This window comes from Cnephaeus nilssonii (genome assembly GCF_951640355.1).
Source record: "Cnephaeus nilssonii genome assembly, chromosome: 8".
Classification (NCBI taxonomy): Eukaryota; Metazoa; Chordata; class Mammalia; order Chiroptera; family Vespertilionidae; genus Cnephaeus; species Cnephaeus nilssonii.
Window position 1 is genome coordinate 20,011,634 of NC_137079.1, and position 144,179 is coordinate 20,155,812.

The following is a 144,179-nucleotide window of genomic DNA, read 5'->3' on the forward strand; positions in this document are numbered from 1 at the left end:
GAAAATACATAATACAATAAAGAAAATTAGAGTTTTGTGGTGGTTCCAATGCTTGCTGTGATTTTAGCAAAGTCAATTTATATCTCTGGCCTTTAGTTTCTATGCTTGGAAAATGGGACTATCACCATTGGATTTGTTTCTGCCATCCAGAACGTTCCAGCCAGGAGCTCTGAAGGACCGATGGGTAGCATTTGGGAGAGTAAATGAGTTGCAAGCTACTGCTTGGACTTCGTTTTACATGCAAACAGATGTATCTCATTTTCTGGACAAGTTTTATACATTTAACTATCAAATATTTTCAGCCAATTAATAATTATTTTTTTTCTATCAATTTTCTTTATAAAAGCAAAACATGTTTATGGAGGGAAAAACTCAAGGCATAAAATCACAAGTAACAGCCAATAAACTTTCAGAATCAAACATCTCAGATCATCTTTTTAGATAATCCACCAGTATCAATATTTAAGATAATCCACCCACATAAATAACGCACCTGAAAACAAGATCCCCTGAATTAATTAATAAGATAGGCCTTATGGGATGCATGCCATTTAAAATATGCATTTCCTCTCTAACAAATGTCAGGTTCTCCAGCCATACATAAATCCCCCAAGCATTTATTAAAATTATTTGGTGCTTTTGTACATGGCTGGTGGGCCTGTAAACTCGAGCAAGCTTCTTGGAGGGGAATTTGGCAATATGTGCCAAAGGCCTTAAACACATTCCTACCCTTTGACCCAGTAATTCCAAGCCTGGGAATTTATCTTAAGGCAATAATTATAGGTAGGCCCAAAGATTTATATATGATGATATTTATAACAGCATTTTTTATAATAGCAAGTAGTAGAAACAACCTAAATGTCAAACAATAGGGGGTTGGTTAAATTATAGTACATCTATATCCAGAATACTGTGTGATCATTAAAAATAATGATCTCAAAGAATTTTTAATGCCATGGGAAAATGCTTATAATATTTTATTAAGAAAAAAAGAAAAAAGTAGAGCAGATCCCAATGTTTTTTTTTAAAAAAAGCATATATATATATATATATATATATATATATATATATATATATATATATATAATGGAGATTTATAGCAAAAAGTTAATAGTGATTATGGTTGAAACAAAATATTTTTTCTTCTTTATACTTTTTCTTAAATTTATCCAGATTACTACTCTCTTCACAAAAGGTTATTTATATATACTGTACATGATATGTCTTAGTCTGTTTGATAGCAAAATATCACAGACTGGATAGCTTATAAACAACAGTTCTGCAGGCTGGGAAGTCCAAGATCAAGGTCATGTGGTGAGAACTCTTTTCCTGGTTCAGAGGTGGCTCTGTATTGCTGTGTCCTCATATGGTGGAAAGGACAAGGGAGCTCTCAGGAACCTCTGTTATAAGACACTAATCCCATTTATGAGGGCTCCACCCTCATGACCGCAGCACCTTTGTGAAGCCCACCTCCTAACATTATCATTTTGGGGGATTAGGATTTCAACTTATAAATTTTGAGGGGACACAAATATTCAGACCATATCATTATATATATGTCATATAATATATAACTTATGTTCAACATCTTATATAATCAAACTTAAAAAGAAGGTTGCTTTAAATTAAAATAAAAACAAGTAATTTGGAAAATGGATTACAGCTTTTCAGTGATCAGAATACCACAGGCTCATGGAAAATATGAGCTGGAAGAGCCAGCTCTTAACAAACTCCAGAATGGTTGGAGTAACTTTCCTAGGTCACATGACCAAAGTGGCAAATTGACATTAGAACTCAGGTTCTGAACCTTCAGACTTCCTTCTCTTCTCAGATAAAAAAACACACACAACCATAACTAAACACATTTTTATTGATTTATTGGGAGAGGGAGAGATAGAAACATCAATGATGATAGAGGGTCATTGATTGGCTGCCTACTGCATCCCCCACACTGGGGATCTAGCCCCAAACCTGGGCATGAGCCCTCACCGGGAATTGAACTGTGATCTCCTGGTTCATAGATCGATGCTCAACCACCAAGTCACACCAGCTGGGCTCTTTTTAGCTGTTTTTGACGGAGGTCTCAGGTTTGCTCTCTCTCCCTTCTTTCTATCAAGATGCTGGGCAATTTAAGTTAACACTCTACATTACAAAAAAAAAAAAAAAGACTTTATGTTTTAAAGAGCAGTTTTAGGCTCACAGGAAAATTTAGAAGAAGGTACAGAGATGTCCCATATACTCCCTGCCCTTATGATGCATAGCCTCTCCCATTATCTACAATCCTCACCAGAGTGGCATATTGGTTATAGCAGATGAACCTGCATTGACACATCATTATCACCCAAAGTCCATACTTTACATTGTGGTTCACACTTGGTGTTGTGCATTCCATGGGTTTGGACAAGTGTATAATGACATGTCTTTCATTATAATATTATAAAGTGTATTCTCACTGCCCTAAAAATCCTCTGTGCTCCATCTATTCATTTCTGCCCCAACTGATGGAAACCACTGATCTTCTTACTGTCTCATAGGTTTTTGTTTGCCTTTTCCAAAATGTCATATACTTAGAATCACACAATATTTAGCATTTCCAGATTGGCTTCTTTCACTTAGTAAAATGCATTTAAGGTTTTTAAAAATGTCCTTTCATGGCTTGATAGCTTATTTCTTTTTAGCACTGAATAATACTCCATTGTCTGGATGTACCACCATTTTTTAAAATCTATTCACCTACTGAGGACATCTTGTTTTCAAACTTTGTCAATTATACATAAAGCTATTTTGATAACTACATTCTGAGCAAAAACAGTTGGAAATCTTCTGGGGATGTTACAGATGGACTGCTATGGGCTCTTGGGTGTTTTAACTCTTATTGAATGAAATGCCTGTTGAGTGGACTGAAATATACAAGCCAAATAATAGATCCTTTCCAGTCCATGGAGAGAACTGGAGAAATGCTGATGAATTTTAATTTCTTTCCTTTATTCAAGATTTTTAAGATGAAGGGACTTCTGCCATTCCTCTGGTGGCAGTTTTCTAAGAGATGGCTGCTCATCTACATTTATATGGTTGGTTACTTACTTCTGACGACACATAGAAAAACACCACTGTTTTCTAGTGCTTTCCAGATACAGGGAGTGAATGACTTCTGTACCTTGTCCCTCAGTTGAGGAGTAGCTCTTCTTTTGGGGAAACAGTTATCCTTTATTTATAGTCTATGTTATCTCCTAAACCATTATATTTTAAATATCATAATTTAATTAGTATTAGCATTTTCAGGGTTTGCTCAAAGGCATCGAATAGGTCAGTATATCTGTTTTATGCTGACTGAAATCCTACATCTAATTTTTTTCTACCAGGGGACTTTCTTTTCAAATTTTATTAGGCCATGATAAGAGATTCAGTCTTCTAATTTCTTTCTTTTTTTCTTTCTTTCTTTCTCTTTCTTTCTTTCTTTCTTTCTTTCTTTCTTTCTTTCTTTCTTTCTTTCTTTCTTTCTTTCTTTCTTTCTTTCTCTCCTTCCTTCCTTCCTTCCTTCCTTCCTTCCTTCCTTCCTTCCTTCCTTCCTTCCTTCCTTCCTCCCTTCCTTCCTTCTTTATTATTTTTGCATTATGTGTTTTCTTTAGTGTTTTTCTGTATTTGGATTCTATCATTAATGCAACTGATTTTTAGATAACCGGGAAAACTGGCAAGAGGATGATATGAATGTTGTAAAATAAGAAAATTAAGTAGATATCTATGTCTTTTCTTTTTCACTATACAATCATTTCACTTCTAGGTATGGGATACAGAGAGTGGTGTTAGTCTCGGGGAAAGTGGGGATAGGAATTCAGCATAGAACATATCAATGCAATTGCAATACATTTTCTTATTAGGTCCCAAACACCCCCTGATGTTAGTTTGGAAAGTGTATCAGCAGAAAATTAAACCCTGTAAATGCTGTCTGGCAAATGGAAAGATATAATTGATTATGTTAGCTTATTTAAATGTTTCTAATTGCTAGATATAGGGTTTGTTTGACACAGCTTTTCAACTTGCCAAGCAAAGTTTACACTGTCAACAAGCAAGTAATAGAAGTTGCCAAATGGCTCTTTTAAACATTTTGACTCTCAGTTGCTCAATTTTATGTGATACTTTGCTTTCGGTGCCAGACTCTCTTCTGTAGTCTACAGTAAGTGGAAAAGTAATAACATTGTCATGTTGGACTTGGAAGGGGTCCCCAATGCCCACCTATGCTTCCACACTGGGCCAGCAGTTCTAAACCTATCTCCAGGCAAGGAGATTTTATTTATTTTGAGTTACTGATGGTGACAGTTACATCTCATACTGAGAAATGCCTGGACCTTGGTTTTGGGTAGGCATTTAAGGATGCCATTCTTTCTCTTCTCAGCCATGAGGGTGATTTCTCTGAGGTACAGAGGAATCACTATCAGTGAGTCAGGTCTTGAGTGCTCCAGGCCTGTAGGGCTTTAGTGCCCTGCTGGTAGGCATCCCTTGTACATGATTCTCTAGTACAATTGGGCTAGGCATTGGAAAACCACCCCAATTATTCCTGCTTACTCCCATAAAGTTATTAATCACACATCCAAATTACTTGGAGCTCTTAGGAATGGGTAAACAAAGGATTCACAGATCTCCCCACCTTGACAAAACTGCATGTTTTCTGAAGATTGAGTGCCTCTATTAACGAACCATTGCATATTTATTGGATACTTTTTATGCATACAACATTATTCTAGATGCCCTAGGGAAAGTGAAGAGAGTATAAGTCAAAGATTTTGTCCTCAAGGAGTTTACAGTTAGGGAGACAGTTCATGTTTACCTTAAAATAGCAACAACCTAAGTCAGTTATTTGTAAGTGTCAACTGACACACCTAAGGGACCTGTTCCACATTCTGCTAAGTTGTAAGTACTGAGAAGGTAAGAAGTCAGAATTTTTGAAGGTCAACTTGGGTTTTCTCCCTTGTGTTTACTCGGCATCTGTGCCAAGAGACATTCAGCACATAAGGTTATTTTGCTTAGTTGTTGAACATTTTCAAACTTTAGTGAATGATGTCCTCACTGTTGTCCTTTTCCACCTGGGCAGAGGAAAGAGGAAATGGTCACGGACATGGTCTTTGCTGGCCTGCCAGCTCCATTTGGAAATATCACTTACTGGAGGAACAGAACAGAAACGGAGACAAGACAATTTTGATATCTTATATATGCCCTCAGACTTATATGCTAAGCTTGACACCAGATTTCCCCAACTCAGATGAAACTGTGATTGTTAAAGAGTTTCTAAAAGCATAAATAATATTAATAGCTAACATTTATGAGCACTGTGTACCAACCACTTGGCTAAGCATTTTGTATACACGATTTATTTTAATCCTTATGACAACTTTATGAAGTCAGCTACTATTTTTAGTACCACTACGTTACAGATGGAAAACAGGGCCTTAAAGGTTAAGTTGCTTGTCCAGTATCACATAACTAATGAGTATAGGCAGAACAAGAATCCTAGCCTAGGTCTGAGTGTCACTGGAACTCAAGTTCTCTACCACTACTTTAAACTACTCCTTATAAATCATCTTATTACCCTAAGGGATGGTGATGTTTTTGTAGATTATGGTGGTAGAAGCCCATTATTTACAAGTAGAAAGAGGCTCTGTGGCATCACCTGTTGGGATTTTCCATAATCCCATTTTGTCCTAGCTGTCATCAGCTGGACAAATGGGACACAGGTATCACTTCCCTGTTTCAGCCATAGAATCTAGGTCTGTCTTCATGTGGACACAGGTCCTGCCTTGAGACAAACAATGCTTTGTCAGATTAGATCAAACCTTTGACTTTGGTTAATCAATAGCTCACCATTTGTGATTCCCTGACACAGTTGTCTAAGGACAACGTAAGTTTTCCCTTGATGCTCTGGATACCTGAAGTCAGCTGTGTCTGCTCATAGTTATTCACTGGTTCCAGACCCTTTATCTCTCCTCAATAGCACATCACTGCATGTTTCTCTGTGGGCTCTGGTGCCAGCCTCCAAGTCAGACCCACCTTAGCTTTGCCACTTACTGGTAGTGTGACAAGTTATTTGAAATTTCTAAGCTTTAGCTTCTTCATATCTAAAATAACTTAGTGGTACTTATTGGGCTAGGCATTGGAAAAGCACCCCAATTATTCTTCCTTTCTTCCGTAAAGTTATTAATTACACATTTAAATTACTCGGAGCTCTTAGGAATGGATAAACAAAGGGTTCACAGATTCCCTACCCCTTGGCAAAATTGCATGTTTTCTCAATATTCTGGTTGTGAGGATTAAATAATGCTTGTAAAATGCTTAGCACACTGCCAGGCACAAAGAGAACAGCCAATGAATGGTTAAATAGTATTAATCAATGTCTATCATTTTATGTAGCTTTATAGTTCTCTAAATAACTGAACTCTTGCCTTGGGCCAATTGTCTCGCTTAGCCCTTAGACAATGTCCTAGAGGTGAGAAGTGGGTGGCTGAGATCTTGGGTGTCCAGATCATTTGGATGTGCTCTAGGTGCCTTTAAGGTTCCCTAGAAGGTGGTTATGCCTGAGTGGGACCGGTAGTTTGGAACCATAGGAGCCTCAGCTGGCTGCTCTGGGGAGCTGTTGCGACTGGGCCACCCCAGCAAGCTCAGGGGGCCTGGCATCTTCGTATGTCCACCTCTTTTCTGTGGCCTTGCTGAGACCACTTCACTCACTCTCAATTAAAATCTCAAAATAAAATCTCAACAACTTTAGTTTCTGCCTTGCTACTTGGCTTCTGACCACCTGCTGATCGACCTGCCACATTTTGCTTTAACTTTAGTGTTTAACATTGTGGCCAGAACTGCCAATCTCCAGGCTATGTCCCTCTTCCTGCCACTCTGACCCAGACTCAGCACTTGTTTTAGCTCCTGGTGCCTGCTCTGCCTTTAACTATTCATTCTCAAAGGGCCTCCCTTATTCCTTATTCCCTTCAATTCCTGTCTTCTGCGTTTTGCTTCTAACTGGGTCCTTATGTGACAATAAGGCAGCCACTTTAGGTAACTGAAAAATGGTAACTGAAAAATCATGGGAGGAAAGCAATTCCTTGTTCAGTGACCAGAGCAAGATCATCTTCCTGAGCCACATGTGGAGAATTGTTCTCATTATGACTATTTTAACATAATAAATCTTAGTGCCTCACTAGTGATATAGAGTAAAGCCTCATTAATTAAAGCCCCACTGATTCAGAATTTAAGATAATTTATTCACAGGCCAAGCTGAAATTTACATTTGTACTATCTATGAAAAAAAAAGGCTCATTAAGTAAATCAATAAAGTAAAGAAGATTGCAGGAAGCCTGTTTAATCTAATTAAGAAAACAAACTATTTTCAAGCACTTTGTAATACCATTGGCATATAAACAATGTGCTCATTACAAATGCTCTTATGTGTTCGTTAAAGTATATCAAGAAAGATTCCTGTTTGACAAGTGTTTTTTTTTTTTTAAAGTGATTAGTTCAAGTAAATGTATGAAATTGAAGACAATGAAACTGTTTTTAAAATAGTCTGTAGTTTTAGCCTTTCCTAAGACATATCCATAAGGTATCGGTTGAGGGGACTGCAGACTTGGGAATCAGGCAGACTTGAGTTCTCATCTTGGCTCTGCCTGTGAACTTGGGCATGGTCTTTCCTTTCTATAAGCTGTGGTTTCCTTTTCTCAAAGGGGTTTCAAGAGAATGAAATGAAATAATATAAGTAAGGTGCTTTTCATTGTCCTAGGCCAGTGGTCAGCAAACCACGGCTCGCGAGCCACATGCGGCTCTTTGGCCCCTTGAGTGTGGCTCTTCCACAAAATACCACGTGCGGGCGCACACATACAGTGTGATTGAAACCTCATGGCCCATGCGCAGAAGTCGGTTTTCGGCCTGGGTGAGTTTATTTTGAAGAAGTGGTTCTAACGCCGAGCCACACTCAAGGGGCCAAAGAGCCGCATGTGGCTCGCGAGCCGCGGTTTGCCGACCACTGTCCTAGGCATATAGTAGTAATAAGCAACAAAAATAGCTCTTTTGTATCATTTAACATAAACAACAAAACCTGAGAAAATTATTATCACTATTTATTTTATGCAAAAAGCTTTATTGTTTCATTGGGTCCAATCATGGAAGAGGGCTTCAGGGTGGTTAAAAGAATGGCTAGTAGTTTTGGGGAGAGGCTCAGGAAAAAGCCAGACACCAGGGGAACACAGAGTGGTCCCTCAAAAGCCTCTGGGCTCCAAAGGCTCCTAGTCGGGCTTGAGGTGAGCCTTTTGAAGAGATACTCAGCCCCACCTGGGGGCCGGCAGCCTGCGGAGGTGAGTCAGGTGCGGCCCATCTTCTTGATGAGTTTCACCTCCTCACCCCGGAAGTGGTTCTGCAGGAAGTCACAGAGATAAGGGCCTGCAGCTCCCAAAGGCCCTGGGTCAGGCTCCTCTCCAAGGCCAGGCGGCCTCCACGGCGCCCTGAGTTTTGCCCACTCGTCCTGGGGAGGCTCCAGCACGTCCTGGAAGGGAATGCGGCCCCCGCGCTGGTTTTGCATCTTAGGAGCCGCTCAGCGCCCTCATGCTTCTCCGCCAACTCGAGGAAGAAGCAGCCCAGGCCCTGGAGAGCCACATCCTCGCGGTGGGAATAGAAGCCCGGAGAGAGGTGGGTGTGGAGGCCGCAGAGGCGGGTTGGCCAGGCGGGTGACGGACCTCCACTGGGTGGAATAATTCTGACGAATTGGGAGCTCATGGCTGTTCGGCAGTGAGTTAGGCAGAAAAAATCTGGTGCGTTGGCTGGTCCCAGAGGTGGTTCTGAAGGTGGTGACTGGATGAGACGCAGGAGAGAGGCCGGAGGCTGGAAAAGGGGCGTCCCTGGGTCTGTTCCGTCCAAACACTGTTGAAGCAAGAGACAGATCTGGGACTGCCGAGGGCACTTCTGAGAAAATTCTTATTATCCTCATTTTACACACGAGGAAGCATGGACTCAGGATTATGGAGTAGCTTCTGCCGGTATAAGTGGGGGAGCTGAGATGCAAACGCAGGCCGCCTGCTTCCGAGCCTGTCCCCGGTGCCTCGGCTCCCCGTGTTCTGTTTGGTGGCTGCCAGGGGGGCAGCCTGAGCCCCGGGCACCCTGTGAGGGCACGCCTGCTTGCTGTGGAGTGCAGTTGGCTCTCTTGTGCTACTAATCAGCCATGGTTTATAGCTGTTCGTCTCCACTTCAGGGCAGTAGAAAGAATGAAACACTTTCTCTGCCGCATTTATTTTACTTTAAAAAATTTGGGAGGAGGGTTGACAAGACAGTGAGAAGAAAAGCAAGATGAATGGTATCTGAAACGAGGCTTTTGAGAGGGGCAGGAAAATTCTGGGCGCTCAGAGAAGGGAGGGGAGAGAAAACCAACCGTGCTGGAAGGCAGGCACCCTGACCTCAGCCACATACAACCACTCAGGGGAGACGAAGAGCCCTCGCTTTTTAGACCCAAACCAGAGCTTCCAAAATGATGGAAATCTATCGCTGATGAGAGGGAAGAAATATGGATGAAGCCTATAACTATGTTTAGAGCATCAGGGGATGAATTAGCCTAATTGGAATATTAGTCTCCGTTACAGAGAGTAATCACTACAGGCTGCCTCTGTTTTCATTTAGAAATTTAATTAAGTTTATCAAAGTTTGGCTTCTCTAGCCTTCATTTTCCAGACTCTTCCGCAAACGACCCTGTTGTTGAAGAGGCATTTTCTTTCATTTCATTTTGTTTCCCAGGAAGGGGGTTGGGCTGGGGCCAGGGCAAGCTCAGGGTTGGGCTACCGGGCCGACCCTTCCCAGTGAGCCTGGCTGTGACCCCCTCCAAGAGGTGCTGATGGACACCAGCGGTGAGGCTCTTGCAGGCCACACTGGGGGCTTCCCATGGCTGAGGACATCAAAAAAGGGGGCGCTTATCCAGGTAAGGGAGCTGAGCATTTTCTAAATCTGCCAGGGAAAGCATCAAAGCGTTTCTCTTTAGTTACCTCCAATAAGAGCACAGAGATGTTCCTGAATGATTCTGCAGTTTAGTTGTTGATAGGCCTGTCTCCTCCAAAAAATTAGACAGTGCCTGTGGCCACTATTTTAAAAAAATATATATTTTATTGATTTTTTTTTTTACAGGGAGGAAGGGAGAAGGATAGAGAGTTAGAAACATCAATGAGAGAGAAACATCAATCAGCTGCCTCCCGCACACTCCCCACTGGGTATGTGCCCGCAACCAAGGCACATGCCCTTAACCGGAATCGAACCCGGGACCCTTGAGTCCGCAGGCCAACGCTCTACCCCTGAGCAAAACCAGTCAGGGCCCTGTGGCCACTATTTACCAAAAGGCTTGTGGGCACATGCAACCGCTTCTGAGAAGGAGAGCGTCTCCTGCAGGGAGTACGCTTGCCTCCCTGTCTCTCTTCCTGTTCTGCTGCTCCTCCTCCTCCCTCTACCTCCTCTCCTTTATTTTACTCCTCCTCCTCCACCTTACACTCTGGGTCCCCTCCTCCTCCTTTTGCAATGACCTTAGGTCTCTAATGAATAAATTCCTTTTGCTATTCTCTTTCTTCTCTGGACTTCAAATATTTTATTTTCAACATTTTTCTTTAAAAAAAAAATCTTTATTGTTGAAAGTATTACAGATGTCCCCTTTTCCCCCCTATGGAATCTTTCTAGCCCACCCCCACCTCCTGTCCCAGGCCTTCTTCACACTATTGTCTGTGTCCATCGGTTATGCATATATGCATACCAGTTCTTTGGTTGATCTCTTCCCACTCACCCACCCCCACCTTTTCAAATCTAGAGATTATTACTGTCTTGCCATTTTTCTAAGTCCTCTTTGGTCTCCACATGTGTATAGATATGTGTATAGAAGTATGTATATCTGTTTTTGCCAGATCATTTTAAAGTAAATTGAAAATGTTATTATGCCATATTTAGCACATGAGAAGGCTTGTTTTGAAATTTGTTTTAAAACAAGAAATAAATGACTCTGAACATGAAATGTAAGAACTTTCTCTGTGTAGGAAGAATACTATACCTTCAATGGGGTCTTTTCAGGACTCAAGGAGTAAGAGGCAACATAGAGAATTGGTCAAGACAATTTGTACCAAATTGGTCTAACGATTCTCTCCAGCCCTGTACCAAAACAACAACAAAAACCTTTTCTGACACCCTTTTAAGCATTTCTGTTTCTCTTTGTGAATAAATTCATTTTCCAGCATATTTGATTCATTTTATCCCTGTTCTCTTGTTCTATGCCTGGTTATAAAAAGCAATGTGCTTTATATTAAGGCTTTAAGCACCACTCTCAGTAATGCTTAAAGGGGCAATGTGACATTTGTTAAGTCATTCAATCTCTCTGTGTTTTAGCTTACCTCACTGAAAAATGGGGGTGGAGGAGCAGTAAAGATCTTCTAGGAACTTAAAAAAAAACCACCCCAAATTATTGAGTTATTTACATATAATAAATTGAACTCATCTTAAGTGTACGCACAGTTCAATGAATTTTGATAAATGTATGCATTTATGTTGTAGCCACCACTCAAATCAATATAGAATATTTTCATTCCCTCCAAAAGGTTCCCTAGGGCTCCTTTGCAGTTACTCCCCATGCTAGTCTCAACCCTAGACAACCCCTGATTTGCCTTCACTCACTGTAAAGTAGTCTATTTTAGAATTTCAGTACAGTGTATACTCTTTTGTGTTGGCTTCTTCTGCTCAGCATAATGGTTTTGAACTTTTACATGTTGTGTGTAGCAATAGCTATTTTTATTTTTAGTATTCTACTATATGGAGTTTGCATGGAATTTTGATGGATATGGCTTTTGTGGCACAAAATATTGTTTTTCTTCTACATATATTACATATTGTGCAACATAATGTTATAATGTTTGCCTTTAAATTATGTTTTAAAGATATTTAAAAGCTTTAAAAAAGAATTTACCATTTTTAATGTTATTTATTGCGTTGTCTTAGTCTCACTTTCCTTCAGCCTGAAGAACTTTCACATTTCTTACAGTGCAGGGCACCAATGGCAATTCTTCTCAGCTTTTGGTTGTCTGAAAAATCCCCATTAGATTTGGAAGTGTGTTTTCATTGGATATACTCAGTTGACAATTTATTTTGTCTGTTATTCTTTCAGCAATGATTTATAGATGCTCCATTTTCTTCTTACTTGCATTTATTTTTATCAAGAGCTCAGTGATAATTCTTTTTTTCCCTTAAATATATTTTATTGGTCTCAGAGAGGAAAGGAGAGGGAGAGAGAGAGAGAGAGAAACATCAATGGTGAGAGAGAATTACTGTTTGGCTGCCTCCCACAAGCCCCCAACTGGGGATCAAGCCCACAACCTGGGAATGTGCCCTGATCAGGAATCGAACCCTGACCTTCTGGTTCATAGGTCAACACTCAGTCACTGAGCCACATCAGCTGGGCAGTGATAATTCTTATTTTCTCCCCTTATTTAATTTTTCTCCCTCTGATTTTAAGATTTTCCCCCCTTTAATATTGGTTTTAGTCACTGGATTTTGATGTGCCTTTGTGTTAATTTTGCTTAAGGTTTAACATCTTGGAAAGTTTGCATCACAAATGGTTTCTCTACCATTTGGGAAATGTTTGGACCTTTAATTTATTTTCTAACCCCGTGGTCGGCAAACTGCGGCTCGCGAGCCACATGCGGCTCTTTGGCCCCTTGAGTGTGACTCTTCCACAAGATACCACAGCCTGGGCAAGTCTATTTTGAAGAAGTGGCATTAGAAGAAGTTTAAGTTTAAAAAATTTGGCTCTCAAAAGAAATTTCAATCGTTGTACTGTTGATATTTGGCTCTGTTGACTAATGAGTTTGTTGACCACTGTACTAGACTATAGTGCCTTTCAATACCTACATTAATATGGGTAGAAAGGGAAATAGTAAAAAGACAGAGTCAAACAGATATATACATAGAAAAAATTAAAATATAGAAAAACAGATATAAAAAATATGTAGATATCAGTACAGAAATATAAACATAGATCTCAATGAGTCACTAGAGAAAAAATATATATACAAATCAGAAAATAAAAAGAACTCTGGAGGGAAAAAGATGCTGAGAAATACAAAAAAGTTACAATTTGTTTGTTCATTCCAGAAAGTTGGTTTTACACTTGAGAGTCGTGTTTGCATTTTGTTTTTATTTCTGTACATATGAACATAAAAAAAGATATTTTCAGGACACGAAGTTTGAGAAGATCTGATTATGTCTGGAAGTGGTGGGATTTATAGTTAGGAGAATTAGAAAAGTTTCTGCTTCTGATCATGATGGAGTAACTCTTACAGACTTTCTCTCTTGATGGAAAGAACTAGAAAACTGGACAAAAATATATGAAACAAGAGTTTTCAAACAATGGACAATAGGCAGCACAGAATGGTGACCCCTGAGAGAATAAAAACAAAGTAGGTCCTACAATCAACCTAATTTTCCCTCAAGGGGCACTTTCCAGTCTGTAACTCAGAGAAGGGAAGCCCTGGCAGAGCACAGCGGTTTCATGAGATTGAGATAATAGAGATGTGAGTCCAGGGACACTGAGGCAGTTGAAATTTGTGGGACACAGTACTGACAAGAAAGAAACTATGAGGAAGAGACCAAGAAAACTGTATAGGGGTCCCTGTGAATCTGTTTCTGAGAACTAAGCTGTACATGTGTAGGGTGAAACTCCATTAAAGTTCTCACCAGGCAGAATGTAGAGGCTTCACTGAACACCAAGACATTCAGGAGAGATCTCAGTCAGGCCTTAGTAGTAGGGTTATACTAGCCATAGAGTAAACACTACACTTCAACCCTTAATAATACTTTAAAAGTACTAGATCTTCAAATAAATTTGCTTGCCTACTAACATAAGTTATTTAGAGGAAAACTCCCCCCCAAAAAATCCAGACACTCAACAACATAAAAATATCCAACATCCGATCAAAAATGACTATATATGCAAAAAAGAACAGAAAAATTTGATCCATAACCAGAAGAAAAACTGACTACCAGAAGTAGACCTAGAAATGAAAATGGTAATGGATTTAAAATCATTATTAGAAATATGACCAAGGAGAGAGAGAAACATAAACATAAGGAGAAAATAATATTATATTTTTTAAATGGAACTTCTACAGCTGAAAAATACCATGTCAGAAATGACAAATTTATTTGAATGAGATTTACATCAGATGTAAATTTACACTGCATAAAATATGATTGATAAACCTACAGACATAACAATAAAAACTATCAAATTGACAGGAGAGAAAAACCCACAGTGAACAACCACCAAAAAAAAAAAAATCTCAGTGAACTATAGAATAATATTATTAATTGTGTAACATGTATGTAATTGTGTCCTGGAAGGACAGGAGAGAAAGAGGGAATGGGTTAGAACAGTGGTCGGCAAACTCATTAGTCAACAGAGCCAAATATCAACAGTACAAAGATTGAAATTTCTTTCGAGAGCCAAATTTTTTAAACTTAAACTTCTTCTAATGCCACTTCTTCAAAATAGACTCGCCCAGGCCGTGGTATTTTGTGGAAGAGCCACACTCAAGGGGCCAAAGAGCCGCATGTGGCTCGCGAGCTGCAGTTTGCCGACCACGGATCTAGGGGGAATGCAAAAGCAGAAGCTGAAATCTGCTCTTAGCCCCCCCTTTTTTTGGGTGCATGTGACTGCTGCTTTTTAAAAACCACCTGACTTGTGTAGAAGTCACATTTTCTTTCTTCAAGTTATTATAGAGAGGAACTACAGTTTATATTTCTCCCTGTCCTCGAGTCATCAGAATGAATGCTTAAGGCGATGGAAATGCCATTTCCTCTTATTAAGGCTGCTGGACCCCAAGTAAGTAGCTATTTTCTTCCAGTTTCTTAATTCTGGTGCTGGCACTCCCGAGATACTTTTCTCTTAGAAGAAAATAAAAGGGTGGGGGGAAATGTTAATATGCTACCTGTAGGTTTGTAAAGTGTTGGATGTATTTTCCACATGGCACTGAGGGCCTAAGACAGCCCATTTGTCTCTATGTGATGTGAGCTGAGCATACTTGTGTATCCCAAGAGTATTGTGTTGAAATCATGCTATTTTTAAGGCACAATAGAACTCCCTCTGTGTTCTCTCTACCTGAAGGTTACAGGGTTTTTCGTTATGTAGTCACAATGGTGGGGAACAACTGGAAACTGGACTTGTTCCAAACTATAGGAAGGTGATTGCTGGGTCCTGACAGGTTCACTGTTGCTTTCAAATCTCATAAATGACATTGCTTGTTGTATGGGGGATGTAAATGCAGACAATTAAATAATAGCTAGCATTCTTCTCTTTGAAAACCAGAGCCTGCAATTGATTGTCCTGTGTCTGACTTGGGCCCTCCTGAGGACCAGAGAGGAAATTAACATAGATTGCACATAGTGTTTTTCAGATGCAGTAAGCTAGTCTCAGTTGAAAAGGTAAAAGAGTGTGTCTATTTTTTAGTAAATGCTTTACTGTAAGCAGAAATTAAAAGATGACACTGTTGATAGATCTTCCTGGTTCTCTACCAGTAGGACAACTGCATCCTTGGGATTCATCTTGTTAATGTAGAGGTCTGTGGGTGACACCTTACTTTATCATCATACCTTAAAAATGTAATACATATGCACAAATATGCAGCATTGCTTAGCATTTGTCATTAGAGCAAAGGAGTCTGGCTGTGGCTACAAACCCCAGTGCACTGTCTAAATTAATCCATTGAGGGATATTGACCCACTTAATCACAGTGCAGACTTGCTGACTTCGTAGGCACGCTCTCCCTTCATTAGATTTAATATATTTCTCATTATACAAATCTGCCGCTGTGACAATAAGTCTTGTTCATAAATCAATTTGCCCTTTTGCTTTGCAGATGCGGAGAACTTTCATCAAATAAGACATAAATGGAGCCTGTTAGACAGGGGGTAAAGCAGTCACTACCCGATAGTAATAATGATTAATTAAGATGATTTTTAATAGCATATTGTAATGGACAGAGATAAAACAATTATGATTTTAACTTCCTATTTACATTATAAACAAGAAAAAGGAAATGTAGTAACAAGGAATATATGGAACTCCTCTGATAAATTCCCAAGCTTCTTTCCTTCATTCCCTCTGTAAGCAAATCAAATGCTTGTGTACTCAGAGTTGATGGTCTCTCAGGTTACCACGGTAGCATAAATGCTGATTTAAAAACCAGTGCATAGCCCTGGCTGGGTGGCTCAGTTCATTGGAGCCACCAAATGGTTGCATACCTTTTTTTATATATCACTTAATGACTTTTAAAATCCTCACTATCTATGTGCCATCCTGTTCACCAAAAGGTTGCGGGTTTGATTCATAGTAGGTTGCGGGTCAGATCCCTGGTGGGAGTGTGTACGGGAGATAACCTATCTATGTTTCTCTCTCTCTCTCCCTTCCTCTCTCTCTAAAATCAATAAAAATATATGTTGAGTGAGGATTTTAAAAGTCATTAAGTGATATATAAAAAAAGGTATGCAAAGTGTGTGGAAATAACTTAAAATGACTATTCAGTCATAGAGCTAGAATTATGATTTTTTGACTCCAGAAAAATACCTACTTTTTAGGGCTTTCTCTACCATAGTGTTCAATAGACAAGAAAGTTTGAACATTATTTTTTAAAACAAATTCTGATTTATTGCATATTTAGTATATATCCTGGCATATTACTGACTTTCTTATTTTCTCCGAAAGATATTCTCTGCTATTGATTTTTTTAAAGAATAAGCTTTTCTTCCCCATTGATCATTTCTATGGTTTTCATTTTGTTAGTGTTTTATTTCATTAATGGCTATTTTTATCTTTATTAATCCCTCTTATTCTCTTTTCTTTGGACATTGTTCTTTTATTAACTTTCATAGATTGAAAGGCTTTTTTATGTTTGTTTTTCCTATATCTCAGATGCATAAAAGTGGATTAATCACTGTCTTTGGTTCATGACATACCATCAACTCACATTTGTTTGTTTGATTATGTATTTAATATAAAGAGCTCTTATAAAACTGCCATCCAAAATAAAAGCTAGGAAACAAGCGCCGCTGGTGTAGTGGTATCATGCAAGATTCCCAAAATAAAAGCTAGGACCTTGACTCTCTTCATCTAACCATATGGTTTTTTCCGATTTGCTTTTTATTTTATTTTATTTTATTTTTTTAATCTTTATTGTTCAGATTATTACAATTGTTCCTCTTTTTTCCCCCCATAGCTCCCCTCCACCTGGTTCCCACCACACCCTCTGCCCTTACCTCCCCCTCACTGTCCTCATCCATAGGTGTATGATTTTTGTCCAGTCTCTTCCCACATCCCCCACACCCTTTCCCCCCTGAGAATTGTCAGTCCACCCCCTTTCTATGCCCCTGATTCTATTATATTCACCAGTTTATTCTGTTCAGATTTTTTATTGACTTGGTTTTTAGATTCACTTGTTGATAGATATGTATTTGTTGTTCATAATTTTTATCTTTACCTTTTTCTTCTTCTTCCTCTTCTTAAAGAATACCTTTCAGCATTTCATATAATACTGGTTTGGCAGTGATGAACTCCTTTAGCTTTTTCTTATCTGTGAAGCTCTTTATCTGACCTTCAATTCTGAATGATAGCTTTGCTGGGTAGAGTAATCTTGGTTGTAGGTTCTTGCTATTCATCACTTTGAATATTTCTTGCCACTCCTGTCTGGCCTGCATAGTTTCTGTTGAGAAATCAGCTGACAATCGTATGGGTGCTCCCTTGTAGGTAACTAACTGTTTTTCTCTTGCTGCTTGTAACATTCTCTCTTTGTATTTTGCTCTTGGCATTTTAATTATGATGTGTTTTGGTATGGTCCTCTTTGGATTCCTTTTGTTTGGGGTTCTCTGCATTTCCTGGACTCGTAAGTCTCTTTCTTTCACCAGGTGGGGGAAGTTTTCTGTCATTATTTCTTCAAATAGGTTTTCAGTATCTTGCTCTCTCTCTTCTTCTGGCACCCCCATAATTCAGATGTTGGTACACTTGAAGTTGTTCCAGAGGCTCCTTACACTACCTTCATATTTTTGGATTCTTTTTGCTTTTCCGGTTGAGTGTTTTTTGTTTCTTTGTATTACGAATCTTTGACTTGATTCTTGCGATCCTCTAGTCTGCTGTTGGATCTCTGTGTATTATTTTTTATTTCAGTCAGTGTATGCTTAATTTCTAGTTAGTCCTTTTTCATATCCTCGAGGGTCTCACTAAATTTATCAGCCTTTTCTAAAAAATTCTTGAAAAACCTTATAACTGTGGTTTTGAACTCTATCCAGTCATTTGATTTCCTCCATTTCTTTCATTTGTGACCTGTTTCTTTGTCTCCGCATTTTGGCTGCTTCCCTGAGTTGATAGAGTGGCTTTGTGTGATAGGTGTCCTATAGGGCCCAGTGTCTCAGCCTTTCCAGTTACCTGAGGTAGACACTCTTGGTGCACCCCTTTGTGGGCTGTGTGCACAGTCTTGTTGTAGTTAAGCCTTGATTGTTGTTGGTATCACTGGGAGGAATTGACCTCCAGGCCAATTGGCTGTGAGGATCAGCTGTGTCTACGATGGGAGAACTTCTGTGCTGGAGACACCCTTATGAGACAAGACTTGCTTCAGTGGGGCTTTGGTGCTCACTGAGTCTGCCCCCTGAGTGTGTCCCTTATGGATCTGAGGAGTTGTAATCTGGATGGTCCCACTTTGACCCCTGGGTACACTGGCTCTTGGATCTCCAAGGAGGTGCTAATTTAGCTTCTGCCTGAGGCCACCCAGCAGGAGCTATGGAGAGATCTGCAGATTCCTCTTCTTTGTTTGGGTTTTGGAGGTGCCCAGATGAGACCCAGCTGTGAAGCAATGCAAGATGCTGCGGGGCCTTGGGCCTTCTTTTGGATGTTCTGGGTCTCACTGACTCAGCTGCAGTTTGTTAGGTAAGTTTAGAATTCAAAGGACCCATTCATATGGAGAAGCTTCTGTGATAAGCTTGGATGGGGCAGGATCTCAGGGTGGAGCTAACAGCAATGGCTTCCTGTCAGCCCTGCCCTAAGATGCCCCCCAGGTCTCAGTGTCCCGCGGTAATTGCTGCAAGCACCTCTGAGAGAAAGCCACCCTCGAGTTTTGCCCACTGCCAGACAGTCCAGTTTTTCCCCATATGAGTCTGGGTCACCAGAGTCTCGTCCATAATTGGAGTTCAGAGAGGTTGGGAGCTTTTTTGTCTCCCTCCTGATTGAGAAAGCCAGCCGCGTACTCAGTTGCCAGCCCTCTTCGCGTGCGCGCCTCCATACCTCTGCCTTCCGCAGCTCCTGTGAGTCTCAGTGTGCTTTTCTCTTTCCTTCTAGTTGTAGAATTCCCACTCATTTAGCCTTCCTATGGTTCTGGATGATGTCCGTTTTGTCTTTTAGTTGTAGTTTTGAAATTGTTGTGCGAGGCAGCAGTTTAGGTATTTACCTATGCCACCATCTTGGTTTCTCCTCCCCATATGGTTTCTTTATCCTATCTCTCTTTCTCTCTGAACTTAAAGCAACCATCACCCTGAATCCCATGTCTTCCCTGCCTTTTTAATATAGTTTTATTGCATCTATATGTATATCTAAATTTGTATATATTTTAGTCATTGTATAGTTTAAGGGAAGAATATCATATAGTATGTAATCTTTTGGAACTTCCCCCCATCAAACAGAAAACTGTATTCTACATGGTCTGGATGCAGTATTTTATATACATCAATCAGATCATAGTTAGCAATAATAACATTTAAACTTTTACATTTTCAGTGACTTTTTTTCTTTTTATTGCTTACAGAGAAAGGTGTGTTAAAATCTCCCACTTATATTGCTGCTGGTTTGTCTACTTCAGCCAGTTTTTTGCCTTATTTATTTTTAGGTTATATTATTATATGAATGCAGATTCAGAATGGTCATATTTTCCAAGGTAAAAATGGACCTATCACCATTAAGAAATATCCCCTTTTCATTTCTGGTAAATTTTTTTTGGCCATAAAATCTACATTGTCTGCTATTCATATAGCAATAGTAACTAGAAGAAAAAAGACCAAAACATCTTCTGTACCCACGACTTTGCACACTCTTAGTAGAATATATTTTAAGATTATAAAAAAGATGGCAAAGAAATCTATTAAACTTCATGCAATAGCTATTGCTAACAGTAACAATTGTAATTTTGAACTTTTTTATGTTACAGGGTTGAAGAAATAGATAAATATATTAAGGCTTTGTAAGAGAATAAAACAGAAAATTAAAAAGTTCTGTAATTTAAATTCAAATTAGAAATATCAATGTGCACTTTCAATTAAAAAACACATTTCCAACCTCTCATTGAACAAACCTGGAAACAATGACACTTGAGTAGCAATGAGCACACCTAGCATCTAGATTGTAATTATAAATGTCATTCTCGATAGAGGCAACCAGAGCTCCCTGGAGACATGGCTGACTCCGGGTCTGGGCTGAGAAAGAACAAGGTGGGCCCAGGACATCTTGTGCCAGAAAATAAGGATAAACTCAAACATGAATGAGATTATGCCTAGGGACCTAAAATTCAGCTGGAAGGGACTCTCACTGGGTAAATTTGGGGCAATTTGAACATCAAAAAGAATAATGACTATGATTGATTACAATTCATTAGATGAATAAAATGTCATGAGTTCATTATGATGGGACTGTGGGGTCAGGGAGAGAGGAGGGGTGGGGAATGCTAGTTACTAAATGTAGAAGGAATGGTCGAATTAGAAAATTGCCATTTTCAATCCCCAATGACATAAGTGATTTTCTGATTCAAGTAAGTACAAAGCATCAAAGCTAAAGCCAGATGAAATGTTGTTTGGAAGTAGGATATTCACAAGTGGCTAAACTATCACCTCACAAATTAACTACTGACTGCCAAATGCTAAGGGAAAATGGTGCCTTTATAATAGAGATATCTGGGTTATTACTGTAATCAGTGAACAAAGTCAATGTTACTAATAGTGGGATGAACTAACTTTATGAACTTCTGGAAGTGATACAATATGATGTACACAACACCTATCAGGTATACTTGCCAAGAATGTTTGACTTGTTAAAAATGTTTACCAGTAATTGAATCCTTCAAGCATCCTGGCATAATTTTTAGTTACAGGCAAAATTCAATAAAACTATGAGAAAACAATTAGACAAATATAGACTATACAATATTCTAAAAGACAACTTTTTCAAAAAGTTCAGTGTCATGGAAAAGTTTTTTAAAAAAGTTTAGGGACTGTTCTATAACTAAGCAATACCTTAACTTTGATTTGATATATATTTTTAAGTAGTTATAAAAGGCATTTTGGGAACAGTTGGGTACATTTGAAAATGGACTGGTTATTAGTCAATGTTATAAAATTAGAATTATTATTTACTCTCTGAAGATAAATAATTGCATTGAAATTATTGCCTTAGATGATGCGTGATTGCATATTTACAGGTGAAGTGACATGATATCTGCAACTTTATATGGTTAGAGAACATATATGTATATATGTACATATATGAGAGGATGAGAAAGAGGCAGACAGGTGAGAGGGAGGAATCAATATGGCAAAATGTTAACAATTCTTAACTATAGTTGGTGGGTATATGGGTTAATTGTATTATTTTTCCAACTTTTGTGTATGTTTCATGCACATAATAAATTGGGGAAACAATTCCTTGATAAAGAAAACAGACTCACATAGCCCTCGTGTAAACAGTGACTGTATGCTTGCATTTTATCCCAGATACTGAGCACTAAAACCTTGGTACACAAGATGTGGTCTGAAATCAGCAACATTTATTGTAGCACTAGTCACCATGGCCAAGATATGGGAACAACCCAAATGTCTGTCAGTGGATGAATAAAGACAATGTGGTGTATATATACAACTAAAATCAAGAACTGTTAATATTTTGCCAATTTGCTTCCCTCTCACTCCCTTCTGCCTTTCTTTCTCTCCCCCTCAGTCCCTTTACACACGCATGCACTCGCGTGCGCGTGCACACACACACACACACACACACACACGAATATTATTCAGTCTTAAAAAAGAAGAAAATCCTGCTGCTTGGAGGAACCTTATGCTAAGTGAAATGTCACACTCCAAAAGACAAATACTGTATGATCTCACTTAATATATAGAATCTAAAAGAGTCAAACTCATAGAAACAGAATAGTATGATGTCAAGGACTTTGGGGGTGGAGAGAGGGGAATGGGGGTAATATTAGTTAAAGGGTACAAAGTTATGCAAGATGTTAGTTTTTGCAATTTAATGTGTAGCATGTAAGTTAGTACTGTACTATATACTTGAAATTTGCTAAGATGATAGATCTTAAGTCTCACTACAAAAAAAAAAAAGAAAAAAATATGGCAACTATGTAGAAGCAATGGATATATTAATTAGTTTGATTGTGGTGATCATTTCAAAAGCTATAGGTGTCAAACACCAAGGTGCAAGAAAAATAAATTTTTTAACCATGTCTGGTAACAGATGTTAATTAGACTTATTTTGGTGATCATTTAAAAATATATACAAATATCAAATCATTATGCTATACATCTGAAACTAATATGATGCTATATATCAATTATGCCTCAATGAAAATATTAATAGCAATTTTACTCATAATAGCAAACATTAAAAACAATTCAAGCCCGGCCGATGTGGCTCAGTGGTTGAGCATCTACCCAGGAACCAGGAGATCACAGTTCAATTCCCAGTCAGGGCGCATGCCCAGGTTGCTGGCTCAATCCTCAGTGGAGGGTGTGCAGAAGGCAGCTGATTAATGATTCGCTCTCATCATTGATGTTTCTCTCTCTCTCTCCCTTCCTCTCTGAAATCAATATTAAAAAATACATAAAAATAAAAACAATTCAAATGTCTCCCAATAGGATGACTAAATTGTGGTATATTCATACAATAAAATAATACTGAGCAGTAAAAAAAGGAGCAAATTATGATACCCACAACAGATGGGAATGATCTGATGTGATGGAAATGTTCTATATCTTGATTTCAGTAGTTATACTAGTAGTTAACTAGTTATACTCATTTGTCAAAATTCCTTAACTGTACAATTGAAGTCCATCCATTTTGTTGAGTGGAAATTATATGTCAATAATAAAAACTTTAAAAATTCCAAAAAAAACCCCAACATCAAATTGTACATGTTAAACTATACAATGTTTATATATCAATAATACATCAATAAAAGTATTTTAAAAATAAAACTTAAATGATAAAAAAAGAAATGCAGAATTTTAGGCTCTACCCCATATCTTCTGAATTAGAATTTGTACTTTACCAAAATCTCCTGTTTATCCACCTGCCCACTCAGTTTTCAGAAATATTGATACATAAGACAAAATGACAATTGACTTTTCAATGAAACACAAGTAATTAATTGTCCAATTCTTAATGCTTCAATTATGACTACCTGAATTTACAGTCTTTTAAAACTTAAACAGATGAACACAATATATCCCTGGACCTTTTGTTGTTTTTTTTTTTCCCCTGAAGAATGTAGGATAATTGCTCCATAATTATATTTGTCTCTGGGCAAGCAGACGATAAGCCAATAAATAATAAGCCTGCAAGCAAAGATTCTGATTGGCTTCTGTGCCATTTGCTTCTGTGTTTCCTCTCATCAGACACAATGACTGGAAAATAAAGGGGCTTTCTCAAACGGAGAAAACAAATGTCTGCAGGAGTCTGTTCTGGATTTCTTCTGTATTAGCTTAGTATTTGTAGACTAGAGGCCCAGTGCACGGAATTCATGCACTTGGGAGAGGTGTCCCTCAGCCCGGCCTGTGCCCTCTCACAGTCCAGGAGCCCCGTGATCGATCGCCCCAAAGAGGTAGGCCCTGCCCACCCAGCCAGGGCTCCACGATGGATTGCCCCCACAGAGGGAGTCCCTGCCCACCCACTTCAGCCTGCAGGTTGGTGGCCTGGGCCTCCCTCTTTGGGGTGATCGTGGAGACCCCTGATTGATTGATCAGGCAGTCATTCTGCTGTTAGGCTGTTCTGTCGATTTGCATATTATGCTTTTATTATTATAGATTGCTTTTGATCGGCTTCTCTGTTCTGCCTGGAGTTGAGTGCTCAGCAGCAGAACTGAATTGTCATCCAATGAAACTCCTACTTCCAAAAAAAGAGTGGTTAGGTGATGGCTATGGAAACCCAAGGGACTGAAAAGATTTTCTCAAACTCTGGTTTATGGGGATTTGGAACACTGTTGTTACTTTGCGTTTTAAGGGAAATGTTTTATCATCTCCCTCTTTATGATTCCTTTGCTCTCTGATATCTACTCGGGGCTTTCCAAATCCATTGAACTTCTTGGGGAGAAAAAGATCTATGTTAATTCAAAATAACCAATGTTGCTGTAGTGCTTTTTTTCCATTCTGATTACACATGAATCTAAACATAATTTGGGTGCTTCTTCTGTTTTCCTGTTAAGCCCAGGCAAGAAGTGGGTTGAGTCATTTATCTTCAGAATGACGGTTCAGTGGCTGATGTTTTCTGTGTCTTCTGCATCCAGATAAACCACCCAGGTTGCCGGAGAGGCTTTCACAGTGCTTGCCAAGCACAGGTAATAGGGCAGACAAATCGCTCCCGCGTCTGACACTTTTGAATGCAATAATGAAGTGATAGCTTGTGTGAACACTACTAATGCTCTGGGGTTTGGTGGTGAATAAACTCTAGATGCCTCGATTCATATCACTTTTTTTTTTTTATAGCTTCCTGTCTTAATCTGGCTGGGTTTTCTGAGGGATCTCTACAGAGCAGTCAACTTTTCCCTCATTTTCACTATAAAAGGAAGTTGGCCAGGAGGGATGTGGTGCCCCTTCTCAATGAGCAGCCTTAGAGTCAGTTTTCTCCTCAGCATCTCTTCTTTATAACTTATGTTAAAAAGTATCAGATCTCTTTTCCCTAGGAAAAAAGGCAGGGTGTTCTACACTTCTTTTCCCGCATTTTTTCTTTCTCTTCCCTCTTCTACAATCAATATTGATTCTGTGACCTTGAAATCTTTGTCATCCTCAGTTAATTCAAACAATTGAATGATGCACATGAAAATCATAGCATAGCAAAACAAGGTGGACTGATACTTGTGAGTTGTAGATTCAAGAACTGGATTTCTTAGTATCCTATGATTTAAAAAAATATATATTTTATTGATTTTTTACAGAGAGGAAGGGAGAGGGATAGAGAGCTAGAAACATCGATGAGAGAAACATCGACCAGCTGCCTCCTGCACACCCCCTACTGGGGATGTGCCCACAACCAATGTACATGCCCTTGACCGGAATCGAACCTGGGAACTTTCAGTCCGCAGACCAACGCTCTATCCACTGAGCCAAACCGGTTTCGGCAGTATCCTATGATTTTTGGAAATTTGTTTAAATTTGCTGAGCCCTGATTTTCTCTTTTTCAAACTGGGTTTGATTTAGCTCCCTGCCCTACTTCCCAAAGAGCCAATGGACTTGAAGGAAGCACTTTTTTATACTTTTATTGTGAAACAATTGTAGATTTACATGCAGTTATCCTATATAATAAAAGCCTAATATGCTAAGTGTCCAGTTGTCCAGTCAGCCATTCAACCAATCAAAGCGTAATATGCTAATGATATGCTAAGGCTGCTCAACCGCCTGCTATGACGTGCACTGACCACCAGGGAGCAGACGGTTGACCAATTGACCAGTCACTATGATGTGCACTGACACCAGAGGGCAGACTGTCAACTGGTTGACCAGTTGCTATGATGTGCACTGACCACCAGGGGGCAGACTCTCTGACTGGTAGGTTAGCTTGCTGCTGGGGTCCAGCTGATTGGGACTGAATGAGATGGGCTGGACACTACCTGGAGCCCTCCTGCAGTCCCTCCCTGGCTGGCCAACCTCCCGCGTCCCTCACTGGCCCTGAACGTGCACCGGTGGGGTCCCTGGGCCTGGCCTGTGCCTTCTCCCAATTCGGGACCCCTCGGGGGATGTTGGAGAGCTGGTTTTGGCCCAATCCCATAGGCCAGGCCGAGGGAACCCACGGGTGCATGAATTTGTGCACTGGGCCTCTAGTAAAAAATAATATAGAGAGGTCCTGTAGATCTTCACTTCCCCCAATTGTAATTCTTACACAACTATAGTACAATATCACATCTAGGTTATTGGTACAATCCACTGATCTTATCAGATTTCACCAGTTTTACAGGCATTCATTTGTATATGTGTGTGTATTTAGTTGTGTTTTAATTTCTTAGGACTGTTGTAACAAAGTGCCACAAACTTGGTGGCTTAAAGCAACAGAAATGTATTCTCTCATAGTTCTGGAGGCTAGCAGTCCAACATCAAAACGTCGCTGGGGCCATGCTCCCTCCCCCCGCCCCACCCCCCTAGGTATATCTAGGGAGGATCCTTCCTTGCCTCTTGCACCTTCTGGTAACCCAGGCACTTTCTTGGTTTGTGGCACAGAACTCCAGTTTTGCCTCTGTCATCACACACCCCTCTTCTCCCTGTGTGTTCTCATGTCACCGTTCTTCTGTGTGTATGTGTACAAATTTCCTTCTTATAAGGACCTCAGTGATAATGAATTAGGAGCCCACCCTGCTCCAGTGTAGCCTCTTCTTACGTAATGACAACTGCAGGGACCCTATTTCTAGATAAGGCCACATTCTGAGCTATTAGGGGTTAGGGCTGCAATGGATGTTATTTTGGGGACATAATTCAAACCATAAAAAGTTTTGTGCCATTTTATCACATATGTAGATTTGTGTGGCCACCACTACACTCCAGATAAAAACAGTTTCATCACCACAAAGATCCTTTCATAGCCACAGACACCTTCTTCCCACACATCCTTGGAATACCACTCACCTGTTCTCTATCTCTATACTTTGAAGAATATTATATAAATTAAATCAATCACTTGAAGAATATTATATAAATTGAATCACACAGACCACTTTGAAACCTAAAGCCCTCAACTCACACACATATACACCGAAGTGTAGTTGGGTGCCTTTGCATTTTCTAGACTGTCACATGTCACGAGTTGTATAGCTTGGTTTTCCCCAGTTATTTTCTGTGGGGGTCTTTGTTGGCCTCTATAGGATGTCAGTCAACACTTTCTTCTTCCTCATGGTCTTTACCCAGGGAGGACTGGAGACCAGTAGAAATGGTTGTTCTCTGGTGATTAGACTAAGACTTTGCTGCCACCATACTCCTCCACGGTAAACCTGTGCTTAACTGCAGCAGGAACTCAACCTGGATTTTCAACAGGTAGAAGAGTGGTAAATCTTAAGAAATGAAAGATCATTCAATTCCCAAGGGCTTTTGATAGAAAAATGCATTCTGTACCAGCCATAGACTTATACGGGAAGGTAAAGGCCATTTGTCCCCCGTTCACCTTTATGGGGATGTGTGTACACGGAGACAGGTAAGACACACCCTGCTGCAGTGTACTCAGTTGTTCTCCAGGATGTACTTGGGAGCTTAGCACATTCTGAAATGATTGATTGTCATTTACTTAGATATTTTTTTTTGGCTAATGTTGTTCTTTACCTGACTTGCCTGTTTTGATGGCCTAAGAGCATATTTCTCCTAGATTCAGACCACTCATATAGATTTGCCTTATTTCTAGGAATTAAAGTAAAATTGGAAGTCATACAATGTGCTTTTCCAGAATCTTCAAGCATGAGGCATCAAATTATATTTCTAAAGATACAGCACTAAAGCAAATTGTGATGCTTCTGAATGAAGTCAGAGGTTGATCGCTCACTGTGGTTCAGGATGGCCGAACCCTCTTTTTATTGGAGAGTAAGTGGGGCCCATCGCAGAGCTTCTTCATTGTCCGGCACCACAGCTATTTTTGTCCCTCACAAATGTTGTAGCAATTTAGCAATCTATCGACTTGACTTTTTTCCATAAACATGCTGCCTGTTAGATGCCTAATTCAAATTCACATACAAACCATGAGATGTTTGCTTAGCAAGAGCTATAATTTAAACGTAACCTCTGTAGAAAGCCATTCAGCAGCGCCTGTGTGTGAAGTGTAATTTAGTCTGTAGAAGCAATCTTCCCTCCGCTGCTCTAATATGGGAGCTTGTTTGCTAAATAATCATTGTAGCATTTTGCTCAAAGCGGTGGTTTTATGTATTTTCCCCCACCACTCATAAATGTTGCCAAGGTAAATGAGAGTTCTTTGGAAACAGTTACTGTCATGTAGTTTTCATTTGACAATGTCACAATAAAGCAATGTTCTTTGATGCCACGAAGCATGGAACATTAGAACATGATAAACATAGTACCTAAATACAGTAAAATAACAGCCTAATGGCTTGATTCTCTCTTAAAATGAGAAGCTTTTTATTCTACAAGGTCTGGTTGGGGGACATAACTGGGAGTAAGACGGAGTGCATAAAAGAGCCTTCAAGGTGGGTGGTTGGAGGAAATTATTATTATTTCAATGTTTGGCTGAATGGAAAGGAAGAGAGATTTGGGAGAAAAATGTACTCCAAATAAGTGAAATGGAGATTACAGCCCAAAATATGCCATTAATACCAAATTACAAAAGTCTTTCCAAGAGCCAAGGTGGAGGCACAAAGTAAAAGCAAAGTTTTAAAGGTATAATTTGAAGAGTCAGGAGAATATACAAATAGAAAAAAAGTGGAAAGTTACAGAGGCAGCCAGATAGGAAAGGACACAGTTTTCTAAGTGCACTTTTGGTGTCTTTTCTTTATCCTGCCTACTACATTAGTGAATATCAACTATAATTTTTTTTGTTTGTTTGAGTACTAAAAAATGGCTGAACAATAGCATTTGTTGACTCTGGCTGATGAGTACATTTGTTATAGTACTCTGTGTACTTTTTGTATTTAAAAATTAGGACTATTTCTAAACTAAAACCTGAGGTTGAGAATTTGAGTCTATTAAATGACATCATGACATAGTAACATGGGAAATGCTTTCTACATTGTTTTCACATGTATTTGAAGGCATAATTATTGTCTTCTGACAAGACAATAGAACCAATTTTGTTATAGTTTATCCTTTAAACATTTATGGGGTGATTACTATATGCTACTCACTATGCTTGGCACAAGGCATTCAAAAATAAGAGATTTATGCTTTCTTTACCAGAGTAGTCTACAGAATATTCTACAGAGTACTTTTCCAGAATATTCTATAGCTTCTTAATGCTAAGTTGCAGGTGAGCCCAGGGTGGCTTATTTTCCCCTCTGAATAGTTCTGTTGTCTAGTGTTTCTCAAATTACTAAGATACCACTCTTATTCCTATCATATCATCATTTCATGAAATATAAAAAATTAATCTTGCCTTGGCCAGTTGCTCAGTGGTTAGAGCACCAGCCCATGGATAGAAGGGTCTCAGGTTTGATTCCTAGTCACGGACATGTATCTAGGTTGCAGGTAACCCAGCCCCCATGGAGGGCATGCGGGAGGCAAACCTATGGATGTTTCTCTCTCTTTCCCCCTACCTTATATTTATCTCTAGAAATCAATAAAAAAATATCCTTGTGTGAGGATTAAAAACAACAATAACAACAAAAATTTAATATTTTCCTCTTTCGCCATTCCTTGATTCTGATTACTCATCTTGGATAAAAGTTACTCATCATCATGCATTATGACTGGTTCCAAAAAACAATCACAACTGTATGAAGTTTTCAACCATCGAGGGTTTTTGAATGAATGGGCCTGATGGTCTAAAGCCAAATTCAAAGCAAGATTTCAAAATTATTTAGAGCAATAACAGCATTACTAGAATAAGTACATTTATAGTCACCACTTTAGAGGGGAAAATATTCATTAGATGCTGATGTTCTGATATATCTTTTAAGCTGCATTATTTTCACCAGATTTTGTACATGGGTTTATATATTGAAAATTCAATAGTGGAACAATATTTGCTATTAATATCTTTTAGCTTAAGATTATCTCATCTAGTAGTTGGTGAAAAAACACACAAACAAAACACAAGAGAAAACTTGAACTTTACTTGAAGACCATTTAAATAACTGGGTCCAAAAAAATCATGATTATGAAATTTGCATGTGGAACAGATTATCATTCAAATTAATATTGCATGCTAGTTACTTTCATACTTGTCTTGTTTTAGATGGTAACTTTCTTGAAGACTGAGACTCTAGACCTTGATACAGTGTAGATTTTTAAAAAAGTGTGGATTATATGTGTTATTGTTGAATTGATGTCTCAACTTGAGTGCTCCAGTAACATGGCTTACATTCTGAATCAACAGCAGTCTTTTCTTCCAACTGCAGAACCTGAATTGTGCTCAACATTACATAATTACTTGAATTATTCCAATGAAATGTCACAGTGGTGGGGATAAATTGTATGACTTTGGGCAACCTGGCCATATAATAGTACTGAAGGTAGTTTAATATCAAGTATAGCATATTGGGTTGGGCCAAGAGAGGGACTCAGCAAACCAGATGAAGGTTCTGCCTTTCTGGCAGCAAGCAGAGAGTTTGGGAGGGACCTAAATGTACCCTATGCAAGAGATGCCTATCAAAGACTCTGATTGCCTTTCAGATGAGTCTCACTTTTTTATTCAACTGTCCTAGGAAAAAATTTTCTACCAGACCTCAGCAGTCCACGTGCAAACATGTAGCTTTCTAAGCCTCTTTGAAATCGTCATGATAACCATTAGTATCCAAGGCTGTGTGCTCTCAAAGGGAATTGGGAATTTTCAAAGCCCAGCTACAATTTGTGATGAAAAACCTCTTACTATAAGGCCTCTCTCAGGGCTGTTCACATTAAGCTGGCTGTATCAAAGCTTCCTGTTAGCACAAGAGGCTGCACTGTCTTTTACTGTCTACTGGCCTGTCTCCTAAGGCTCTTCTTGATATGGCCAGAAATGACTCGAGTGCCTCTGAATATGTTCAGTGATTCTAGCTTTTCTAGAAGAGCCCACAGCTCTAGCAAATCAAAGGTTGTTTTTCTGAAGCTATGATACTTTTGTAAGTGGAAAGGAATCCTGTTGGGACAGCAATTATAAATCAAGACTGTCCCAGGCAAAGGAGGAAGAAAGGTCACCCTACATGAGGAGACTGCCCCCGGTTAGCATTTAGCTATTTCTGAACACACAACGCTTCACTCGGCAGTTACTTTAGGGCATGATTAGCACACTTGTCTGGTGGCACTACTTTTTGGGGGTTCCCAGAGTAGTCTTGCTTACCACCCTCCATTTCATTCTTCCTCCTCCCTAGTGAGTTGGGTCTGTCCTGCTCTTGGTCTCCTGCCAGTTCTTTCTCATGGAAGTCCTCTTGCTGCTCATCTTTCTTGTTTGCATTCAATCCCATTTCCTTGGCTAAGCCTGACTCAAATGTTGTGGCTCTGAGTCCCTGTAGCTGTACCTCTAACATGGACTTATTCCTAGAAATTGATTTGCCCTTAGGTATTGGTGCTTCTCAGGAATGGGAAGGGAATTTTGCCATAGAATTTGGGGAAATGTATCATGCGGACAGTCCATGATTCTCTTGTGTGGGTGGAGGTGTCAGGGCTTGCACTGCTCTTGGCCTATGTCCATTCGGTCTCCTCTGGCTAGCTCCTCCGAGTTCTTAGACCAGGCATCCTCAAACTACGGCCCGCGGGCCACATGCGGGTGTTTTTGCCGTTTTTTGTTTTTTTTTTTTTTTTACTTCAAAATAAGATATGTGCAGTGTGCATAGGAATTTGTTCATAGTTTTTTTTAAACTATAGTCCGGCCCTCCAACGGTCTGAGGGACAGTGAACTGGCCCCCTGTTTAAAAAGTTTGAGGACCCCTGTCTTAGACCATTCCAGGGACAGCATTTTGTTGCAGTATTTTATTATGTCCTCTGGAGATGGTTAAGTCAGAAAAGGATTACTTTGTATTACAGGACAACTCCAGATAAAATAGTCTTGGGATGGGGTTTTCTCATTAGTAGAAATTTCTACTTAAGTAGGATAAGACAAAGTTATTTCTTAATAATCAAAATATAAAGCAGTCTTCAGTAGTGATGTAGTTAACAATAGCAAACATTTACCAGGTGCCTATTATATTCCAGGCATTCTTATTATATTCACTACTAATCTCATTTAAGCCTAACAACAACTTTGAGAGGTAAGACGGTAATCACTTCAACTTTGTAGATGGAAAAACCAAGTCTTAGAAAGTCAAGTAATTTGTCCAGTGTTACATAGATAAGAAGAAGCAAAGCAGAGTTTTGAACTCAGGATTTTGTATATTGGAATCCAGGCTTGAGAGTCTATTATATTTCCTTTACACAGACAATAGGTAATCTTAAAAGCTTCTGAGATGAACTTTCTTTTTGGTAAGAAAATACTTTTCAATGATATCCCCCTTACTTCCTATTGGCACTCCCAGTCCATTGCTTCTATAACTTCTGGCACAATCTCTACTCCTTCGAAGTCCTTGCTATTTAGCTAAACTGTCATTTTTCCATTGACTGTCCAGTCCCTTAATGGTGAATGAGTCATTTCCTTTCAGTTCCTCTGTCTTCTCATTTCCATCAAGAACTAGAGTAAATTTGGCAGTCTCCTTTTTTTCATTCTGACACCAATTCTGATGTATGGGTTCTTTCCCCACACTAAGCAATTCTTTGACACCAGCTGGGTGTCCTACATTATCTACATGGGGAAGTTCCAGATCCCAAGGTTATGTGCTTAAGTCCTACAAGACTGCCCTCTTCACTTACAAGTGAAAGTCCATGTGCCAGATTACTGGTTTGTTATACAAAGAACAGCCTGATGGAAGAGATGCATAGGGAAAGGTATGGGATAAGTTGTGAGGAGCTTCCACACACCACTCTCCCAGCACTCTACCTGTGGGACGCTCCCAAAACTCTGTCTTTTGGGATTTTTATGGAGGCTCCATTACATAGGCATGATTGATTAAGTTAATAGCCATTGGTGATTGAACTCCATATTTAGCCCCTCTTTGTTCCCTAGAAGTCAGAGATGGGACTGAAAGTTCCAACCCTCTGCTCTAATCAAGAGGTTGTCTCTACTGGCAACCAGCTCCCATCCTCAGGTGCTTTCTGAGTCACGTTATTAATAAAACAAAAGACAGCTTTATCACTTTCATCACAGTCAATTTCACTGGTTTTAGGAGTTTTTTTTTTGCAAGAACCAGACTAAGACCAAATATATACCACATCTTTGCAGTCAGAAGAGACCAGATTACTGAGTTCTTTTTCATGACATGTGGGTAAAGATGATGTAATGCCACTTCCAGGTTTGGACTGTAAACCCCCCAAGCACTCCTCCATTCTCTCTCTCTCCATTCATTGCCTGACTCCTGTGTTGGAGGGCATTGGTCCCTAGAGGATGGTGCACTGAGGCCCTGTGCTCACCACCTTCCCACTCCACTCTCAAGGTCTTCGGATGCCCTCAGCCTCACACCCCCTCCCCCCTCCTTTTAGTTGAAAATATGGAAAAGATGGGATTTTCTATGTGGCCCTTCTTGAAATCTTAGCTTTATGTAAATTATTTTGGCAATGTTTACTCTTGATTTTTGCAAAGTTTTCCTCTAAACTAGAATGTAGTTCGAAGTTTGATCTCACAGGAATTTCAAACATAGCAGAGTTGTGTTTTTGAAACTGTAGGCAGATCCCTGTGTTCCCTGATCATATGCTATAATTTGTTTTTTGTTCACTGCTACCTCCTTCTGTGTACCTTAGTTCCCTGGAGTCCATAAAATGGTAGAGAAAAAGGGAATTATATTCATTGATTTATTGCAAATTGTTTTCTTACTTTTCCAATGGAATAAACATTAGATTCCATGGTGTTCCCTACGTGCAACTAGTCTGACAAAGTGTGAAATTTCATGCTTTATGGACCTTGCTGATGATAATTAACATACACAAATTCTTTCAAAATGACTTGAAATTTGCATATTTTTAAATCTGGGACTTCAGTTTTTTTGTTACAGAGTTTTGAATTCTCTAAAGATTATTAGTTTCTGCTTGTGATGTCAATTCCTAAAAAAAAAAAAAAAGCTGTTTCTTTGGCACTGGTCATTTGATTAGCGTTTTTCTAAGGTTTTACTGAGATAGTTTAAAAATGCATCTACAAATTTTAGATCAAGCCTTGGGGAAATTATTATGCTTAAGAGTATAAATTGTGATATTTTAATACACTGAACTGTGATGAAATCATTGAAGGCATCATCATGTGAAGAAAACTCCAGGGAGATTATTAGCAATTTAGCATTTACAGTTCATGAGAGAATGCTAATTTCACTTACCAGAGAAAAGTACCAAGATGGCAATCATTATGAATAAGACCCCATGATTGTATGAGCTTAAAAATGTGAAGTTGATGATTGAACAGACACACTTAGAATAAAAGCAACTGATAGTGTAGAGGAAGTTGAGCATCCCTGATTTAGTTAAATTTTATTTCAGATTCCTTTTTTTTGGAAACCTGTATTTCAGTGACCTGTCTTCCTGGTGGTACCTCCTAGTTCTGTGATTTTAACCTATATTAGTGAGCATTGGCTATAGATGAGAATATATAAGCCTTACCTAGTAACTCATTGTATTTCCTCTGTCACACCCCCTTTTTCAGGAACTCCGTGAGAACCTCATTCTTCAGAGTCTCATCTTTGTCCCCCATACCTTTCTCCCTACCCACTAGCTCTTCAGGCTCTTGACTTGATTATACAATATTAGAAAAATGTTTTTTAAAGTGCTTCTTATCAATAAAAAAGCCACTGTGTCATTTACAGGTAAGGAAACTGAGGCTTAAAGAGGTAACTGAGTCTGGCTGGTATGTCTCAGTGGTTGAATGTCAACATATCAACCAGGAGGTCATGGTTTGATTCCTGGTTAGGGCACATGCCTGGGTTGTGGTCTCAATCCCCAGTGTGGGGCATGCAGGAGGCAGCAGATCAATGATTCTCTCTCACCATTGAGGTTTCTATCTCTCCTTCTCCCTTCCTCTTTGATATTAATAGAAATATATTTTTTAAAAGAGGTAACTGATTGTTCAGTAAAAGAGCCAGGTATAAATGATAAGCTCTTAACTCTTGGCTTGATATATTTTTCTAGTATGTTATCTTAATTATTTCCATTGTGCTAACAGCAGTTCCATCCTCATAAGTAATGAGAACTGAATCAGTCTTAGGCAGTTGAATCATAAAGCTGCATATGTTAATTTAGAATTACAATATCTCATTCAAAATGGAATAAATCACTAGTAAATTATCTTCCTTACATAGATAATAAAAAGGACAAAAACCTGATCAATAATAATAGTATTTGGAGGAAAGAAAGGGAGCGGGGACTATAGAAGTGGCACAAATTGAGAGAAGGAAAGAAATGGGAAGGTGAAATTTAGATAAATTAGTGATCTGCAAAACTCATAATCTTTCAGGTAAGATATCATGTGAGATACCTTGGGTTTTATGTGAATTATTTTCTTCTAAAAGGAACTCTTTCATTAATAATAAGCACTCAGTAAATGTTAGTTGTGTGTAGGTAATAGCACTAAATCATTGGCAAAATGATCTTGCTTAATCCTCCCTCTGCTCACCTAAGATGTAGAAATGTGTTCTAGGTCACCTGATAAATAAGTAGCAAAGTGGAGATTTAAACCTACATCAGCTGAATTTCCTCCCAGTCTTTACATAGGGTCAAAGATAGGCAATGATCACATTGAGCTCTCAATGTCAAAGATATTTTGCAGTCTTATAAATTTTACTATCAGAGATAATGCCATTGTATAAATTGGATATATGGGTAAATTATGAAGTCTTACTTAATAATTCTGCAAGACATTACTATTCATTCTTATGTTAATTGAGTGGTTCCCACTAGGCATGCACTATGCATTGGGGAATTAAAGATGGTTAAGACATAGTCTCGTAGGCAAGAGAGAACTGAACTGAAGTTATTGTCACTTAGTATCACAACAGATTAAGCACAGTAATAGCAAACCTCAGATAAACCCATGTGAGCACTGTGATGAGGTCCCTGCTGAGTGGGGAGGATATGAGGACAAGAGGCTGTTTCCTTTTGTTGGGGCTCCCATAACAAGATACCACAGACTGAGTGGTTTCAACAACAGAAATTTACTGTCTCATAGTCTAGAAGTTGGGAGTTCAAGATCAAGGTTTTCCCAGATTTAGTTTCTTTTAAGACCACTCTTCTTGGCTTTCAGATGGCTGCATGCCTGGTGCTTCTCCTGTGTTCTAATCTCCTCTTCTTACAAGGACAACTGTCATATTGGATTAGGGCCTACCCTAATAACCTAATTTTAACTTAATGACTTTTTTAAAGAACCTATCTCCAAATACAGTTATATTTGGAGGTTAGGACTCCAACAGATGAATTTTGAAAGACATACTTCAATCTATAGCAAGGGCCACTGAAGTGTGGAGGGGCTGACATGGCTCTTGGAGTCATGTCCAGGAGAACCAGGCTTCCTGACCTACCCACCATTGCTCAGAGCAGTGCCTTTTCCGTTTGAACACGTATGCCTACAATCACTTGGAGGACTTGTTGAAACAAATTGCTGATTAGAGTTTCTGATTCCCTAAGTCTAGGGTAGGGACTGAGAATTTGCATTTTGAACAACTTCCCTGGTGATGCTGCTGCTCAATGACAACTGCGGAACAACACAAAGTCCAGACTAATACCAATAGCCTGCTGACTCCTAGAGGGTGTTGAGTAGGGTTGCCGGGACTTTGCAGGGACTGGCCTGGAGAAAAACTGCGTGCTTTCTCTATTTCTGGCTGATGATGGAAACACTTTTTTCCTTATTGCCATCTTTAAGAAGCTCACTTTGTTCTTTGGAGATAAAGATTACCAGAGTTCCCAGTCCCCACCCCCCCTTTTCTATTTTTTCTGAGCTGTTTCCTCAGATAGGTTCTTCATCTGTGTGTGCAATGCAGCTGTTTATTCTCACACAGCATAGTGATTTCTAGCTGTGCAGAAGACAAGAGCTCTGAGATCTGTCATTGTTAGTTTGAATATTTCCTTAACACGATTAGTTGTCTCTTTCCTGAACTGTGTGTGTGTGTATGAGGGGAGGGGTGAGAAAAACAGGTTTGTTTTGTTTAGTGGGTTTTTCATCATGGAGGTCTAGCATATATTTACCCTTAGGATAACTCTTGTTGAGGGCTGGTGCTTTTCGATGCTGTCTCCAAGCTGGATAGTTACGATTTAATTCAACTGCTACCAATTATCATAAAACAAAAACTAAGAAATTATGCTTATAACACTCTGTTCTCCAGGCACTAAGTCGGCTACAAAGACGTTCATTATTATTATGGACATTAGTGTTAAGTGCATGCATTAATATTTTACTTCTGTATTCTCAGGGTTGAATGATAGTACACACTAATAGGCAGAGTACTGAGAACTTGAAGAAGGGAGTTTTTCATTACTTGTTTGCCTGTATGCTCACTATGTGATGTGCACATGGACCAAATCAATCACTTCAGCCAGCCTGCTCTACAATCCATTTGGATTGCTCCATGATTAATCTGGCCCAGGTGATCAGGAGCAGGGAGGAAGACAAAGGAGTAAAAGATCAGCTGTGGCCACATCCAAAGGCCCACTGGATAGACATAGTCTCTGCCTCCCTTACAAACATTGTTCCAGCACAACATAGCACAACAACATTGACTCCTCTCTCTGTGTGTATACATATGACCATAGCCATGAACAACACAAGCTCAGGTTATACAAATGTTTAGTGTAGATACAACAGCAAAAGAAAAGGTTTAAGGGGAGGTATTTCTTTTGCCCATTAACCATTACTAGGTTGTTAAAGACCTACTCTTCCAAGAATATAAATCCATCTTGAGACAGGTCTTCCAATAATCCATTCACTCAACAAATATTTACTAAGTGCCTTCTATGTGCCAGGCATTTATATTATCAGCTTTGAACAGAGCAATACACAGCACACAGTTCCTCTCTTCATGGAGCTTGCAAGATGACACTTATCTCAAACGAGATAAGCAGTAAACAAGTAAATAAACAATTGGACAACAATAGAAGTGCTGTGAAGTAAATGTCAATATGATTGAGCCAAAGGGAAGGATGCAACCTCCTTAGATGGAGTAGTCAGGGAGGGTTCAATGAGAAGTTGACATTGAAGATGAGAGAGAGGAGAGATGAGAAGGATGTATTCATGCAAGAGGGATGGAGCAATGTGGATATGAAGGACCATGTGTGGGAAAGCCTTAAGTTACCAGTACCCTAATCATATTGTCACCCAAGACCTACGTGTTTGGTATTTTTCACTAATGGGTAAAGTCAAAGGTAATTTTGGATATTAGTGTTATGTGAAAGCAGAGCTTGGTGGGAAGGCTGTGGTCATTGTGAAAGCCATGGCCAGAGGGAAGCATAAGGGAAGTGTGGCAAGGGCACATTTTTGTATTTTTCAGTTATGTCTAAAAGACGATGATGCCAACAGCAGCCTGTGTGCTATAGAAAATTTGCCCAGGACATCATCCTCTGAGAAAGAACAGAATTCCTTAACTCTTGGCCTCTCTGTGTTTGGCTGGTTCAAGGCTGTGGCATAACCATAGAGACAGGTACATGTAGTGTTTTCTCTGTAGTCTTACCTGCTTGCCTGGGCTGTGGGCATGGTGGACTAGATTTCACTTGTATAAATAATCCATGCCTATTTGGAATTGCCCATAGATCTGAACTGCACCTGCACTGGCTGGGTGGCAAAGACAGAAGGCCTCTCTTTATTCTATATTAGGCCATAACCCTACCCAGATAAAATGTGAAAAATCTATTCAATTAACCCATTGTTTAGTATTCAAACATTCAAATGACTGGATTTTTAATTGCATTGGCCATCATTTGAATGGGCATAAAAAACTGTTTAAATCAGCCAAAATGAAGTGAGGGGTTGAGGCAATTATTCTAGTCTAATCATTCATTCAAATAGGTCTGAAAACCTATCATATGCTGTTGAGTCCACCTCTCTACCTGAGGGGAGTTTTTGGAGTTATGAGTGCTACTACAAAGGTAAATCTGCTTGCCTATAGGAGACCCAGGCCAGACTTAGGCACATGCCCTTTTTACATGTTGGATATGGAGTTTACTGAGGTACCACTACAAACTTACAGCAACGATCTAGTTAAAACTTCATGCACTCATTTCTAAATGTTTTTCAAAAGGTTATATAGTAGCTACCATTTATTTAGATCAATGGAATTTTGCAAAATGGTTAGGAAGGAAGTTGTCTAGATAATGCGAACAATATATATTGGGTTTTGAGGTTGGGGAAAGGCTAGTATGTTCAAAAAATGATTATTCATTCTGTATGCTAGAACATAGGATTAGTGGGAAAGAATGATGAGGAATAGAAGATGGTTGTGGCAAATTTATGAAGGCATTTTAACCACCATGCTGAGAAACATGAATTTATTTTTTAGGGTAGTGGTTCTCAAACTTCAGTGTGATAAAGGATCATGGGAGAGGGGGAAGGGAGGTGGTGTTTCAAATGCAAATTCCTAAATCTTATCTATTGAGATGGCAATTGAGTAGGTCATGAGTGAGACTTGAGTGAGTGAGACTATGCCCTTTTAATATTTCAAATGATTTAGATGTAGGGGGGGGTCTAAGAACTACCATCTGAGAAATATTGCTGTAGGTGAGAGGAAGGTCTGGAAAGGTTTAAAACTAGGGAGTGTCTTATAGGATTGCATTACCTTGATTGAGCTGAATTCTTCCATTAATTTGCTTCATTCTTAGCATTACTGATGCTATGGTAGAGTACCTGGTCTTGTATATGTCCTCATCAGTCACTGTCAGCTGGTAACCACAGGAGATTAATATTAATAATAACAGGAAGTCAAATTTTCTCTGGTGCTGCAATGTGCAGGGCCACTCATGAATCCTTCATGATAAATTGAAATGTGTAGTCATGTTTTAATATTAAAATGGCCCTTTATTTATATCTGCATGGTGTTTTTATTTAAAATATTTTTATTGACTTCAGAGAGGAAGAGAGTAGAAACATCAATGATGAGAGAGAATCATTGATCAGCTGCTTCCTGCACACTCCTTATTGGGGATCGAGCCCACAACCCAGGCATGTGCCCTTGATCAGAATCGAACCCTGGACCCTTCAGCCTGCAAGCCAGTGCTCTATCCACTGAGCCAAACCAGCTAGGGCTGCATGGTGGTTTTGATTATGCCTAGCACTCTGCGGTGATTCTTGGCTAATCCAAATGTCTTTGTCAATCTAATTTCCTACCACTAAGGCCACTTAGAGTCCTGGGGTCTCTGGCAGAACCCTTCACCACTCCTTTTAATGGCCTTTTAGCAGGTGCTAACTTTAACCTTGTGCTTCTTAAATTCACTTTTCATAGTATTGCCAGAGTTGGTTTTCTAAAACTCTGGTAAAGATCATGCCACTTCTCTAAAAAGCACTCATTCCTCTGGCTAGCTGACTACTTGCCATTCTTAGAATAGCCAGGGAATTCAAACTGGTTTTGCCTTACTGGCAGAGTTCCCATTCCTCTTCTCTAATTGTGAAAGCCTACTTATCTTTTCTCCTTCCTCCATGAAGACTTCCAGATGCTCCCAGTCATAAACAATTGTCCTCTGCTCCCCTTTTTCACTGCACACTTTACCTTGACTATAGAGATAAAATTTAATTTTGCCATATGACACATAATAACATCGTATTGTATAGATGTTTCCCTGTCCCTCCTCATCCTCTTCAATGATATGGTCGGCTTTCTATAGAAGGCTGGGAATATAAAAATGACTTAAGGTTTGGCCTCTTTCAAGCTAATCACAGTGCAGTGTGGCTAACATAGCTATTTCTCCTCTCAGTTTACATTCAGCAGGGTAGCCTCCATGTGTAACAAGCAGCTTCCAGATCTCAGTGAATTAACTTAATAAAGGTTTGTTTTTTGCTCTTGTTGGGTCCAGTGAAGGTTGGTGGAGAAGCTCAGTTCCACACTATTATATTCATGGACCCAAGTTTTTTTTCTAGGCACTCAAGTGTCCCTTGGGATTTTTGCATCAGGTTAGCAAGTCAGGGAAGAGAGAAACAAGGATTGCATGGTGTAGGAAGCGGTTATAGGGTTAAGCCTCAGACTGACCTGCTGGCAAAGTCGCAAACAAGTCCCAGCTTGGAGGGCACAGTCCTCTAAGCATAATTAAGCTTGATCTTGTGACCGCTCCCTAGATCTTTCCTGGGTAGCTAGTGGGCAGTGGGAGGGGCAGCAAGTGCTGCCAAAACAAGTGAAACTTACAACAACATTGTAGATTACTTTGTTTGTCCCTGATTATAAATAAAGCATCAGCTTTGCAGTCTGGATCAGTTCTGTGGCCTCAGCAAGGCACAGAAAGATCCACCCAGCTCCCAGCTTTATGAATCTATTTCTGTGCCTTGTTTTCTTTATTTCTAATATTTCTCAATCCCTGTCCACCTCCATTTAGAACCGGTTTGTTCATCTCTCTTGCCGTGCAGGACGCGGAAAAGGGAGATCCCTGCCATGTCTGGCCCCCGCAGCATGGGCTCATTTATGAGCCAGGTTTGAATGTGGTGAGAAACACTTCTTCCCGTATTTCTTTTTGTCTGAATTCTGTCACATGGCTCCTCCTACTTATGAGGGAGGTTTGGAAATGCAGTTTAACCATGAGCCTGGAAAAAAGAAGAAACAAGTTTGATGAGCATTTAACTAAAGTCTCTCACACAGACTAAAGCAACTTGAAATCTCCTTAAGAGCTATGTTGTAGCACCTAGTTCAAGGGGGATAGACTTTCTTGGGAAAAAAGAACAGTAATACTATAACCCAAGTCTCTGGATTGTAAGAGAGCATCACCTGGCAAACAGAACTCAGTGACAAGGCATATGCTGGTCACCCTGTTGGCACACCCGTGGAGCTGAGACCCCACGTCAGGCTCAGATGAAATCCAGGGATCTGGTTTTTTATAGTTAGGCTCTGAGAGTAGAGGGCATTCAGTTGGGAATTGAATGGAAAGGTTCCTCTTTAAAATGGAATGGACCAGGCTTCTGCATTTACCTGGATGAGATTCAGTGGCCTGCCTACTTGGGGTGGAAGACAGCTGCGTGCGGCAGCCCCCACACTGTTTTGTGAGAGGTGGCGAGGGCACCAGTCATGTCTCACGGTTGATTGATCAAACTGGGTTTCTTCAGAAGCTCATCTGCCACACCAGTCTCTTGTTCCTCACTCAGTCCTCCGCTTTCCCTAAATCCTTTTCCCCAATGGGCATTTTTGAGTTTGACAAATTGTACTGTCTACATGGAGATAAACGAGAGCAGTCTGATTCTTATTTAAGCCCAGAAACTCCGTGGCAACCAGACATGCATTTGAGCAGAGCAGCACCTGGAGCCTGCAGAAAGCAGAGAGGAAACCCGAGAGGACTATGAATGCTATAAAGCCAAGGGACACTCTGCAGTTTGCAAAAACCATTCCCTCAGCACAGTGGAGGAAGGGACCAGATGAGTTCTGATATGCCAATTAACAAGGCTTTTCAATAACGAGGGGGGTTCCTTTGGGCCAAGTCCAGTCCCATATTGCTGGGAAACGAACCTTCTGTTTCTTTTCTCTTACAGAACACAGAGGCCTCTTGAATGTTCTCACTTCTCACATTTATTTGTTTAAAAGAAGGAGTTTGCTGACAGAACCCCCATTAAGATGTCTCCCCGTATTTATCAATCCTGCCAAGCTCTCTGACAGGAAGGGGGTTTGGTGCTTTTAAAAATAGCTTTTCTTCCCAAATGAAGCAAAGCGTGGAGAAAGGGGAAAAGAAAGTGAAATGTGAAGCTTGTCGTATGAAAGGCAGTTTCATTATTTGTCCTTTAGTGGCTTTTGTTCCCACTGAGGGAGGCTTTGGGTCTCTCCCCAATTTGCTGGAGATGAAAACCCAGATGCCCAACCATAAAAGACAGACAAGGACAGGGGGAGGAAAGGACTTTTCCAGGACTCATCCTTGGTCTTCAGATTGAAAGAGAATCTGAGGACCAGTTATGGTTGCTAAGCAAATGTGGGAATGTTTCACATTTGAGTTTTCAAGGCATGTGTCTATGAAAGTTCTGTTGGACCCTTGACGTTCCTATGGGTGAAAACTAACATAATTTGTATAGATATATTATTTTTTCAAAGCTCCTTTTCATCTCTCTGAACTCAAATCTTCTTACTCCCTTTAACCACCCATTAGAAGAATCAAAGACAACTCCCTGCCCACTCCACTATCATCTCAGCCACAATCCTCCCAATAATTTTGGGAACATGGTTACCACATGGAAATGGGGTGAGGACTAAAGATATAAAAGAATGAGCCAGTATCTGCTATCGATTGACAGCATACTATTTTAGAAACAGCCCTGGGTCAGATAGCGATTAGAAACCAGAGGGTGGGTCCTGCTTTATATCTTTCCAGCTCTATGGCCATACATAAATCATTCCAACAAATGTGGACCTCATTTCTACACTGTACTAGTAAAACAAGGCCAGAGTAATGTTGGTTGCTTAACCTCTACAGTTCCTTTCTGTCCATGGATATGGGTCTGAAAATCTTTTTGATCTTGATATTCCTACTCTTATGGTGATTAGAATAAATAAATTGGAAAAACTTTTCAGCTTTGGGGTAAATAGAGCCTGCTTTCTCTTTTTAAAAAATGACAGGCCCTCTACTAGTACATCTAATAGTATTTACCTCATAGGAAAGTTGTGAGCATCAAATGATAACTTGAAAGATGCTTATCATAATGGCAGCCATATTATAAATGAGCAATATATTTATAGACATAGGAGACAAAAGGTCATTTTGAGGTACGGTATCCATCTTATTATTTTGCAAATGAAGGCTGTCTTAGATTGCAGGGCAAAAATTAGGTCACATAAAAGAAGGGGATGCCTTACTCTTTGAGGCCACAGAAGATCCCACTCCTGGGTGAATCTCTGTCATTCAGAGGTAGCTGGTGACACACTTGTAGGGTTGAGGCTGTGATGTTTGATTTGGCATATTATTATTCTTAAAGCAGAGCCCAGAGGTCTGTCTAGGCTCTCTAAGAAAGGAAATGACTAGGCTCCCCTGCCAGTATTTGTGGAATGCACAAAGAGCCAGGGAAGCCCCATTGGAGCATCATTTGAAATAGTTTTAAATTAAAAACTAGTGCCAGGTTTTATGATTGGGGCTACAATCAAAGGAGTTTTGATAATTCTGCAGAGAAACCTGCAGCATCTCAGACACAAGCATTACCCTTTCAGTTGGGTCTGTTTGTGAAAATGCAACAGGGAGCAAGGAAATTATTAGTGAGCATCTCTTGACTGCCAGATTTTACTACACAGAATCACACAGGTTTCCCAGCACCCTCTCAAGCCCAGTTGAACCGGTGGAGACTTGTCTAATGCCGCATAGTAGGTTAGCCTGAAATGCAAAGTCAAACAGGAACCCTGCCCTCCTACCACATCATGCTGTCCCCCCTAAGGATCAAGCTCCCTTCCTGGTGTTAGGCTAGCTATATGAAATAAATGGAATAGGATATGACATCCCATTTTTCTTGAATTATACAACAGAATTTGATTAGCTTGTTGAGTAATCATTTAGTATATCTCCATATTTTCAGAGGACTGGAGCAGACCCCTCAGGGTGCTTCATGTTTAACATTTGAGAAAGCTTAGTTGTCTCATATTCCCTGTATTCTTTAAATATGCTTTCAAAGTGATAGAAAACCACAGATGAAAGGTACCAATGGAAAAAAATTAGCACATTTCCCTTCATGTGTAGGTGGGTGCATATGTAAATGTGTATTCTGCTGATCTCAGTGCGTGTTAACACAGGAGTGTGTGAGTAATCTCGAGAGAAACAGTGACAGCAACTTAATTAATTCTGCTGACATTGTTATGTCTTTAAATACAAGTAAGAATTGAGAGTGGATCAACTTAGAAATCTCTATGACTGCTATTGATGTTACTTTTCTATTCAGTAAAAATGGAACTGCAAATTAACAAAACCAATCAACCCCTGGCAACTGATGGCTTATTGATGATCAGATCTCTGAGGAAGTTCAAGGAATGTCCTCCTTGTCTGGAAAGGAAGGACTTCTCAGTCCTTGTACCCAAAGAGTAGCAAGGCATTTAGCTCAAGAAAGAAGAGAAAGGTTGGCATTGTGGGAGTTACTAACATGGCTCCATATATCTCTGTCATGTCACCACAGGTAATTAGCAGAAATGCTTTGCTGACAACTACTATTACAGGCAATGTTATCCACAAAAGTTCTGAAGAATGAAACCTTAAAGAAACACAGAAGGAGAAGAAAACTGGGTCAACATGCAGTGCTTTATTTAATTTGTCTATGTATGTGAATGAAAAGCTCTCAAAACTAATTAACACTCTTAGAAGTATTTAATTTTCAAATGGTCTATTCCAGTGGTTCAGGGGAGATGATAGATTTGTATATAGTCATTGACCATGCTGTTAACTAGTTGAACTAGGGCAAGTCACAAACTTTTTTTTTTTAAGTTATATTGCAGGATTGAATAATTTCTAAAGCCCTCATCAGTTATATATTCATTCCATAATTCTCTCTCTGTAGGACAGTGGCTCAGAAGGATGGGAAGTAATTTGTCCTCCTAGGGGACATTGACAGTGCCTGGAAACATTTTGAATTGTCACGACTGGGGATATGACGGAACTCCCTAGTTCAGTCAGAGACTCTATCCCCCAGTGAGCACAGTACTGGTAACTTAGTTTTCTTACTTTAATGTGGGCCCCCTGATGAGTCCCACCGATTTTACTTAACTTCCCCAAGGTTGGGTAGTATCTTTGTGGCAATGCAAAACAGCCTAGTTTTAGAGTGATTACTTTTTAAAGATCTTTCCTCTACATTAACAGCCATAAAATGTAAATATCCTAGAGAGAAAAATTGTACATTCACACTATTCATGTGGAAATAGGTCTATTTTTTGCCTGGGGTTAATGGAATTCCATGAGACAAACAGATGATTAGGAATATTTGAATGAATTCAAGAGAGTCTTTCAGGTACCTCCAAATACCACCTCATTGATACTGTCTTCATCTGGTTTACCTCTAAAATTAGCTGCGCATTTTGGTGGTGCAGATACAGTTGGGGGAAGAGCCAGGGATAAAACATGAAACTATGCCACACAGATCTTTTATTGTGGGTGGCATAATGATGACCCCAAGTGCTATCTCTCTTCATCCACTTCCACATTGATGCCAAACCCAATTTTTTTGTGGGCTGTTCCTAGCTACTGAGTAAAGAAAATTCATTGTGAAAATATTACAGGATTTTCCAGGAGGACTTTGGCTTTGGACATTCCAATGGGCTGCCTGAACCTTTCTTGGAATCATGTTGCAGTTGATGGATTTTCCTGTCCAACACTCCTTCTTTCTCTTTCTCTTTCCACAGCTTCAGACCTGCATCCTAATCGGAAGGTTCTCCCACCTTATCCTGTTCCTTCCCTAATACATCTCTTGCACTTCTGTTCCTGTCTTGACACCTGTTTCTCAGAAGACCTTAACTAATATAAGTGGTCTGAGAAAGCAGGCAGTAAGGCAATGATTAGGGACTGGCTGACTCACTTCCTGATGGGCAAAGCAAACACTATCTTAAGTAGTAGTTTGGGCACAGATTCCCCTAGAACAAAATTATGCCTCAATTGCAAATGGTTTTACTGGTGAGATGTTGGAAAATGTCCAGGTGGAGGGGAAAGTCATTGCAGGTTTTATGGGGGGAAATGATAGCTACAAAGCCAGTGGAGTTATCTGATTACTACAAAATTCTACTGAAGCCCTTCAAAAACATAATGAGAAATTGAGGACTTTGGAAAAATGCAGCGAAAATAAGAGAGGACCTGATTTAGTATGTGTGAACCATAGAAATAAAACCAAACACAGGTATCTAAACCATACCATTCAATTTGTGCCTAATAAAAATAAGTTTTCATTTAACTACATTTTTTGGTTGTGTGTGTGTGTGTGTATATATATATACTCAGCCAACATTTAGACCTGGATTGAAGCTAACACATAGAAAGAAAGAAGGAATGAATATTATATTTTTTTATTACCCTAGAGCAAGCATGTCAAACTTGCGCCTTGTTTACTTGGCCCATGTTAGCCTTTGAGTTTGACATGCTTGCCTTAGCGTCTCCTACCTAGAGAGAAAGATTAGCTGACCCAATGGGTAATAATATTTGTTTGTAATCTTAAAATTTATGGAAGGCATCACTGATTATATTCATTTATATCTTGGATTTGCATATATTTTCTTCTAAACAATCTGGAACCTATACAGACCACTTTAGCAGCATGATTGACTTTGAAAATGTCATTACAAAATCCACCAATAATTAAAGTATGGTTATGATAAAGTGGGTGATGCAGAAGTGGTGAATTTGGTGCCCCAAAAGCTGGACTGCTTGTCTGGTGTAGCCAGTAGTTAAGAGTCGACCAATGAACCAGGAGGTCATGGGTTCGATTTCTAGTTAGGGCAAATGCCTGGGTTGCAGGCTCAATCCCCAGTGGGAGGCATGTAGGAGGAAGCTGATCAATGATTCTAACTCATCATTGATGTTTCTATCTCTTTCCCTCTCCCTGCCTCTCTGAAATCAAGAATTTTTTTAAAAAAAAAAGCTGAACTAAGGATCCTTTATGATGTATTTTCTTCTATTATTTTGATTACATTTTCCTTTGATTGACTAATTTCTATATTTTCTTTTCTCATTTTTCTCTCTCACCCTAAGCCTAAATTGAGTGAAGGATATTTCCTCCCAAGCTGATTGCTCATGTTACCCATTTTCTCAACTGACTGAATATGGACTTTGTTTTGGAAGCAATTCCCTTTTTTGTTGCCTCTTCAGTTCTGAGATCACTGGTATGAAATTTTTCTCAGTTCTGACTCACAGATCTTATTTTTATTTAACATCTTTTGACATTCTTTTCATGTGGCTCTAAATAATTGGAGAAATTTGAACCCCCTTATTTATCATACAGAGATATTCCATGGAAACGTTAGTACAAATAGTATAGTTTTATGTTACTGCTGAGCTCTTATAATTATAGAAAGTTAAAGGCTTCTAAGAATGTAAGAATGTTGGCAGTAGTTGTGACAGACATAATGTGGCCCACAAAGCCTAGAATATTACTATCTGGTCTTTACAGAAAAAGTTTGCTGAATCCTGATAGAGAAAGTCCCCTCTACTCCCTCTTTGCCCTATACTGACTTGCTGAAGAAATAAGGCCTTTTTCCTGTAAAGAGACCAACACTCTTAATTTGTCTCACTGCTTTCTGTGATGTTGTTTAATTTGCTTCTCTCTTTTTTCTATTTCTTAATAAACTGGAAGTTAAATTTAAAATTTTGACAGATTAACCAGATATATGTTTATTTCAGTCTATAAATATCCTTGTTTTCCCCAAAGCCTTCCCTTATTTAATCAGATGTGCATTGAAAATAGAAATAAAAATGGCTAATGTTTATTGCACACTTACCATTTGCCAATGATACTTGTCAATGTTGAATAGACAGTAAGGATGTGAGGGGGAATCTATTATATAGGTGAAGGGAGACATCATTTATGTAGTAGGAATTACAGGACTTAAGAAATCCCGGAGAAAATAGCCATTCAGCAAGACCTTGAAGAAAAACAGAGGAAAAAAAGGGGGCAATTGCAGAATGTTTATGTTCTTGTCACTTCAAAGAAAAGTCCACAGCAAACACAAGAGGAATTTAACTGATGAGTTAGGGTTTCAATAAAAAACAAAAGTGGAAATTTATGACTTGGTTGTCCTGACAAAGAAACCCTGTGCAAGCTATTCTCTAATTTCCACCTTCTTGAATCCATTTATTACTTTTCTGCACTACCCTTTGCTAGGGGAGGCTGACTTCTGTGCCCGAATCACCCACCTCTCTTGCCACCTGGCTTCTGATTGGGTTAGGTTGAAGGAAGTTATCCATAGGAAATCTATGAGTGCCTGCAGAGGGAGAGTTCAGAGGAGACAGGCTAGTTACTTATTACACTAATTCCATGAGTATAGGCTAGAGGTTTTTACCAGTCAGGTGCCTGGTAGATTTTATCAAAAGAAGGGGTGATATTTACAGACGTGAGCAGGAAAAGGAACTAAGAAAGGACTCCTGGATTAGCAGTAGCGTGAAGCAGTCCTGCCCTGACTGTGAGGTGTGGGAGAAGGGAGGACTATATGGTGGAAGGTATAGGCTTCCAGAATAATGTCATGAAATGCAAGATTTTCTGATGATCAGAGTTATTCTAAGAATTTTTCTGCTATAAGAGATCTTAGGCATCATCTGATAGAGAAAGTATGTACAGTATGCCACCCCATGAAGAAATTTCTCCCTTAAAATTTAACCAGTCTGTTTTAATGATCAGATTCTCCTCTCTCCGATAAGTAGCTATCTTGGGTAACCAGTTCTCCTTGTTTATGAGTTCTCTCTTCTCTCCAGGGGCTAAGAAAATAATATAATACAACCAGGTCTGCCTAGCTCCCTTCCCTGCCCTGTGCCAAAAGCATCAGATTCCAGCTTTCCAGTGAAAATTGTCATACCAGTGAGTGACTACTAGAGTCTGGAGAAACACTTTGAGGACTTATGATAAATAAAAAAGGAAGAGCCTGATTAACTTGAGCTAGGAGCAGAGGGGAAAGTTGCTTTAGAAAGAAATCCAATAGAACTACTGGTCAACAATTAGCCTGTTATTCATGACTCTTTAAATTGCATTTAATAATTATCAGTTATATAATCCCATGTGCAAAGCTGGTGCTTGACCATGGGAGAGAGATGGCAGCAAATAAATGTTTACATGGCACCAAGTGTCCACACCCACAGGGAATTTTCAGTGGACAATTAATTTTCTTGAATAAGCAAATCACTGGAAGTAGGATGTGAGACACTATTTAGAAATGATGGAGAAGCTTTCCTTTGAGTAAAATTCCAAATTTTCCTTTGGCGTACACTTCTGTCAACATTGTACTCTCCACAGACAATTGAATATTTGGTGATGGTTGAGAGTCCTAAATTTAACGGATTGACATATATATCCCTTTTATAAAATCAAAAAGAAAGAAGCATCTTAACCAAATTAGTTTTCTATGGCCACTGTAACAAATTTTCACAAACTTAGTGGCTTAAAACAACACAAATTGATTGTCCTACAAATCTGTAGCTTAGAAGGCCAACCTGGGTCATACCTGGACTAAATTAGTGTTGGCAGAGATCTATTTTTTTTTTCCTGGAGGTTCTACGATTTCCTTGTCATTACATCTTCTAAAGGACATATTCACTGCTTGACTTGTGGGGATTGAGCCTGAAACCAGGAATTGAACCAGTGACCTCTTGGTTCATGGGTCAGTGCTCAACACTGAGCCACACCAGCTGGGTGAACCTCTCTCTTTTATTAGCAGGTTACTTTCCTGACAAATGCTAAGACCTGGAAACATTTTCTGAGTCAGTTACTGGAAGGACATATAGGTGGCAGAGTTCCTAAGGACAGCAGAATAGGCAATGCTCATGGATAATGAAAGAGAGCAGTCCCTACACCCAATAGACATTTTTCAAACAAGCTCTGGAAGTTGCCTCCTGTGCTAAAGGATTAAGCCATTAGCTTTAACAGTGCCAATGTGTCCCCACTTCCAAATTCCACTTAATTAGTATCCAAGGTAATATTAAGAACAAACTTCACACAGAGGAAAGTGTAAAAACATTAGCTGCTCATAAACGTGATGGTTTATTGAGACACAATGAAGGAAAAAGATGCTAGGCAGAATATAAACTGTTATCTAAACTGTTATCTATATAAATGGTAAAAAACATTGAGCCAGGAGGATAGATTACCAGAAGGGTTAGTAATATACTAAAGTGTAGCGCTGTGTAAAAGAACTTTCTATGATAATAGAAATGTTCCATGTCTTTGCTGTCTAATATGATAGCCACTAGCTACATGTGCCTGTCAAGGACTAGAAATGGGGCTAGTGCAACTGAAGAAGTACATTTTTAAATTTATCTTATTTTAATTTATGTTTAAGTTAAATAGTCACAATATGGTCAGAAGCTACAAAGTTAGCTATAGTGATTAACTTTTCTTTCTTTGTCTTACCCATCACACTGATCCTCACAAATTCCTGCTCCAAACAACAACAAACAAAACAAAAACAATAACAGCCATTCAGGGCACACAATAAACACCTATACTTGTTCAGAAGGGGCAGCAAGAGTCTGTGCCTGTGTCAGAAGGCCCTGCAGATCCCTGATTAGAGCAACCAGGATGGGGGTGTAATTCTGGACGACACTGAATTATCAGGATGTGCAGTGAGAGAGGGTCCGTGTCTGGAACTGGTTTCAGGAGGTTAGTACTGCAGGTGTCATGGTCCTGGTGGAAAGAGCAGAGATAGAATCAGTACCCCTGGATTTGTTAACCTCTTTGTGTGAAAAGACAGTCACCTACACATATTGAAATAAAAGCATTTTTAGGGCTCCTTGTCTGTTTTGTTAACTCTTACATTCCAAACATTTAGACCATTTCCTCTTACTAAGTGGATCCAATTTGTACTTTTAAATTGTGGGGAGTGGTGATATACATAGTTCACGATATTCAAGTTGCTTGGACTTCCTATTATTGTAATAACTACTTCTGAAACTGGTCTGACAAATGTTTGCTTTCTGAGCTACAGTTTGTTTCCATAAAGTCTTACTAAGGTGTATAAATAAAAGGGCATTTAGTTGTACAATTAATATAGTGAATATATTGAAATGAATACAGTTGCGTGAAATACTGATTGTCTCAGAGAATACTGGCTGAATGATCCCCATATGAACAGTTCATTGCCACCCTGCTCCAAAACTTTTGTCTTCACATGTAGCATGCTTGAAATTATTTTGGCTGTTTAGACAAATCTTGTGCCTAAGAGCAAGCTCTCAGCACTGCTGTTCAATTCAGAGAATATGTTCTCAGGGCCAAAATGAAATCGAGAGATGAAGCTATGTATTAATAAATATAATGCAATTTAACAAATGGAATAATTATAATAAATACATAAAATAAAATGATGAAATTTAAAAACTAATAATAAAAGAATAAAAATTTAATAAATATTTTATTTTATTTATTTTATTTTATTGATTTTTTACAGAGAGGAAGAGAGAGGGATAGAGAGTTAGAAACATCGATGAGAGAGAAACATCGATCAGCTGCCTCTTGCACACCCCCTACTGGGGATGTGCCCGCAACCAAGGTACATGCCCTTGACCGGAATCGAACCTGGGACCCTTAAGTCCGCAGGCCGACGCTCTATCCACTGAGCCAAACCGGTTTTGGCATTAATAAATATTTTAAAATATCTTTCCTTTTATAAATTTATTTCTTTTTATTTTTAAATTTCACTTATTTATTAATTTTTATTGTTGATACTATTACACATGTCCCCCTCCCCCACTTAGCCCATTTCCATCCAGCCCCCACCACCACTCCCCTGGCCTTCACTACACTGTTGTGAAGGCACATACGCATATATACTCTTTGACTATTCTCTTCGCCTTCATTTATTCAGTCTGAGATCTGCTGCTGATATGGCTTTCCCCAAGATGTTGCTTCTTTGACATGATAATTTAAATATCAGCCACAATAATGAGTAGCAGAATGATCACAAGTCAAAAAATAGCCTAAGAGTTGTGGAATTCAACTTGTTTCTATTTTATTTTGGACTTTATGAACTATAAAAAGATGCATTTATAGCCCTTTAGAGATGATTTCTAAGTTATTCCCTATGCCTATATTCTTTTTTAAAATTTATTTTACTTTTATTTTAAAAAATCTTTATTGTTGAAAGTATTACAGATATTCCCTTTTTTTCCCCATTGACCCCTTCTAGACGCACCCCCCCCCCCCAAGCCTTCACCACAATATTGCCTGTGGCCATGGGTTATACATATATGCATACAAATTCTTTGGTTGATCCCTTCTCACCCACCCTCCACCCTCGCCTTCCCTCTGAGATTTGGCAGTCTGTTCTATGCTTCTATGTACTTTTCAAGTTATTAGCATTATATTGATTAACTTAAATCGAACACTGTTTCCCCCCTGTGTTTGTGAGGGAGAACAGTGAGTTGATCTGTCATTCACATTGTATTCTGAGACTGTGACTAATGTGCCAGGATATTTTCTTTATTGCACAATCTCTAGAAGGTGTTTATAGATGTACTTGGTATCTTTTATGACTCCTAGAACACACATATCTGAATCATGGCATCACCCACCAAGTTGGCTTATTATGCATAAAGACATTTTCTAAACACCCAGAGGCCAATTACTCTCACAGCACCTAGGCAACACTCTATGTGTTAGGTTATGGATCAAGTTATTTTCCAGCACTCTGCTTACTTTGTATCTAACAACTGCCCAAGTGCCTAATGCAGTCAGAGTCTTTACCAACAAAGAACACATTAGCTATTCTTTTCTCCCTCCCTTTCACTTTCTCCCTTCCTCCAGGGCTAATTACTACTATGTAGAAAGGCTATGCGCTTCACACTGTGGAAGGTGCTGAGATAAAATATACTTGTTTTTTTTCTAGCAAGTAGCCTACAACTTGCCAGAATACTAGATGCATAGAAAATGTCCAATAAATGCTGGTTACCAGGACTTGCAAATTTTGGGGAATTAATCAACAGAGAAATACTTATTGAGACCCTAATAAACATCTGAATAAATATCAGACATGTCCTCTACCTTCAGGGAGCTTGTACTTTATTTAGGTAGGGAGAAGAAAATCACACACATCAAATAACTTCTAAACAGTTAAATCTGAAGTGTGTGATGTTTAATAATGTTAAATACAAAATAGTGAAATTAGTGAGAGCAGGAGTAGTTGGGAAACAGACCATGTAGAGGCAGAAGTGAATTAGAAGTAGTGGTGTCTGTTCATATTTGGTTCATGTTACATAGACAATGGCTTTGGACTATGATTAAAGAGTAAACTAAATTGATCAACTCAGTAACCACTGATGAACCCCACAATCATTTCCATATTAGCATTATACACTAAAATTATTGGAGTCTTAAGAATGATTCTTATAGGTCTAAGGCAGCTATTGTTAATCATGAAAATTTCCACTGAGGCTGGGGAATAGTCCTGGGATAATTATGGTGTGGCTTTCAGATAGGAGTTCCTAGAAATACTGAATTAGGAAATAAAGGAAAGTATCTGATTGCTGCAGAGTCCTTGGCTCCAGGAAACCTGTGCAAGATATCTTTGGTTTGTGCCTCCCCATCTACCATATTCTAAGCCCTGCCCTGTGATTCGGAGGTTGATCAGTATAGATAGAATTAAGAGAGACTTTGGCCTTCTGCCTTCCAGCTGGGCTTGTTCAATGGGGGATGCTGGCAGGACACTAGAGGGAGAAAGAAGAATGAAGTCAGAGTATTGATCCCTTTGATTTTCTCAATTGGGGTCATGATGGGTTGACTGCCTTTATTAATTGAAAGACCACAACTGTTGGGAAGTCTTCTTTTTAGAGCTATCTCTCCAGATTCTATAACTGGCCCATTCTCTTGCCCCTTTAGGACAAGATATTGCAACCACTTAGTAGTCCCAAGTTACTGTGCAAACTCTGTTGCTTTTCCTAATCCCTGACCCCTCCTTTGCAAACAGTGCCTTTATTTCGTGCTTCTCAAGTACCCAACTTCAGTGTGCTACCAATTTCCAGTGTAATGCAGATTCTAGGATGGCAGAGGGACTTAGAGCAGTTATGCCTACCCAACAGCCCATTGCAACATTTGCAGCTGCCCATATGCAGCCCATTGCAACATTTCTTCTGTCAAGGTATTAACTTGAGTGGTGTATGTGAGTTTGAGCCTGGGGTAAACCTAGTTGATGCAGAGGGCACTTGACTATAGTTAATTAACTAATAATTTGCTTGAAAATGAGGCAGGGTAATAAGAAGCTAGGACAATTCCTTGGCAAGTAGAATGGGAAAACTGAGACAGGTAGCTGAACAAACTGGCCATGTAATTTACAGCCAGATAATAAATTGCGAGGTCTTATCTTACACCTTCCAGATCATGCTGGGGCATACCTGCCTCTGTCCCAGTCCCTCTATGGTGATATTCTTTGAAGGTGAAACTGGACAGGGACTGACCTATACATTCATTTTGATATATCCTCATAGATCCTCCCCTAAGACCTCCCCCAAAATTCTGGCCTTTAGGAAACAGATAAAGGGCCCAGTGCATGATCTCTCTCTAGAGCCCACCCACACCTTCTTTCTTCAGGCCTGTATCTTTGCTTGCTTCCTCCCAAGATTTAAGGGTCCCCACAAGACTTGCAACCAAAGGAGCAGCAGGCAGTGGCAGCTCATCCTGGGCTAACCCCTGAAGCTGTTTTTAAGGGGCCTTCTTTTGCCTCTGTAACTTGTTTCCTGAGTCCACACAACCCAGCTGGCTCACTTCTTCTGCTTCTGTGACTTTCTTTCTAAGGCTAAAGCTACTAGAGTAGCTTGCTTGAATATTCTCTTCTAGTGTACTTTGCCTGCTAAATTAACTTCCTCTTGTGCTAGAGTTCTAAGCTCTGAAGTCTTTCTTTATGGAACTCAAAAACTGAGAGCCAACGTTGCTGGTCACAAAAATATATTCACTTCAGACTGTGTGTCCACTTCGCCTCTCAAAAGAGCTACTGCATGTCCAGGAGACTGAGCGACCCAGCTGTAGGCAATCAGCTCTGCTGACTACCAGCCACTCTCTCCAACAGTCTCTGTAGCCACACCAGTATCACTTCCCATTTGTGCTTGCAAAAAGAATTGAATTATACGCTGAAGTAGCTATCACTCTAACAGCCCCATTTGCATGTGAAAATGCTGTATGTGTGAGAAGATATAGAGTTTTGTGCACACAAATAATTTGCTTATACAAAATTTTATCTAAATTTTTGGGTTTTCAAAAACTTTTTACTTAAAGCTGATTGTCTTAAAGCAGTTGTTATAGATAGGAAAACAACCCAATGACAGTCTTTCTTTTTCCACGTGGATTCTTATCCCAGGCATTCAAATCCTATCTGATTATTTCCACTATTTTCCCCCAGAATCTGCTTGCCCAGGAGATTCAAGCGGGGGTTGGGGGGGATGGGGAGGAAGGGGGGCAGGCAACAGAGGAGCAGACTGACATCCTGCTTCACTTCCCACTGACAGCTGAGCTCTCTTCACAGAATCTTGCATCCAACAATGATGTGCAAATCAAGATCTCAGATGGATTTGCAAGTCCCAGGTGGAACTCATAGCAAAGGCATTTAAAAAACAAAACTCTCTTTTGACATGTAAACTGATTAAGTGTGATATGTATGCCCTTCCCTTCAAGGATAAGCTTGGAGAACTAGAAGTAAAATCCACAGGATGGCTGCTCAGATGCCAGTCACTCATTTTGAGGTGATATTTGAAAATCCCAGAAGCAAACTCGGGGGCTTTACCCTGAAAGCTTAGAAAAATTATGCCATTGAATAGTCCTGGAACTTTCCATAGCCTGCACAATATTGTTCTAGCAATAAAGTGATTTTTTTTCTGTTCACCTGAAGGAATGTCTGACACTGGAACTGGTCACTTGTTTTGAAAGCTTTACATTTCTTTTAGTCAATCAACAAACTATATCAAGTAAATATTGGCTTGGTATCACCTACATGGCCAAAGAAATATAGTAAGTCATGATCCTTGGCCTCAAGGAACTTATCATTTTATTGGAGTTAAAATATATATAAGAAATGAAACAGGTAATTAAGAATACAACAGAGCATCATATTTTTTTTTCAATAATTGAGACTTACTAAATGTTAGCCATTGTAGTAGGGATAAAATGGCAGGTCTTTCCTTTGATTCTGAGGTGCTTATAATCTAGTTGGTGAAAGTTGTGGGTATAGTTTGTATTTACCATAGATTAGATAAAGAAGAGGGTGTATTAGATTGGAAAAGTTGAAAAATGGCATAAAATTCAGGTTGGGTCTTTTTTAAAAATTTCTTTATTGATTAAGGTATTACATATGTGTCCTTATCCCCCCATTACCTTATCTCCATTACCCCCACCCCCTCCCCCCACTCATGCCCTCACCCCCCTGTTGTCTGTGTCCATTGGTTAGGCTTATATGCATGCATACAAGTCCTTTGGTTGATCTCTCCCCCTTACCCCCACCCTCCCCTTCCTTCCCTCTGAGGTTTGATGGTCTGATCGATTGGGTTTTAAAAGATGGGTAGGATTTAGGCTGGTAAAAACGAGGGGTTAGCTATAATCTAAGAGGGGGAATATAGACCTGGAAGCTACATGATAGGATTGGTTAGAAAGAGAAACCACTAACTTCTTTCTTTGAGACTCGGGAGTTTATTTGGAGAGTGGTAAGAGATGTGTCCTTGTGTCTTTGATTTTTGCCCTGGAAAGTTTCAAGACAGGGACCATCATGGTGAAGCGTGATAGGGAATATCAGTTAGGTGGCATGTGGTCCTGCCAGCAACTGTGTTCCCTTTCACTCCTTTCTCTTTAATTGCCAGGCTTCTATCTTTTACAGTAGCCTGCCTTTTCTTCTGCAGGTAAGTGCTTTGTGAGCTTTTGTTTTATATATGGAAACATTTCAGCAGTGTCCTTAGCAAAAGCTGTGTCATCAATCATGCTTGACAAATTCTGGGATGAGGGAGGAGGAAGAGAATCGTGCTTTTCATTTGGGGAGGCACAAAGGTCAGAGAGGCTTTACTCTCACTAGAGCTTTCAGTCTCAATATTTTGGTGTACACCTCTTTCTTTTTCTTCTTGTCAAACTTGCAGCGTTTTTATGCCCTTTTCAACTTCTTTCTTTTATGAAATGTATTCTACAAGCCTTTGTCAAGTTCCCTGTGAAATATCTTTGATACACGAAGTCCAGAGGGCTTTAAAAAATCACCTCATTTGGTACTATTTGGGGAACACTAATCAATCCTTTCTTGTCTTAAGTCCCCTCTCGAACTCTGCTGTGAGGACCACGCTGTGAGAGCCAAATTGATGGGGGAGGGAAGTAAGAGGGATTACAAATAGAAGGAAAGTACTTCTGCGTCAGCCAGCCACTCATTCACAGTGTGGGATAGGTAGGAAGGAGCAGATTGGGATTATGGAGAAGTCTTGAACAGGGTTGGTAAAATGGGAGTAGTCAAAATTGAATAAGACAGTGAACTTAGTGAGCAATTCAGGTTGGACCTCAATTGATCATGAATGATCAGAGCAATGAGAGAGTTAGAACCTGACTGCAGGCAAATGAGAGGCTTAGCATATCTCAGTGACAGCGAATTAGGGCCAGGGATGGGCCAGAAGTCAGATCAGCAGAAAAAACCTGGAAGACATCACAGCAGAAAGAAGGATGGGGAGGTAGAAGGTCCAGGTGCAGAAATGGGAATCTCCTGCCTCCTAAGACCCACAACAGAGAAGACTTGCTCTTCCTTAGAACAGGACTTAACACAGGGGACAAAATCACAGGCCTACAGGGCCAAGCAGGCAACTAAAGAGTGAGGAGAAAGAGGTGTAGCAAAGCATAAGGGAGCGGTGGAGATTGTGGCCAGCTGGAAGCCACATGTCCTCTCTGTCTAAAGGGGACAGTTGCTTCTTAGTTCCTGCAGATAACTGCTCAGAGGAAAATAAACCCAGTGTTACCAATTCTTCTGATTTTTTATAAAAGAAAAAGTAAAAAATTGGATTTTTTTTTTTTTAGAAGATTGTACAGGCTAAACAAAATACATCTTTGGGCTGCCAGTGTGCAGAATAAATTGGTGAGCTAGCTTGGAATGCTAAAAGTGTTTTCCTTGATATTGTAGAAAGTATGACAAGAGAACAATATTTTAAAATGGTAATAATAAGAACAGCAATTTAGTTTGACACATCGGCTTGGCTCAAGGAAAGGCATCTAGGGACCAAGGAGAGATTTGTGATAGAGGATTATAGAGGTGGGAGGAGGGGGAGTCTCAGAGGGAAGTTAGTCACCCAAAAGTAACCAATTAAATAACAGTTACCATCAGAGCACCGGGTAGAAACTAGGAATCATGCCCATTTCTCTAGTCTAGAGGGTTACAAAAAGGCACTGGACAGAGTCTCTGGCAGTGATATCTACAGGAGTTTACCTTACAGGTGGGAGCAGTGCCCAGACAAATGAAAAGTTAGGGACCACATAACACAAAGGTACAAGTGATATCAACAGATAGTATATGATTAATTTCTAAATCCTCATTGCCACTGATATCTTCTACATCACAACAAATATTTATTGGGCTAGCTATGGGCAGAGCACAAATAACTTACTATGTCAAAGACTGAAGTGATTATCTTTTCTCCTCAATCCGAGAGTAGAGAAGGTATTACTTTTTTTTTTCTCTCTCCTTCCATCTATCCTCTTACTCCCCAACCCCCATCACCACGCCAATGGTCATTATCTTTCCTACTCTATCAAATCTGTTCCTGTTTTTCTTCCTATCTCCCATCTGCTGTCTTGGTCTCCTTTCCTGTCTCATCCAAGAGGCCCTTAAATCCTGTTGATTCTTTCTCCTGAATATCTCCTTCAATCTGCTTCCTCTTTTATATTTTTAGTGCCTCTAAATTTCTCTCTTGTTCCAATTCCCCTTACTTCACCTAGAGTTATGTGTCACCTTGATGTCATTTCCCCCCCAAAAAAAGCTGATGTGCCACTTTGCTGTCTGTTGGATGAAGGCCAAACTCCTTGACATACTATTCAAGGTCCTTTATACACTTTTTCTTGCCTAGCCATGGACCCATTGTTCTGCCACTTGCTTTGTCCTATTTTTTTTTTATAAACCCTGAGACTCCAAATTCAGAAATTATTTGTTGAGAGAAAATCCAGTAGATTAATTTAATTATTGAAGAATACTTTCATTCTATATATTTTTTGGATCCTATATTAAACCTGATTTGAAACATATATTACCTTCTAATTAGGAATATAATTTCTTCCCTAAAACATTTTTCCCATCCCCCATAATGTTAATAACCTTAAAACATCCCAATAACTGAATCCATCATTAACTAAGGCCTGTTTGGTCGTTTTTCCAGGAGCCATGCCTGTTTGATGTATTGTTCCATACTTAGCCATGACAGTCTTGTGATGCATTATGTCACTCAATATTTTCACCCCAGAATAATAAATTGGAGAAATGAGACATCTGCCTACAATTTATTCCTGTTATGTCTTTTCCTCCCTGAAAAGGATATGACAATGCTTCTAAAATGAGAAAGCTTGGTCAGCTTAACCCTTTAAAAAGCTACCCATAGATCCATGTGTCAGTCACATAATTTTTGTGTGTCTTAACATATTTGGTTGAAACACAAAAATATTTATGCTTTTCATTGGAAAGGTGTTATATTCATGATTTAATATAACCAAAGGCTGAATGTAAACTTATGTGTCAGATACTCTACTGGCCACAGGGGCACACAGAGGTGGTAGACTGGGCATTCAAGGAAGGAGATTTGAGTGGTGGATAGCTTGGGATTTTGGCTCAAGTTTTGCTTCACTCATTCATGAAGTGTGTGCCCTTGTGTATATGACTTCACCTAAGTTTTACTTTTTTTTTTTTTAGCTGAAAAAAATTACATATATCACATAGGGTTGTGCAGGATGAAATGATTTAATATAAGCAAAGGACTCAGTATATATAGCAAACTCAATCAATAGTAAGCATTATTTTTCATTTGGTAGAGTAGTATATAGACTATTACAATGGAGTAGGTATTGCTATGTAAGAGATAAACACTACATGGTAGTTGTACAGAAGGGGCATCTAATAGAGTTTTGGGGTAGATTCTGTTGGTATCATAGGAGTGGCTAATGTTTATTGAGTGCTCATAATGTGCTAGGAAATGTTTAATTCTCACCACAAGTTTTTGAGGTAGATGCTACTGCCATCTATATTTCACAAAGACTCTGAGGACACAGAGAGAATAACTAACTTGTGTAAGATTACCCAGCTTCTCGAAAGGCTTAACAAAGACTTCCAGGAAGAGGGATACCCACTGGGCACAGCAGCAAATCCCTATACACATGAAAATTAGTAACTGGGCACATTTGTGGGTAGGAGGAAGTTGTCTCCTGTCAAGGCATCAAAGTGATATGTTTAAGGAGCTGAGGGTCATGAAGAGAGAGAAGAAAGAAGTCTATATTAGGCCTATCGGGGAGAAATAATGAACCTGCCTTATGTCCCTTTCTTATGATTTTTAGGGTCTCTCAGAGTGCTTTACATAAAGTAGTTAACAATAAACTCATTAATTTAGAAAACAATGAGTAAAATATTACTTGTTATAACCAATAGATTCAGAGGAAATGATAGGAAACACCCACATTAAACACTCTAAAAACCTGGATTGTACAATTACCATTATCTCCCTTGAGAGATGATTACGGTCTCAGGAAACAATTGTTTGTGGTGGAGAAGCTAGAAAGGACCAATTTAGAATTATATGCAGATAATTTTTTTTTATAACGAAAGGAGACTGTGACACACACAGAGAGGAGAAGAGACAGCATCCAAAGCTTAAATGATTGAAATCAGGCAAGAGAGAAAGGTCTACTGCGCAGACTCTCTGGTGTCTTCCTTTGAGTCAAATTCACTGGTGTTCTGAAAGGGAACAAGCAGGCTTGTTGAAGGATATAAAAACAACTGACAGAATCTGGAGAACTCCTCAAAAATTGTCCAGCTCAATGAAGATTTAATCTCATCAGTTGTCTGACACAGAAGACAGAACAACTGGTTTACCTTGCAGCATTTCCAAGCTTTTGAGTAGGTTTTGTTTGGTCACATGCAGACATTGTCTTGCTGACTGGCTGCTAGCGTGAATGCAGCTTGTAAAGCAACAACATCCACTGACAGCACCGTGATCGCAGACATGTTCTGGGCTCTGCTCCTACAGGAAGGTGTGACGGAGCAAAATAAACTGATGAGCAAAATAGGTCCAGAGCCAGGAACAGACTGACAGATCTCAGAGGGAAGAGGGGTTGAGGGGATGAGAAGAGAGTAACCAAAGAACATCTATGTATATATGGATAACCCATGGATATAGACAATAGTGTGGGGAAGACTTGGGGTGGGGCAGGGGCTGGGTACAGGGGGGCAAAATGGGTGTGTGTGAAGAGGATATCTGTAATACTCTCAACAATAAATAAAAAGATAACAATTAAAAATATTAAAAAAATCTTTCAGCTCATGTCAATAGCATCAAGCTTTTAGGGAAAACTGTACAGTCTGCAAAGCATCCTCACATACTTTATCCCCTGTAATCCTCATAGAAACCCAATGGGATAGACATTATTCCTCAATTTTAATAGACTGAAGGGACCGAGTATCAGGACATTTAACTGAAGTCTCTTGGGGCCACACAGTAATGTCAAGCCTGGATTCAAACCTCATAGTCAGACATGAAGTTTTTGTGCTTCTTCCTTTCCATCAAGGTGGTTTCTACAGAGTGGTCATGGGAGTTATTTCAAGAGTTGGGGTCTATTCCCCCTCAGTATCCAGAAAACCTGCAGAAACAAGGATGATCTGTACTCTATGATGATCAAATTAGCTTCATTTCTTAGGATTCTATAATTATTACTAATTAATTAGCTCAGTAGCATCCATCCAATTGAAGAATCTACATATACTGACTGCAGAGTGTTTTTTTAAAAACTCTTTAAGAATGCTTGAACCCATTCTTTATAGTGATGTGTGTAGTAAACCACATGTAGTCATCCTATCTAATAATAGACAAATATGCAAATTGACCGCACCTTCGCTACGCCAAGCCACGCCCACCAACCAATCAGGACGAATATGCAAATTACCCCAACAAATATGGCGGCTAATTTGCATATCATGACAGCATAGAAAGAAGCCAAGAGCTGCAGAAGGGAGCAAAGCTGCAGAGAAGCAAGCAAGCCGGGGGAGGAGAAGGGAGGAGCCGAGGCGGGGCCGGGGGAGAAGGAAGTTGAGCAGGCAGGGCAGGGGGAGAAGGGGCGGGGCCGGGGGAGAAGGGAGGAGCGGAGGCGGGGCCGGGGGAGAAGGGAGGAGCGGAGGCGGGGCCAGGGGAGAAGGGAAAAGCAGAGGCGGGGCCGGGGGAGAAGGGAAAAGCAGGCGGGCTGGCGGAGAACGCGGGGCAGGGGACAAGGGAGGAGAGCAGGCGGGGCGGGGTAGAGTGCAGCAGGAAACCCTATTGCAGGATTTTTCCTGCAACGGGAACGCTAGTCCATTATAAGCTACAAGCTAAATATAGTGTTTTTTTTTTAAAATATCATTAGCCTTTGGTTTCTCTTCAGAAGGAAATTCCAAAAAGTACTCACAAGTCTGTGCACCTAGGGGGATAGTTATGGTTCTCCCTAGAGCAGTGAGTGCTATCCACAGAAACATGATGGGTGCCACAAATGTAACTCTAACCTTTCCAGTAGCCACACTAAAAATAAATATGTAAAAATAATCTTAAAAGTAATATTGTATTTAGCCAAATATTCTCAAATATTGTCATTTCAGCATGTAATCAGTATAAAGATGATTAAGGTGATATTTTGCATTTCTTTGTACTAAATCTTTAAAATATGGTATGTGTTTATTTTGTGCTACATTGCATTTCCATTTGGACGAGCCACATTTCAGCTGCTCCATAGTCACATGTGGTGAGTGGCTACTGTTTGGAGGCTTGGAAACTCATCTGTAGATGTCTCCTGACTTCTTGCTTCAAGCTTTGGTGACTTAGTCTTAATCTCTAATCATGTACTTGCTAAGAAATACCTTTAATCCTAATTCTTTTATCAGTGGGTTTCAGTGAAAAGGTATAGCTTCTCTTAAATGTGCTCTAAAAATCCCAGTGTAGCCTGTCTCTCAAACTCAGGCTCTCAAATTCTTTTTAAAAAATTGAGTTTATTGGGGTGATACTGGTTAACAAAACCACACATGTTTCAAGTGTACACCTGAGCAAAACATCATCTGCATACTGCATGGTATGCCCATCGGTTGGTGTCTCAAAATTTTAAAAGAAGAGGTAGTAACAGAAATGTGTGAATCTGGCTAGGTATATGATAAAATAAATGGTTGGATCTCCAGGGAATTTGGAGAATGTGGGCCCCAAGTTCAAAATTGAAAACATAACAAAAAAATAAAAACTGTGTACCAGTCTAAAATATTTATTGGGCAGTATTTATCACTGAAATAACCCAAATAATTGTTCTTATATTCTTTTGGGCTCCCAATAGTGTCTCCATGTTCTTGTGCCACACCCTTATCTCATTTCTACCTTCTGGGGTATTATCATTTAAATTTATGGTTAAAGTGTTACTGTTATACCTTGGGTTATAATATACTGTCTGGTGTGGCCCTATGGACCTTTCTTCCTATGACACATTCTTCCTTGGTTATGTTGAGTGGTTTCAGCATGGTGACAAGCAGGAGTGGTAATGGTCTTTTTCCCTGGCTGAAGAGGCTTTATCCACATGGTCTTCTGGAGGAGTTTTTCCCTAGTAATTTAGGAAAATGTATTGGGTGGAAGGGCTGAGTATTTGGCTGCCCCAGCTATGCACTGCCATTCAGGCTGTTGTGACTTTCTATCAGCGTGACACTAAACTAGTGAGAAAAATCTGTGTTTGGTCACAGCCAGAGGTGTGTGGCTGGTTATTCTATTTTCTCATCTGGGAAACAATTTGTTATAACCCTGGAGACAGAGCTCTATTTTCATCTCTCTCCTTCTCTCAAGCCTGCTTTTTCTGCAGTAACCTACACATAAGTCCGTAAATAGTTTAGGTCTAAAAAAATGCCACATTTCCAGGGAATGCTTCCAGAAGATTAAGAGGTTAAAAAAAATGCCTCTCCCTTCCCGTTGTATTACATAAAAGCTAGTTAGGCCAAATTTGCTTTCCTGTGTCCTGTTAATGGTAGCCTCATTATCCAAAGCACAGTTTCAATGACTAATCAATAGTTTCACAGGGAGATTCCACAATGTACAGAAGGGGAACATTCCAGCCAATTTAGCATCTCTAGGCAAACCCTTACATGAAATTTTGAGAGAGAGAGAAAGAGAAAGAGAAAGAGAGAGAGAGAGAGAGAGAGAGAGAGAGAGAGAGAGAGAGAGAGAATGAATGAGAATGAGAATGATTGGTGGATGGTGGAGGAGGTTTGGTCTGGTTGCTTAATCTATTTTCTTCTAATCCAAGCTTGGGCCGTCTAGTTATTGGCATAGGCCATAAAAATGGTGGTAGAGGGGGGAGTGGAGAGAACAGGAAAACAAAAAAAACTTCACATTATAAATCTGTTCTTTATTGCTTACAGCTCCAGGCAGCCTTAAGAATCAACTTTCATTAGCTCCCTATTAGAGGACCATTTCCCTTACAATTTGATTATTAGAATGGATACATTTGAATTCTACATTTCCATATAGATAGAATCACTCTGTTTTTTATGACCCTAATGCACTCTTAAAAACTCACAGAGACTCCATCTGAATTTCCTCAGTTGATTGTTTTTGAGAATGAAATATGAATAAAGTCCACTGAGTTGAGAGAGAGAGAGAGCCAAGGCTAGGGAGTGGTGAATGGCTAAAGTTGGCTACAGGTGTCAACTTAGATACATGAAGTGTTTTATTTTTTTTGTCCTTGGCCAACCACTTGGATTTTTCCTTCTTTGCCCTATCCAGACAAATATTTATTTTCTCTTTCCTCTCTCTTTTTCTTTCCTCCTTGCTACTTAATATACAAATTAAGGATGTGCAAACACCTGCAGAAATCCTGCTGACCCATCAATTCCTAAGTGTTCATTTCTCAATTCCATTTTGGCATTAATAATAGCTACACTCACTTACCTTTCATTATATACTAGGCACTGACAACATTATGTTATTTAATCTTTCCAACTATGTGATAGGTGCAATTACTATTTCCAATTCTTCAAGTAGATTTGGGGTTAGAGAGTTGGAGCAAATTGCCTAAGGTTATATACATAGTATATAAAGGTCTATTTGGGAATCAAATTTAGCATAGTTAGGAGTCCAGACTCTTGACCATTGTGCCTTACTGCTTGCAAAAAATGTCCATAACCATTATCTCATTTAATTCCCACATTAGCCCTGTGAGACAGTTATTGTCATTACTCTCATTCCAAAGACAGACATGTAAGTTCAGAGACATTATATCATTGGACAAGTTCGCATAGCTAGCAAGCGATAGAGCCACCAGGGTCTTTAAAGTCACTGATTTTCTGCTACTCATGTTCAAAGACATTTTGGAGGAGTAGGTGTAGGTCTGGTCTCCAGTAAGCTGTGAGGAAGTTCCCAAGGGGACTCTTGATCTCTCAGGTATCTTTTGTAGATATGAGATTCAAGAATGCACTGGAAGGCTAGAATAATGTGTAAGATTGAGCTCTGTGGAAATAGTGGATGTCATGCACTCTGCTCTCTCCCTATACCCTAATCAATTCTACTACGACTTGATTGTGGTTGAAAAATGCAACCTCTCCTGAGACATTCAGAATGACAAGTGGAAAATTGTTCCATTAGCAGAACAAGGGGAAATTAATGCCTTCTAGCATTTCCCCCCTTTTGTCCGTGAAAACTTTGAATTGAATGTGTAATAATGAATAGAAAAAAATTGATTAAATGCAATCATATAAAAACAGAATTGTTCCAAATTGATTTCCTCCTCCTCATTATTTTTTATTTTACTTTATGTTCCTGGGGAACATTTATTTAGGACAGGAGTTCTCCTCTTAAAATATAATAATAGGACTTGTTTTAAAAATTTGGGTGGAAAAAGAAAATATGGTCCTGGTGGGTTAGCATGTAACTTCTATTTGTTTTTGAATTTCAGTTTCACTATGTACTTTACAGGTGGGTAGGTAAACATATGACTGCTGTCATCAAGCAAGACCTGGGAGTTCAGGCAGAACTGTGTGATTCTTCTCTCTAGTGAAGGAAAGACTTTCCCCATAAGAATGCTAGTAATAATTTTATTAATGATAACATGTGGGAGCTCAAGGTAATCTAGTCCAAATCTCTTACTTCTTCAGTAGATGAGTTAACTGATACTTACAGGTATTGACTTGTCCAGTCTTTTCTGAGAATGAGATTGTGATATGCAGGAAACCAAGACTAGGTAGAGATGGAGGTAAAGGGTAAGTATCAGATTGAAAGAGAAACAGTCCAATTGGTTCTTCTTTTTAATCGTCACCAGAGGGTATTTTTTTTATTGATTTTTAGAGAGAGAGAGAGAGAGAGAGAGAGAGAGAGAGAGAGAGAGAGAGAGACCAATCAGTTGCCTCCCTTAAGTGCACTGACTAGAGAATAAACCCGAAACTTATGTATGTGTCCTGACCTGGAATTGAACCTGCAACCTGCAACCTGTTGGTGTATGGGATGATGTTCCAACCAACTGAGCCACCTGGCCAGGGTTCCAAATGTTTCTTTAAACATAGGAAGTCTAAAAAAAATATTTAGGACCTAAATGTGGAGCTAGAGAAGATGAGATCAGAGACATGAAGACCGAAAGTGATCAGTATGAATGACAAAAGTAGTGAGATCATCATGTGTTTCTGTGGTAAAATCCACTTGCGGCACCCAGGACTGAATGGACAAGGCTTTTCCAAGGTCACACAGAAAGTCTAAGACAGAACAAGGTCCTAGATTTCCTTGTCTCCTGTTACCCTGTGGTGCTAATACTGTAAGAGGTGTGTTGTGGGTGAATCAAAAGTGTTCTGGAGTTTCAAGTCAGGTGTGGGGTCAACTCAACTTTGCCAATTTGACCTTGTGCAAATTGCTTGTTTTGGTTTTCTTAAAGTTAACAGAGTTGTGAAGATAATATGAAATAATACATGAAAAGCATTTAGTACAGTGTCTAGCATACACTAAGTAACAGCTATTATAATTATTGTTGGCTAAGGACATGACCAGTGCTTTCTGTTTTTTTATGGGAGTTGTGCTTTACTCTGACACTGATCTCCTTCCTCAGAGCAGGTACAAGCATTTATGCAAGCACTGGCTAGGGAAAGTATGACACCTGTGACTGTGCAAAGGATTTCTCTGGGTGAAACTCTGGTTGCTATAGGAATTGGTATTTCACTTCATCATCAGCATGTTCTAACCAACTGAACACATGGCCCTGATAAAATCTAATTGTCAGCTGAAGTTACAGCTCACAGAGTTTGGACACTTTGTCCCAAGTAGACACCACTAGTTTGGTAGTAAAAATCAGGATTTGTAAACTAGGATTAGGGATAAGGCAAAGCTAATGATGGGAAACTATTATAACTTTGTTTTGGACATAGCCTTTGGTTTGCCTCTCCTGATATATCTACAAAAAAGGAACTGCATGAACAAAAGGCAAATAATTTATGTGAAAGAGACTTGATAATCCCTGTTTAGAAGTAGACTAAAGCCCTAGCTGGTTTGGTTCAGTGGATAGAATATTGGCCTTTGGACTGAAGGGTCCTGGGTTTAATTCCAGTTAAAGTCCCTGGCCACCACAATTCTACTCCGTGTTACTATGAGTTGACTTTTTAAAAATAGATTGCACATATAAGTATTTGTCTTTCCTGTCTGGCTCATTTCACTTTTCATACCTGAAATAAATCTCATTTGATCATGATGTATGAATTGATGTATTGTTGAATTTGGTTTGCCAATGTCTTGTTGAGGATTTTTGTATTGATGTTTAGCAGAGATACTTACCTATAATACTTTTTGGAGTATCTTTGTCTAGCTTTGGCATCAGGGTGTGCCAAGACCTATCAGTGCCCTGGAGGCATGGGAAATGCCACACATCTCTGTTCAGACTGCTGGAGGACTATTAATTGTATGACTCTTCAACTCCCTGATATAAGTTAATTGGAAGCCCAGCTTTCATGCTGAAGCTGGAAAAGTCAGAATACTACTTACGAGCTTTGCAATTTAGCCTCTATCAGGAACAAACTGAGAACTTTTTTTTTCTTTTTTTCTTTCTCATTCTGTGCTGAGCCAGATTTAATAGTCACCATGAGTGCACCCAAATAGAACTGTTTCTTTGTTTTGTGTGGTCCTGGGAGACTAATGATTGTCAAGCCCTGTCAGCTTCCAGAGCTAGGTGATTTGGGAGCCAGTCCCCTGGGTGACAGATATAACAGTTGGGGTGCTAGCTGTGTTGACAAGTTTCTTCCAGGAAGAAACTGGAAGCTTGGTTTTACTGTTGGATTTAGCTCAGGAGAGACAGTGGGGGATGTGAACACCAGCTCTATCAAGCTCCCTGGAGGATCCTAGTCAACTTCCACATGCAGGCTTATTAGAAAAAGGACTTTAGGCTGCAGATGAGAAATGTACAGTCAAATCCCTTCTAGAGAGAAACTGGGAGATGGGTATTTCTGCTTGCTTTATGGGTATTGAGCCTGGGGAGTATAGCTGCAGGAGGTTCTTACACACCTTTTTGAAAATTGCTTTTTATTTGTTTTGTTTAATATGATCCTTTGGGGCTCATGAATGCTGAGTCTGTTGGCTATCAGCAGTAGGTGATTTGAGAGACCATCCCTCCCATGTCAGCTGTAAAAGTTTGGGCAATAGATGTATGGGCAAGCTCCTTTCAAGGACATACTCGCAATTTGGTTTTATTGTTGGAATGATCTAGAGAGAGAATGTGGGGAAGTGCCCACAGACACTTTTGGGCTCCAGTCTGAACTTAGATGAGAGGAAGACTAGAAGCTGAACTCTAATCCAAGCAGCAAATGGGAAAGCATGCAGTCACACCCCTCCCAGGGAGACACTAGGAGATAGGCATTTTTGCTTGCTTCCTCTATGGTAAGTCCAGGTGTATATTTATGAGGGCTGCTCCTGCACCTATTTATTTAAAAACTGATTTTTTGTTTGCTATAGTCCAGTGGGACTCATGAATGCAAGTCCCTTTGGCTGTCAGAGCTAACAGATTTAGGAGCCCATCCCTCAGTGTAGCCTTGTAAGTTGGGACACTGGTTTGTGGCTCAAAGTCTTTACTCCCCAGGGATAAGCTGGGAGTTGGGGGTTCCCTTCCAATTGTGTGGCACTGTGCTGGGGGTGGAGTTGAGTGGCAATAGTATTTTTAGCTTTTCCTGACCATTTTAATGTGGGTATTTTCCTCAGTCACGCAGTGTGTAGAAGTCACTCAACTAGTTTCTGAATTTCCCACAGAGGAAATTGTAGGTGTATATTTAGTGCATTTATGCAAAGAGAACAATTTAGAAGCCTTCATGGTGAAATTCTCTCCTACTTATTTTTTTTCAAATGTTAGGGTTATGCTGACTGAATAATGGAATATCTTTTAAAGGTCATTAGGTATATGGAAAATACCTTTGGGGAGCTTCATTGGATATTCAAATGGCCTTTTGAACTCAAACCTGTAATTAGAGTCTTTTTGAGTTCAGAGTTCATGTTTAATATTCTCTCTCTAATTAAAAAAAAATGGCTTTTGGACAAGATCAAGTGTGTTCAGGGTGGCATTGTTTTCATGCTCAGTAAAGTGCCTGGTATATAATATGTGCTCAATAAATATTTATTGAGTAAATGGATATAAATACTATAAAAAGCCCTTATATTAATAACATTGCCAACTACTATGTGCCAGGTAATGTTTTGGGTACTTTACATGTATTAACTCATTTAATTCTCTTAGAAGATTGGTATTATTATTCTTCCCATTTTTTAGATGAAATATAGGAAAATTAAAGAAGTTGTCCAAAGTCACACAGCTAGATGGAAAAGGGTCATGATTCTAACTTCAACACCCTGGCTCCAGAGCTTGCTGTCTTTACCGTGAAGCTGCCCTGTGGCGAATAAAAGCATGTCCCTATTTGCAAGATACTCACATGTAGGGGAGAAAAAGATAAACATGTTAGTATTGTGAAAGGTAGTATAATGTACTGTTAAGAACTTAGGACCTGGAGTCAGAGAACTATTTCGTAAAACCGTGAGAGGATTAATTTTACAAAAATTTTACCAAAGAATGAGAAGATAACGTAGAATTATGAACTTAAATGACTATGGGGACCAGGAAGATATCCTCAAATATGTAAAGTGGGCTGGAAATATGAGTGCTTGTCTTATTGACAATAGAGTATGATGAGGATTATGAACAAATGAGTATACGGCTACTGATTGGTGTCCTTATAAGAAGAGAAAATTTGGACATACCAGATATGTGAAGACACAACAAGAAGGTTGCTATCTGCAAGCCATGAGGTGCATTCTTAGAATAAACTACACTGACGATACCTTGATCTTGGAACTGTGAGAAAATAATTTTTGTTATTTAAGCCCTCTAGTTTGTGATATTTAGTCATGGAAGCCCTACCAGACTAATACAGCTATTAAGGGACAACGAGGTGGATTACTATATCATTCACTGAGCTACAGAACACAGGAAGTTTGGAAACCAAAGGGAAGGTGAATTTAGTTTTACATATGTTGAGTTTGAGGTGCCCATTGGTTATCCAAGTGGATGGAGAAGCATGTACATACAAGCAAGAGAAGTGGGCTTGAGATACACATTTGGTATTTGTCTGTGTACGGGTAATAACAGGTCCTGGAGGATATGTGGAGTTGGAAGAGAAGAGGGCTGACTAAGAATGCAAAGTTGAGGAAGGAGGCACTTAGTATGTTACTCTTGATCTGGAACTCTTGATCTCACTCTGTCTCAAAGCTTCATTCCTTCTGCTCACATCTATAGCTGAAAATTTAAATTCTATAATAAAGCACAGGTAACCATCCCCTATAATGGGGATTTCTGAAAGGTGAGGATTCTATTATCTTAGATACAGAATAAATTGTTAAGGTGTTGAGTATCCATGATAAATTAATACCATCTATATCATTTAGAGATGTTGATAATATAAACTTTAATCTACTGAAATAATGCTTAGGATAACCTTGAGAAAATGAAATAATGTTGCTGAATATAATAGGAAAATTATAATCACAACTATGTATACAGTATTAGGACATAAATAATAAAATCTTACAAGCATGCAAATAAATAATCGCCACTCTTCAGATTTCACCCTAGAACAAGGTTAGTAATTCTTTTCTCATAAGTATTTTAAGATGTAATTACCTGAGCTTTGTAGTTACTTAAATTCTGAGCTTAAATCAGCCAGGCTATCGAAAAATCTTACATAATCTGTCATACAACAGCACATATCTCAATTTATTTATCCTCGTTTGAGCAAGAATAACTATCATGGAATGTCCTTTAAGAAACAAACAAACAAACAAACAAAAAAGAGAATAAAATATAATGATGAATGTATGAAAAATCCAAATAAGGAAAACAAAGTTGGACTTTTAACAGATCTATCTATCTATCTATCTATCTATCTATCTATCTACCTACCTACCTACCTACCTATCTATCATCTATCTGTCTATCATTTATCATCTACCTATCTATCAATCAGAAGATGGGCATATTTCAGTTTACACCTTGCTAAGGTGTTAATTTCCTGCCTCAGTAACAGTGGCTGTAATGCCTGGTGGTTCCAAGGCTTTCAAACATAAGATAATGAAAATGCATCATGTAGTAATAATACATCATAGGTGGGACTCTCCTTTGAACTAGAGCCAGTTTTAGAACCACAGGAATTCATGTTAGAAAGATAACAAATATTTTTTTTTTAAAGAGGTATTTCAGAAACACTGACACCACGGATGCTTCCAAGGACAATTTTACTCTCTATTGCTTACAGCAATGGCAATTAGTGATTTTTCCCAGTCATTTCCTGGAGTTCTGACTGAGGTGGCCTTGCCTCAGCTGGGCCATAGGACCCATTTCAGGACTTGGACAAAACCCAGGTGATCTGAAGTGTTCTGCCTCACCTGCTTTCATCATCACCATCACTAAACCATGAAGAGTCTGGAAGTCCCCTCTAGTTTCATATTTCTTTATGTTATCTTCTTTCAGAAAGCACTCAGGATTCTATAGCCATAATCTTCTAACTTTTTTTTTTCTCGCTCCCAGAAATGAGGAAGAGGAAATATATTATCTCATTCAGTCAAGCCCTCTAGGTAACAAAAACCTCTCTCCCATTTCAAGGAGCTTGTATAAGCAAAAATGAAAGACAATCTCTGTCTTTTTTGCTAGCACACATGAGAGGAAGCTTTTATACCAGAGGAAATGAAATAAAGGAGGTCACCGTTCAGTGGCCCGATCTCTTGGTTAAGCAGCTCTGTTCTCGGCATTTTATGAATGCTAAGGTTACCTCAACCCCGTGGCTACCACAATATGATTTGTATGGCCTCGAAAATGCCTAATCGTCTATCTGTTCATTTGAAGTTTAAAAGTATATTACTCCTACAACTTGGTTTTGTTCTGCAATGTGGGTACTGGAAGGGCAGAAGCTGAGCTGCTCTCACAGCTTGCGGTGAGGAGTAAGTTGCTCAAGGCAGAATATCATGGCTATGGATGTGGGACGGGCATCTCCAGTCTAATGGGCACTTTGCAGCTTTGTTTCGATTGGTTTATTTTCCTCCAGCTGAGCATTAGTGTGCTGAGAAGTGCCATATCAGCTCTCGCCCCTCATCTCCAATATCCTGGAATATTGTGTTTATACTAGGACATGCTGTTGGGGTAAAGAACTCAGAACAGGGTGTTTTGAAATGGGAATAACATAAATAGTTTATATGGTTACTAGTGCAGCTAAAATTTTACCCAAGATTTCAAAAAACATCTCAAAATTACCACAGAAAGGAAACATTCAGCTACCCTCTCAGGATAGATTCAAAGAGACCTGCTAGAAGATGGCTTGTATATATTGGCAAGATGAAGTTTTGTATGACAAGTTCTCCCATTTGTGTGTGTGGAAAAGCAAGTTTCTTTGCCAAGGTCTGTGGGAGACTCGAGATGGGTTTCCGTTGCACACACCCTATGTGGCATATGCAGAGCTACTTATCTGCTTGTGTATCTGTTTTCTCAAATCCAATACATTGATGGTGAAGCTAATGAACTCCTAAAATTCCCTTTCATCCCATCTATGATTCAAAGAACTCTGAATTCTCAGAGACAGAACTGTTTTACATCTTGGAATTTCTGGGCCGTATGTCTGACAATGTAGAGCAGTAACAACTGATGATTTTTAACATTTCATTCAGTTATTTTTATTAATTTGACAAATATTTATCAAGTACCTATTATGCGATAGATACTGTTGTAGGCATTGGGGTTACACTGACAAGAAAAAATGCAGTTTTTGCCAACAAGGAGATCCTTCTCAGTGGAGAAAATGATGAAATAAGCCACACTTCCAATAGAGCTATGGAGTGATGTTTATGCAATGCTATAGCAGTGGTTCTCAATGGAAATGATTTGGCAATGTGTGCAGACTTTTAGCAATGTCTGGAAACATTTTTGGTTGTTTCAAGTTTTGGGGAGGGTGCTACTGGTATAAGTGTGTAGAGGCCAGGAGTGCTGCTAAACACCCTACAATAAATAGGGACAGTCTCCACAGCAAAAAAAAGATTCAATCCAAAATGTCAGTAGTGTTGAGGATGAGAAACAACAAAGATAACAAAGCCAGCCTAATTAAACCACAAGTCCCTGGAAGCTCATCTAGCTTCAAACTAATTCTACATGAATGTAGAGGGAAAGTGGCAAGAAACATCCCAAAGATTGGACATTTCAGTTGAGTCATGAAGGATGAATAGAAGTTAACCAGATGGATTAGTGGAGAATGGGAGGGAGGCTATGTAGAAAAGCTTTCCAGGGAGAGGAACCACAAAGACTTGAGGGGTAACAGATTCTGGCATCATGCCTGATTGGCAAGTAGTTCTACTGCCAGGGCACATGTGGGATCTATGTGGGCGGAAGTGGTGCAAAGGCAGAATTATGCCATGAAAGGACTTGTGTGAAATACTGAAGACCTTGGATTTCTTCTTGAAGGGATGGGATCCAGTGAATGACTTTAAATAAGACAATGACTTGGACAAATCTCTGTTTTCTAATGATCACTCTGTTGAGAGAAGGTGGTTATAAAGGGGTGACACTAAAGGGTGGGACTCTGGTGAGGAGGCTTTTGTTTAGCCCAAGTGAGAAGTGCTGAGGGCCTGAAGGGCCATGCAAGTGGAGATGTAGTCAGAGCTTAGAAACCTTTGAAATCTTGTGCTATTAGGAGAGGTAGCCAGTTAGTTGTGGGTGTTTCAAAACAGGGAATATTAGAGGGTGATTGATAAGTTTCAGCACTACTAGGTAAATAGCCATACGTTTTATCAAGATAAGTCAAAGAAAGACAAATACCATATGATTTCACTTATAGTGGAATCTAAAGAACAATATAAAAACAAACAAAACAGAAACAGACTCATCAGACACAGAGAACGGACCTGTGGTTGCCAGAGGGGAGGGTCATAGGGGACTGGGTGAAAGAGGTGAAGGGATTGAGAAATATAGACTGGTAGTTACAAAACAGTCATATGATGTAAAGTACAGCACAGGGAATATGGTCAATAATATTGTAATGCCTGTGTGTGTGTCAGGTGAATACTGGAAATATCAGGGGGAACACTTTAAAGTGCATGATTGTCTAACTGCTATTTTACACACCTGAAACTAATACAAAATAATATTGAATGTAAATTGTAATTGAAAAAATTTTCAAAAATACAACAACACTAGAGAATATAAAAGGAGCAGCATGTTTGAGTGAGAGAGAGTGGTGGAGGACTTGGAATCCCTGCCTTATTAGATGAAAACATGAAGTGAGGTTAATTAAAACCACAGGTCCTTGGGGGCTCATCAAGCTTTCAAACTTGGCTTTGAATGGAGCACATGGAATGATTTCCTGAAAAATAACCTGGCTCGTTTACCTGGTTTAAAGATGGAAATACAAGGAGACATCTATTCTGACAGGTTTACAAGCAGTGAAAACTCATAAGGACATCCCTGTCAGAATTGTATGTTTGGCCTTTATTGGAAGCAAGCACTCTGGACACTGAAGCATATTTATAAGGGCACCAGCTAGAAATGAGTCAGGCTATGTTATCCTGACCACAGCTCACTCTCGTCATGCAGACAGCGATGGTGACCATGGGTGGAGGAAGCCCTGTGATCACGGTGCTCTGGGCTCACTTGGACTGGTTCCTGCAGTTGGGATGAAGGCTTGCCCTGCAGGGCAACAGAAGCCTCCGGGCTAATCAGTTTGGATTACTCTTCTCAGTGTTCAGGACGTTTCCTGACCACTTAAAATCGCAAGAGACTCCGGTCTTTCTGGGATTGTTTCTGATTGTCCTACCAGAGGCATTGTCTTTGAGTCTGAAGCTATCCAGCAGGAAATTGGTTTATTCAGAGTTTCTGAGATTTGAATTTATGAGCTTAAATGTATTCTTTGGTGGTTTGTACATAACTTGGTTGCCAGCTTGAGTTTGTCTTTTTCTAGATTCCAGGAGTTGAGTGGGATTTTATGGTTGGAGTAGGAAGATTTATTTCACCCCACTTTCTAAAACAGCACCCTATATCATAGCAATACGATCTGTGATTTTACTCTTGCCTAAAAAATCCGAATAAAAGCATCTGAAATGATTAAATTTATATAAGCCAACTCATTTAATTAAAAAAATTCCCCTTGAAGTAAGTCATTGTCCCTTTTACAGATGAGGAGACTGAGGTTCAGAAACATTAATAGCACTAGGAAGTGGTAGGTATAAGCTTTCCACCTGGCTCAATGCTCCTCTCTATTGTCACTTGACCTCCTAGCATCCTCTTTTCAGGAACAATGCCAGTGGTAGAGCTATGATTATGATGCAAAGCCTCACTGCATGGAAGGCAATATTCTCCCATCCCAAATGGCATTCTATACTTCTCTCAAATTGAAAGTTGCCCTATTCTGAGTTTTAGTTATGTACAAGCACGGTTTCCTCTACTAGACTGATAGTTTGAATAGATGGAATTGTCGTTAGATCTGTTTCTTCTATCTGATGTTTTGTTTATGCGTGTGCAGTCTTGTTTTATTATATGGATAATAATATATGATTGTTTGCTGTTTATTATTCTTAAAAAGTTATTCATGGGATTAGAGAGGCTTTGTGTTTGTTCCTGCCAGACATTTATAGGCACCTCCAGAATGAACTTCCATGAAGTAAGTTCAGGGTTGGGGAGTCTCTGCTCTCCCTGCTCCCAGTCCATGAGTATGATACCTAAGATCATCCTTTGCTTCCAAGGGCCAGTGGCAGCTACTGGGATGGCTTTGTTTTCTTTTGCATTTCACTTTTCCTCTTCCCTTCAGGCCTGCTACCTAAGCATCCCTCATTGATTTTCCAAGAAATATTTAGATCTAGTTTACCCTTAACTTGGTAGAGTGCCACCAGAGGCCCCAGCTGTATATGAAGATTACTTCCCAAAAGCCCTCCCACGCTCTAAATCTCTAGCTCTATGTGGCCAATGCTATCCACTCCAGCACAAAGTTTGTGGTATCAGCAGCCTCCCTCCAGGCAATGCCGCACCTTATCTCTCTGCTGACTGGTTCTCTCCCCAAAACTGAGCTGAGATAACTCCCTTGTGTCTTTGTTTATTTAATTATTGGGATTTTTTTTTGGGGGGGGGATTTTTTTTTTAATCCAGAACTTTATCTTGGGTATCTGAAAATAAGTTAAAGAAATTTAAATATTATTAACAAGAACAAGAATTATGTTGATAAAGGCAGAATCAAGAAGAGGATCACTTTGCATTTTAAGTTATACTAGAAGTTTATAAGAAATGAACTTTGAGTAGATATATGTATAAGTAATTAGGAGAAAGCACAATGGGCTTAGGTTACTAGAAACCAGCCGAGACCAGCAGCTAGGTCTAAATCAAGTGAACCAACTCAATATGACCCCCCCAAAGGCCACATTAATGAAATAAAGGGGCCAAGGGTTGGATTGAAGTTGTAAGAGATTGACAGTCTTCTTGGGGAGCACAGAAAGCAAAGTACTCCTTTAAGAAAGGACTGGAATCTGACCAACCCAATGTTTATACTACTAATACTTTTTATTTGCATTACATTGTAGTGCTTGCAAAGTACTTTCAAACACTACACTGTTTCATTTAATTTTAACAATGGCCTATGAAGAAGGTTATTATCATCAACATTTTATAGGAAATGTCACGAAAGGTCCACTGCTTGCTCAAGACCATGGAGTAAGTAGTGGAGCTTTGATAAGAGAGCCCTCGTCTTCTGACAGGAAGTTCAATATTCTCCCCACTAGATCCATATTCCATCCACGCCCTGGAGGAAAGTGGTTTCTTGGTGTTCTAAACTGTCGGTTGAATGTGATGTTATTGATGAGTTCATACTGCAGAAGGGACATAGAATACAATTAAGAGCAAGGATTCTGCTGTTTGGGGATAGTTGTCACAGTAACTCAAGGGATTCATATAGGTTATTACAGTTTAATAGGAAAGTTATCCCAAAGCACAGTTCTGATTCTATAGATTTTCTACTAAAAATTTTAGGCTACCAAACTTTAGTTGAGGAATCCCATTCTCTGGATGACTCCCACCCTCTCCCAGCTTTTTTATTTCCCATCATATACTGTATATGGGTCATGCAACCATACCAGACTACAGATATATTCTTTGCCCTTCCCTAACCTTTGCCATGTGACTTATATGGTCCATTCCTTTAGAATGCCCTTTTCCTTCAATTCCACCTGCACAATCCTCCTGCTCTTTCCACACCTGAGTCACATGCTGCATCTCCCCAAAAGACCCTGTTTCCTCCTGCCCACCAACTGCCTGTCCATTCTGTGCATTCCCACTGCATTTTGTTTGCATCGTTATAGCCCAGGCTGCAAACTCACATATGTGCATGAGCCAGCCCAGTGCCTTAAGTAAAAAGGTTGTTGAGTGTTAAAAATGGGAACTAGGAAGTCTATGAAGAGCTCCTCATCTAATAGGTAGATAGTCACTATTTGGTTCTGGGCATATTATAGGGAAGATCCTGGTCCAATGTAGATCATATGTGTGTGTGTGTGTGTGTGTGTGTGTGTGTTCGTGTGTGTGTGCGCGTGCGCACGTGTGCACATGCGTGCATGCGCACATCATCACTTTGTTTTAGAAACAACAGCAAATAGTTTAAATACTTTTGAAAAACCTGGTGGCTAAACAAAAATCTGGCTGAAGGTTATGTCTAGCCAATGGCCCTGAATTATGATTCTATCCTATAGACTTTAGGGACAAATAAATCATACAAGTCAGAATATAGTATCTTGATCATTAATTAGAAATACTCTGAGAGTGAGAACTAGTTGTGAGCATCTCTTCAGCCATAGAGTGCCTCTTCTGGAATAGGTGCTTACTATATTTTTGTTGAATTGCAGGAAACTTTTGGAGGGTAAGGACTGCAAGGGATTGAGAAACATTTGCTGGATGGGTTGAGTGTGCTATTTCAGGCTGGGCAAGTTGAGACCACTCTTTGTAAACTGTTTCATTTGGATGTTTTATTAATCACTGCTGCTGGTGAATTTAAATATTTTAATGATTGGTATATTTTACTCTTTGCATGCCCTGGGGCTTTTAAAAAGAAATGGCAGTTAAAAAAAATAAAATAGAATTCCTATTCAATCAACATACAAACTGCCTAGAGATACTTAGGCGCCTGCTTCGCTCTGAATCTGGGTCAGCCTGGCATCTGGTGACCGAAAAACCTGAACGGCCGACCCTGAACGAGCAGGTTGTAACTATGCTGAAATCAGGCCCTTAAGTAATTCCATCTCTCATGTTAGAACCCTGAAAATTATTCCATGAATCAATTTTCTATTTAGAGTGTGAATACCCATATTTCCAACAAAGCTTGGAGGGAAGGAACAAAGCCATTTGTCACCATTACACTTAAATCTTGCCTTTCTAACTATTCAAGTATCTTTTCTAAATTGTAGATTGTGTATCTGTGGGGAGCCTTTACTGAATGTAAGTTCAGACCTCCTTAAGGCTACTAAGCATTTATTAAAACAGAGGCTGGGGAAGGTGAGTTAATTTATCAAACCTTAGAGGAATGGAATAGTAAAAGGATGGATATTGTTTGTTTGTTTGTTTGATATTAGTGTTTGTTTGTTTCCTTTTTAGTGGCAAAGGTGCTTGTTCTTGTGCCAGGATGTGAATGTTGTCACTCTTGAAAGGAAACTGCTTTCTTGCTTTGTTGACCCCCTTTCCCCACTAACACATCATTCTCACGTGAAAGTTAGGGCACAGTCTACTTGTTCTTGTGCCAGGAGTTTCCCCCTTTGGTTAACAGCATGTCCCCTTCCCTCCTGCAATTCACCTAAAACCTGCCCAGTGACTACATTTGGGAGCTGTGATCTATAACTGGTCCTATTTCTCATTTCCCACCACTACTACAACCTTGCTTTTTTTTAGTACAGGGTTTGCTAATATCTCCCTCTCTGATTTGCTATCAATTCTATAAATCATTGACAGGCAGGGTGTGGAGCCCGAGTCATGTGACAGAATTGTGACTTTTCATTCCCTCCCACTAATCCTTCTGAATTGTCACTTGCCAGCCAACTCTTACACATGAAGTTAAAGAAATACATTAATAGCTTTGTCCCTCACCTGAGGGATTCTTTGACCTTTTATTTCCATTGTTTTCACTTTCTTCCCCTTCAGTTGGAAATAACAGTTTGTATTTTAAAACAAAACTCATTGCTTCACTCTATGAAAGGTGAAACAGAATAAGGAAGGATTTCAGAGACTCCACAGGGAAGAATTTGGGAGGGATTATGGTTAGGAAGATATTTTATATCCACAGATGTGGATATTTTAAAGGATATGAAGTTATTTCCTTGCATGAGGATGGATAACAAAGACATCCCTGGCCCCATCCTCAGCCTCTTGGCCACACAGAAACACCTCCCCCCAAAAAACATCCTGTTTCCATAAAAACAGCATTAGCCTGAATTCTGCTGTAGAAGAGGAACAGAAACTAATAAAGCCTATCCAAGATCCCAGCAATGTGATCACATGGTTATATGCTCTGTAAAAATTGCAAAAGCAAGATATTTTAAACTGCAATTGAACTTTTTCCATTCCAACTTTCCTAATGACCCACTTTCCCCAATGATCCTTGGGCATTTTAAGGATCTCCCTAAGGGAAGTTGAATGGAGGACATTAGTTTGGGTTTAATGAGCTACATTTATGTGATTATCTGATCCTTCCGTGCACAGTTAAGTCACTGTCAGCCATCCCAGGTAGGCTTGGCTTTCAGGAGTATACCTCTGACAGTGCTGCCTACAGGGCAGACTGGCTAATTAATGGGTTGTCACTTAAAAAAGGATTTAAATTATTAACTATCTAAGAAAACCTAAAATGCCCTGAAATCTTACAAATTCAATATGAAAGAAGCTTAAAAAAGATTTTCCCATACTTAACAAACTAAAAATATGCAAGACATCACCAATATTGAGTTGTGACACTAAAACTTTTCTAGACTCTTGATAATAAAAGGAAATTTTGGGCAACCAAAGCTACCTGAAGGATTAAAAGTACTTTCTATTCTCTTAATATAAAATTATTTGTATAACATTATTATGAGATGAAGCAGTGATCAAAAAGTAAGCAGTTAAAATTGTGTGGGAAATAGTATAGAAGTGTGTCACAAGGTTAATTAATGAAAATATCATGTTATTTCTGATATTTTGTGATGTTTGTGGCATCTGCCAGCTTTTGAAAATTTGTAATTATTCTGATTCATTTTCTCATTTATTTGTGTACCCTAATTCTGCAATCTAAATTTTGTATGCTTTTTCATAAAGGGGGCCTTCAAAGTTATAAAAGATTCAGGCTTCCCTAAACCTGAATTTGTCCTTCATATGACTTCTCAGTCATCAGACCAACATGTCTTGTCTATCAGCTGCATGTGGCTGACTGAGGTGCCCAGTGGCTAAATGAGGTTACAAATTCTGAGCAGACTGCAGAGTCTGGGGAAAAGGATTCCAGGCAGTGTGTGAACTACAACCTGGTGGCAGCATGCTCTACACTCCTTGTTGATTCCAGATTAGCTGCTTACCAGGTAGGAGAAGGATCAAAATGTTCTGGAAAATTTCTGAAAATGATAATCCTGATTGGTTTGAAAATTGGACTATGATATATGTACAGGGGAATCAGTACAGATTATCCAGGACCTTTGTCTTGGTGCTTTGAATCTAAAAAGTACTACTTTTGCCTAGCCCATGTAGCTCAGTGGTTGAGCATCAACCCAGGAACCAAGAGTTCTCCGGTTTGATTCCCAGTCAGAGCAAATGCCTGGGTTGTGGGCTCGACCCACAGTAGAGGGTGTGCAAGAGACAGTGATCAATGATGTTTCTATCTCTCTATCCTTCTCCCTTCTTCTCTCTCTAAAATTCAATAAAAACATATTAAAATAATAAAAAACTACTGCTATGTGAGCAGGAAAATAACATACCATTAGGACAAGATGGGGTCAAGAGAACAGTCAATATAAAATCCACTAGATTTTCTTTCAATGATTAGAATTCTAAATACTCTGCCATCTAAGTAGTTTTATAACATAATCTGATAGGAGCTGGTGAAGGCCTTACTCATACTACTTTGCCTTGTGTGGAATTAATATACTTACTCCAATTTTGCTTTGATGAGTGTTACAGTGGCATATCTTTCTTCATCCACTTACTTTTAATCTATTTGTGTCTTTATAGTTCAAGTGGGTTTCTTGTAGAAAATGTATTGCTGGGCATTTAAAAAAAAATCTACTCTGGCAGTCTTTGTCTTTTAATTGAAATACTTAGTCCATTTGTATTTAAAGTGACTATTGATATAGTTGACTTACTATGGACTGTATTCGTATCTATAATCTATTTTTTGCCCTTGATTTTTTTTCTTTTTTCCCTTTTACTCTCTTTCTTTCTTGATTTTTATAAGCACCTTATATATTTCAATTTTCTCTCCTTTCCTAGCATGTCCCTCCTGTCACTTATAACATTCCTGTCATTCATTTCACCTACCCATATGCTATAATCACTGAGTACATGGTAGAGCTCCTAGAAGTAAAACTCACAAAAGTGTTGGGGCCTGCCCTCCTCTACCTGGGTTCTATCGCCCATCCTGGAGTTGCCAACTCTCAAACTATAGATGTTTCCTGACTTCTGATAAACTCATTGTGATTTGAGAATATCATAAGTTACATGCATTTAATACACCTAACCCAGCAAACATCATAGCTTAGTAGAGCCTACCGTAAACATGCTCAGAACACTTGCATTTGCGGACAGTTGCGTCATTCCCTTGAGTTTCATGTGAAGAGTAATTGCCTTCCTCTTCTCACCAGAAGCAGGAGACACAGAGGACATTTGGTAGATACAATGGGACCCAAAAACACAGTATCCAAAAAATGCCTGGGACACAGCACACTGTAGAGTATCAGTTGTTTATCTTCATGATCGCTTGTCTGAGTGAGAGCTGCGTCATGAGAGAGTATTATACCACAAACCATTACTCAGGAAAAGATCAAAATTAGAATTATGGTTTCTAATGTATGTGTATAGATTTTACACCATCATACAGTTGAGAAATTGTAAGTCTGGGACCATCTGTAGTCCATATTGAATCTCCAGTAATTTGTTTGTTGCATTTTAAAGTGTTCCTACCGATAGTAGTTTCTACTGTGGCTTCTGCTCTTGAGCTTCTGATCTATTAAGCTGTGATTCTCTATATCTGCTTGTCTATCTCCGATTTTGGAGGGTAGTAGTTTTCCCTGAGATCTCAATTTTCTGATGACTTGAAGAAGGGTTGTTTGTTCAGAACTTTCCTTGTGAGAATGGCAGTAATGACTTCCAAGTTCTGTATGGGTTGGACCATAAACTGAAGTCTTACTTTACTTTGTAAAATGGTTCCAATTTGACGAAAATAAAAAATATTATTTGAAAAAAGTGATTTATTTGGTAAAAGAACCACATCATCTATGGGGAGCTAGATGATGGACTCAGGGTTGACAGTTTTGTGTCTCATTGGGTTTCACCTTAGATATTAAGTGTCTAAAATAAAAATAGCTCTGCTTTCCTCCCTCCTTACCATCCCCCTTTTCTCCTCCCTTTCTCCTTCCTTACTTCTTAAAAAAAATTCTCAGTCTGTGGTAGGCAACAGGCACAATGCTAAACAAGATATGAAGATACTTAGTTTTTTTTCTTTTTCCCCCCATTATGAAGCAAAGTAATTATAACTGGAGAGGGGCTCCGCCTTTCTGTCTGACTTCTGCAAAACACTCTTCTACTGGGTGTGAGTGATACACATAATGAATAACCCTCCCTATTTTTACTGCTATTAGAGTCAACATTTTAGTGGAAATTAATCTGGAGAGGATTATTTCAGAATAGTCATCATGCAGTCCATCAAGTACTAGTATAGAGTGATCCTAGGGGTACTTGATTCTAGGACCATTTCTGGGTGAGGTGGGAAAGATGATTAGAGAAAATCACACGGACTTTCTCAATCTGCACAGCAGCTCTGTCAAATAAAGACCCTTGATATCCCTTTTAAGAGGTAAAAACGGAGTCTGAGAGACATTAAGTGATTAGTCACGTTTATGCAGCTAGTAAATGGTAGACTGCAACTTGAAGATAATAAGTCTGTCTGTGTTCAGAGATTACCTACTTATTCATGAGGTCATACAGTCTTCCCATGAAGGCTATTTGGATCAAAGGGATTCAGAGGAGAGGACTCTTTCAGACTGTTTTGCTTTTATAAAAATGCTAGAAGGGAATTGAAGTATTACAGATTTATGGGGAGACTATCTGTATGACTTGGGGCTTCTCTCTCTCATTCCTGAAAACAGAATCCTCTCTTTTCTCTGTGCTCAACTTCTCTTCTGAATATCAGCTTGGGTACTTGGGACATTTGATTGGGTTTACTATGTTCTGGAGATAGCAATGGGGATGCGTTGACACATGTTATGAACCGAATTGTTTCCCTGCTGTATTCATATATTGAAGTCCTAACTCCTAAAATGACTGTATTTGGAGATAGGGCTTATAAAGAGGTAGTAAAGATTAAATGAGGTCATATGCATGGGGCCTTAATCTGATAAGATTGTTTCTCTCTCTCTCTCTCTCTCTCTCTGCATGTGCACAGAAGAAATGCCATGTGAGGACATAGTGAAGAAGTGGACATCTACATACCAGGAAAAGAGTCCTTACGGAAATTCAACCCTGACAGTTACACCTTGATCTTGGACTTCGAGTCTTCAGAACTGTGAGAAAATAAATTTATATATTTTAAGCTATCCAGTCCATGATCTTCTATTATGGCAGTCCAAGCAGATGAATATATTACCTATGTCAGATAACATGCTGGGAAGTACAGGCATGAAGAGTTTACTAGCTCAAAAGTGACTGACATATTCTAGAATTGATATGATTACTTCCTAAAAATTTGCATTGTGCTAGATGCCTACCTTCTTTTACAGAAGTTCTTTAAAATAATTAATAGTTAAATATGGATTAGAAAAAAAACACACAAAGGAAACACCTATACAGCCAAAGAGAAAATATAATCATCCTACTTTTCTTTTTATCACAAGTACTTTACAGATGATAGCCAAAAACATCTGCATGGATGCTAATCTAATAGGCCAAAAAGAGAAAGAGAATAGAAAATGAAATTTATAAAGGATAATTTATCAAGGTAGAAAGAAACAAATGCAATCAGTTATTAATATATACTACACAGACTATTTGCAAAAAGCATGTGAAGTGGCAGGTGACTAAGTTGAGTGTGCCTGTATTGGACAGAGCCCAGGAGAGAGTCAGGTATCCTGATGAGAAGCAGCTCCAAAATTCTCTAGCACTGTGATATTTGGTTAGTTGTCCAACTCTTCCAGCTTTATCTTCCTTGGAGAAAAGCGGAGATAACAGCCCTCCCTGACTACATCACACTTTATTTGAGGGGATTAAGTGAGACTGAGTATGTGAAAGGGCCTTGGCCTCTTACATTACTGAAGAGTGTGTATTGCCATCAGGGTAAAGAACAATGTAGGTGAAAGCTTCTAATATAATGTTCAACTCAAAGTAGATACTCTATGAATGGTTATTGAATAAATGATGACTATTGAATGGCCTCCATTGAAACTGTGATATTCTGGATTATAATCTTCTAGGGGCTTCAAAGAGATGTTCAAAGGCTTTTGCAAATGCAGCAGGTATATTGAACGTGGAACTCCATGTTGTAATAAAAATGCAATTCTATTTTTTACGAACCTTGAACCATTAATTATTTTTTCCATGGGTGAGTTATTTTTTTGTTGTTCCTATATGCAAATCTGGTATATCCCATAATTTTTCTGCTCATTCTTAAGTAATGGGTGGTCAAATGATCATGAATCAAAAAGCATGAACACTGCTTTTTCTTGGCAACTGGAATGTAAGATATTAATCAATTTTCTTCCGTCTTCTACTCAAAGTTCTCCTTTCCTTTCCTTGGTGTGTAGTTGGTTGGAAGCTACCTTTATGGTGGTTTCTTTTATCTTTCACTCACCCCCTTCACACACTAGAGACATATGCCTTTTAGGGCTCCTGGTTGGGGCATAGGGGACTGAGAGGTGAAGGAATAAGGCAGGTTTTAGTTAGCTAGGCTACTTCAAGCTCTCTGGGCCTGGCTAATGGTTAGAGTTGGCCCTCTTTAAGTACTTTAATGGATTCTTCAGAGCTTCTAGTTATTTGTGATTTTAGTTCTCAAGCTGCCACATAGCCCTCAGTACCTGATTTTTTGGTTGTTTTCCCCAATCACTGTTCTCTTGCATTCCTACTGAGACTTCTGGGGCAGGATTTCAAACAGCTATGGCCCACATCTATCTCTTATAAATAGTCCATATTTGGTTTAAGGACACACTTTTTGTAACCCTTTTTCTTGAAAGACCATGAAGGTATAGAGGGATACCAATGAGGCCACATTTTTCTGCTGCCATAGGATAGTTACTTTAGCTTTATCAAGATTTCATAGAACACACAGAAAGCCCTTTTAAAGCTCCATCTTGCTTACTTCTTGAGTTAGATGTTAGCATCTTTCATATCAGCAAACTTCTTCCCTCTTTGTAGGGGAGGACTCAACAGCTCTCTCTAAAGAAAATGTCAAATCCTTTTTCATTTTCTACTTCCAGACCCTGTTTATATCCTTGATTCTTCTGAAGGGTCCAAGATTTAAGGAACCTGGTCTCAATCATTTCTTATAAACGTTGTCCATGGCAATTGTCTCATATTCACAATGAAGTCTGATATCCCTCACAGTGATGCTTTAATTGAAATGTCAGTATTTACATTCTACTACTTAAGCAATAAATTGATATCCACCACAATATAATGATTTAATCCCTCTGAGGGAACTGTTCATTATTTGTAACTTTTTTATGATGGGGATCAGCAGAGGTTTTATTTATAAAGAGTTTCACTGCTAAAAAGATTGGAAAATGACTGCATTAGTGAAACTACTTTGTTCAGGAATTTCTCAATATTTCCAGTCAAATGACAATTCCTTACTTAATAAAATATGAGTCTGTTATGTGAATAGCACTGAGCTAGTTTCTGGAAGGTACTACTATAATCGTGACCATTATTAAAACCAACATTAAGGCAACCAAAGGGTCCTGTAGGGGTTCCCTTGTCCTTCAGCTCTGTGCAAGATATTCTATCACTTTGTATTCCACAGCCTCTGTCTTTATCATATCATTTACCATCATTTCATTGGCTTAGTAATTTTGTTGAAGATATGGGTGCTAATGACAGGGATAGTGGGTCACAAGGAAGTAGCACAAGAAAAAAAAATCACAAAATCCACTCCTTCCTCTCTTCTTCTTCTCTCCTTCTCCAGAGTAACCAGCAATTTCCTCCCCACATTTTGCTCAGATCAGTTCTCTCCTCGGATGCTCTTGGAGTAGAACTACCTTGCACATTCAGCACTTTTCTAGCAGATCCAGTTCATTTCATAAGGGAAATTCAGATGCATCTAATTTATCCAAGTTATATTAATAATAGCCTAAAACTTTTCAATCTCTAAAATATACTTAAATCTACTTGACCTCTTGATCCTCATCACTTTCTTAGGGCACTCATAATGTAGGCATTATAATCTGTACTTTATTTGTGCATATAGGCTCTTAAGATATACCTGCATTCCTGAAATCATAAACTAGAGGGGAAGACAGAAATTATAAACTATAAGAAAAATATAAGCTTAAAAAACATACCTAAATAGTGTTATGTAAGATAGATTAGATTTGCTGCATTTACTACAGAAGGAGGTTTTGTGACTAGTGGAGAAGGAGAGTTAAAAGTATTGTGAAAAATTTCCTTTTGCTTTACATTCTTTATTTTGTTAGATAAAAAATGCTATTAAATGTGTATAACCCTATTCATGTGTGGCTTTGAGTTGGTACAATTGGTTGTGCAGTCTCTGTCTAAAAATCAAATCTGTAATACCCAACAGAGCTACTTGGAATTGTTTGTATAAAATTTTGATTGCTATAGGAGTAAAAAATTTTTTATGTTGATTATATACTGATTTATGCTTATGCTATGGACAACATTTAATATAAAAAGTCTACATATGCAACTACTTTTTGGAATTCTCTTAGTACAGGAGGGAATTTCCTACCTTTTTAAATAACTATCCTCCCAAGAGATATCAGTAAATCTAAGTGCAGGTTCTTTCCTGTTACAGAAAGTTGTTACAGGGTGTATTGTATTAAAAGAGATATTAAGGAATTTATACTTTACCTGCTTACCTAAGGGACCCATTACAGGCTTTGTACAGAGAAGAAAATTGTCTAACCCTACTAGATATGAGATAGTAGATTTCTTACTTTTATAGACATGAAAATAGAATTGTCAAATCTGACTATAATGTAGCAGGTGGGTAACAAGAAGTCTGTATACAATTTTTTCTGAACAAATATTTGAGCACCTACCATGTGTCAGACACTCTTTTAGAGACTGGCCAAAGGGTTATGAGTTCACCTCTTCCAAGAGAGGGTAAGAAGTAATAAGCATTATTATAGGGAGGGGAAGGGGCATGGCTGAAATTTGCAGCCTTGGAGGGCTGCCAAAACTGCAGCATGAAGCCATTTCCTTATCTATAAGATGAGAATGCTGACTAGAATCAGATATTTTTGAACTATAGTTTTAATAGCAGAACTATTTTTACTAATGAAATTTTATAAAGATCTTCAATCAATAAAACAGGAAAAAAACAACATGGATTCATTGAAGCATAAATTCAGAGTCTGGTCACTGAACACTCCTCCTCCATCTGTCTCCACACCCCTCCAAAGTCCATCATGCACCTCTCTGAAACCCTGAAGGTCACAGAATACAGTTTGACAATTATCAGTCGTGGAGACTGCAGAGACTTATAGAGCTCAAAGAAATGCATTCTACAATGATCAAGCGTATCTGCTTGAGCTTCAGTTGGGTGGCTGTGCTGGCCTCATTAGCACAGGGCAGAGCCCAGCCAGGCCTTCCATCCCTGGTTAACTTGTCTGACTGCTTAGTCAGACAGCAGCCTAAGCAGAACTAGCTGCCTGGTAGACACATTATTTGCTCACAGGGTGGGGGAGTGGAGGGAGGTCAGAAGATGTGAATGAATCAGTTCAAAATCCATCATCATTAACTGGAAAAACAGCTCCCAGCTCATTCCTCACTGACTGCGAGCTGGTGACGCATCTCCATTTAGTCAGGGAGGCAAGCTCTTCCTTGGAAATCAGCATTTCCACCATCATGAAAGAAAAAATGCTTTTTAGATTAGCTTCTCCCCCACTGTACCCAGAGGGGGAGGTTATTGTGGTCATTAGCTTTCCCTGAATTAAATCTGCGTGGTCTGACTAGGCCATTTGATTTCAGGTTTATCCTAAAGCCACAGAAATCGAGTTGCTGGGTATTTACTTGGGATTAATGACCAGTTAGGAGAAGCTGTGCTTTGTACCATTAACCCGAGCTAGGTGCTAATTCCTGGAACATGCCCTGCCTCAGGGGTTATTATTGTTGTTTGGAACTGTGAATGCTGCCTTCTGACTGCAGGCTTTATTTAAAGGGGAAGCCGTTTTGATTGGTTAACACGGCATATTTCTGGAGAATTAATGCCCTGTGTATAAGCCAATCTGATTGCCTCCTGGGCTATTCAGCTGATAATCCACTTCTAGACAGGGGGCAGCTGGCTGGAAACTGTAGCAGGTTCTATTTTTGGCACCTAAAATCAATGCTGGACTCTGGCAGCCTTGGCTGCCTCATTAATCCCCCCCTCCTCTACCCTCCCCCCGACCCAGGTCCGGTGTGCTGAGTGTAGCTTCCCTTTGTGGCAGATTAAAGTGAGTCAGGGAGTGTGATAAATGCTTTCAGTCATATCTGCTGTCATTTGAATAATGCTGGGTGTCAGGAAGAAATACATCCCTTGCCAGTTTGCACCAACCAGACTCTTCTGATACTCTCTCCCCAGGGCTGCAAGAAGCAGCAACTTGGAGAACTATACCCCTGTCCTTCCCCAAGTCCTGCTTATATATCAGGCTGGGTTGGAGAGTTTCTCTGGAAAGATTCTTTTTTTCTTTATCCAGCAAAAGCCAAGAAATGCCTTCCTCTATTTATCAGAAAAGAAAGTGGCTCCATTTTGCAAGAACCTTCCAACCTTTTGGAACAGCATGTCACATTTTCTGACCGAATCTCCATCTGTATGTGTATAAATTAGCCTCGATGAATATGCTGACTCATGTTTCAGTGTTTCTACTGATACAATGAAAAACAAAGGAAGGCGTGGTTAAAAAGCATAGATGAAGGTGTGGTCTATAAGGCGTGAGAGTCCCGGTGCTTCCCCTCAAGTCACACCAGGCTGTGACTACCTATATGGCTTCTTGTGTGGCTAGAGCCAGCCAGAGGCTGCACTGAGGCAGGAGACATTGATCTTCAGGGCCCCCAGCATCTCTTTTTAAGGTTGTCTGCTGCAGACCTGAGTCTTCCTTCATTCATTCTGTCAGAGGCCAGGGTCCTCAGTTCTCTCTCCCCTCTTCCTACTGGGACCAGATGTCAGATGTCAGGAAGGGATCTGATGGATTTGTTTGTGATGTGATATTGATGGCCGGAGTCTTCACCAGCTAGTAGGAGACTGGCACACCTTGAATGCCGATTGGGTGGACCTGTCTGGTCATTTAAAATCTGTGATTGGCTCTCAGACACTGGTATCAGGAGTTTTTAGACTCCAAGGATGAGTGCCCAAGGGCTCTGCTGTGTGTACTGATAAACTATCTCTCTGAGGAAAGGAAGTCCTGATTAGCGTGTTTGCTGAGTTCAGTGGCATAACTATTTCCATGGTGGTTGATTTCAAGCTACCAAAGTCAAGGTACTGAACACGAAGTTGGAAAGGGATGTGTACTGTCCATTCCAGTGAGCCACTGTCAGTCTCTTTCCTTTGGGGGAATTTCTCCAATGTGGATTTTGCATTTGTTTCTTTGTAGCACTCTGATTTTACTAGCAATAGGAGAGAGTGGTGTTAAGGTTTATTTATTTATTTTATTTTATTTTAATTTCTTTATTGATTAAGGTGTCACATATTTGTCCTCATCCCCCCATTCCCATCCCCCACCCCTCCCCACAGATGCCCCCATCCCCCTGTTGTCCTTAACCATTGGTTAGGCTCGTATGCATGCACACAAGTCCCTTGGTTGATCTCTCTCCCCTACCCCCACCCTCTCCTACCCTCCCTCTGAGGCCTGACAGTCCGATTGATGCCTCCTTGTTTCTGGGTCTGTTCTTGTTCATCAGTCTATGTTGTTCATCATTTCCCCTAGATGAGTGAGATCATGTGTTACTAGAAATATACTTATAAGAACCGAATGTGAGACGAGCAATAGTAGTTATGCTGACAGGCAAATGAATCAGTCTGTAGTAAGTTTCTTTCTGGACCAACAGTTCTTTTGAGACCCAATTTCAATGTCCACCAGTTCCTTATGTGTACATGTCGGCACTGACTTTTCAGCTCTGGATGGTGGACAAATGGTGGTAATGCAGGTCCGACTCCCTCTGGTTTGGTCTCGCTCGGATGCAGGGGCGCGGCTTCTCCCGGACTTAGGGGCGCGCGGCCTCACCTGGACCTGGGACCCAGCATCACCCAGGCCCCGGGGCGCGTGGCCTCACCCGGTCCCAGGATCCTGGTTTTAAGGTTTAGACTAAGAACCTTAGCTTTGTATACTGGATCTCTCTGCGACTTTATGATTTGAGGCAATTTAACATCACTGAGCTTCTATTTCCTTAATGAGCATATAAGGATAATACATGACTTTCAGAGGTGTTCTGAAAATGAAATTATATAAAACATGTGAAAGAAGCCTGCACATGCTAGTGACTCAGAAACTGTTTTTAGATTTTTATTGATTTCAGAGAGGAAGAGAGAGGAAGAGAGAGATAGAAACATCAATGATGAAAGAGATTCATTGATCGGCTGCCTCCGGCACACCCCCTACTGGGGATCGAGCCCACAACCTGGGCATGTGCTCTTGACCAGAATTGAACCCGGAACCCTTCAGTCCATAGGCCGACACTCTATCCACTGAGCCAAACCAGCTATGGCAGAAACTTTTTAGAATCTGGCTTTTATTTAGTAATATAATGTGCATCATATTAATTTACTTCTGTTTAATCTTAACTTTAAAAAGAGGAGCAGGAAATAGAAATCACTGAGGATGTACATGAAAATAGCAATTACTTGGACATAGGGAGACTGAATGGATTCTCTCTCTGGCTTTCCTTTTCCTGCTCCCATCCCTTGATGTGGAATGTAATCATAAACAAGCATCCTGCCTTTTTTGGATGGGGGTGTATATGATAAATAATGATTATTCTTCCCTCTTCTTGCCTAAAAGACAACTCTGCATCAATTGCTCTATTTGATTTTCAGAACTATCCAGTACTTCCATGAAAAGATTTGACTTTTTAACAAAGATAAGGGTTCTTAGTCAAGAGAATGAATATAATTGCTAACACCCATTCATGTTTACTACATGTTAGAGACCTTTTAAAAGAATTAGCTCATTTAGTTCTCCCAATAGCTCTGTAAGATGGGTACCACTATCCCATTTTACAAATAAAATATCTGAAATTTAGAAATGCTCAATAATTTGCCCAAGGTTACAGAGCTGCAGAGCGATTATTCTTTAATTATAAAATTTTAAGCACCTGCGAATTTGTATATGCGGTAAATTGGGGGAAAAGAAACTTCTTTAGGATTCCAACTGTCATGCCTTATGGGTACTTTTTGCGTGGCTGGCTATTGATATTTGACTGTGATAAGCTCTTTGAAGGCAGGGGTCTTTTTCTATTCATCCCAATATTGTCTCACCAGTACCTGGATGAAGTAGGTGGTCAGTAAAGGATTGTTGAAACAAATCTTTAATTTACTCAACAAGTTTTTTATAAAACACTTTTTATGTGACAGATGCTTTTCTGGTTACTACAGAGAGGATAGTAGAAAATCAAAAAATCAGAAAAAAATTCTCATTCTCATAGAGCTTATATTCTATTAGAAAGAGGCAAAGAACATAATAAGCTAATTATTTCATATATTATAAGATAACAATTGCTATAAAAATAAGGTAGGATCAAGGGGGAGAGGGATTTGGTAAAATGACACTGTTTGAGTAAAGGCTTGAAATTGGGGAGTTTACTAAAATTATGGTATTTGAGTAAAGATTTGAAATAGTAAAGGAGTTAGCCACGTGGACATCCAGGGAAGGGTGTTATAGGCAAGGGGAAGGCCCTGAGGTAGAAGGATGTCTAACCTGTTTTGGAATAGCAAGGAGGCCACTGTGGCGGGAGCAGAATGAGAGAGATGAATATCAGAGAGTTGGGGGTACTTAGGGACCCTGGCTTTTACTCTGATGGAATGAAAAACCACTGGAGGGTTTTGAGCTGAGCATCAATGACTTGACTTACATCCCAAAAGGATCATCATGGCTGCTGTGTTGAATGCAGACTATAGAAAGGGAAAGGTTGGAAGCAGGATGACTGATTAGGAATCCATTGTAATAATGGAGGCAAATCATGACGATGATTGGGATCAGGGAGGTAGCAGTACTGTCAATGGAATTTGAAAGAGAAGAATCAAAGATGATTCTGAGCAACTGGAAAGTTGGGATTGCTGTAACCTGAGCAGGGCGAGACTACCAATGGAGCAGGTTTTGGGGAGAAGATCAGGATTTCAATTCTAGACATGTTAGCTTTGAGGTGTCTATTAGGCATTTATCTAGAAGGCAGCTGGGTTTAGGAATATGGAGTTCAGAGGAGGTGACTGGGAGGGGTTAGCATCTGAATGCAACTTAAAGCCAAGAGATTGGAGAATACCAAGAAGAGAAGGACTTCTGGACTAAATCCTTTGGGCCTAAAGACAAGAATAAGAACAAAAATTTATAAAGACTGTTAAGAAAGTAGGTTCAGAGTTTAGAGAAAAATCACAACTATATGGTATTCTGAAGGGAAAATGAAAAAAAAAGTATATCTAAGAGAAAGTTATAAACAGCAGTGTTAAAACTCCCAAGTCAATTAAGATGAGAACTATGTAATAATTGACCCATAATTTACCAGTATGGAGGTCACTAGTGACTTTGACAAGAGCAGTTTTAATGGAGTTTTGGTGGCAAAGCCTAAGTGAAATGAGCTTAGCAAAGAATGGGATGAGATAGAGACAACTCTTTTAAGGAGTTTGAATGAAAAGGGGGGCAGAGAAATAGAGCAGCAGCTGAAGGGTTCAGAAGAGGAACTAAGAAAAGGTTTATTATTAACATTATCTCTTAAGTTGGAGAAGTAATATGGTGCTTCATGCTGATAGGAAAAACACAATAGAGATGGCAAATGGATAATGTAAGAGAGAGACAGGTTATATGTCCTTGTAGGAATAGGGAGATGGGATCTTGTGCAAATGTGGAGGGGTTGGCTCTAGGTAGAAGCATGAGCACTTTATTCTTAGTAACAGGAGGGAAGTCAAAGTATATATGTAGTGATTCTTCTGGGCTTTGTTAGTCAAATATTGCTCAGATTGTTTACATATGAATATATATTTCTCAAAATTATATATATATAATTTTTCCTGTGATGTGTGTATTATAAATATATATGTTTATGTATATAAAATATAATGCAAGACTGTTCATTATATACATACATATACATATACTAGTACATATGAGGTGATATTCTTGGTAAGGCAGAAAACAATAACAAACAAATGAATCCTCCTTCGGTGTGATTTCCCAACTCTCGAGAAATATGAAGCCACTTAAAAATTTCCAACCATTCAAAGGCATATTGTAAAGCTCAGTTAGTTCTTTTTCCCCTGTCCCTCCCAGTATTAAATTAAAATGAAAGAGCAGTTAAGTATATTTAGGACACTTTATTTAAAGTGTTTTCCAATCAGGAAACAATGATTTTTTTTTTTTTAAGAGTGAATCTTTGAAGCAAGTCAGCTGCTGTTTCTCTCTCCCATAATGGAACTGAGAGAGAATTATCTAGAAAGTGTCCAGGGTGTTCTTTAGTCCAGACAAAGCTGTGATGATTAGGAAAATGAAATGCAAATGAGAAAGACAATGGGGAAGAAGATTCTTTTATGGTGGGAGAGAGAATGGGTGTTGCAGAAAGGACTTAATAATTACAATCCACACTCAGAAAGCACTTGGGGATGTGAATAATTCAGCAGCCACTAGAGAAAGGGAGGTCTTGGAGACCATCAATCTGTGGACACGGAATTGTACAGTATGCCCTCCTGGAACGGGCTTTGCTGATAAAGGGTAGAAAGCAACAGATATAACCAGTTTATTAAGCACTTTCAATTAAGAAAAGTGCAAACATGAAAGGATTTTATTTTTCAATTACTGTCCCCAACCATTCTATGCCAAGTATTCACCCCCTACCCCCCCTCCCTTCACGGGGAGCAGATCCCTTAATTCATTTTGGTCAGATTCCATAATGCCCCAATAGTTCTAGTTATTAAAAGACAACTTGTTTTAAACTTTTTCCCTCATATCTCATTCAAAGCTTTCCTTGCTTTCCTTATGGGTCAGGCCTATACCCATGGAGATAGATAGAAAGTGGGGAGGCAGAACATTGCAATAGCCTGCCTAGCTGGCTGCTTCTGATGGTTCAATGTATGACACAACCAGTGGATCCCATGGTCATGGGCACCCCACAGTACCCCGTTCATAGTGAAATGGCTCCTTTAGTTAAATGCTATGTTGTATGCAATTCCATGACTGTAAATCAGGTACTCCATGGCCCTGGATGGTGGTGCCGGCTGAGGCTCTGTCTGCAGGAAAGGCAAATCCATAGCCAGAATAACGATATATTTTGGTGAGAATGCATCATGGACTCTTCCAGGTTAAAGGGGGCCCATTGTAGCCACTTTGCCACCGTGTGGCCAGTTGGTCTCCTCAGGCATGGCTCCTCAAACTTTTTAAACAGGGGGCCAGTTCATTGTCCCTCAGACCATTGGAGGGCCGAACTATAGTTTAAAAAAAACTATGAACAAATTCCTATGCACACTGCACATATCTTATTTTGAAGTAAAAAAACAAAACAGCAAAAACACCCGCATGTGGCCCGCGGGCCGTAGTTTGAGGACGCCTGCCTCAGAGAATCACAGCTTCAGTCTATGTTGCTTTCAGTTTAGACATTCAGAGGTGAGAGTGGCCAGGTCAACCTTAGGAAGAGGGAGTCTCTGCTGCTTGCCACATGCACTTGGGATTGCAGCTGACACAGGCTGGCTAATATCATCTGTCTGATTCAATTTATCTAATTGATAATTTACTGCCTCCTCTGTGGTGTATGCTTTCTGAGGGGTGTTAAAGGGTAATGCAAATATTACAGCTTATATTTAGGCCTATATTGCCATCTATGTGCTTCTACCCTAGAATGCCTTGTCTCACTCTTCTTTTACTTTTTAGGCCCTGATCAGCATTCAAGGCATTTTTCATTGCCCATGAGTTCACATATATATTAACTTCTAGCCTCTTTTTTCTTCCATGCAAAGTCAATGATCAATGCACTGTCCAAGCCACCCACGGGGAAGATATTTTCTCTCCTCTGTTTCTCAAGGCTACCCTCTACTGAGACCATCTTACAGCTCTCATCCATTTTGACCTGCACCCTCCTTCTAAGCCTATCTCTCCATAAACTAGTCTTGGGTTTCTTCTTCAGTGTATCTTACAGGACTTCCCATGTGGCCATCTGTGTGAGCTGAGCGTGATGTGATGGTGTAACTGTGATGGGAGACCAGCTAACCTGTAGCCTGTCCATGCTTTCTGTTCCTACTAGTGCTCAGTCCTTGGGAATTGCCTTTGGGCCAGCTTGACTTTGTCATTCAGTGGACCACAGACCCACTGGAGGGCAGAGCTGGCTGTACATTCAGTTGGTGTTTCATGGTTAAGTATTCCATCTCTATCAGGGCCCAGGAGCATGTCAAAATGTGTTTTGTTCAAAAGGCATGTTATTGTCCACTGCTACATAATTAATGCTTGGCATTAGAAAAGTCACTTACCCTTTGAGGGATGTTTTCCTCATTTTTGGAATGGGTGGATCACATTTTTCAATATAATTTAAAGATTATATTGAGTTGTACATATGCAAACACATAGTAAAATAATAAAATGTTTCCAAAGGTAAAGTGATATTCTTTTAAAAGTAGGTGGCTCTCAAGGCCACTTTTGAGGGTGTTGGTTCTGAGGGTGAAAGTTGATTGAAAAATTATTCTTGTTGGCAACTCTTTCCACCTACTCATCCATCATCCATTGATCCATTTGTTGGTTCATTCATTTATTCACTCACTTATTCACTGAGCAACTATCATGTGCTGAGTGCTAGAGATACAAAAATAAAACATGCCTCCTCAAAGAACGGATAGTCTACTTAGAGGAATATATGTAAACAAACAAATAAGCATAATGCAGAGGGATAGATGTTTTTATGGGGATAAGTCATAGGGTATTGGGAGCATATAGGTAGAGAATCTAATTCCTGCAGGAGTCAGACGAGGTGAAGATCCCATCCCAGGTGAAGACTGGGAGAGTGAACACAGTTTGAATTAGGCTGATCATCTTCTGAGAGTTGTCCCATGATGAAAATTACCTCCTGGTTCATGTTCTCAAATGCTGCCAATTTTCCTGCCAGGCAACATCTGCTGTAGCACCTGTTGCCTTGAGCTAATGATTATTAATGACACTCTCTCCCTGCATTCTGGTCGATTGCAGGGGGAAGCAACAGCAATAGCCTCTCCACACAGTTTGTGCCTTGGCCACTGTGAGAGGGATGCATGTGTCTTATCCTCGCACTGCTGGGGATCAGCCCATGGATTTCGGATCACTCCTGCCTGCAGCAAGCAGGGCCTTTGCTTTTGTTTTCATGTAACTTCTCTTCCTCGAATATTTGTTTTGTACCTTTGGATTTTAAGTTCTCTCAGAAAAGGGGCTTGTTTTCCCCTATCCATGATTGTTTTCCTCATATTATCCATTAAAAACAACACCAGCAACAACAAAAGCAGATTTCCATGTGTACTCACTCATTCAATAAATTTAGGTATGGACAGTGAGTATGAAACGGATATTGATTCACCGACCAGAATAGTCCCTTTATTAGCCTCTTGTGTTAGAAATAAGGACTCTGGTAACACTAACATAACAGATGGGCATATGGTACATATATGGGTATGGGAGTAAGTTATTTTTTCTGGAGTCAGGTAAAACTGGGTTTGAATCTCAGATTTCATACTTTCTAGTTGTATGACCTTGGAGAAGTTGCTTATTTCTGCAAACCTTAGTTTCCTTCTGTAATCCTACTTCCACAGGGTATTTAGGAGGATTAAATGAGATTATGCACATGAAAAATACTTAATCACAGTTCAGGCACATGGTCAGAACAGGATAAATGAAAATATTACAACTATTGTTGTTATTACTATTGTCCTGATCCCTCACCAGCTGGTCTTTTCCTTTGTGGTTAAGATTACTATTAAATGGAAGATTCCAAAAGACAAAAGAGGAGTTGCTGGGAAAATGATCCCGTTGGCAGTATCTTTACTAGTAGGAGAAGGTAAAACTCTTAATTTTCTAAGACAAACACTGTGACCCATTTTTAGGACTGAAGTGTTTACTAATAAATACTATGGGGCCATTTGCATATATGTTGTCTTCATCCTTTGAAGAGTATTTTGTTTCTTGGTGAATGCTAACTCTTGGATAAAGGGTCTATCCTCCCATCCCCCTTGCTGAGAATCTTAACCCACCTTTACCTGATTGTTAAGTGGGCTCATCATCCCAACATGAGCGTCATATGGCCCTTTCTCCCATGGTGACAAAAAGCGGTGTTCAAAGTGTGTACTGAGATGTACTTCTGAGAACAAGATGCTGAACAATTGTGTGTTAAGAAACTGGGCTGTGCTCTACTGGAGAACATTTCTTCCTTCCTTCTTACAAAGCAGTTCTTATAAATAATTGGGCCTTCATTTTAAATTCTGAGTCTACAGGATTGTTTACCCACACTATTTTATTTCCTTTCATAAGAGAAACTTTACTTTGGATAGGACCATCATTTTCTTTCTATCGCTTATCTCTTCTCCCTTTATTCATATTGCTGTTATTATTGCTCAACAAAAACATTAATAACAGTTGCAGTTGCATAGTAATAGTAGCTGACAGTTAAGCTTTGCTCGCAGTGGGCCAGGCCCTAGTCTAAATGCTTGGTGAATTATCACAGCATCATGCCATCTGCATTTTACAGAAGGGAAATGGAGGCTTCAAGAGGCTGCGAATTTCTAAGTCACACAGCTAGGAAGGAGTGGAAGCACATTTCTCACCAGTCTTTACCACTGGGCATTGTCTTTCATCATCGTGTTTTATAGTTAATCAAGCAGTTTCAGACATACGATTTACTTTAATCTTCATAGCCAGCTTGTGTTGCAGGTATTAATATTTTTCCATTTTTATAGGGTTTTAGAAAGATTTTGAAATGTACCTAAAGGTTCACAGCTAGTAAGTAGCCACCCAGCTGGAACCTGGAACTAAGATTTCTAACTAGGAACTAGGCTGTGCTCTAGCTCTACATATGTTTGGAGCCTTCTGTGTAACTACAAAGAATCTTTCCATGTAGCACGTTTATCCAGTTTGACAGTAGATGTCAAACAGAGGATTAATATAGCAACTGCTCATTTAAGGAGCATTTGAATCGTGGGTCCATTTGCTGTCTTACAGTTTTGCCCTACTGAAAAAAATGGCATGCAGGCATTGACAACTCTGTTCTCCAAGGCCTGATTTTTCTTTTTTTAAATGTTTTTCCCTTCACACAGGAAGGAAAGCTAATTGAAATTCATGCTAAGGCCTTATGAACTATGAGTCAGAAGAAAGGAAGCACTTAATCACTTAATGCGATGATTGTCTTTTCAAGCAAGTGAAAGGGAATAGGATGGAGGTGGGGGTGCACAGAAGAGGAGAAACTGCGAGATTTCTTATTGGAAAATCTTTGAAAACATGACTCCTTGATCTTTGGGGTGTTTTGGGAGCCCTCCTGTATAACTGACAATGTTCCTTTTCCATACTCTGTCTAATAAAGTGGAAGCTAGCTGACTATAGTTTTCCTTCAGTGTCAAAAAACACAGCCATGTGTGACTGTGTTGCTTAGGGAGGGTCAGGTCTTTTAATTGGAATGAAGGACACACTTACCTGTCTGAGATACCTGGGTTCCCTTTATGTTGTTTAAGAGGCCAGGTTAGATTTGTTTCTTAGACTCAAGCATAGGAAGACAGATACTATCCTTGACTACTTTTTGCCTACCCTCGTACCCTCCACCTGTTCTCCTCCTCTGTAGTTAGGCTCCAAAGTCATGATTTATGACAAACCTTGCATGTAGTCACAGTTACTCTAGAAGAATCCTTCAAACTTCCCATGAAGAACATACTCTATGAGTTTATGATGCTGCACAGCCAGTTTATCCCTTCAGCGTTGAAAGAAGTTTCCATTTTGTTGGCTTTTATACCAGATTAAGTGGTTGGCTTGTGCTTGGAACTATGTGATCTAAATCTGTTTATTTTAGAAAATATTATTATTTTTTTTATCCTCATCCAAGGATATTTTTTTGCATTGATTTTTTTAAGAGAGAGTGGAGGGGAGAGAGAAGGAGGGGGGAGAGAGAGAGAGAGAGAGAGAGAGAGAGAGAGAGAGAGAGAGAGAGACAGCCAGACATTGATGTGAAAGAAACACATTGATTGGTTGCCTCCCGCACCGTCCCCACCGGGGCTGGTGATCGAGCCTACAACTGAGGTAGGTACATGCCCTGGACCAGGAATTAAACCCAGGACCCTTTCAGCGGGCTGACACTCTAACCACTGAGCAAAACCCACCAGGGAGGAAGGTATTTTTATATGACCTTTCACATTTGAATTTGCAAAAGTTAAATGTCATTGCATTGTACCTATGCCACATAGCACATATATGTGTGCCATATGCTGAAGATAACTGATATTTGTTTGTTGAGTTAGTCTGTGCTCAAGGCACTGTGTGCTGCCAAGGATGTCACACAGTGGGGAGGGATTTGAACCTAGGAACATTTCACAACTTGGACAGCTCTCACATTAGACTCTTCTGAACATCCTTTGTTGTATATTAGATAAAAGAATATGTCATGTTCTGTGATTAACTGTTGACTCATGTTACTCTGCCTAGTAACAGCTCTCCAAAGTTGTTTGTTCTTTATCTGTGGTGAGAGAATTATATTCCCCTGTTTTTATGAAGAATTGTGTTTGAGTATGAGATATAAATACTGTAAGAAACTCAAGATAAAGAAGAGCTGCATATTCGAGTGTGGTGTAGGATAAGTGCTCACGTTTTCTTAGCTCTAGATAGTGTGACCTTGGAGACACCAGAGATTCTTGCAGCCTCAATTTCTTTGTTAATGGGGATTCAAGGAAATTTGCCTCCTCACTTTCAGATTTGTGGTGAGGATTAAGTAAAGCAATATCCAGAAAAGCATTTTGTGAAATGAGTGGAGTTCCTAAAACATAATGATTTCCTGTGATAAATATTTGAATTTTTATTTTATGACTAGAGGCCCATTGCATGATATTCGTGCAAGAATAGGCCTTCCTTCCCCTGTCTTCGCTCCCGTCCACCTGGGAGCCTCCAAGTCCCCACTCTTGGGCCACCCAGGAGTCGCCAAGTCCCTGCTCTCGGGCCGCCCGGGAGCCACCAAATCCTCACTCTAGGCCGGAACACCGCTCCTGTAGCTCCCTCTGCCCCCTCCCTCCCCCTCATAGCAGGCATCCCACCCCGGCTGGTTGCTCCATGCCTGCATAAGCAAATTAACCTTCCATCTTTGTTGGGTTAATTTGCATACTCACTCCTGATTGGCTGTGGGTGTAGCGGAGGTACGGTTGATTTACATGTTTGTCTATTATTAGGTAAGATTGTAAGAGATTATTTTGAACTATTTATTGATACCTCTATATATTAAAAGTTATTTGTTATATTAGTGAAAACAAGTCATTGCATTTTTAGAGGAAACATCTGAGGGGGAAAAAAGAGACCCAACTAATGGTATTAGGCTATACTAAATTAATTAAATTTTATCAACTCAAAGGAGAAGGAAAATCAATAGGAAAGAAGAAAGTTAAGTAATATTTAAGGCTGTTAGTGCTTACTGTTAAGATTATGACTCTCTTGAGTGATGCAAGGGGAATTTGATTAAGGAATTGAGTTGCTATGTACGACAATGACATATCAGTTTGTAGCATGTGGCATGGAAAATGGATAACAAACAAAAGGGACTGCACATTGCATGCTTTTCTTTAGCCTCCAGGATTTAGGTAGCAGGAAGATTTCTGACACATGTGAAAGTGTCACACTTCTCAGGAACCTTTTGCTTTCATAAGTGTCCCGCTTTTTTTAAAGTGACATGCCATGGAGCGACATGTTTTGATGATATGTTACTCATCCAGATCATCAGGTATTGTATTGTTTCTCAGATAATTGTATTACTCTTAAGGACTGACATGAGTATTATACTGACTTATCAATGGAATGGACTGGTGCACCAATATATGCTATACTCTTCCCTTTAGCAAGATTAAATACACTCTATCCATTCTCTCTTAAGATCTAGCAAATTTCCTACTGATTCAGACAATCTTTCACTATTACAAATAGAAAAGATCTTAAAGAACTTGGAGACAAATTTCTTTATTTTATATGTATAGAAAGTGGTCATGAAATGCACTTGCCTATGGTCACATAGATTATTTGTTAAAGTCTGCTTTCAATCTCTGCTTAGCTACTAATTCAATAGAAAAATAAAATGAAAATAAAATGAATTTGTCAGCTATTTTCTCAAAATTTCTGACTGAATACATTGAGCTGGTTAATTATGAACTTGCCAAGTTTTTACCTTACCTACTGCTATGAAGGAAGCCTACTGGCATTTACCTTAGAAATATGAGCATTCTTTGAGCAAAATAGCATTAAAGTTTATTCTTTTTTATTAAAGCAACAAGAACATTATTCCTAAAAGTCAGAGAGGTCAGCTATAGTGCAACTACCAAAAGAAATGTCAAGAAGAGATTATATTTTTCTAACTTGAAGTTTTTTCAATGTTAGTTAGAGAGTCTGAGTAGCTGCTAAATCATTTCCTAGGAAGGTTTTGAATTTGAAGAAACATTGGGAGCTGTGGTAGTTTAAATGTATCCACACATTCTTTGACTTTTTTTCCTTTGAGAGGGGGAGACTAATTGTGATTACGTTCTAACAAATAAAATAAGGCAGATGAGTAGCTTTGGAGACTCAGTTTTAAAAAGCACTGCCGCTTTCTCCATGACCTCTCTCTTGTATTGTTCAGTCTGGGTGAAGTTAGCTCCCGTATTGTGAGGACACACTGGTGTCCACTCATGGAGAGAATGGTGTTGGGAGGAACTGAATTCCCTTGCCAAGCTCGCAATGAATGAAGGCCTCTGGCCAATAGCCATGTAAGTGTGACATCTTGGAAGCAGATCCTTCAGCCCTAGTCAAGCCATCAGATGACAGTAGACCCTACTGACATCCTGAGTATAACTACCTGAGATACCTTAGATCAGAACCACCCAGCTAAGTCCAAGGTAATCAAGTCATCCTGGTTTGCCTAGAACTTTCTTGATTTAAGCATTGAAAGTCCCATGTCCTAAGAATACTGAGTTCCAGGAAAACCAGAATGGTTTGTCATCTTCATCTTTCTTATATTCCTAACCTATAAAAAATGTGAAATGATAAATGTTAGTCTAAGCTACAAAATTTTGGGTTAATTTGTTACCAACAATAGGTACTTATACTAGAACCATTGTTTATTACTGGTTGTGATTGAAGTGTCAAAATACAGAAATGAAGGTTTGTCTCATATACATAATCTTGAACTTTACTCTGACTCTAGTCTTCATAATCTAACCTACAGCTAGCTGAAAACCCAGTCATTTTACCAACTGTCTTATTCCATAATGACCATTTGGATATATTTCTCTTCTTTTTCCTCCCTCTAAATTTTATGGTTGTTTGGACATCTGGTGGAAATGCATTGCACTTCTAAATGTACCCAACATATTAAATTCAGAATATCTGCCTTAGGATTATCTGGAGAATTAAAAAAAAAATGCAAATTCCTGCCTTCATTTCAGACCCACTGAACCTGCATTTCTGGGGGTGCAAATCAGAATTCTGTGTGCTTATTAGATATTGCAGGTAGTTCTAGACACTGATTTAAGTGAAAGGATTAAGCAAAGATCCTGCTATTAACCACCAACTTTCAAGCTGATAGAAATAATACTTTGACTCTAATATGTTATGAAAGAGCTGTTATTGATAACAAGATTACAATTACCCTTGGTTTCCATCTTAATTTCACTGGGGGAAAGAGCGGAATGTGCACTGCCAGAGCAGATGGATGAGTTCAATGATTGCTTTCAGAAGACGGGTAATAGGTCAGCAAACATGCTGTGCACTCATTTTGGGAGATGCCTGGTGTTGTCTAGCGATGGGAGCAGAGGAAACAATTCCAAGTCCACTGGCTGAGAGGCCTCCGTGCATATTTTTCCTATCTTGTGAAGTCACACATACATCAGAAGGCCCAACTAATCTGTTACAAATCCAAACAATTATAACTGGAGTCAGGCCGCTTTTGAAGGAAGATGAGCGGAAGGAAGACAAATTGAGGATGCACAGAAGAGCTGAAAGGAGAAAAGCAATTGCAGCCCCAGAGTAATGACAACTATGAATAATAAACACACCCTCTTCCTAGTGTACACATCTTCGCTAATGAAACACTACCGATCGTACAAATAACATGTCCATCATGAAAGGGGAGCATAAACCGAAGTGAAATAATTAGGGGAAGCCACTCTTCCCAGGAAGGATGTAACACAGAGGAAGCAACAGATGGCAGCTAATGGAAGGAAAGGGAGGCTGTGAGATGCTTCTCGAGCTAATATAAACAAAGAACAGCAGGTCAAGGAGGCAGGACAGAGCAGGAAGAAAATGAATACCAAATAGCATATTTCTCTCTCTTTTTGATGCACACTTTTACTTAGCATAGATTTGATTAGTGTCAAGTCAATTAAATTTAATTCAACTCAATTCAACATTATTAACTTCAATATACTCCACTGAGGCACTAAGGTTATCCAGGAATGAGTATGATGAGATTTATATCCTCAAGGAGCTTACCATCTAGAGGGCAGGAATGGGGATGTGTAAGCAGACATATCAGCTGCTAGTGTGATAATTATATCAGTCTCTGCTAGAAGATATACTGCATGTCCTTCTCTGTATCCTGAGGGTATTTCTTGTGTCCTTCTGGGCATATGAAGGATAAAAAAAAATCTGTGGAACTTATATAATTCGTCTATAAAATTCAGACAGTTGTGTTATTGTTATCAGATTTTCTACATTGCTGCTTTTTATCTCAAGGGAAACTATCAGAGGAGTTTGTTTAATGAAAGTCATCTAGAGAAAATATTTCTTTCTGACATCTATTATTTAAATTACAGAAGATATGTAGAAGTATATAGATTTCTTTAATCATAATAATGTGGAGTAGCGATTATTGTCCACATTTTTGAGATAATAAAAAGAGGTGAGATAATTTAAACTAAGTATGTTGTCCAAGGTCACCCAGCCAGTAAGGCACAAAGTTGCCATTGTAACCCAGATCTTCCTAATGTTATTAGCATGTTCTCTTTTAAAATTCCTTCTGGTGCCTCTTAAGATAACATGGGAAGAGAATGCAATAAGTGCTAAGTAAATGTTCAAATAAACTATAGGGATCCAAACCAAGATGATTTTTTTTTCTGACTTAGCATTAGATAACCCAAAGCAATAGTGGCAACTGAATTGGATCTTGAAGGATGAGAATGATTTTAATAAAAACTTGAAAACTGAGGGAGCATCAGGAGCCAAAACATCAAGACATACAGTTCAGGATGTGTTTTGAAATTGATTAAGATATCAGACACCCAACATTATGCAGAGAGGAGCATAAATAGAATGATAATTTGCAATTTAAAAATCCATAAGAATTTGGGGTTTTATTCCAGAGGCAATGAGAAAGCCATACAGTTTTTGAGGAGGAAAATGAACTAACCTGATTTATATGTTTGATTTGTTGGGTACCTGTGTGCAGCGGATGAGGAAGAAAAAGCTGATGAAGATAACTCCAGAATTTGCAGATGTGATTTGGATACAATGGCATTATTAATCAAGACAGAGAAGCATGTTACAGGAGAGGGATGATGGAGACTTTAGGTGCACTAAAGCAGAGTTTTGGAAATGCATAAGGAATGTGTCCTGGAGCTCACAAGAGAGATTAAGGCTTGTGATATGGATGGGAGCATTTAAGATTATTGAATGATTTGGAAGATCATTTCCATTTCATCCATAGAAAACTGGAGGACAAAACAGGAACATTCACTTCCCTATGATTATATAGCATCTAAGTTAAAAAATTAATTTTCATAAGCATTTCCATCACTCAGTATTAATATCCTAAATTTCCTCCTGACTCTTATTGCCTCTTTCCTTAAATATTGACTTTGCCAAATATATGGTTCCTTGCTCTGCCTAGAATGCTTTTTTGAAATCTTGATGTTATTCTTTATACAACCCATCAATGATAAGTAGAAAAAACATGCATCACAATTGAGAAATATGTCTTTTCTCTCCAATATTAAATGGAGGTTTTTGCAGTTCTCATTTTGAAAATTAATTATCTCTGATGTCACATGTATGACATATTATCACATTATTTTAGAAACACTGGGAGTCATAAATTGGCTATTATGCTAGAATGCTATAATCATTATAATTATTTAAAATCTTTCCAATAGAGCTTAAAGGGACACGTTATTTTATAGTAAAACTTATAGTTCTATAAGGTGTCTGCAGTCTGACTTCAGATTTTAGTTTCAGATTTATGTACTTGAGCATTTATTTGCCATAGGAAATTTTAATGATTAGGAAAGTAGTTGAGAGACAGAGATATTTATGCATGATGCAGTGTTTGTGCATGACCTGGTAAGTAAACTGCTATTGGGGGTGGGTAGAGTGGTGAACTGAGGCAAGAAAACTCCATTTGCATCCACTGACTTTAGGGAAGGTAGCACCTGCCAAAGAGAGAACACATGGAAAGAGGAAGCCAACCAAGATGCTTACTTAAAAACAATAGTGGTGGTGGGGATGGGTTTCATAAATGGGCACATAAAACTTCATCTACCTGGGGAAAGCAGCTATAAAAATAGTTTTAGTATTTATTTGTTACTATGAATAATTTGCTATGTTTTATATATGATTGTATTTTCATAATCTTGTAATATTATTGTCACTACTTCAACATTGGAGATTAATTTCCTAAAACTTGAAAAATTTAATTTTCTCAAAGCTACATATCTAGAAAGTTCCAAAGTCATGAGTTAATGTCTAGCCTCTAATTGTAAAGTCCATGAACTTTCCACTCTGTAATTCAGCCTCCTTTACCTGCTTGTATGCTTTGGACATAGGACTGAAAGGAAAATAATATGATGGATGACTTGGCCAAGAGAGATCTATGAGAAGGGTCAAGGTAGTTTCTCCAATATCTGCAGATAGGCCCCACCCCAGTCCTTCCTTTTTAAGCTTTCAAGACACTGTAAATCTGTAAAGGTCATAACAATAACCCACAAAAGTGCAACCAACAATATTGCCTAGAGGTGGCACAGGACTAATCAGGACACCACATGCAGACTGAAGGCTTGACAGCAGTTTGGGGAGGGAGAGAAAGTCCTCTGAATCTTGAAGGCTTGGAAACACAAACATACCTCAGATAAGACAGATTGTGGGCAGATCAATTCTGAGTGGTCTGAATTCAATTTTGTGATTCTGAATTGTATTTCATAAAATTTGTAACTAAAATCACTTTCCCTTGCTTGTAAATCCATCCATTTCTCCTACCTTTTGGGGGTCCCATTCTGTTTTCTTTATTAGCCAGATTTCAAAGCAAAATTATCCAACGAGATGTACAAGTAGCTTGTGGGTTTGCCAAAGGGTAAAGAAATAGACTTGCCAAGCTTCAATCAGCGTAATCGAACATTGCAAACACCCAAATTTACGTGTCCCTCTAAGGACTGGAGTGGTGATGGCAGGCCTGAAACTGGCTTTTTAGTCTAGGGTGATAACTAGTTGGGGAAATAGGAAAAAAATGGAGAGAGCTCTGCATGTGGTTCCTTCCTTCTGTAGCCATTGCCTTATATATTTTATTCATTTATTGATTCAACAAATATTTACGGAGCATTATCTGTGTCCCAGAAACTATTCTGGATGCTAGGAAAATATCAATGAGCAATTTAGAACATGTCCCTGTGCTCATGGCACTTCCATTTTAGTGGCTGGGTGGGCAGGAGATAGACAATAAACAGACATATCAAGATGTGATATAATTTGAGTTAGCAATAAATACTTTGAAGAAAAAGAAGGGTAAAGATGGAGTCAGAGCACAACTGGATAGAAGTAACTGAGAGGACAAAGTGAGGGTCAAGGTTAAGCTAGGGTGATTAGGAAAGATTTCTTTGTGGATGTGGCAGCTGCTGTTGGAGCAGATACTCTGGGGGTGGGGAAGAGGAAGAAGAGGCAGGAGGGAGAGAGAGAGCCTGCTTTAGAAAGAGAAAAGGGTGACAGTTACAGGGCTATGTTATTGCATGACAGAGGTAGACAGAAGTGGCAATAATTCATACAGGCAATATAGAGAAGAGCTTGGATTCTCAAATAGGTGCAGATGTGTTTTGATCTTAGTTTTTTCCCTAACTTATAACAAATAAAACCAGATATAGTTAGTAGCATATTTCTTTCATCTGAATCTCTCCTTTCCCTAACCCTTCCTTCATTTTTTCTCCCAGAAGGTTGTCTTATTGGGAAGAAGTTAATTTAACTAGAAAAGCTGAAACTGACACTATAAAACCTTGCTTCTCTTGCAAGTGTAGCCCTGATTCTTACAAAATCTGCCTATGACAGGTCTAATAAGTCTCTCTTTACTGGTCAATTATCATTCATCTGAAAGGTGTGAGGATTTAATCCTTTGCATTTAAGGAGCTCAGAGCCTAAGCACTGAAATTATAAACCCATTTCTCTTTCTTGAGAGGCTCCAAAAGTACTTAAAATATGCTTGTGTACTTGCCTTTAAGGTCACTGTAGGCTCAACGCTGCTGACTGAAGTTTAATCTATTGTGGTATATTTTCTCTCTGGTCCTCTTGATGTTGTTAATGTTTTAGGTAGAGCTTTACTAGCTTAGTGTCTCAACAAAGCCAAACAAAATATTTCATCTGGTAATATTTCCACACGTACAAATACTTTAAGAGGTAGCATGAAATAATGGCAAGAGTGGGAATGTTGGAGTCAGATCAATTTATACAGCTCCATCATTTACTATCTGTTTAAACTTGATGAGGTCAATGTACTTCCTTGAATCTCATTTTTCTTTTGAACAAAATAGAGACCTACCTTGTCTGGTGGCTTGAAAGAAGATGTGATACCTGAGTGTCAGGTATTGGGCTATATCTAAATCATTCATCCTTTAAAATTTTAACATCAAATACTACAATGGTGGATACACATCATTCTACATTTGTCAAAACCTATTGAGTGTAAACACCAAGAATGAACCTCAATGTACACTATGGCTTAGGGTGATAACGATGTGTCCATTTCATCATCGATTGTAACAGCTGCACCCCTCTGGTGCAGGATGTCCATGATGGGGAAGGGAGTGTGTGTGAGTGTGTGTGTGTGTGTGTGTGTGTGTGTGTGTGTGTACCGGGGATATATGGAGAATCTCTGTACTCTCTGCTCAATTTTGCTGTGAGCCTAAGACTTCTTTAAAAAGTAAATTTATTAACTAAAATATTATTAAATATTAGTTGGATCACTCATTCATTGGATATTCCAGCATCCCTCCAGATATCTGGCAGGATTCAGAGCATTCTCCTGTCTTACTTGGGTTCTTCTGGCTTTAACCTTGGCATTATCAACCTCAGCTTTGCCCTCTCCATCTGCCTGCTCTGTTACTTATGATATTGCACTGACCAGTACACATGCTGTGAGAGTAGGAAAATGTGTTAAAGCCTTTGAAGTAATGAGTGTATAGGGTTGAGGTGAAGCATAGCCAATAAAAAATGTTAGCTCTCCCATTCTGAAAGTCCATGGGTTACATCTGCTATTGGGTCAGTTCACTGGTCCCTCCTCCACATAAGCTATATCCTCTTGTCATGACTTACTGATCCTAACACTGTGTTCTCCCATGTCTATGGGCACAACCATTGACATTACTACCAGTATTCTGTAATTTACAGAGTTTTAAAAGAATTCAAAGACAATGAAAGGAGGGGATAACCTAGGAGGATGAATTACACAGGACACATTCATTTTCCCCACATTTCAAAGTCTTTTATAGTTTTTCCAGACAGCTCATTTTTAGCTTATCTTGACCCTTCACAAATGGACTATTTTCATAGTATCTAAATTGTCTATCAGTTATATAATGTTGCTAAACAAGATCTATTCTTTCTTCCCAGAGGAATGGTGCTGCCATCTTTGTTTCTCTTTCTCTACTATGTAAATCAAATGTGTGGTACACTGTACACATTCAATAAATGCTACTTCCCCTTTGCCCTTCCTGAATTGTGCCAAGTTCAGACACTCTGTTACATGCCTTGCAGTGTGTCCCTGAGCTGAGAGCACTCTTCCCTTTCTGAATTTTCCACATATTTATACTGCTGTTGCTGCTCCATCACAAAGTTAAGTGTCATAAGAGATACAGGTGTCTTATGAAGCTACACATGTGACTACTTTTCACATCTCTAAGTAGCCCTCCTGGAATCTGCCACAGAGCCATGAACTTACTGTTGGTATGCAAAGTTGAATTAACTGAAGGAGTTGAAATAGAGACTGATAGAGTAAAATTGTGGCTTCAGGTGTGTTTATATTTTGATCATCCCTAAATTTCCTATTAGCACCCTAGAGGATGGTCTTTAAAAACTTAGGCAAGAGACAATGGTAAAGAATCTGGAAGCAAGCAATTGAGGACCAGAAGTCCTTTGAAATCTTTCTAATTATAGGTTTCATTGAGAAGATAAAATTATTTCTATTTAGGTAGTGAGGTAAAATCAGGGAGACATTATTTAATTGCCTTTCATAAAATGATATAATCTTCAAATCATTCATCGGTACTATAGTCAATCAGTCATGTTTTTCAAAATGGGTTCCATGGTCTAAATATGCTCGTATAATCCACAGGCTTGTTAAAAAATAGATTTTTAAGCTGGATTATTTTTTACATCATTTGTTACAGAAGAATGTCTTGGGATGGGCCTCTAGAATGTTTTATTGAATTTATTTGGGTGACATTGCTTAATAAAATTATATAGATTTCAGGTGAACAATTCTATAATACATCCTCTGCAAATTGTATTGTGTTTTCACCACTCAAAGTCAAGTCTCCTTTTATCACCATTAGAATCTTTTTTAAAGATCTTATCAAAGATCTTAGATGATTCTTATGCCTACTTAAGTATGGAAAATAAGGTTATGTAAAATACAGAAAAAGGTGCCAGGCAAGGTTCACTAATATTATTTCCAGAACCATTAGTTACCTTGGTTCTATTCATGCAATTGATTTTTTGTGTTTGTGTTGGTTTTATTTTATTTGGGTATATTTAGCACTCTTTTCTCTTGAAGGAATTAAAGCGGAGACACACGTCTGAACTTCCTTTCCTGGTGTTATAGTGCACCTGAAGCCTAGGAAAGAATTAAATATGAATACAGGCACTCAGCATTATGGGCAATAAAAGCCCCATTGTTCTTTCAGAAACAGGTAGAATGGTAATGTTCACCCTTCCTTCCACAGAGCTCAATTAATTTGGTTAGACTAATTATTCTTTCTTTATTAATTGTCCTCTGTGCTTAATTAAACCAAAAGTGAGATGGAAAGAGGAATATTCAGTCATCTATAGAACTAATTTTAGCATTGGCGATAGTTGTGTGGGGCCTGAAGCTAGGTGCATTTCAGCCTTAATTAGGTGACACCTCCTTAATGCTTTTGACCTTGTCCATTGTAGGTGGGAATTTGTAGAAACCATTTGGACAACCTAAAGTACAGTTGACAGAACTGTCTGCACTATTCATCCTTATCCATGTTAGCACCACAAGAGCAGGACAAGTGCCACTTTCTGTAAATAGAAAGTAGCATACATTTATCCAGTCATGGAACAGACACAAACGTTAGTTGACACCTCCTCTTGGCTCTCTCTCACCCAACATGAAATCAGTATTAATAAATCCCAAGTGGTTCTTATTTTGCTTAGACTCGCACACCACATTGACAATAGCACCACCAAACCCATGGCCAATACAGAAACACAGAACAATAGAAACTCTAAAGGAAAACTCATCAAAAGAAACTATATGTCCAGGGTGATTTCTTCCAGTGTCTTCCTCTGACCACCTGCACCAGAACTGCCTGCCGACCGGTACCTCAGCCCAAGTCTGAAGAATCAGAAATACTGATGGTGTTGCTCCTATTTGTAAATCCCTGTTCGCTGACTTTTGTGACACACTGCAAGATTATTTTTAAAGAGTTCCATGAGAGGAAAGATGATGGCTCTCTTTGATCTTTGCTAATACTTGATCAGTTTTCCTCTTGAGGGATCTTGAGAATTGTTCTAACGAAGATGACTGAAGTTTCAAATAGTCTTATGTTAGTTTTTTATTTACTTTACTTCCCCCCTAACTTATCTATCTCTCACATCTTTTTAGTGATAGCATCACTTTCATAATGAAAAAAGTACATTAAAAAACCTAACAAACAAATGAAACCTTTTCCCACTGCCATTCTTTTTCTCTCACTAAGACATTGCCATGAAAGAGAAAAGTAGATAATGGGACAACCCACTTCAACAGAAAAGCTCTTCAATAACACTGGCTTTGTGTGTGATAATTCATCTTGAGATGAACATAAGATAGGTTGAATAATTTTATGGTTTCATGGCTGTTGGGCTTAGCTGTAAGTTATTGATATAACAGGGATGTGAAAGAGATGCTAGCTTTGCTCAAACATTTTGTTAATGTCTAAATTTCCTAAAAAGGAACAAAATATCTTTCCTTTCTTTTGTTATAAATAGACAACCTGAGAATGGAAATATGTGTCTAGTGATGGAGGAGGGACTCAAGCCCAGGAGTGTCATTTGGCTCATTAGTACATTCCAGCTTCATCAGTTCTTGAGACATCAAGAAGTTTCTACCTGTAAAATGCTTGTGTCACTAGAATAAGTGTGTGTGCTGTATGTATTCAAGAGGAAAGAGCAATCCATTCTTTTTATTTTCTCTTTGAAGCTCTCAAACCACGTCTCCAATTCTAAGTCTATGCTAAAGTTTTTGGACCATTATCCTTCCATTTGCTTCTTTTATCTTTTTACTGATATTTTACTATTTGCTCCTCACAGTTTCTTCCCACCCACACATACCCAGCCATAGCCCCAAAACTTAAGAAATGTATGGGTACATGAAGAAATACATAGAAGAGCATTGATAAGGAAATACTTTTATTGTTAGCATTAGTAATTATATAACACAATGTTGTCAAAAAGAGCTGAGCTAAGAATCAGGAATGAATTGTATTTTCTCGGTTCTATTGACTAGCTGTTGACCACTGGCAAGTTAGATATCCTTTCAATATCCTTATCCTTATTCAAAAAAGGAAAATAACAGTACTTGCCCTGCTTGATACATAGAATGGGAATAAATAGAAAAAAATGTTAATATAGTTAATGTAATCATAGGTGATTTCAGGACAGTGTAAAAATGAAAAGAAATAATTAAGGACTTTTTTCTCCTATGAAATAACAATTATAGCATAATCCAGAGTTTTTATATATTGACAAAAGGCATATATACCACACACAAAAAGTCATTTTTCCCCCCTCTGAGAATATAGTAGTCTTCCCAATGTGCTTCTGCCATGAGTTGTTCCTTCCTACTTTAAATCACATCATAAAAATCTTTGAGACCCAGGAACCAACCAAACCAGAGTGATCATAGAAACCAAGTCTCTCTAGACCAGAGAGAGCGACAGTGTGAAGCCAGGGCAGACAGTACATCTGTACATACTGGCCAGTCAGCCATGTTGGCCAAAACAACTGCAGAGAATCATGTACGTCTGAAGGCTTCAATGAGCACCCTGAAGGAAGCACAAGTTGGAATACCTCTGTAGTTACTGCAGTGCCAGAACACTGAGCCCAGCACAGAAAAATGCTTGGTGCCAAGTGCACACAGCCCATCAGATAAAATTAGTGTGGCAGTTTTCCAGATCGGACAAACAGTCTACTCTTCTCTGCAAAGATGCAATACAATACATGCCTATGTAAGAGCAAAGGGACAGAGATGGATAAAAAGGAAAAGAGTAATAGTAGCAGCAATAGCAGCAGCAGCAGTTAAAGTAGAAAGTCTGAACTATTGCGAAGTACACACTTAAAGGCAGGGGAGAAAGCCCACTTCATGGGAGAACATGTTTGCCAATGTTATCACCGATAAGGGTTTAATCTCCAACATTTACAGGGAACTCGTACAACTTAACAAAAGGAAGATAAACAACCCAATCAAAAAATGGGCAAAGAACCTAAATAGCTACTTTTCGATAGAAGACATAAGGAAGGCCAAAAGACATATGAAAACATGCTCAAAGTCACTAATCATCCAAGAGATGCAAATTAAAATGACAATGAGGTACCATCTCACACCTGTCAGAATGGCTATCATCAACAAATCAACAAATGACAAGTGCTGGCAAGAATGTAGAGAAAAAGGAACCCTCGTGCACTGCTGGTGGGAATGCAGACTGGTGCAGCCACTGTGGAGAACAGTATGGAGTTTCCTCAAAAAACTAAAAATGGAACTCCCATTTGACCAGTGATCCCACTTCAAGGAATATATCCCAAGAAACTAGAAATATCAATCAGAAAGGATATATGCACCCCTATGTTCATAGCAGCACAATTTACAATAGGTAAGATTTGGAAACATCCTAAGCGCCCATCAGCAGATGAGTGGATTAAAAAACTGTGGTACATCTATACAATGGAATACTATGCTGTGGTAAAAAAAAGAAGTAATTCTTACCATTTGCAACAGCATGGATGGAACTGGAGAGCATTATGCTAAGTGAAATAAGCCAGACAGAGAAAGATAAATATCACGTGATCTCACTCATTTGTGGAATATAATGAACAACATAAACTGATGAACAAAAACAGATCCAGAGACAGAGAAGCATTGATCAGAACGTCAAACCTCAGAGGGAAGGTAGGGGAGAGTGGGGGTAAGGGGGCGAGATCAACCAAAGGACTTGTATGCATGCATATAAGCCTAACCAATGGACATAGACACCAGGGGGTGAGGGCATGAGTGGGGTGGGGATGGGGCAATGGGGCGAAAAGGACACATATGTAATACCTTAATCAATAAAGAAAAAAAGTAAAAAGTAAAAAAATAAGTGCATTCTAATAAATTTAATGGTGATGTGCACTGAATTAAAAATATTTGTATTATGTACTAGCTGTTACCAACTGTGAGATCTTAGGCAGTCATTTTGAAACTTTTTTTCACACATACTTGTTAATTATAAAATCACAGATCTATTAAGAAGCTAAAATAATGTAAATCTGTTGTATATTGTAGTACTCTAAATAAATATTAAATATTCTCATAAACAAAAAAAAGACAAGGGTAGTTTTCACCAACCTTTTAGATAGGGTTCTAGAAGGATTAGAACTGAGTAAAAAAAGAAAATTAGGTGCATATATTTATAGAATCTTAGTCTAGGTAGATGCCATATAGGATCATGACCAAGACTAAGCTTTAGCAGCCCCTTAAGGAGATTACATTGGGAATTTCAGCAGCATCAAATCTGTTTTATGTTAGTGTAATAAGGTACACACATGTGTACTTTTTACTTCTTTTTAATTAAATTGTTTGTTTTCATCATTTCAAGGTTATACTTTTAAGTATCCATAGAACGAAAATGACTACTTTGGAGTGATCCAACTATCATGCAGACAGGATTTTGGTGCCTAATGGATATTAACCTTGGAAGAGTCTGCAAACCTTATTGCTAAAACATTGAAAATCCAGCTGCAACCAGTACAGGACCTGTCTCAGGTGTAAGAATGCCAGAAAAGGTCATAGAAAAGCAAGTTGGAAAACCTGAAAGGGACAAAAATGCAAGTTTCTGTTGCTAAAAATAACTTCTTACCACAAACACAACAAGCATCTCTAGAGCTGGGTCAACATGCTGCCAATTGCCTCTCGTGCCTTCATCCACTCTGCTTCTCCTCTCAGAGAGGCCCTCATGAAACAAAGCAGGTTACATTTGTTGAGCAGTATGAAGGAAAAAACACATAACTAAGGTTGTTATCATAGCTATCACCAAAAATAATCTTTGCCTACTCACTCCTTCTCTTCAGTACAATCTCCTTTGTTGTCTTACTGGTTTGTTAGTTCCTCACTTGAGTGCTCATCCTTCTGCATTCAACAACCATGACTCCCCCGAACGTGTGCCGAGCACTGTGCTTTTACAGAGCCCTAGTCAAGCCCTCCACCTCATGAAGCTGAGAGGGTGGCAAGGAGGTAGAAATCACATGCATAATTGTGTGGCTGAGGGTGAAGGATACACATATCATTATAAGCTGTGATATGTGTAAAAATGTTCAGAGCCCATGAGAGGATCTGAGTAGGGTATTTTGTTTAGATTAGAGATCAGGAAAGGCCTCTCAGATGAAGTGGTTTATAATTTGAGATTCAAAAGACTGGTGGAAATGAGATAAGTGTGGGGGCAAAAACATTTCAATTATAAAGAACACTGTGAGCAAATACACTGAGGTGAAACTGAGTTGGCATATCTTGAAAAAACAAGAGAAATCCAGTGTGGCCCATGTCCAGTAAATAGGAGGGTTGGCATGACCAGAGGAAAGGCTGGGGTGGGCTCTGGGGTAAGGGGAGACTGGGATGCTTGGGTTGCAGCAGGAGCATATTCAGCACTCAGATTTTCTCTTGTGGGATTCCCAAGTTCCTTGATATTCACTCTTCTCTCCAGGGCATCTCTCACCTCTGCTCCATTCTCTTCTTCATGCCTAGAGTTTCCAACAGCTCTAGTTTCTGTCTGCTACCAGATTCCACTTATTTCTCCTTAGTATTTCATCCAAAGATATACATGAGAAAAAAGCCTTGGCTGAAACATCATGATAAAAACATGACACGGAGGAGGCAACTAGAGCCGATGCTGAGCACAAAATGGCACTTGCCTGTTTAGACAGGAGCACTTAGAAGTGGGTTGGGCTGTGGGGCGGGGGTGGGGGCCTGAGTGCAGAGTCTGGGAGCACATGGAAGTTGCCCCCAATGCCCTGTGATCACTTTCCAAGTGCTCAAAGGCAAAATGAATGAGAGGGAGACACGTTAACGGGACACAATTTTGATTTTACTTCTCCTAGCAGTAATGTAAGCTTGTCCCCAATTCATCACTCAGACAGTAGTCTGTCATACAAGCAAATGACAAAGGGTTCTACAGCACTGTGTGTCACTGGTGTCACTGAGGGCTGTGTGGGGTGTGCTTGCTGGCATGAGCCCGCTGATTCTGCGCACCAGAGTTTGTGACCTGGACAGCCACATCTCTAGGGCGTCAGTAGCTGATTTTCTGGCTTCCTCCAATAATTCTGTTTATCCCAGAGGAGTGCATCTGAGGAGGACTTTCTAGAGGTTTTTTTCCTGGTGGATTTACTCTTAATCTTTTCAATTCTCTCTCCATATCTTGCCCCCACCTCACCTCTATGGCTCTTTCCCCAATTACCTCCTCCCTTACCAGGATATAAGGTTCTGTGGGAGGACTGGTTGGGAAGGCGGAGAGGCGTTGAGGGAGGAGCAACTAGGGAGAAAACAGAAACTTTTCCTTAAGGAAATTTTCAGTGGGGAATTCCAGGTTTTGTTTGATTTTATTTGAATTTTTACTCTTCCTGGTATTTATTTTATGCTGAATTTACTCCCAGGCCCTAAGTTTTTGTTTCTTCAGTTTCTTCTGGGATATTCTTTCATTCTGTGCAGCCTCCTCTTCTGGTTTAGGAACAAGCTGCTCTTTTTCAGTAAGAATCCTTCCAAAGTGGCAGGGGGAGCTCAGGTATGGGTTCATCCACCCATGAGCTCTGTGGGTTCTGTGCTGCACCTTGGAAGCTCTGTTCACCTGGGCGTGCTCAATGTCAGAGAATCTACATCTATACCCTTAAGTTCAGCATCACTCTCTGCATTGCTAGCATGGGTGGCAACATTTCCACACAATTTTTGGGCTACTGACCCTGCGTCCAGCCCCACTGTTTCTCCTGGGCACACCTACCAACTCCACCATTGTAAAGGCGGAATGGGACACAGTGCTTCTATAAAGTGACATCATTCACATAGTTGGTGACTGTCCAGATATACATACCCTTTATGGCCTGGGCAATGTCATGAGTGTTCTTACAGTTGACACAAATATTTGAACCTCTTGATTTGCATGATTTTGTGGAGTTTACTGGGTCAAGTGAATAGCAAACCATTTTCAGATGTCACCTCAGGCTGCTTACAGGAAGAGGGGACTTCTGTGTTTTAAATCTATGCCCTTGACAATACTAATTCTAAAAAAAAATCTATCTATATAATTTCTACTGTTACCAATTTTTTAAAATTTTAAGTGGTTAAATAAGTATTCAAAAATTAAACTATAGCCTGGCCGGTGCAGCTCAGTGGTTGAGCGTTAACCTACGAACCACTAATTAGACTATAGGGGTGAAAAAGCAATTCTAAGGCATCTGAGTGCGTTTACATCTTGGGAGAATTTGCCTTAAAACAATAATCAACTAATTGTTAATATTGTTTGATTATTATCTAAAAATTCCCTTAGGAAACTATAATCTCAGCAATCTTAGCAATTTTTGGAGTTTTTATAGAGACTGAATCAGCACTAAATTCTTTTCTTTTGCCTGTCACTTGGTTATTTATATCTAAGGTGGAAATAATAGTCAGTAGATCCCATAGGGGACGAAACATTAGAAATTATCCTCTTGGTTTAAATATGTGAGTTTAAATACAGCTCCAGGTGAGACCCTGGGGGCTTTGCAGCTAGTAGAATGTACAACCACCACTTACATTCCTGTTTTGCATATTCTACATTACTGTCTTCCAAATAAAACATGGGCCTCTGTAAAGAAAGTCTCATAGAAATAAAAGAACAACTAAAAAAATAGTGTTTAGTAATATTTTTCCCTGGCAGTATTTTCCCCCGAACTCACAGGTCCTCACCACAAGCGAGTGACAAGCAGCAAGAGTCAGTCCCCCTGTAAGGAGAAATTAGCCGCTAACCAGAACCCCTGGGAAGCAATCCTGCTGGGCTACAAATGTGCAGAATTGGTCTAGTTAAATGGTCATTCTCTGTCTCATTTTTTAAAAAACGTTTTTCTTTTTTTCTAAAAAATCAGGGATAATAGCATTGGCTTGCTGCTTTCACAGTGAGTGGTTAACTACAGGGGTGGAAGAGTGATGAGAAAAATAGAGGGAATGAGCATCTGGTTGGGTCTAGGGACTAGTTTTTAGACTTACTCTGGAAAATAAGGTTGTCATAAATTCTAGATACTGAAAGAGTGAGGAAGGCATGTAGCTTTCGGTTCTGTCACCTGCTGGTACCTTCTTTCCATTTTGCGTCTCCTCCCACCTTCATCTCTCTCTTGACAGAACTGATACCAGGGGTGGCTGGTTCAACCTCACAAAATATTGTTAGGGAAAGAGCTACCCTCCTTAAATGGAAATTCTTGTCTTTTAGATCTACTTTTAGATGTTTGATTTTTAAGTTCACCATGTCCTGTTCACAAAATATTGCTGCTATTCTCAAAGCCTTACTCCTTAAAAAAAAAAAAAAAAAAAAAAAAAAAAAAAAAAAAAAAAAAAGCCTAAGTAAAGATTTTCTAGGAATTCACAACAAGAAAAAAGATCAGATTTCTATTTTGAAACACTCCAGCAGCTATCCAAGAGTATTTGTGTAGAGGTGGAGCTGGATGACACAGGAAACCCATTTAGGAAGTTTGTAAAAACGTGAGTAATTACAAAAGGAATAATGGCAGTTTGGATGGAAAGGAGGAAACCAATTTAAGGGATATTTAAGGGGAGAACTATTAGGGTTATTGACTAAATGGATATAAAAAAAATCAAGGAAAGGAAAGCATTGGTGATGCTTGATTGCTTAGCTGAGTGGATCTCATTAAGCAGAAAAGGTATACCAGTCAGAGAAGAATGGATCATGAAATGCTAGCAAACAAGCCCCAAATCACAGAGGCTTAAAATGGCAAATGTCTGTTTCTTGTTCAGGCAGTTTGGCTGGGTGTTTGTGCCTCATAGTCATTCGGGGACCCCAGTTGAGTGAGGTTACTATGATGCCACTATTTCAACATTTCCCTGCATATACTAAGTCAGAGGGACAGAACATGCAGAATTATGCACCAGCTCTTGAAGGTGTTTGCATGGAGGTGATGGACACATATTAATCTGCTCATAAGTCATTAGTGGCCAGACTCATAACACATCCTTAATGGGTAAGCAAGTGTGATCTCTTATGTATATGAAGCTACAAGACAATAGATACTGGTGACCATGAGTGCTGTGCACCACCATAGGAGGAACAGGAGAAGCAGGTAGATCCGAAGGTGACAGCAGTGATGGGAGAGATCTTAGAGGTTGGCGTGCAGAGTGGTGGGGCAGTGTGCAAAGGTGTTGAGTACACTGCACTTGGTGAGTCTGGGGTTTAGTTGGGACACAATAAAATGCAGCATCCAGGTACAAAGGTTAGTACTGCTCTACAGCTCAGGAGAGAGATCCACTGGAAGATCATGATTTCGAGTCACCAGATATTATGGTACTTAAAGAAATGGGGGTATATGAAAACTTACAGAGAAAGTGTCAAGGGAGAGAGAAATGCAAACAGAAATATAACTTTGGAAAACTCCAACATTTAAAGTAGAACTAGAGAAAAAGAACCAGAAAAAGACGGAGATAAATAACTAATAGCAATATGGAATATATAAAACATTTGAGGCCAAATTAAAAAGAAACAACATAGATATGTGTGTTTTTCATATTTGCTTGGGTAAAAATAAAGACCTAAACCATGTTCTGGTAGAGGGGGATTTTCAGAAAACATGCTGCACCTGTGTGCATACAGACCTTCAGTAGTAACCTTGAAACCATTGTATCTGCCAATCAGGCAGCAGCAGAACATGGCTAAAAGCAGAATTAAACAGCTCACACAATGCGGGAAGCAATCTTGTTAAGTTGGATTACTAAGTGACCCCTGACTGACATACCTCAAAGTTGGGAAGTCATTGGCTTTCACGATGTGGAGACTGAAATCTAAAGAGCAGCTTGTCTTTTTCTGTATAATGATAGCAAAAACTACAAGAAAAGTGAACTTTCAAAGTTATGCTTGAGAGAACCTCTCAAGCCTAAAGTTATCCTTGCTGCTATCAAAAGGCAGTTATTCTGATGGGCTAGGCACTGGAAGAGGTCATACAATCTAGTAGTCAAGGTCAAAAGGTCTATGATTTTTTTTTTTAATTTCAGACAGGAAGGGAGAGGGAGAGAGAGAGAGAAACATCAGTGATGAGAGAGTATCATCCATCAGCTGCCTCTTGCATGCCCCACACTGGGGATCGAGCCTACAACCCAGGCATGTGCCCTGACCGGGAATCAAACTATGACCTCCTGGTTCATATGTTGATGCTTAACCACTGAGCCATGCTATGATTTAAGTGAAGATGGAAGTTTTGAGCTGGGAAGTCTAGAAAAATTGAGTAATAAAATAAACCTATTATGGTTGTGGTTCCTGGACTGAAACTGATTTTGAAGCTCATTAATTGTGCAATAGGAAAATCAAAAAGATTCTTGGAGTGCCAATCTCCTAAATGATACTTTGGTACCCCACCCATAACTTCTTTCTTGGGCTTGGAAGAGAATGCCCTTCTTTACCATTAGTTGGGAAGGGCTGGTATTTTGTATACATAATTCTAATATTGCAACAGTGAGGAAATATGATGTGGAAGAGAGATGGTAGTCAGAAAGAAGGAAAGAGATACCTGTGTGGGAGGTGAGTTTTCACAATGAGCCTGGGAAGTGGTAAACAGAGCTGGGGTGAAACCTTTGATTCTTCAATGGGATCATTGATTTCCATCATCTCTGTTCCACAAAGGTCATCTTTGAAGCAAGAGAGGACAGGGAGTTTCCTTCTGGTCTTTGGAAGGTGTTGGCCTGAGGAAGACAGCAGACAGGCAAATACTGACCTGCAACAAAGCCCCAGGGGCAGGAGTGAGATGCGGTCTAGATGGAAAATTGGAACCAAAAGTGGAAAAGAACAACTTCTCAGTCAGAATAAACCTTAAGAACAGATGGGTGACCGAGTTCAGGAAAGGAAAAATATCAGCCATCACCTTATTTTTTGATTGCTTTCCCAAAATTCTGATGAGTGAATCTATGATTTCTCCATATCTATAGACTATAATTCTGCCTTGGTTTCATACCCCAGTTAGCCAGAGGCAGGGAGTAGGGCAGTAAGTACCTTTCCCACATGTCCCTGCTCAACACAGATCCAGGAACATAGAATAAGGCCTGTGCCTAGTGACCAGGTTACAATTTGTTGCTGCCAAGAAAATGAGCCTTCTGCTTCCCCCAGGAATAAATTCTGGCATGTCGGGCTTCCCCTAATTCACTGTCCTCCCGTTTTCTGGACAGGATGAGTCTATATTCTGACTCTCTATCTCTCAGGATGGACTAGGCTATATTCAAGTAACAAACAACCCCTAAAGCTTAGAAGTTTAATAAACATGTATTTTCTGTTCTCATTAGTACCCATTTCAGGTTTCTGGAGTTCTGCTCCACATCTTTCTCATTCAGAAATGAATACCACAGAGGCCTGTACCACCTGGAACATCACCAGTCACCATGACAAAGGGAAAACTATGTGGAACGATGCACTGGCATTTTTAAACTTCATTTTGGAAGTCATGCATCTCTTCTGTTCACATTGCTTTCATTAACCAAACCAAGGCCCTGGCCAGCACAACTTCAAGTCTAGTGAGGAGGTAGAACCCTGGTGTGCACCCAGGGAGCAGAACTGGAAACGTTGGTGTCTACTACAACATTGACCTCAGCCACTGCTCCAAATTTTAACTAACCCTTTCCCACCGGACAGGAGCTATCCCTGACACCTGCTGGGGATTGGGGTTTGGCTCAGGCAATGGGTTCTAAATTTTTTTTCTCAAAATCTATAATTTTCCCCCTTTTGTTTTCTTTCCTCTACAAATTTCCAGTAAGTCCTAATTAGAAGCCAGGCAATATATGATAAGATCTGGGGAATATGAGTCATAATTTTAATGACCTTGTGAGGTCTTGGTGCAATGAAGAAATCTATGGAACACTGTGCGAGCACACACCCTTGTGTACTGAGGTCTTGGTGAGGGTGATGGGGAATAAAAGAGTATATTAAATATGACTTTCAGGTCTTCTCCCATCTGATCGTGGGTTCATATTAAAGGTCCAGGTATGATCACAGGGCAGCTGTGTAATGGCAAGAATTACTTGGCTGTTGCTAAATTGCTCTCGCTAGAGAGATTGAACCACTGACACATATAGAATTGGGGTATTCACTTATCTCTGATGAGACATCTGAGACTTAACAATTCTCCCTGCCTTCCAAGCAGGCTCCCTGCCATCCACTGCCTTTGCCTAGATACTTAGGCTCATTATCCTCTGAATGTGACCATGATGCACAATCATCAGTTGCTTTGAAATAAACTAACAAGGAAATTACTCTCACACTTCCCTGTATTTTTCAGAGTCAGCAACTGACTTGTAATCAATCAGCAGCATTAAGAACTATGGTCGGATTCACTGACATTTACCAAGTGGGAAGAATTATGTGATCAACTGGAGGCATTTTCCCATTGTACTGCCCACACCAAAGCGGGTGAATATGAAGATCCATGTACACATGTGCCAGCACATGCTCAAATGTCCACACACATGCACACACGTGCACACATATGTGCACACATTGTGCCTTCCAATGGAAAAGAGTATAGTATTGTGAAAAGGAGCACATGCCTGCGTCTGAGTACTGGCTTGGCCCCTTAGTAGGTGACTTTGGAGATCATATTAAATAATTCACTGGGTCTTATGAGGATTATTATGTGTTTATGAAAGGTACATAATAGATGTTGAATTAACATGTATTTTGTATGCTACATCTACACTAATACAAGAGAAATATGCAAATTGACCATACCTTCACGATGCCCACCAGCCAATCAGGAGTGAGGATGCAAATTAACCCAACAAAGATGGTGGGTTAATTTGCATACACAGGTGCTGAGCAGCCGGGGGGGCGGGGGGGGGGGGGAAGGACGCTTGGTGTTCTGTACCGCCCCAGCCGCTCCAGGCCTCTGGACAGCATGGGAAGGTGGAAAGGCAGCTCTGGGCTGGAGCGAAGGGGGTGCCTGCAGCCAGGGGAAGGAAGGCCCATTCTTGCATGAATCTTCGTGCATCGGGCCTCTAGTAATCTTATAAAAAGACAGGGGTAACGAGAAAGATGGAGTCTTCAGAGGAAGAGATCAAGTAAACTTGCAGAAGATGAAACATTCCTAAAGAAATCACAGGTCCAGGGGAGAATCCTACCTAGGACTGGGAACCAGAAACCCTGATTTTATTTCCTTTTCCCTTTTTTGCACTATTTCATTTAACAATAACTTTTTTACATTTTCAGGATTTTAAATTTTTCTGAAAATGAGAAAACTGTCTCTACCTTCTGTTTTCTTTTTTCCCCCTTTCCTACCCTTGTCTGGTCTGGTTACCCAAAACCAACTTTTCTTAAAGGGCTGGTTCAAGTACCATTTCCCCTCTGACTTCCTGGACAATCTCTAACCTGAACCACCATCCAGGTAGCCCTGATCTAGTGTACTTAAGGTACATAAATGAACAAGGCCTCTCCAGCTGGGCTGTAAGCATATGGAGGGCTAGATATTATTCATCATTGCTTCTCTTATGCTGAGCATAATGCTTCATGTATAATAGGGGCTCCATAAATAGTATATTTTGCTATTGGTGATAATGATATATCTACAAGGATATTGTGCTGTAAATAATCCTCTTTGAAACCTTGTCATTGAACATCTCCATGGAGATGAGTGGAGGGCACATGTCTACATTATTGCCTGCAATTGATGTAATAAAATTTGTGACTTTCGTATGGTGCTTAATATGATTTACTCCATCTCACATAGTATCTATAACAAATATATTAATAATAGGATCCTAAAAAATCTCTGCAAGGTAGGAAAAAGTTGTATTATTTCTATGAGACAGACAGATAATAATAACTAACATTTAATGAGGTTTTCTTATATTCTACATAGCATTTTAAATGTTTTTCATATGAAAACTCATTTAATCTTTCTAACAACCTTATGAAATGAGCACTATAATTATCAGCGTTATTTTACAGATGAAGAAAGTGAGATGCAGAAGGTAGATAATATTTTGTACATAATTATTTAGCCTCTTTCATGCCCTTTGCTATCACACTTGCTTATCTTTCCTATGGTAGGACTATACTTCTTTGTACATTGACATAATTACTCAAACCAATGATATATGAATGGAAGAGACAGAAAGACTGTTTTAGTTCATTTATTTTAAGAGCCACTGCATGGCTGGCCATTGCTTTTTTATATATAATTAGCTATGATGCCAAGACGTAGCCTCTGTCCCAGACTTTAGACCTCAGTGAAGAAGAGGAAGATGTGGAGTGAAGCCACAGGTTCTTAGGGCTTAAATTGATCCACAGTCATAATGTAACTTAAGTGAGGAATGAATCTTTATTGTGGTAAGCCACTGAGATTTTTTTTTGGGGGGGTGGGAGGTGGGTGCAGGGTCATTTGTTATACAGCATAAGCAAGTCTAAGCTGCCTAATACAGAAACTTCAATTTATCCAAGGTTACATGTTTACAAAGTGGCAAAGCTCAGATTCAAAACTAAGCAATCTAGATTGCAAAGCCACATAATTAACCACCACACAATCATGATTCATAACAGACAAAGATACTGAGGCCTAGAAAGGAAATCATCCTAGCTTGTCTAAATCATACCTGAAGTCCTTTACCATGTTGGGACTAGAACTCTCAGCCCTGAGCTCTTCCCATGACCTACTCAGGATTTGGACTTGAAGAGAGATCGCCCTAGCTGGTTTGGCTCAGAGGATAGAATGTCGGCCTGCAGACTGAAGAGTCCCAGGTTCCATTACAGTCAAGGGCACATACCTGGGTTGCGGGCTCGATCCCCAGTAGGGGGCGTGCAGGAGCAGCTGATCAATGATTCTCATTGATGTTTCAATCTCTCTTCCTCTCTCTTCATCTCTGAAATCAATAAAAGAGAGGAAGAGAGAGAGAGAGGAGAGAGAGAGAGAGAGAGAGAGAGAGAGAGAGAGAGAGAGAGAGAGAGACTGCCGTCATGCCTGGCAGGCAGCACTCAGTTCTGATCACACTGGAGAAGTTTGGGATTCATTTCTAGCCTTCGTGGCCCAACTGCGAAATGATTCTCTGAGGTGGAGCTGAAGTCGGCTGCACCAGTCTCGTCAGCATTCAGGCCCTGTCTCTGCGGCTGTCCTCCTTCTTGGTGGTTATTTATGAGGAATGAAAGCAGAGGGGGGCTGTGCAGAGTTATTTGTTTTCTCCGAAGCTAGGGGATTGAAAATGTTTTAGAAACATAACTGGTTGACACAAAGGATAAAAAGTTAAACATACAGAACCCAGCCTGTCCTCTCTAGGGACCCCTGTCTAGCTAACAGCAGGATTCACTTGGACAGTGTACTGCAGACGGAATGAGGAAAAAGGACAACCCTGTTCAAACAAAGGCTGGAATACAATGGTTCTGAAGGCCTCATACTGAGTTCTGCTCATGTGTTTAAGAGAAAATGTTGCTTGAGTGCTGGTTTGGACCTAATGGAATGATGTATCTGCTGCTGTGGGGTCAGAATATTTGAAGGTTGAATCCAGGGGTTTCTTGCTTGGTTGCCTATACACATGAGCATCACTAGGAATTACAGAGGAACCTGCATTGAGAAATGCCTGTGCCCACACCCCCAATGCACACATGTCAGAACAGTACAATATAGAAATTACTTCGGCAACCATTTGCTTTAAACCCCTTTTCTATTTTAATCCTTTTGTGATGCTGCACAAAATGGCAAGGTCTCGATAGCATCAGATGATTAAATTACTTTTGCCCAGTAGGTTGCAGAATCAGAGAGTGGGGAGGTCCTTTGACATCCCATCTCTAACAGTAGGGATTTGGATCAGATGATATTTGTGGCCTAGATGTGTTCAGTGGAATTGACTGAGACTGTATTATCAAGTAAATAGTGAGTTGGGACCAGAGTGCAGATTCCCAGGGCAATGAACTTCTTGTCTACACCTTCTGAGAAAGCAAAACTGATGCCTTGCCTATTGGAATAAGAATAATCATATCACTTACCACAGATGGGACGAAAACCACTTTGCATTCTAAACTCAGAAAGCAAGAACACCCCATTTGGAACTAGTCCCTCAAGTAAATGAAGACCTGAGCTCTAGTTAGTTGCTAAATCTCTAATACAAACAACTCTGTCCCTGACTTTTACAATCCTGACATCCAAAGCCATCTGATGAGCCTTCCATTCAGGATAGCCATGCAAAGGGAGTGATGCTTTCCTACTGCGGACAGACTTAGTGCACCTTTGTGTGTAAGTTCAGGTCTTTCAAGAAGCAGATATGAAAACTGGGTGAGAGGAACATGAGCTTTTTTCTGGGAAATGCCTGTGAAGGATAAAGGATGGGGGAACAGGAGCAGCCAAGGAGAGCCCTCAGACCATAATACAGGTGTGGCACCTAGGAAAACATGAGGGGGGAAAGTGGATAGAAAACCCCACACTATAATGTTCTGTCAAAGTCTCACCCAGACTGATAGGGAACCCTGAACCAAATTTGCCCGTCAGAGAACTCTCACATTAGGCAAGAATTGCCCATATCTCATCTACTATTGTGCTCATTGGTTGGTGAGGAGCAATCCAAGGGAAGCATGACCTGGTGTAAACTCCACAGTGGATTCAAAGTTCACTTCTATGATAAGAACAAAGAATAGGAGGGCAAAGGCAAAGACAAGGGCACCAGTTAGGTAGTAATAGCAGCAATGATGGTGGCTTTGATCTGAATGGTATCAGTGGTAATAAGTGGGCAGACTTGGGGTAGAGTTTGTAGGTGGAGTCAGCAGATTTGCTGATGGATTGGATATACATTTTCTATAAGGAAAAGACAAGAGGAAAAGATGATTTGGCCAACAATTTTAATATTGAAGTTGCCAATATTCAAATATGGGATAACTATGAATGAAACATATTTGAGGAGAAGGGATATTAATAGTTCAGTTTGAAAAGTTTAATTTTAAGGCATCAATTAGATATCCACATGTAGATGTTATGTAGATGAGTATATGGCCCTTTCGTTCAAGCAACACATATGAGTTAGCATCAGAAAATTGTGCGGCATCAACATAATGATATTACATAGAGATAAGTTAACATAGTTTTTTAAATAGCTTTCTGAGGCGTAGTTGATATATGAGCCACACATATATACATGCATAATTTAGTAAGTTTTGACAAATGTATACCTTTATGAAACCATCATCACAATCAATAAAATGGACATAGACAGCACCTCCAAAAGCCTCTTTATTCCCTTTCATATTTCTTTTACCCATCCTACTCTGATTCCCATGCAGCCACTGATCTTCTTTGTCTCATTAAAGACACATAAATGGAATTATGCAGTATATTCTCTTTTTTGTTTGGTTTGGCTTCTTTCATTCAGCATAATTATTTTGGGATTTATTTCTATCATATGTATCAATAGTTCATTCCTTTTTGTTGCTGAGTAATATTCAATTGTATGAATATAACACAGTTTATCCATTCACCTTTTGATGGGTATTTGGGTTGTTTTCAGTTTGGGAGTATCACAAATCTAGCTGTTATGAAGATTTATATACAAGTCTTATGCCAATTATATAATTGAATTTTAAAAAATGTTTATCTAGATATAAGTGACATTTTTCAGATATGTGGTTTGTGATTATATTCTCTAAATCTGTAGCTTGCCTTTTTATCCTCTTAATAGGATGTTTCATGACATTAAAGTGTTTTAATTTTGATAAAGTCCAGATTATTACTTTTTTCTTTGATGGATTATGCTTTTGGTGTTATGTCTAAAAATGTTTTCCTAGTCCTATATTCCAAAGACTTCCTCCTATGTTTTCTCCTAAAAGTTTACAGTTTTAATTTTTATATTTAAGTCTATGACCTACTTCAAATAAAATGTACATGATGAGAGGTCAGATTGAGATTAATTTTTTTGTCAATGGATGTCAATTGTTCCAGCATCATTTGTTGAAAATACTATTATCCCTCCATTGAATTGCTTTTGAGGCACATGCCAGAAACCAGGTGGGCATATTTGTGCTATTCTTGATTAGTGTAATGGTATATTAAGTGTTGACATTGGATAGATTAATCTTGCCCACTATGATTCTTTTACAAACTGTTTTAGCTATTTTAATTCCTTTGCTTTCCATATAAACTTTAAAATACCTTGTCTGTATCAATTAAAATCTTGATGGAACTTCGTTACAATATTTTTCTTTATTATTGGTTTTTAGCAATTTAATTATGAAATGATTTTACATGATCTTATTCATGTTTCTTGTTCTTGAGTTTCATGTTCCTCAAGAACTATGCATTTATACTTCTCATCAAATTTGGAAAATTGTTAATCATTATTTCTTTAAATACTTTTTGTTTCTTCCCTTTTATGAGCTTACTGACACTTTTCCATTATTTTTAGAATTATTATTTTTTTCTTATTTCTTATTCTATTTAGATTCTCTTGCTGTGTTTTCAAATGCAATAGTCTTTTCTTCTGTAATATCTAATCTGCCATTAATAACATCCAGGGCAGTTTTTATCTCACATATTGAAGTGTTCACCTTGCAAGTTCTATCCAAGTGGTTTTTATAACTTCCATGTCTTTACTTAACATTTGAACATATGGATCACAGTTCTAATAGCTCTTTTAATGTCATTGCTGATAATTCTAACATCTGTGTCCATTCTGGATTGGTTTGATTGATTAATTCTGCTCCTTGTTCAGGATCACTTTTTTCTTCTTCTTCTTTTTTGCATGCCCTATATTGTATAAAATTTATTTTTTTAGGGGGAGGTTTCTGGCTATTTTTATATTTTTACATGTACTTTTAAGCTTTGCTCTGATTTCAGTTCAATTACTGGAAATGATGCGATCCTTTCCATTCTGACTTTTAAAATTTGTTAGGTGGACCTAAGTGGTGCATGGCCTAGGAATGTTTATTCCTCACTGTCTGGGCAAGACCTTTCTGCATATTCTACTCAGTATACTGTAAATTAGAATGTTTTCCAGTTTGGATAGTGGTATCAGACACTATTCCTGGACCCAGTTTGAGCCCAGGCTCTGTTTCCTGAAATCCTTCTGGGTGGTTCTTTTCTCAGCCCTAGGTAGTTTACTTAGACACGTGTACTGGTCAGGATTAACCTCTGCAGATCTCTTACATTCTCTTTGTTGTAGCTGTCTTCCCTCCTAGATGCTTTGATGCCCTCGGACACTCAATTCTGGCTCTTCCATTGGTTCTCCTCCCTGTGTTGCAGGCTGGAAGCGTTTTTAAGGCAATGAGCTTGGGCAATTGTGAAGCTCACCCCATTAGTTTCTCTTCTTTTGGAGATCACTATTCATACTGCTTGAAGTCTAGCATTTGAGAGCTAGAGAACTATTATTACACACACACACACACACACACACACACACACACACCCTATCTAATAAAAGAGTAATATGCAAATTGACTGCACCTCCGGTACACTCACAAGCCACGCCCACCAGCCAATCAGGAGCGAGTATGCAAATTATCCCAACCAAGATGGCTACAGCCATGGAGCGAGCAGGAGGCTTTGGTTTCCCTGGTAATGGAGGAAGCAAAGCTTTCCGCACACCCTGGCTGGCCTAGGCTTCCACTCAAGGCTACAAAGTTTCAATAATAGAAGATAAATAAATCCCAACAAAAATGGCTGTGGCTGTGGAGCAAGCAGGAGCCTTGACTCCGCTCAAGGCTACAAAGTTTCAATTATAGAAGATAAATAAATCCCAAATACCAGGGCCTCTGCTTGGGTCGCTGCAGGGTGTGGCTGGCCTGCAAACCACCACAGGCCCCTCGCCCAGGCCGCCCCATGCCCCAAGAGAACCCCCATCCTGATCTGTGTAGACAGAAGATGGCCACCACAAGATGGCCAGCAGGGGAGGGAAGTTGGGAGAGACCAGGCCTGCAAGGGAGGGCAGTTGGTGGCGATGAAGCCTGCAGGTGAGGACAGTTAGGGGTGACCAGGCTGGCAGAGGAGAGAAGTTGGGGGCAACCGGGCCTGCAGGGAAGAGAAGTTGCGGGGGACCCAGGCCTGCAGGGGAGAGCAGTTGGGCGGGACCAGGCTTGCAGGGGAGGGCAGTTAGGGGTGACCAGGCCTGCAGGGGAGGGCAGTTAGGGGCAAACAGGCTGGCAGGGGAGCAGTTAGGCATCAATCAGGCTGGCAGGGGAGTGGTTAGGGGGTGATCAGGCTGGTAGGCAGAAGCAGTTAGGGGCAATTAGGAAGGCAGGCAGGTGAGCAGTTGGAAGCCAGCAGACCTGGATTGTGAGAGGGACGTCCGCTGCCCATTTAGTCCCGATCCTACTGGGATAGGGCCTAAACAGGCAGTTGGATATTCCTCAAGGGGTCCCAGATTGGAGAGGGTGCAGGCTGGGCTGAGGGACACACACCCCCGTGCACAAATTTCATGCACCGGGCCCCTAGTGTGTGTGTGTGTGTGTGTGTGTGTGTGTGTGTGTGTGTGTGTGTGTGTATTTGTTGTTGTTATTTCAGGCAGAAATCCTTATCACTTCATTTTAGCCAGAAGAAGAAGCCTAGGTAATTTTCTTCTCCTTCACTCCCCTCAACAAGTTATAATGTTGGTACAACAGGTCAGAGAAAATGAGAGAACTACTTTTACCAGTAATACTCTCTTATTCATATTCTCTGTCCTCTAGAGTTTTCTAGGCTAGCTACTTGCATAGAAGAAATCTGAACTGGGTAAACCAATAAGCAAGATTATTTGGCTCTTTCTTTCCTCATAGTGAGTAAGTATAAAGGTCATGCAATTTCTGAAACAGTATTAGAAAGAAAGGCAGTATTCTGTCTTTTAGGTTTTTTTTCACTGATGGTTTATAAAGAGTTTTCTTGTTTTGGTCACTAAGTTTGTCCATTTGGAATTCATAATTGCATGTTGAACAATAATGTCAGCATATCCAAAAATGAGTTTTAATTTTCTACAGATTGTCTTTAGAGTGTTCCCCTTTGTTTCACAGTCACCTTTCTTCAGTCTTGAAGCAAGGACTTTAATTTTTTACTTATACTTTAAGATGTATTTACCTAGTCTTATTTTTCTTTCCTTAAAAGATACACTGGTATATCTCATGATTGTGTTTTTATTACTCCAGACTGATTTTCTTTTCTCTAATTCTTTTTTTAAATATATTTTTTATTGATTTCAAAGAGGAAGAGAGAGAGAGAGAAACATCAATGATGAGAGAGAATCATTGATCAGCTGCCTCCTGCATGCCCCACACTGTGGATTGAGCTCACAATCCGGGCAGGTGCCCTGACCTGGAATTGAACCATGACCTTCTGGTTCATAGGTCAATACTCAACCACTGAGCCATGACAGCTGGGCTCTTTTCTGAACATTGATTCCTGGTTAATCTTCCTGCTTCTTAACTCCTCAGCCATAATCCACTGTAGCCAGCATTGATATATCAGACTTTGCTACTTTCTACTTAAATCATGCCACTGACTATTTTTTAGCATTCAGCTTCTACCAAAATGACTCTTACTTTCATTGTTTTGTGTGACAACTCTTGCTTCTCTATTTTATTAATGCAGTTCTTTATTTATTTTTCAGTTCAACAAATATTTATCTCATACCTACTCTGAGAATAACACTGGGTTTATGAGCACAAATGGTATTCCCTGCACTCATGGGCTTTATATTCTAATTAGGAAGTCAAAATAGTGGCATTCATTTAATATCAGTAAAAAAGGCAATATGTAACAAGTCTGGATGTGTTAAAACTAAAAGGCTAGAATGAAAAAAAAATACAAGATGATCCAATAATATGGCAAGAAGGCTTACTTTGTACTGGAGTGGGTATGGAAACTTTATTGAGGGCATAATTGACAACAATAGCTTCTTGAAGAATAAATCACATTTGTTCTTTTGGGAAGACGTGAGGGGAAAAGATCTCATTTATGGTAAGTAGTATAAACAGAAATATGCTTGGTTTCTATATTGAAGTAGTTTAAAAATATAAATTGAATCTATTTCATGAAGGATTTGGCATATTATACTTCATCTGATAATACTATTTCTTATAAGAGTTGCTAATTATTACCTCTTATTTTATGCTGAGATTTTATGTATTATCTTATTTAAATCCTTACAATACTTCTAAATAAGAACTATTATTCCCAGTTTAGAGAAAAGAACAGAGCATCTCAGATTTTAAAGGATATGTAATGATGTTGGGGCTGAGATTTGAACCCAGGTCTATCTCATTTCAAAGCCACGACAGACATGTGCTCTCCCTCTGTGCATATCCCAGGCCATGAGTTTCTGGTGAAAGTTTGAGGCCTGGGGAAAGGCATGGGTGGGAGAGATTGAAAGTCTGGAGAAAGTAGAAGACTAGTTGGTAGATATTTCTGAGTTAATAAGGACAGTAGTAGCCGAAACAAGAGGAAGGAGGTGAAATGTATGAGAACTATAGCTAAAGGTTGTAGGGACGAGACTAAAAAATATCTTAGATTACCTGGCTGATAGAAATGTCAAGGTGATAAAAAAGGAATTCTTATAGGGAATAAGATATTAAGGTTGATTTTATACTACTAATTTACAAATAACTCTTGAAAGAGTGAATGAACATGTCCAAAAGATAGTTGGGAATTGAGAAAGAGGTTAGATTGTGAATGTGTAGGCAAGGATTTGGCACACAATTCATCCACCTGTGACTGGAATAGTTCCCTAAGAGAAGTGGGATAACAATAAATGACTTTCTGGAAGCTAAGCCTTGGGAATGCCTTCATTCTGCAGATATAAGGAGAAAGAGGTATCTACGAAAACAAACAAAAACCAATAACAACAATAGCAGATGCTATGCCAAGGGATTGATTCATAATAGTTTACTATCAAAGAGGTCTTCACTAGGAAACTTCAGCTTAAGAATCACTTTATTGCTTTCCTATATGTTTCTGGGCTCCAATAGAGATAACATAATAATGTCTTTCTCCTTTAAAGTGCTATAGAATAATTATCTGTTCTCAACAAGTTAGTACTTGGTTGTATTCTGCCTTGCATTCTTCTTTAATTGTTTTTAACTCTTGTCTCTCTAGCCTCAAGATCAGGGATCAGGTTTTCTGATTTTGTATTTATTACAGCATTTGGCAGTGCTGGGCACATAGAATGCACTTAAATACTCAATTTATGTGCAGAATGCAACTGAGTAAAAACATCTATATTGATGTAGCCCTTTCAAGTTTTCTTAGATAGGTCCTGAAAGTAGCCCATAAGTACAAATCATATTATTCTTCAGTTAAAAGTGATAAAATTAAGGTGAAGGAATCAGTGGTGGAACCAGCACTATTATTTGTTATTTAATTATACCAGATATATGTTACACTCCTTTATGCCAAGCACCATGGAAGCATAAAATATATATTTTCAAACTACTCTTGTAGAAAGATGTTAAAATTACTTTTAAATGTAAATTTAGAAATAATTATTGGATGACTGAATAAAAATGTGCAGAAGACACTTGGAAAAATATGAGTAGAGTTTGAGAAAGAGGTTAGATTGTTAAGTAAGAAATTTGATGATGGGGACCATAAGACCCATGACATGTGTAAGTTAAGTCTTTGTACTGCAGTTATATTTTTTATGTGCATAGGATATTATGGTGATGCGTATAATTATTTAAAGAGATTGCTTTATAATCAGGGGTTTATAATTTTGAGATTTTAAATGATTTATTTTGAAACATTTGAGAATGCTTTCAGAGTATCTGTAGTCTTTAAAACTCCATTCTACTTAATTCATAGGCCTAAGAACTTGAGTTAAAATGCACTCTAAAATGGTGCATTATTATAGGGAATCATAAAACTGCATATTAAATTTAATATTTGAGAGAAGTGACCACATGCCTGCTATATGTTATTTAATCAACAAACATTTATTTGTCACTTTTGATGCTACAGGTATTATGCTATGTACTAGGAACACCTAAAAAAATTCTCCGCTACCAAGGAGTTGACAATCTAGAAGAGAGACTAATAAATAAAATTTTACAGTACAAATTTTCTAGTATTGTAGAGGTCAAAAGGCACTATGACTTAATGAGAAATAAGGGCTTTGCATTTAGACAGATGTGAGTGGGGTATCTGGTTTTATCTCTTTCTGAGTTGTGTAAATTTGAGCAAAATGTTTAGCCTCTCTGGGGTTCTATTTTTTAATGTGTGAAATAACAAGGTCATACAGAGTTCTTGGGATATCTTTTAGATATTGCATTAGTTTTTATAACATGTTGCCTAGTATAGAGTGGATGGATCCATTAATGATTGCTATTGTGCAAATGATGCAATGATGATGGTTGGCCAAAGAGCTATAGGATCACTGAGGAAGAAGCCCTAAAGAAGGATTAACAAGATTAGGAAAGGCTCCACAGTGGAGGTGAGGGGTAATTGCTGTAGGAGACAGACTAAAAGAACTATATCTAGATGACTGCAAATAGATTCAAAGTGACTGGAATGAAGTTAACTCTAAGATAAAGATAATTTCATTATTGTTTTAAAAGCAGACTTCTGATAAGGGGCTTCCATATATATGATCTTCTTTTCTTTCTCAAATAATTGAAAAATTTTGTTGGAAAAAGTGTCAACAAGAAATGTTATTTATAGCTTAAAAGTACCTTAGAACTCCTCTAGACCTGCCTCCTTACTATACTAATGAGAATATCAAAGTCTGGAGTGGGCAAGGGTCTTGTCTAGGGTCATACCAGTTTTGAAATGACTGAGCTGGAATTAGAACATGTGAATCCTATCTGAATCTAGTGCTATTTCTCCCACACCAGTCTGCCTTCATAATGAGAAAGCACTGCCTATTAGCACATTTAGATTGTTATTATTGTAACAGCATGTCAAATAACTTCACATTTCTTTAACATTTTGAACTATGCAAAACACTTTCACATCTGCTATATAATTTAATTCTCACAATAGCCTGTGAAGTATTTATGAAGTAATTTCACTTGAAAAATAAAACAGAGATACACCACAAATTAGGACAGGCCCCAAAGATTAGAGAGAATATGTCCAATCAGACAGATGGAGACAATGTTGTTCATCATTCTCTAATATTGTCTTCTAGGCCACAGATGGAGAAATATGTAATAGAGAACCTTGTCGATGAGGTCTTCAAAAATTTAGATTTCTTGAAAAAGGTCACAATTTCAGTGTTAACTATATCAAAAAAGATTCACAAATTTACACATAGTAGAATTCCAATGTATAGAGAAAATGTACTTTCTTTTTCTTTTTTTGCCTAGTCAGGTCTTATCCTGATACCACACTTTTGATGAATGATGACAAAAATTAATTTTGGTTCAATTCTGTATAACACTTGGTCTACATTAATCATTTAAATCTTCCACTTAGGTAATGCTAGTTCTCTCTAGAAAATAAATATTTTGTCTCTCAGTTCCCTGTACCCCTCACAGTGAGAGAGTGAGGGGTACAGGGAACCTAAGAATATGGGGGAGAAATGGCTACACAAATGTGGAGTAGACTAAAAAGCATGGAGAAGCATGTTCCTTGTCTGCTGGATGTTATTTGTCCTGTGGGATTCAGGATCAGAGTCTATGACTGGTATAAATCACAGCCTGGTTGATCACTCATGGCTTGGTTAGATCAGGGTGCATGGAGAAGGGGACTTCTGGCTGTCCAGGCCTCACTTGTCTCTCACTGGAATTACAGGTCCCTTGAGGTCTGTCTGTAATTTTCATTCAGCTCCAGCCTGTGGTAGATTGCAATGATAGTGGCAGCATCTCACTCCTCCCTTTGTCCATGCTCTTTGTCATTGACTTTGCTGTTGCTTTCACCAAAGAGGTGGAGTCTATTCCCAGGCCCTCTCATTTCTGCCCTGAATCGGATCTGATTGATTTGGTTGGATACTTATAAACGCAGTTTCTCTCCTTCATTTCAAAATGAGGCAGCGGTAATGTTGTGACAGTTCTGAGCGTAGGCCTGCAAGAGGCTGTGGACATTTCCTCTTGTTCTAGTGTCTCTGCTACCACCTTGACAACATACCTGCTGGAAGATGAGAGACCATGGAGCAGAGCTGAGGCAATTAATCATTCCAGTCCAACCTGGATCAGTCAGAAGTCAGCTTACTGCAGAAATCTTAGTGAGTACAGCCCAAATCAAAGCCTAAATGACCACCATCCATATTCATGAGTTTTCCTGAATTTCATGCACCCTTCTAGCAAATCAGTAAAACCCAAAGAGGGAGTCGTGGAAACCTCTGATTTATAGTCAGTCAGTCTTAAGTGCAGGTAACAACCTGGACTTGCTATTGGCATCCTACATTGGAGAGAGTCATTGGAATCCCCAGTTTGTAGTCAGTTGGTCAGAATCACAGGTAGCAACTTGGGTTTGTAACTGGCATCCAAAGTGGAATCTTGTGGGCTAAGCCTTTGACCCGTGGAATCTGATTCCATCTCCAGGCAGATGTATCAAAACTGAGTTGTATTCTTGGATACCTTGTCCAAGTATTTCTTGTTGGTGTGGGGAAATCTATTCTTCCTCTCTCTCTCTCTCTCTCTCTCTCTCTCTCTCTCTCTCTCTCTCTCTCTCTCTCTCTCTCTCTCTCTCTCTGAAATTGGGTCCAGGAAATCCCACATACTACCTGGATCTTGAACAGAGAAACAAATAGGTTTTCAAAATATTACACCCATTACAAATGTCAGTGTTTTTTCTCCTCCTCACAGGGACTGTTTCTACTCATTCTTCCTGGCAGCTGTTTCTTTGAGGTGTACAAGCGGGAAGGTAAAGATGCGGACTTAGCTCTGGTTTTGTGAATATGGGAGTGGGTGGAGAGACGAAAGTGTCCATTTCTCTCAGCTGTTGCCAGTTTGTCACTAAACTCTTTAAAATCTATCACATCTCTCCACTAGGAAGATTAATAGAATTAATTTCCTCCTGAAACCCCCTCTTTACGATCAATAAAAAAATAATATCTCTTCTATTACCATATTTTGGGCTCTATTTTGGTATGATAGACCTAGAATGGGGTCCGTGTGTTGTCACAGTTACAGAGTAGAGTGAAATCTCTGGAGTCAGGTTGCTTGGGCCCCCTTCATGACCTTACCTAAAAAGGTGAGCATAGGAAATTTGCTAGACTTTCCACACCTTTCTCTCCTGTATATAATGCATGTAAAACCGCCCTTGTACATTCATTGTGATGATCACATGAATGATCCATCAAATGCATTTAGAGTTAGGACTGCTATCTAGTTAATAAAAATAATATAGCTTTTAAGAGCACTGCCTGTCATATAATTATACAACATAGATATTTATTGCAACTACCATTAATATTTTTAATTAAAAACTAAGGCACTGGTTTTATTAAGCCAAGGAAATAGTTCCTATTGCTGAATTGAGTTACATCATAAATATGTCTTGCCCAACAGCCCTGTTCCTAAGGTTTAGAGTAAAGAATGAAGGAGTGGGTCCTTTCTGCCTTTGTTCTCTGTAGTGAACAACCCCTACAGTGTATTTTTATCTGATTGATGTTCAATAACTGTTGAATGAATGAACAAATAGTTTGTTCCATAGTTTTTCACTTCTTCCTTTATTCAAGAGCTCAGAACTATCTACCTTGTAAAATATTACGTGAAACTGCTTTTTCACCACTTAGAATATCATTGTAGACTGATTTCCAAACTCCTGAAAGGCAGTGGCAGTAAGGTGGCTGGTAAGTTTATTATATAAGCTCTGTCTTTTGCAGGGCATATGAGAAATGTCAAGTGGATTTGAATTCACTTAAACTGCAAAATGTATTAGTCCATTTCCTTCTCCTTTCTCCCTTTCTGAAAATAGTAAGTATTTCTTCATATTTAGACATAGCAGAGAGGCTCACTGATGGATACTGTTTTTATATCTAAGTGAGAATTGATCTAATTCCTCATCATTTCATGAAAAGTCAATGTGGAATGTGTCAGGATGATATGATTATGCTAGGAGGCCAGGAACCAGGTGAAACAAGAAGGAGAGGGATGTCTGAGCAGCCCCAGAGCTGTCTCAGTTTGCCTGGAGTGGGAGAGCTCAAGAGGACATCAATTCCATCTCTGACTCCCAGTGACTGTTCTGCCTCTGTTGCCATAGCATACAGCACATTTACAGGAATACTATAATGTTTTTGGCTGGGTCAGGAGATAGAAAAAAATAATACAAAAATTTAAAAAGGAGGGATTTTCTAGTTTGATTTAGAAGGTATAGCATTCTAAGCCATCCTCTTAATTATACAATTCAAAAGCTAAGAGTACATCATTCTGGGCTCAAGCAAAATATAAGTGCCATAGTCTGTACACAGCTCACCTGCATCTCCAAGCCCCAGTCTCCCTCTAGGGCAGCATGGACATGCACTGATGCATTTTCAGTGGAGGCAAAACTCAGCAGAATCTAGCACCATGGGAGGGCAAGGAATATCTGGTAATGACAAAGCTGATCTAAGGATCTGTGTGGTCCTCAGCTTGCATGTCTATTGGGAAGAGTGAGAAGGGATGATAGCCATCCTACACTAGGTGCTGGGATCACTGTGCTACCTGTGGAAACACAAAAGGTCTGAAGCAATCCAGAGTGGTAGTCTCTACAGCACTTGCTCATACTCATTGGCCTGCAGGAAGAACACATGTTTACAGTTAACGTTTAAACTCATTAAAAAATTTATAAAGATATAAATGTACACACATTGGGTGGTAATGCCTCAAAAAAGGTGATATATCCTGAGATTTTTCTAAAAATTATTTACTCTTATGGTAGGAAAAGACTTTTAGGGTTGTTTATCTTGCTTAATGCTGCCTAACTCAGTGTCTGGTTGTATAGTTATTGCTGTCTATCAAAACTCCCCCAAACTCAGTGCCTTAAAACAGTAAGCATTAATTATTGTACATGAGCCTATGGGTCTGTTAATTCTGCTGATCTAGGTAAGGCTCTGATGATGTCAGTGAGTCTTGTTCATGTGTTTGTCTTCTGAAGGTGATTGGCTGACTTCTCTCATTTGCATATCTTGTGGTTGGGTGACAATTGGCTAATGTGATGAGGGCAGGGGGTGTCATTATTCATCATCCATCAGGTTGATGTAGGGTTTTTCTCAAGGTAGCTGGTAGAGTTGTAAGAGAACAAAGCTTCTTGCAGCTTAAGCTCAATACTGGGACAACGTTGCATCCTATTGGCCAAAGTCACAAGATCAATCCAAATTCAAGAAGGTGGGAAGAAGGAAGAACTTTACTCTGATGGGAAGATATGTCAGGGCATATCTTTGTAACTTGCATAAGATAGATGATCCTAGCTACATTTTTGCCAAATGAGTCAGTGACCTTTAAGGACACCTAGTCCTTCACCATTTTATGCTTCAATGCTCTTTACTCTATGTTTACTAAATGGTTACCCACCCTTTGCTTGAGCACCATCTGCATTAGGAAATTCTACTTTTAATTTCTGCCCACTTCCTCTGAAACCAATAAACTGAATTAAATAAAGAAATCACTCTACCTCTTTGGAACTCTGTTTTTATGTGAAATATTAAAAAGATCTTAAAACTCCATAATAAGATTTAACAATATGTATTTTATGAGATATAATTTATGGTTTCTGAAATAGAGACCACCTCTCTTCATCTCCTTACCTCTTCACATCTGTTTATTATAAAGGAATCATGTATTTTTGAGGATAGGTGCACTGTGAAAACATCTACCCAGATTTTGTTGAAGACCCAGAACTCAGAAAGTAATGAACTACAAACAGTGTATTTTCTATATCATTCTTATAATGGTAGCTGCTTTAAAACATTTCTTGCTGCATGGAAAGAGACACTTCCAGAGGGTCATCTGGCATTTCCAAAGGGCTTTGCAGAAAATCTGAGTTTTCCCTGTGGCAATTCTGTGAGGTCAGTGAGGGTTTTCATTCTTCTTAATTTATAGATAAAGGTTTAGATGCTGGTGGTATGCCCTACTTCACAGGGATATGTCAGTGGTTGAACTTGCATAAAAGCTCATGGCCCAAGGCCCTGCCAGCTAGCTGACCTGTATTTGTATTGGTATGTGAAGGCAGACTGAATCTATGAGCTTGGATTCTGCCCTGCAGCTCTCACCCAGCTGAGAGTCAGAGCCTTAGACTGTATAGAAAAAGGATTTCAGAGGTCCCCTTCCTAGGGTCAGATTCTGGCCTGGCTGTAAACAGTTTAGTGGATTGCAGCTAAGCATTTAAAAAAGTAAAATAAAATACATTAAAATAGAAAATATATTGCATCCATATAGTAAATCTTAATAAAAATATTTGTATTCTACATCTATAAATAAGTATTTATGCATATGCATGTATATGCATAGGACTCCGTGGTCTGCAAACTGCGGCTCACGAGCCACATGCAGCTCGTTGGCACCTTGAGTGTGACTCTTCCACAAAATACCACGGTCTGGGCGAGTCTATTTTGAAGAAGTGGCATTAGAAGAAGTTTAAGTTTAAAAAATTTGGCTCTCAAAAGAAATTTCAATCGTTGTACTGTTGATATTTGGCTCTGTTGACTAATGAGTTTGCCGGCCACTGGTATAGGTATAGCTATATATAGGGTTGCTATTTAAAGTTATTATTTCTTACTGTGGGTCATGTTCAAAAAAGTTAATTGATCTAGTCTAGCCTCCCTTATTTTAGAACTCAAGAAATGAGGCTCAGGGGTATGAAATACCTTGACCCAGGTCACCCTGAAGATTGATGGCCAAATTTAGATTTCTTAATTCCCAAAGGAGGCAGCATAGCATAGGCATAAGAGTAGGGACTTTTGGTTCAAATGAAAGTTGGTTTATACCTTTGCCCCATTAAATACTGGTTTTATAATGATAGGAAAATTGCTTTATTTCACAGATGAGGAAACTGAGTCTTAGAGAGGTTAATACTTATATCTTAAGGTAAGATGAGGGTTAAATTAGATAATACGGTATAGCTGATGCAATTGAGATCTTGCTTATTCAGTAAATAATTTTTCAGATCAGTCCTTTTTCAGGCCAGGAATTGTGTTTGTTTTTTTTCTCTCATTCCCAAAGACTAGTATTATTCCACTCGTAAATATAACTTATATACACCTGAGTAATTCTAAGCTTTCTATGCTTTCTAGTGATTATACAGAAATATTTAATTAACATAGTGGACAAAAATAAAAACCACATACATATAAAAAGTTACTTTGCAAAATAAAAAATAATTTGATAGTTATAATATATGAATGACCCCAAAAATAAATGTTGTAATATCTCTGTTAATCACTGTGAGGTAAAGGAATCAAAGAGGGCTACCTGAAGGAGTTTTGGCTCAGTGATATTTGGTGGATTGGTAGAATTTAGAAAGTGGTGGGAAGAAGACAGCATTATGAGAAGGAAGAAGGGCACAAATAAAACACACATAGTTCTATAGGACAGATTCAGTTGTGAAAGCTACAGATAAAGTAGCAGAAGTAAGGAATCCTGGAATTAAATCATGGAAGGCCTGGATTGCCAGGCTCAGGATTGAGGGTGTCATTCTGCAGGAAATAGGGTTCCATAAGAGGTTTTACTCTGAGTAGTGATATAAGAATATTTTAAACATGGTAGGTTAAATGATCTCTAGTCATCATTGTAACCATATATTACTAAAAGAAGAAGAAGAAAATGAAGAAGGATAATAATAATAATAATAAGAAGAAGAGCCGAAACCAGTTTGGCTCAGTGGATAGAGCGTTGGCCTGCGGACTCAAGGGTCCCAGGTTAGATTCTGGTCAGGGGCATGTACCTTGGTTGCGGGCACATCCCCAGTAGGGGTTGTGCAAGAAGCAGCTGATCGATGTTTCTCTCTCATCGATGTTTCTAACTCTCTATCCCTCTCTCTTCCTCTCTGTAAAAAATCAATAAAATATATTAAAATAATAATAATAATAATAAGAAGAAGAAGAAGAAGAAGAAGAAGAAGAAGAAGAAGAAGAAGAAGAAGAAGAAGAAGAAGGAGAAGAAGAAAAGATAATTGAGTAGGCTGATTACTATCAAACCTCATGCATCTTGGTTAAAGTAGGTTGGAGAAATTGC